Source organism: Arachis ipaensis, chromosome B8 (genome assembly GCF_059453495.1).
Source record: "Arachis ipaensis isolate K30076 ecotype BB chromosome B8, ASM5945349v1, whole genome shotgun sequence".
Taxonomy (NCBI): domain Eukaryota; kingdom Viridiplantae; phylum Streptophyta; class Magnoliopsida; order Fabales; family Fabaceae; genus Arachis; species Arachis ipaensis.
The window spans coordinates 499,334-605,709 of NC_142443.1; the positions used below are offsets into that span (position 1 = coordinate 499,334).

The 106,376-nt window shown below is 33.9% G+C and overlaps 23 protein-coding genes and 2 long non-coding RNA genes across 36 annotated transcripts; 15 read left to right on the plus strand and 10 right to left on the minus strand.

Moving 5' to 3' along the window:
- Positions 1-638: 638 nt before the first annotated feature.
- Positions 639-1,460, plus strand: SHN1 (Integrase-type DNA-binding superfamily protein). The gene is made up of 2 exons (XM_016316756.3): positions 639-775; positions 855-1,460. Exons 1-2 carry the CDS (start codon positions 696-698, stop codon positions 1,342-1,344), a joined length of 570 nt encoding a protein of 189 aa, XP_016172242.2. The 5' UTR covers positions 639-695; the 3' UTR covers positions 1,345-1,460.
- Positions 1,461-3,590: 2,130 nt separating this feature from the next.
- LOC148546958 (uncharacterized) lies at positions 3,591-5,221 on the minus strand. Its single transcript, XR_015895888.1, has 3 exons — positions 4,948-5,221; positions 4,278-4,429; positions 3,591-4,192 (listed from the first exon to the last, which is right to left on the minus strand). It is a non-coding gene; the product is annotated as an uncharacterized LOC148546958 (long non-coding RNA).
- Positions 5,222-6,248: 1,027 nt separating this feature from the next.
- LOC107619225 (SNARE-like superfamily protein) lies at positions 6,249-9,233 on the plus strand. Its single transcript, XM_016321475.3, has 5 exons — positions 6,249-6,425; positions 6,734-6,847; positions 7,388-7,467; positions 8,126-8,250; positions 8,707-9,233. Exons 1-5 carry the CDS (start codon positions 6,373-6,375, stop codon positions 8,776-8,778), a joined length of 444 nt encoding a protein of 147 aa, XP_016176961.1. The 5' UTR covers positions 6,249-6,372; the 3' UTR covers positions 8,779-9,233.
- Positions 9,234-10,063: 830 nt separating this feature from the next.
- On the plus strand, positions 10,064-11,108 carry LOC107619005 (embryo-specific protein ATS3B). The gene is made up of 3 exons (XM_016321212.3): positions 10,064-10,364; positions 10,437-10,541; positions 10,625-11,108. Exons 1-3 carry the CDS (start codon positions 10,227-10,229, stop codon positions 10,895-10,897), a joined length of 516 nt encoding a protein of 171 aa, XP_016176698.1. The 5' UTR covers positions 10,064-10,226; the 3' UTR covers positions 10,898-11,108.
- Positions 11,109-11,400: 292 nt separating this feature from the next.
- On the plus strand, positions 11,401-12,123 carry LOC107619004 (embryo-specific protein ATS3B). Its single transcript, XM_088496821.1, has 3 exons — positions 11,401-11,547; positions 11,624-11,896; positions 12,106-12,123. Exons 1-3 carry the CDS (start codon positions 11,401-11,403, stop codon positions 12,121-12,123), a joined length of 438 nt encoding a protein of 145 aa, XP_088352947.1.
- Positions 12,124-17,567: 5,444 nt separating this feature from the next.
- Positions 17,568-20,369, plus strand: LOC107618890 (putative polygalacturonase At3g15720). Its single transcript, XM_088497072.1, has 9 exons — positions 17,568-17,604; positions 17,711-17,830; positions 18,027-18,164; positions 18,248-18,418; positions 18,609-18,632; positions 18,813-19,102; positions 19,190-19,298; positions 19,376-19,492; positions 19,710-20,369. Exons 1-9 carry the CDS (start codon positions 17,581-17,583, stop codon positions 19,938-19,940), a joined length of 1,224 nt encoding a protein of 407 aa, XP_088353198.1. The 5' UTR covers positions 17,568-17,580; the 3' UTR covers positions 19,941-20,369.
- A 161-nt stretch (positions 20,370-20,530) lies between these two features.
- On the plus strand, positions 20,531-22,188 carry RBL5 (RHOMBOID-like protein 5). Of its 2 annotated transcripts, XM_088497479.1 has the most exons (5): positions 20,531-20,840; positions 20,930-21,093; positions 21,346-21,781; positions 21,873-21,986; positions 22,058-22,188. In XM_088497479.1, the coding sequence occupies exons 1-4, from the start codon at positions 20,587-20,589 to the stop codon at positions 21,946-21,948; spliced, it is 930 nt and encodes a 309-aa protein (XP_088353605.1). In that variant the 5' UTR covers positions 20,531-20,586; the 3' UTR covers positions 21,949-21,986; positions 22,058-22,188. The 2 variants fall into 2 exon arrangements, with proteins under 2 accessions (XP_088353605.1, XP_020968077.1); XM_021112418.2 differs by lacking the exon at positions 22,058-22,188 and having other exon boundaries at positions 21,873-22,011.
- Positions 21,800-24,019, minus strand: LOC107618891 (Putative thiol-disulfide oxidoreductase DCC). Its single transcript, XM_016321066.3, has 6 exons — positions 23,590-24,019; positions 23,442-23,499; positions 23,226-23,333; positions 22,954-23,046; positions 22,335-22,866; positions 21,800-22,288 (listed from the first exon to the last, which is right to left on the minus strand). Exons 1-5 carry the CDS (start codon positions 23,777-23,779, stop codon positions 22,785-22,787), a joined length of 531 nt encoding a protein of 176 aa, XP_016176552.1. The 5' UTR covers positions 23,780-24,019; the 3' UTR covers positions 21,800-22,288; positions 22,335-22,784.
- A 401-nt stretch (positions 24,020-24,420) lies between these two features.
- LOC107616841 (uncharacterized) lies at positions 24,421-26,275 on the plus strand. Its single transcript, XM_016318752.3, has 8 exons — positions 24,421-24,685; positions 24,761-24,873; positions 24,937-25,008; positions 25,085-25,120; positions 25,200-25,245; positions 25,336-25,423; positions 25,846-25,903; positions 25,981-26,275. Exons 1-8 carry the CDS (start codon positions 24,643-24,645, stop codon positions 26,020-26,022), a joined length of 498 nt encoding a protein of 165 aa, XP_016174238.1. The 5' UTR covers positions 24,421-24,642; the 3' UTR covers positions 26,023-26,275.
- An 896-nt stretch (positions 26,276-27,171) lies between these two features.
- On the plus strand, positions 27,172-30,717 carry LOC107618888 (Tetratricopeptide repeat (TPR)-like superfamily protein). 4 transcript variants are annotated; one of them, XM_088497334.1, is made up of 3 exons: positions 27,172-28,950; positions 29,781-29,959; positions 30,068-30,717. In XM_088497334.1, exon 1 carries the CDS (start codon positions 27,516-27,518, stop codon positions 28,716-28,718), a length of 1,203 nt encoding a protein of 400 aa, XP_088353460.1. In that variant the 5' UTR covers positions 27,172-27,515; the 3' UTR covers positions 28,719-28,950; positions 29,781-29,959; positions 30,068-30,717. The 4 variants fall into 4 exon arrangements, with proteins under 4 accessions (XP_088353460.1, XP_088353458.1, XP_088353457.1 ...); XM_088497332.1 differs by adding an exon at positions 29,479-29,672 and having other exon boundaries at positions 29,781-30,643; XM_088497331.1 differs by having other exon boundaries at positions 29,479-30,717.
- An 802-nt stretch (positions 30,718-31,519) lies between these two features.
- LOC107616615 (Pentatricopeptide repeat (PPR) superfamily protein) lies at positions 31,520-34,245 on the plus strand. The gene has a single exon (XM_016318569.3). The coding sequence runs from the start codon at positions 31,689-31,691 to the stop codon at positions 34,167-34,169; it is 2,481 nt and encodes an 826-aa protein (XP_016174055.3). The 5' UTR covers positions 31,520-31,688; the 3' UTR covers positions 34,170-34,245.
- Positions 34,246-36,006: 1,761 nt separating this feature from the next.
- LOC148546959 (uncharacterized) lies at positions 36,007-38,553 on the plus strand. Its single transcript, XR_015896943.1, has 4 exons — positions 36,007-36,096; positions 36,196-36,247; positions 38,225-38,287; positions 38,354-38,553. It is a non-coding gene; the product is annotated as an uncharacterized LOC148546959 (long non-coding RNA).
- Positions 38,554-39,818: 1,265 nt separating this feature from the next.
- On the minus strand, positions 39,819-41,526 carry LOC107619326 (uncharacterized protein At2g34160). The gene is made up of 5 exons (XM_016321581.3): positions 41,255-41,526; positions 41,130-41,178; positions 40,576-40,638; positions 40,394-40,458; positions 39,819-40,141 (listed from the first exon to the last, which is right to left on the minus strand). The coding sequence occupies exons 1-5, from the start codon at positions 41,369-41,371 to the stop codon at positions 40,040-40,042; spliced, it is 396 nt and encodes a 131-aa protein (XP_016177067.1). The 5' UTR covers positions 41,372-41,526; the 3' UTR covers positions 39,819-40,039.
- Positions 41,527-43,834: 2,308 nt separating this feature from the next.
- On the plus strand, positions 43,835-44,720 carry LOC107616684 (glyoxylase I 4). The gene is made up of 2 exons (XM_016318630.3): positions 43,835-44,007; positions 44,285-44,720. Exons 1-2 carry the CDS (start codon positions 43,853-43,855, stop codon positions 44,646-44,648), a joined length of 519 nt encoding a protein of 172 aa, XP_016174116.1. The 5' UTR covers positions 43,835-43,852; the 3' UTR covers positions 44,649-44,720.
- Positions 44,721-57,366: 12,646 nt separating this feature from the next.
- LOC107618575 (peptide deformylase 1A, chloroplastic) lies at positions 57,367-61,043 on the plus strand. 4 transcript variants are annotated; one of them, XR_015896391.1, is made up of 7 exons: positions 57,461-57,823; positions 57,916-58,005; positions 58,093-58,160; positions 58,237-58,538; positions 58,967-59,838; positions 60,400-60,491; positions 60,631-61,043. XR_015896391.1 is itself a non-coding variant. In XM_016320682.3 (4 exons), exons 1-4 carry the CDS (start codon positions 57,494-57,496, stop codon positions 58,475-58,477), a joined length of 729 nt encoding a protein of 242 aa, XP_016176168.1. In that variant the 5' UTR covers positions 57,367-57,493; the 3' UTR covers positions 58,478-58,798. The 4 variants fall into 4 exon arrangements, 1 of the variants encoding a protein (XP_016176168.1); XR_015896393.1 differs by having other exon boundaries at positions 59,193-59,838; XR_001615298.3 differs by lacking the exons at positions 60,400-60,491; positions 60,631-61,043 and having other exon boundaries at positions 58,967-59,052; positions 59,193-59,209.
- Positions 58,941-66,860, minus strand: LOC107618574 (Pectin lyase-like superfamily protein). Of its 2 annotated transcripts, none has more exons than XM_088496819.1 (9): positions 66,489-66,860; positions 61,019-61,150; positions 60,737-60,907; positions 60,620-60,640; positions 60,331-60,538; positions 59,992-60,073; positions 59,797-59,905; positions 59,588-59,704; positions 58,941-59,413 (listed from the first exon to the last, which is right to left on the minus strand). In XM_088496819.1, the coding sequence occupies exons 1-9, from the start codon at positions 66,723-66,725 to the stop codon at positions 59,117-59,119; spliced, it is 1,374 nt and encodes a 457-aa protein (XP_088352945.1). In that variant the 5' UTR covers positions 66,726-66,860; the 3' UTR covers positions 58,941-59,116. The 2 variants fall into 2 exon arrangements, with proteins under 2 accessions (XP_088352945.1, XP_016176166.1); XM_016320680.3 differs by lacking the exon at positions 66,489-66,860 and adding an exon at positions 61,220-61,563.
- On the plus strand, positions 61,713-67,102 carry LOC107614612 (uncharacterized). 3 transcript variants are annotated; one of them, XR_015896390.1, is made up of 3 exons: positions 61,713-62,378; positions 63,118-65,970; positions 66,320-67,102. XR_015896390.1 is itself a non-coding variant. In XM_088496817.1 (2 exons), the coding sequence occupies exon 2, from the start codon at positions 63,202-63,204 to the stop codon at positions 65,680-65,682; it is 2,481 nt and encodes an 826-aa protein (XP_088352943.1). In that variant the 5' UTR covers positions 61,713-62,378; positions 63,118-63,201; the 3' UTR covers positions 65,683-66,284. The 3 variants fall into 3 exon arrangements, 2 of the variants coding, with proteins under 2 accessions (XP_088352943.1, XP_088352944.1); XM_088496817.1 differs by lacking the exon at positions 66,320-67,102 and having other exon boundaries at positions 63,118-66,284; XM_088496818.1 differs by lacking the exon at positions 66,320-67,102 and having other exon boundaries at positions 62,154-62,378; positions 63,057-66,284.
- Positions 67,103-73,210: 6,108 nt separating this feature from the next.
- Positions 73,211-74,194, minus strand: LOC107612558 (MAPK kinase substrate protein At1g80180). Its single transcript, XM_016314240.3, has one exon. It carries the CDS (start codon positions 74,024-74,026, stop codon positions 73,607-73,609), a length of 420 nt encoding a protein of 139 aa, XP_016169726.3. The 5' UTR covers positions 74,027-74,194; the 3' UTR covers positions 73,211-73,606.
- Positions 74,195-77,556: 3,362 nt separating this feature from the next.
- Positions 77,557-79,090, plus strand: LOC107613220 (aspartate-glutamate racemase family). Its single transcript, XM_016315117.3, has 2 exons — positions 77,557-78,368; positions 78,556-79,090. The coding sequence occupies exons 1-2, from the start codon at positions 77,739-77,741 to the stop codon at positions 78,841-78,843; spliced, it is 918 nt and encodes a 305-aa protein (XP_016170603.1). The 5' UTR covers positions 77,557-77,738; the 3' UTR covers positions 78,844-79,090.
- A 94-nt stretch (positions 79,091-79,184) lies between these two features.
- On the minus strand, positions 79,185-80,049 carry LOC107613222 (uncharacterized). Its single transcript, XM_016315119.3, has 2 exons — positions 79,620-80,049; positions 79,185-79,489 (listed from the first exon to the last, which is right to left on the minus strand). The coding sequence occupies exons 1-2, from the start codon at positions 79,903-79,905 to the stop codon at positions 79,317-79,319; spliced, it is 459 nt and encodes a 152-aa protein (XP_016170605.1). The 5' UTR covers positions 79,906-80,049; the 3' UTR covers positions 79,185-79,316.
- A 232-nt stretch (positions 80,050-80,281) lies between these two features.
- LOC107613221 (Single hybrid motif superfamily protein) lies at positions 80,282-83,131 on the minus strand. The gene is made up of 9 exons (XM_016315118.3): positions 82,917-83,131; positions 81,937-82,125; positions 81,745-81,824; positions 81,504-81,563; positions 81,119-81,358; positions 80,985-81,047; positions 80,763-80,831; positions 80,611-80,656; positions 80,282-80,498 (listed from the first exon to the last, which is right to left on the minus strand). Exons 1-9 carry the CDS (start codon positions 82,924-82,926, stop codon positions 80,431-80,433), a joined length of 825 nt encoding a protein of 274 aa, XP_016170604.1. The 5' UTR covers positions 82,927-83,131; the 3' UTR covers positions 80,282-80,430.
- Positions 83,132-87,339: 4,208 nt separating this feature from the next.
- Positions 87,340-88,887, minus strand: LOC107612675 (protein kinase PINOID 2-like). The gene is made up of 2 exons (XM_016314380.3): positions 88,263-88,887; positions 87,340-88,182 (listed from the first exon to the last, which is right to left on the minus strand). Exons 1-2 carry the CDS (start codon positions 88,754-88,756, stop codon positions 87,414-87,416), a joined length of 1,263 nt encoding a protein of 420 aa, XP_016169866.1. The 5' UTR covers positions 88,757-88,887; the 3' UTR covers positions 87,340-87,413.
- Positions 88,888-89,414: 527 nt separating this feature from the next.
- On the minus strand, positions 89,415-92,679 carry LOC107612674 (uncharacterized). The gene is made up of 6 exons (XM_016314379.3): positions 91,915-92,679; positions 91,208-91,392; positions 90,542-90,700; positions 90,307-90,387; positions 90,163-90,217; positions 89,415-89,850 (listed from the first exon to the last, which is right to left on the minus strand). Exons 1-6 carry the CDS (start codon positions 92,515-92,517, stop codon positions 89,644-89,646), a joined length of 1,290 nt encoding a protein of 429 aa, XP_016169865.1. The 5' UTR covers positions 92,518-92,679; the 3' UTR covers positions 89,415-89,643.
- Positions 92,680-93,565: 886 nt separating this feature from the next.
- Positions 93,566-95,223, plus strand: GRX4 (glutaredoxin 4). The gene is made up of 6 exons (XM_016314377.3): positions 93,566-93,749; positions 93,973-94,095; positions 94,184-94,283; positions 94,595-94,661; positions 94,849-94,927; positions 95,005-95,223. The coding sequence occupies exons 1-6, from the start codon at positions 93,675-93,677 to the stop codon at positions 95,050-95,052; spliced, it is 492 nt and encodes a 163-aa protein (XP_016169863.1). The 5' UTR covers positions 93,566-93,674; the 3' UTR covers positions 95,053-95,223.
- Positions 95,224-95,637: 414 nt separating this feature from the next.
- On the minus strand, positions 95,638-99,651 carry LOC107612672 (alpha/beta-Hydrolases superfamily protein). Of its 2 annotated transcripts, none has more exons than XM_016314374.3 (10): positions 99,193-99,651; positions 98,367-98,456; positions 97,995-98,109; positions 97,118-97,154; positions 96,895-96,964; positions 96,716-96,820; positions 96,483-96,633; positions 96,318-96,400; positions 96,147-96,240; positions 95,638-96,044 (listed from the first exon to the last, which is right to left on the minus strand). In XM_016314374.3, the coding sequence occupies exons 2-10, from the start codon at positions 98,395-98,397 to the stop codon at positions 95,960-95,962; spliced, it is 771 nt and encodes a 256-aa protein (XP_016169860.2). In that variant the 5' UTR covers positions 98,398-98,456; positions 99,193-99,651; the 3' UTR covers positions 95,638-95,959. The 2 variants fall into 2 exon arrangements, with proteins under 2 accessions (XP_016169860.2, XP_016169861.2); XM_016314375.3 differs by having other exon boundaries at positions 99,130-99,248.
- Between the last annotated feature and the right edge of the window lie 6,725 nt (positions 99,652-106,376).

Below are 106,376 nucleotides of genomic sequence, written 5' to 3' on the forward strand. Positions count from 1 at the left end.
GGGAGTACTAGTTTTGTGGTTGTACTTTTTCATTGAATAGAAAGAGAGGGACCAAGTAATGGGATATTGGTATTCCACCTATGTCAAGATAACATGCATGTATGTTCTCAAATTTGTACTGTCACAGTATATAACTGGCATAGATAGATAATAACTTAACTGGTACTATATTATATATACAAAATGATGATGACATGGATAATTATTGATTGCCAAACTCATGTATGGAGCAAAGCGTCTTTCTAAGTTAGAAGGTAACGGCTTCCTTCTTGGCGTAATTGACACTTTCATTTCCATGTAACATTATTATAACCATGCATAAAGACAACCCTCATGTGATTTTATCATAACATATAATGAAGCATCACAATCCATCTTAATATATAATATCTATTCAGCAAATTAAGATTAGTTAGTTAATTAAATAGCTAAGTTGTAACCAAACATTCTAGTGTAACCCTATATATATATATATATGCATGGTTAGTTACTTACTACCCTATCAGCTATCAGCATCAAAGGCTAATATGATATTTAGTTAGCACTTATTGCGGATGCACCCTTATCAAGTATATATATATATATATATCACAAGTTGAGAAATAGCCTTAATTTGCTTCTTCCCCTAACTCATATGCCACTTCCACATTTGAACCTCATCACTACTTCTTCACTACTATCTCTCTCTCTCTGATATGGTGCAGTCAAAGAAATTCAGAGGTGTCAGGCAACGCCATTGGGGCTCTTGGGTTTCTGAGATTCGCCACCCATTATTGTATGTCTTGTATTCATCTATCATCAAACAAAACTAAACTAAACTAGTAGTATGTATATCTAACTGAGTTTGGTTTCAGGAAAAGGAGGGTGTGGCTTGGAACATTTGAAACTGCTGAAGAAGCAGCAAGAGCATACGATGAAGCAGCTATTTTGATGAGTGGAAGGAACGCCAAGACTAACTTCCCAGTTTCAGAGAACAATAACATTAACAACAGTTCCAGTGGCACTGCTTCTTCTTCATCTTCATCTTCCACAACAACATTCTCTGCAGTTCTTAGTGCAAAGCTGAGGAAGTGCTGCAAGTCCCCATCACCTTCTCTCACGTGCCTCAGGCTCGACACAGAGAATTGCCACATTGGTGTGTGGCAGAAGCGGGCCGGGCCTCGCTCCGAATCCAACTGGATCATGATGGTCGAGTTGGAAAGGAACAACACCACCACCCCCCTCACCACCCAACCTGCTTCTTCTTCCTTGAAGCCAGAGGAAGCCACCAATAATAACGGTGGCTTGGATGAGGAACAGAGGATTGCCCTGCAGATGATAGAAGAGCTTCTCAATAGGAATTAACTCAATAATTATTATTATTAATAATACAAAATTGAATAAGCAATTTTATTGATAATAATAATTAAGTCCCATGTAGTGGTTCTTTAATTATTTGTTTGTTTGTCCCAAGTAGGAGTGTGTATGTGCTATATATATATATATATATTTAATATTTTGCATGTGAAACCCTCTTTCCCTCATATGTGCAACTACCTATACTCTTCTCTATATTCCATTCTCTGTCTTCTTCTAAAACTATCCTCTTTTTAACTACCACTGCCTAACGATCCCTAATCCCTACAGTAACACTTCCAGGCACTATTATATTCATTCTAATTTCTAAGAACAAAGAATACTCAAATGGATTCTAAGTTGTAGAAATTTGGAAAACGACAACGTGCTTTGTGACATCATCCTATATGTCAGCAGAAAAAAAAGTCTAGGAGCCAGCACTTTTATTAAAAACACTCGTAATAGTTAATTAATGACTACAAATTACAAAATTTACTGTTTTTAGCACTCTTCTTTTTCTAATTCTTCTGTGCTTTATTATATTGATAATTAAGCCTTAAACTAGTTACTATAAACTGATGTATCTATATTGGCTGCTATGGGCTATATTATAGGTGAACCAAAAATACAAAATTTGCAAATCTTAATATGACATAGATGTATGTATGTATATGTTGATCTACTTTATAAGAAGAAAAGGAACATATATAAGTACATCTGCATGCAACTAATTAATAAACAGTGTAGCCAACCACATGATAGAGCAGAAAGAAACTAAAGAATATCGTACTAAAACAAAGGTGTGGGGAAAATGGTGTCCTTGTTGATTTAATTATAAGAAGCAAAACATGTGCTAATAATTTTGTTGACTACGACATGATTTCAATTTAATTTGTTGTGTGTGTGTACTGTGTATGTAGACCACACCAAATCATTTGACAGATTAAGATTGTTTATTGAATTTGATACTGACTAATCAACTCTGAAAGCTTGATTTGAAGATTCCTGCCGACAGTTATCACGAGGTTTATTAGATCAAGATTCATCATCAAATGTGGTTTTAGGAGAAGGATTAGAGTACGCACATGCAAGAGTTTTGAAATGGAAATGATCTTCAGCGATATGGAATAAAATCTCAAGCACTATGCTAAATTAACAAGTATAAGCAAAATGAACAATTTAATGCACGGAATGTGTAACGTCGTGTTGTTCTAGTTACGTTAATATATACAAGGCAATACGGTTCCCGCATTTTTCATCTTAATTGAACTGGAGTCACACAAACGAATGAATCTAATTTATGGGATGACGTTGAAGCTTTGGAGAAATAGAAAAACGGAAAAGCAATTCATGTATATTCTATAAAGGGTGCGAATGCGATAATACTGAAATATTCCTTTCGGGATTGGAAATTAATGGAACTATTGGAGTAACAGAGAAACCCCATGTGATGGAGATTTATAGGTATCTTTAGGCCAGGGCATTTCTGTCTCTAAAAATTAAGAACATGGAAGATTAAATTGCCTTCAAAGTGGGGACTACTCAAGGCAGATGATGAAGCTCCTAATTGTTTTTTGTCACATTCATTGTATATCTATGAGCTGTTCCCCATATGATGATAATGATGATGATGTTGTAGACGAGTTATATACATGTATGCATTGGTAGATAACAATTCACTTTAACCATGCTTTAATTATTCTAGTTTCTGATGATCTCTAATTATTAGTATGTAGTAGTATATATGTATCGGTGTTAAATGATGATGATGCATGCGTACGAAAATGGTATAAGCCTTTGGGTGCTTTAGCCTTATAAAAATAGGCTCTGGCTTCCTTGTGAAAGCTTATTGGGTTTAATTTTTATCATTGAATAATGATTTCTATAGTTTCACATTGAAGATAGGTTTGTAGTAGGTGAATTTGTATCAAGGGGAGTTAACTAGGCCTTGTGCATGTTGCATCACATTCCCATGTGAAGTGCAAACACGTGTGTGCTTTTACTAGGGAATATTTTCGTATACATATCATGGTTAGTTGCCTAAATTTGGGTTGACAAGTCTTGTGATTATAATAAGGGTTTATTATTTGGGAGTCATTCAAATAAATATCAAGGTTTTGAAAACCGGACCGGTCATCAAACCGCTTTAATCACTGGTTCACTGGTTTATTGGTCCAACCGGTCCAACCAGTGGTTCAACCGGAAAAACCGTTTTAGAATAAATAATAAATAAATTATAAATAAACATCCTAAAATATCTTCCAAATTTAAAACACTACACTAAAAATCATCAACCAAATTCATATGATCTTATCCAAATACAAACTCAAAGGTTAAATAGTAAAAAAAAATATCTAAATATTAAATTTTTGACTTTGAGGGCTAACAGGATCACTTAACACCTCTGATTCTAATTTAGAAATGTCAGGAGACAAAGGATTATCAATTTCAACAGAATGTTGAGCTAGTTCAGTTAGAAAATGTTGATCATTCTGTGGTATTATGCTAACTGAACATGAACCTGAACCTTGCAAGATGACCTTTTTGATTTAATCTTAGGCAGATCATCTGTTGTAAGAGAGCTCTCTTAGCAACAGATTCTTCTTGCTGAGCAAGCCATAAACGGGATCTAGTGTTATTTCCAAGTTGAGGTATCAACATAACAAGTAGTCATTGAATAAGAAAGCATAACATATCACAAACTACCTATACACTTTGACTCTCTTTCTACTACCATCATCATCATTCTTCAGTTTATTTATATATGGCATTGACAGGTAGCTACCCCCACTCATTCAGCAACAACCAGCATTTGATTTTATTTCCATATGATCTTTATCAAAATACAAGAAGAAACCTGATATAAGACACACGCCACTAAAAGTTATAGACTGCATATAAAAACGAAGTTGCAAGTTTAATATACTGCTTTTGAGGCTTACACGATAGGCTTTCGGCATCATCATCAACCTCTGCAGTAGCAGGCTTTTGATCTTTCCTCTTAAATACCACTTTTTCATAATTTTTAAACAATTCATCATACATCTCATCTATATCTTCACCTACATCCGGCAAAATTTGTCTTTCATGTTACCTGCATCATCATTCATTCATTTGCAAGGCACAAAAATTTACAAATTCTCCGATTTAGACATAGAACAAAATCTAAAAAGTGAATGAGAGAAGGATTTTCTTAAGAAATTAAAGTGGCCATTAAATTAGTGTTGATTTAACTAAAGTTACAACCCCCTCATATTTTAGAGTCATCAGCAACTAGTAATTACAAAACAGAGCCATCAGTAAATTTGAACAAAAATTTCAAAGCCATCAGCAACTAACAAGTACAAAACAGAGCCATCAAAAGAGCAGCATAACAAAATCACTAATCACAAATCACTTGTCACAAATTCCAAATTCAAAACACTCAATGCCATAACAAAACAGCAGCTTAACAAGTCACTAGTCAGTAATCACAAATTCGAAACTCAAATCAACAGCATTACAAGAGACCCAAGAAATCACAAATCACAAATTCAACCTCAAATCCTTGAAACAGAGTAACAGATTCAACTTTCCACTAACCTCAAATCAGTAAATCACAGTTTCACTAACCTTCCACTGACAGCGGAAGACGACGGCGGGACGACAGCGACAACACGGCGCACCAGCTGAAGGCCTCGAGCAGCGATTTCACCTGTGAATGGAAGACGTGCCGAGCTAGAAAGGGGAGACGCCGTGGAGAAGGAGAAGGAAGAGGCCGCGGAGACGCCGACACAGACGAACGGCGGCGGCGGTTCCGTCCAAGAAGCTGGATTTTTGGGTTGGGAAGGAGCTAGGGCTTGCTCTTGCTGTGTGTTCTGTGTTGTCTTTCAAATGAGGGTGTGTTTTGGTGGGGTGAGGGGAGTAACTCGCGTGGGGTGGGTGGGTTTTCTTTTTTTTTTTTCCCTTGACAAAATCAAAACGACGGCGTCTTATACGAACCGGTCGGTTTCCGGTCCGGTCCAACCGACCGGTTATCAACCGGTTCAACGGTTTTCTAACGGTTTTGTCATCAACGGTTTTAGTAAGAGGACCGGACCGTTTTCTATGCCGGTTCCCGGTTAAACCGGTTCAACCGGCCGGTCCGGTCCGGTTTTCAGAACATTGATAAATATATTAAAAATATTTTTTTATATTTTTTAATAATTAAAATTTAATACATATAATTGATTAAATTATATTATTTTTTATTAAAATTAGATCCAACAAATTAGTTTAGTCAAAAAACTAATAAATTAAATTTTAAATCGATCTAAATTAATATTTTTTTATAAAAATAATTAAAATATTTTTATTATATATTAATTTTTAAAACTCTAAATTCTAACTCTATGAAGATTGAGAAGGAAATGGTTAAAATTTAAAATTTTTAAAATTAATATATATAATAAGAATATTTTAATAATTTTTTATAATAGAAGTATTGTAGTTATTTTTTATAAAAGATAATATTAATTTAGGTTAGTTCAAAATTTGATTCACTATTTTTCATTCAAATAAATTTTTTTGGCTTAATTTTGATAAAAATAATACGATTTAACCAATTATATATATTAAATTTTAATTATTAAAAAATATCTTTAACAAAAGACGTTTTAGACATTTTTATTTGAGTGGCTCCCTTATTATTTTATTCGAACATTATATTCTGGACAAAATTATATGTATAGACTATAGAGAAAGAGATTTAGGTTTGATTCAGTAAATTTTTTATATTTTTTTAATAAATTATAAAAGTTTGTTTTCAAAAATTAAAATTTTTTGAATATTTGGACCTGACATGATTGTTTTCTTGAAAGACAATACAGTTTTTAAATCAAGCCCAGTCCACAAATAATTTTTTAAGTCTAAAGGAATAAAAGTAAAAATAAAGGGGCATTTAAGTAATTGTAAGCAGCGCCAAGCGTAGGAGAACAAGAGAAGATCTCTGCGATCCCGTTTCATCGATCGGAGCTCGTAGGTTCGCAGGCGAAAGAGGAAGAAAGAGAAGCTGAGAGTATGATACTGGCGGTGCTGTTTGCGAACGTTGAGGGAAATATCCTCATCGAGCGGTGTGTTTATATCTCTCTCTTTTCCTGCTGTTATCTATATCATTTATCCCAATTTTGATTCGTTTCCTTTCTATGCTTCGTAATGTAATTCTCATATTCCAGTTAGATCCCTATGTTGTTATGAAAGATAGAAGTAGCTGATTTGTTGTTGATCTCTGATGCAATTTGAAATCCCGATTTTCCTCATAGAGAGGAGCTTTCAGTTCATAGTCATAAATGCTCAGAAAATCAAAGGAACAGCAAAAAGGGTCATGATTTCAGCTTTATGATTATGTAACGATCTAAGTTCAGTGGCTTTATGGTTTCAGTTTTCATGGTGTTCCTGCAGAGGAGCGGCTACACTGGCGTTCCTTCTTGGTTAAATTAGGAGCTGACAATCTCAAGGGTGCCAAAAATGAAGAGCTCCTCGTGGCTTGCCACAAGTTAGTCTTTTCTTCTCTAATGCTTCTCATTCCTTGAAGATTCAATGTCATGTCATTTATGTATGTATGTATGTATGTGTGTATGTTTGTCTGTCTGTGTGTGCGCCAACATGAATTGGTTCGTCTAAAAGTATTTTACAGATTTATTTGATTCTGAACCCGTTAGGGAGGAGGATTCCATTGTGGTTACTTGAAATGAAGCAGTAGTAGGCAAGGCAAATGGGCTCTTCAAACTTGTTTCCTGAATTATTATTATTGAAAAACAGAGAGAGAGGTTAGAGAAAGAGAGAGAGAGAGAGATTATAGTGATGGACTATACTCAGTTTTCCATTTGTTTAGTTTCTTGTGTTTGTTTGGTGGAAGAAAATAAACAAACTGAACAATATTGCTTACTATTAATATTTTCCAATCTAGTCTCTTTTGCTTCACTGCATAGTGCATACTATTGTTCATTCAAGTTCCTGTATTTTAGAAAAATCATGACTCATTATTATGTGATGATGATATGGTATTTTGGCTTACGTATTTTATTCTTTTCAGGTCAGTTTATATTGTGTACACAGTTCTAGGGGATGTCAGCATATATGTTGTGGGCAAGGACGAGTATGATGAACTTGCTTGTATGTATCCGGTGAACTGTATTTTATGCTTGATGATGGTAAAATAAAGTACACAAAACTATGATGTCAGTTGTTGATTCTAATATCAATATGAATGTTTCCCAATGTTTCATATTTGGTAATGGTAATAATTAAACCTTAGAAAGAAGTCATCTCATTTGTTGATGCTTGGAACCAGATATGTTTTTCACATGTTTTGAAATTGAAGCACTGGCTTGGGGGTCCTAGATTCATAACCTTTTGTTCTTTTGAGATGATCAAGGAGATTTTTGGAGAAAGTGGTGGGAGAGACTAGCCCTTTTTCTGTCTTGTAATAGATACAGGCAACCAATACACAAAAAAGATTAGGAACTAGATCTTTTCTTACTAATATTTCTTTTCCTAGCATTACTTTTTGAAGAATAAAGCAACAAGAAAAATTGGCAATCAATCGAACTGATGAGATATAGAACTCACAATCTCAACTTATTGGAAACTGTTGTCTAGCTACCAAGAAAGGGAAAATATCTTATTAATATTTAAGAAAAGCAGGTTATTTTGTTTATAAACATTTCATGGCATCATCAATTTGAACAATGTCAAGCATATTGTTGTTATTTTTCTAGGGTCTGTAAAAGGTACATAATTACCATTTCATTTTTTTTTTAATAATTTTCAGTGTCCGAGGTAATCTTTGTCATAACCTCAGCTGTGAAGGATGTATGTGGGAAGCCCCCAACTGAGCGCCTTTTCCTTGATAAGTATGGAAGGATATGCCTGTGCTTGGATGAAATTGTATGGAAGGTGAGGAGACATGCTGTACTACTTTATATAAGAGCTTGATTGTTTTGAATTTCTCAGTTTACTCACTCTGCTTGGCGTGAGACATTTCAATTGATGACATCAACTCATCAAGTGGTATGCATCCTGATATATATCTAGCTAGTGCAAATGAATATTATTATTGAGGTCATCCATTTTGGATGAGGCCCATCTAATCTGACATTATTTTCATTTATTCTCGTGAAATATTGTTCCATGTTATATGCATATAAGATTTCATATGAACTGTGGAAGGAAGAAACTTCGCAATACCACTCAAAAGTGATTCAGTTCTCCCCATATATTGTGATGCCTTTTGTTATGTGGGTCACTCATTACTGATCCAAACAGTACCTTTATACGACGTCTGTGTTTCGTTGTTATAAGCAGCAATTCTTCTTGATGCTTTGCTTGACACTTGGCCTCTATGTTTTGAAGGGATATTTGGAAAATACAGAGAAAGATAGAATCAAAAGATTGATAAGGTTGAAGCCTCCGACAGAGTTCTGAATGAGAATGGCCAATTATAACGCAATCATCAATCTGAGTTGTGTTTAGCATCTTCTTAGTTGGAATGGCAAGGCGCTGAAGTTTCTGTAGGATATATGAGTTCTGCAACAGCTATGCTATCATTGAGGCAATCCTCTCGGTATGAGCTTTCTTACTTTGAGTCTCTAGTACTACTTCTAATGTCATTGAGGATTCTGCTGAGCCAATATTTGTAATTCTATATGCTTGATTTTATTGTACCTTGCGCAATTTGCTTCCCCCCCCCCCCCCTCTTTTTTTCTCTTCTTTTTCTCTCCCAAACACAAAAAAAAACACACACACACACACACCCCTTTGGTTGTCGCTCGTTTGCTCTTGTAAGTTCTCTTTGTTAGATGTGTACGATTATTTTTATTCTTTGGACGACGGTTTTTATCCCCAGATTATAGCTTACTGCAAAAAGCGTTGTTCCGCAATTTGATCTCATCTTATTCTTTTGTACGACTTGTATTTATGCTTGAGAACTATGGAGTTGAGAGGCGCGATTCGCCGGAAGAACATTGGAAAGTACTGTAGGATCCAAGTGAGAAATCTGAAATGGTTTAACTTTGAAAAGGATGCAGCTTCAAATTTTACATTTAAAAAGGTTAAACTTTTTGACATTGACTGGCTCAAATTTGTCGTTTGCGAGGATTGGATGGTATAAAACCATAAATCATAACACGAGTTTAGCGAGACAAAATTAAATAATGCTTTATACAGATAAAGTTCACTATCCCATCAAGCAATTTTATACTGTTTTTAATTTGTAAAATTTACTTAATTTAGGTTTATAATATATATTAAAGCTATTTCGTTTCGAAAAATTTATCGGCTTAATGATTAATTTGCAAAAAACATGCGTTGAAAAATGAAAACGGTGAAATTTTCTCATGATCAAATAGGTAGAAAGCATCCAAGGGTTCATATGCTAGAAGTTAAAAACGAAGAAAAAGGAAGTTAACCAGCAGGGACAGGAGAATTATTCTATCAAACATCATGATGTTCACTGAAACGAAAGAGAGAAATATAACAAGAGAAGAATATATAATTGTTTTTGCCACTCAAATTTAATTTTTTTATTTATGTTAGTATAGGATATATATATAATACTATGACGAAAAATAAATATGAAACAAAAATAACTATAACCCGTCACTCCGTCACAGTTAGTAATTGATCTCTCTTTCTCAAATGTTAATTTTAAAATTTGAATCATTTTAGAAGGATTAGCATAAGGGAATAAGGGATCCTTTGATGCCAAGGGAAAGAAATAAATGTATTTAAGGAGATCAGTACACCTACCCCCTTGTCCTTTGTTGCGAGACGTGGGCATCCGAAAACCAAGGTTGTGTGCCTATAGACTCTAGTCCACTGGTTTTAGATCGTTTCATTACCATTTACCAGTTAGCAGAATACAACACAAAACCATGAAGACGAAGACTGTGACTTCAATAATCCTCATATTCTGCGTGGTTGCTTCCTTCTCCACTGATGATCAGACTCACACTCAGCTGCCTCAAGCTAACGAATCTTTCAAGCCCAACCAAACCCTCCAGCAGCAGCTTGTAAGAAATAAGAATATTCTCTTCCTATATGAATGATGATAAATATGTAGGGTTGTAACTTGTAAGTTGCAGGGTAGTAGCTGTACTTATACAGTAACCATTAAAACAAGCTGCAGCTCTCCCTCCTATACGAGAGATCAAATCAGTCTCGCATTTGGCGACACCTATGGTTATCAGGTACACTATATTATACTATTCCTTTTGCTTCCATTCATCGCTGGATTTATATATATTTCATATTTGGAATCGATTGCCATCAGGTTTATGTTCCAAGACTTGGGGATCCTTATGATTCTAGAACATTCGAGCGCTGCTCTACGGATACGTTTCAGATTTACGGACCCTGTACCTACCAAATCTGCTATCTGTATCTGTACAGAACCGGATACGATGGGTGGATGCCCGAGTACGTCACCGTATCCGGCTACTACTCCAGCCCCGTTACCTTCTACTACAACGCTTTCATTCCTTACGGCGTTTGGTATGGCTTTGACTACTGTTATCGTTATTCCGCCTCCACTGCTTCCGCCTAGTGGGCCTTCTTCTAGCCCAACAAACATCTAATAAATTAGGAATCTAGTGGGCCTACTATTAACCCTTTTCTATGGGTTTCTTCTGTAATGGGCCTAATGTTGGATTTTCTGTATGAGACTAGTTTATTTTTATTTTATACATATTCCCGAACCCCCTGTCACACTTAACGTGTCTTTCACATTAAAATAAAAATAAATATATATTGCTTTCGTTTCTTGCCTTATAGCTAATACTGAAAGGTTAGTTCAACTTTTAGAATAGCATAGAGAATATTGTGATGAAAACATTTGCAGATGTTAATTCATATATGATTTGTTTACTTGAGCGGTCGGCCTTTGATGAAAGGAAATGGGCACAGAAAATATATAATATAATAAATTATTGAGGTTTCTTGGTCCTTTATATAGAAGTAACTAAGAAAGTAGTTGTGAGTAAATTAAATGGTTAAGTCCTTGAGTAATCAATAAAAGTTAAGTAGTTAGAAAAAGTGATGAACAAAAAGATGAAAGCATCAGTAAGCTCAATAGTCATCACATTTTGCATCATTGGTGCCTTGTCGGAAGCAAAGCCAGCAGGTAGAGTAAATGCATCACTCTTGAAGCACCACAGAAACAGAACCCGAACGGAGCCGCAGCCGCAGCCGCAGCCGGTAATTTTAATATATAGATGAATTGAACTGCTTTGTTGACTACTTTGTAATGTATATATATATATGAATGGTGCAGAATAGGCGTGGTGGTGGTGGGTGCATTTACTCACTGACCATCAGCACAAGCTGCGATTCGCCGACGTATACGAGGGATTCAATCAGCCTTAGATTACGCGACGCTGATGGGAATGGAGTATACGTTGCAACGCTGGAGGATCCATCGTCAGGGAGGTTCAGTAGGTGCAGAAAGGACAGAGTAGACTTGTACGGGGGGCCATGTATCAAGCAGGTGTGCTACGTAGAACTGTACAGAGATGGAGTTGATGGCTGGATTCCAGAAACACTCACCGTATCCGGATACAGAGCGCCTCCCATGACCTTTCACTTTCACAACTTCATTCCACGCGGTGTTTGGACTCAAGTTAACAAGTGTAGTCCTTATAATAATAATTACTAGAGAAAGTATAGAGGGCCAATGGACTAAGCGTACAATGTGTATAATGGAGGTTTAGAAAGTATCAGAGATATATGACCACTAGTGTTACATTGTTCTATCAGGTTATGCTTTTGGGATGAGTGATTTCATGACATTGTATTAGAATTCTAAGTCCAAAAAGTCAAGAATTCGATCTTTGGTGAACCCAAAATCAGCTTAAGTTTTTTGGATGAGTGATTTTATGACATAAGATGTTTATTATTCCTGGATATCCAGATGGTTATTCTAGATAATATGGGTGACGTTCATTTTATTCATGGACCAAAAATTTAACCAATTATACATATTGTATGCTTAGACAATTGACTCCCTAGCATTACTCTTATTACTAACACAATAACCTTCTCACTTTTTGACTTTTTTGTCATTTATATGGCGATAAATCCACTTTGCTCGTGCACTGCATTTTCACCTTTGCTCCATAAATAAAAGATAGGATACCAACACAATGACTAGTAGATTTAACTAACTTAGTGGGTAACTCTTGCATATCAATCCATGTGTCTACATTATTCAAGGTCTATGTCAACATACACATAGATTTCTATGAAAATAAACACATAAGAATACAAGAATTATTCATCGAAACATATAGGTTTGGTAGATAAACTAATACAAAGGCTAAAATAATAGAAATATGTTGAATTTTATTAGACTATAAACCAAAAACAAAATTGTAAGAACTAACAAAATTTATTTAAGCCACGAAATTTTATAAACTTTTGAATTAATTTGACATGCCATTATAGTACTTTATTTTTGCGTATGTATATACAAAAATAATCCACCAAATAAATTATTACGTATTTGTGTATGAAAATATAATTTATTTTTAATATATAGTTTATATTTTAAATATATTTTATATAAATAATTGATTCTTTTAAGTATATTTAATATGGTTATTTCACAAATATAACTCAATACAACTATTAGATTATATTCCAAACGTATGAAAATATAAATAATCGAAGTTATCTGATTTAATGTAGTAGTGTACTATTAATTTGAATTATATTGATTCGATTTAGTACTATGCTAACTGATTCAAATTCAATGAATTCTATTTATATAGAATTATAAACAAAAACATATACATGAGGTTATTTAGTTTGAGACTTTTATATAATATTATTATGTGTTTAATTTATGTATGTGTTTTACCCTATATTATATATATCTATGATGTTTGGACTTTCTGAAATTTGATAAGCTTGACAAGTGGCGGAGCTTGAAACAAAATTTTGGAGAAACAAAAAATTTAACATTAAAATTTAATAATAATATTTATATTAAAATAAAATTTATAATATAATTATTTTTTAAGTTTGTTACTAATAAGATAATAAATAAATAATTTTACAAATAAAAAATATAAAATAATTTATAATAGTATTTTTCGAATCTTTAGTGACTTGAAATCTTCAATAATTGAATTAGAATTAAACTTTTCAACAATTTTTTTTTTCAATTTCTTTCTTCATTATTTTCATTGATGAAAATGATGTAATAGCTGTAGACACGGGAAGAAATAATATCAGATAAATTAATCTATCAATCAAGAGAGCTGCTTGTTGAATAGAGAGTTGCGAAATGCAAATAGAGAAGCTGCTAGTGAATAGGGATGTCAATGGGGCGGGGTGGGGGCGGGAATGCCTCCCTGCTCCCCGTTCCCACCCCCAGAATTAATCCCATCCCCGCCCCGATCCCTGCCATGGGGATAATTGTCCCCATATCCATTCTCCGCGTTTCCCGTATTTTCCGCGGGCCCCATTCCCCATCCCCTTATATTTAACATTCATATGAAAATTATAGTAAAAAAATCAAAAAAATAAAAAACAAACTACAAAATACTATTACAAACACACAAACATATCTTATCCAAGATTATAAGTCCAGAAATACAACATAGTAAATTATAATCCATAAAATAAAATCTTAAAATACAACTTCCATTCTAAAAAAAGCAATAAGATATAGTCTTTAACATCAAGTATTCTTTGATGGTCAGCATACTCAGCAAGAGAAATCATAATTGCTTTAGATACATAGAAGGAGAGAAAATCAAGTAACTATTTCAAAATTATAAACCCTATATGTCTAATTGCTTTAGATACATAAAAAGAGAGAAAATCAAAATTATACAACACAGTGAGTAGGGAAGACGGAATAATAGGGTTAGGATTTTTTTAATTGGTAAAATTACTAAAAAACCCACTTATGTTAGAAATAAAGTAAAGTTATTTAAGAAATTTTAAACATTTGGGGAATTATCGGGGATGGGGCGGAGATCCCCGCGCCTATCTCGGGGGAATTTTGCTCCCCATCTCCATCCCACAGGAAAAATTCCCTACCAATGGGACCCCATTCGGGGCGGTTCCCGCGGGGATCCCCGCCTCCTGGGGATTTTTGACACCCCTACTAGTGAACTTGGGTGCTTTAAATTATAATAAAGTATTTGAGCCAACTGAATAATTTTTTATTTTTTTAAAAAAATATTACTAATTTTTTTATAAAAAATTTGGGAGTGGTCATAACTCCATTGTCTCAACTAAACTCCGTCCTTGAGCTTGACTATAAAAAAAAGAAAAGTATAGGTAACCAATAAAATTTTTGAACAATGTATAAACAATGTGAATTAATAGGGTTAAAAGAGTAAATTTAATTAGTAGCATTAAATTAGAATGTAGTGTATTTTTATTTGATTGGTGATTGTTTATATTGTTCAAAATTTTCAATGTTCCCCTAACACTCCCTATAAAAAAAATATAACATTAATTAACGGTTGGATTGATGAAATTTATCACGCATGATCATTTATTCACCAATACAAATATTTGGTGTAAACAGATTCCTTTTCTCTATATTTATAAATTATTGTATCTATACGTGCAATGTATAAAAAATATCTATTTTTTTATACTTATATTTAAAATATACTTTTAAAATAAACTATTTATGAATATATTTATCTTATATAAAACAAGTTTATATATTTTTATTATTTACATTAATATCAAATAATCTAAAAAATAAAGAAATTCATAACGTATTTATATTTAATTAAAAAAAAAGTTGTCGTATGTTAATACATTTATAAAATAAAAAAAGCATAAAGTACTTATATTTAATAAAAAAATTTCACAAAATACTTATATTAATCACTAAATATTAATAAATCTAATTATTTAATACTGACATTTTCTAAAAATAATATCAACATATAGATTGGAATTAGAACGCACCACATTATCAGCATACTTAATTTTAAAATTACGTCATTAGTATATTTAACTCTAAAATTTACGTTTATAAATGGTAAAATAAAATAATATATATAACAAAAATGTAAGAAAAAATTGTGATAATTTTTAAAAGAATATAACATAAAATATTAAAATTATTAATTTACATATATACAAGTCATTTACACATACAAGTCTATACAAGTCATTTATATTGTATTGTTTAAGAATTTTTCATGTATGTATATTGATAAATTCTATATAATTCAAAACTCTTCCTCTTCTTTCTTGTATTATAAAAGTGAATTTTATTGAATTGGGATTAACTTGTATAAACTTGTATGCAAAAAAGACTTGTATATGTAGCAGATCTCTTTACAAAAATATAAAAAATAATCATAATAATTACTAAAAAGATATGATATTTAAAATTATTAACAAATCTCAACATATATAACTAATTATTAAATGTTAATTTGTGTATGATTTGATTATTACATAATACTTTTTTAAAAATTAATTGAGAACAGATAGAGATATTCAAACAGACACCGGAATGTATTACCGTAAGTATGCTTGAAATCAAAATATAATCTCTTGTAGAATTTGAATTATTGATTATTGGTGATTGAATCACTAGAATATATAAGAAAGAATCATAATAATTATTAAAAAGATAGATATGAAATAGAATATTAAAATTATTAACAAATTTTAATATAAATAATCATTAAATATTAATTTGTGTATAATTGGCTACGTAATACTTTTTTAAAAAATAGTTGAAAAAAAAATATACGCAAATTATTACCAGAATGCGCCACATCAATATACTTATTCCCAGAATGCAAATGATGAAGATCGATAAATTTCACAATAATTAATCATTAAATGTTAACAAATCTAACTATTTAGTGCATAATATTTTCTAAAATATCATTAATATGTAGATTAGCACTAGCACACGCTACGTCAACATACTTATTCTAAAACTTACATTTATTAGTAAAATAAAATACTATATATAATATTTACAAAAATATAAAAAAAATCATAATTTTTAAAAGGATATAAGATAAAATATTAAAATTATTAATTTATGAAAATATAAAAAAATCATGATATTTTTTAAAAAAATATAAAATAAAATATTAAAATTATTAACAAATTTTAACATAAATAATCATTAAATATTAATTTATGTATGATAAATTATACAATACATTTTTTAAAAAAATGTAAAAAAAAGGTATAAAAATGTCGCTAAAATACGCTACATCAACATATTTGACGCTAAAATAAAACTTATCTTAAAATAATATATACTGAAGGGCATAGCCATATGCTAAGATGATACAAGTATTAAATTTTTATTTATTATCTTTTTTTTTCTAGAAACAAAATTTATTATATTTATTTTTTTCTAAGTTAGTTATATTTATTTTTCTCTAATAGAATCATTTAAAGATTCTGGTTATTTTATCTAATTTTAAAATTTAAAATTAATTTAGTAATTAGTATAAACGGATAGCATTATTCTCCCATAATATACAAGTAATACAACAACCACGTACAATAAAAATTCTTCCTCTTTTGTTATCTTATTCTTTCATAATTTTATTAAGAAGAATAAAAAAAAATAATACTCAAGAAAGCAATTAACCTTGCTACGCAAGAAATCAAGGACAATCGGAACCAACGTGGAGGCAATTTTTTTTTTCCGGTAATAAATTTTACAAGTAGTTAATTTTATTTCCAATGGAAGATAACTAAACGTGCTTTGAAATCAAAGTAGACGCACGATTTCTTTTGATCCTTAGATCAATATCAATCCTTTTTATGTTGTACTTACTGAAGTTTACTTACATGGGTATTGAGTGCAAATGAAGAAGCTAATTGTGTAGAAGTTCCGAAGAAGACGTAGGGATGTAATTTGCTTCATGTGCTTACTGTGGAAATAATGTCTTAATTTCCATAAGGCCATGTGTTTTTCCAACTAGCTTGTGTACAGTTTAATTTTCCACAACCCTACTTCATATATAATCTCAATTATTAATACACCCAAAGAACATTAACAGAGTTAAACAAGAATCTTGTACGTACGTATATTGGCAATAATAATCTTGGAACGTAAGTAGTGTTTATTTTATCAATAAAGAGAAAGCTAAATTAAATTAACGTCTAAAATCAGCTTCCAAATACAATGCAGCTGCATGGTTCCTTTCCTTATATATAGGAGAGGATATTAGGGGGTTTATACATATAACACAGAAGGCTGTTGAAGGTGTCATCATGTGGCCCAAGACAACTACAATGGTGAGTATGAGATCGATCTTAATTAGTTATCTAGAGCCACATTTTCATGATATATATGTATTCTTAATTAATTAGCTTGTTTCAACTAACATATTATTTGATCCAGGAGTTATTGTTGGATGTTATAGTAATTCTGAGTTTGGCTACAACAGGATTGAGCGTGACACCAAGTTTCAATGTGTTACAATATGGAGCAGTTGGAAATGGACAAACCAACGATTCACCGGTAACTAATAACTTTATTTGAAGGTGAACTCAGGTGCAGTCGACTTCACGTGAAGTTGATAGCTGAGATTAGTTAGATAAAAATTTAGTCAAATCAGTCAAATCATTTATTCGCTCTCAGCTATCAACTTCATGTGAAGTCCAATTTATTTGAATTACATTTTTTATCTCAAATATTAATAAAAATATATACATAGGCGTTTGAGAAGGCGTGGAAAGCAGTGTGTTCGAGCAAGGGAGATATATCTAAGCTTATAATACCAGCAGGGAAGACCTTCATGCTAAAGCCTCTTTCCTTCAACGGTCCATGCAAATCTAAGTATACCAATATTCAGGTCCCTACTTCCTTTTAATTTTTTGTTCCATTTTGATTTTGACATCCCCTACTGTTGATCTGATGAGAACCTGTATAAATCAGGTGTTAGGGAACATAGTTGCACCTAAAACAAAATCGGAATATGCTGGGTCCCACATAAACACGTGGCTTGGGTTTAATTCAGTGGATGGTCTAATTATCAGTGGAAAAGGGACAATTGATGGTCGAGGCTCTATCTGGTGGCAACAGCCTTGCTTAGGAAATCCAGCACCTGTAAGTAGTCTATAAATTTCTGTTTTTTTAGATGGTAAAAACTCACTATGCAATAACAAAAAAAATTACTATCCCATAATTTACTTATACATGTCAAATTATATGACAATTTTCAATTAGTCACCTACTTTTTTTTTATTTATACTTTTTCAAATTTTCATGAGTTCTTTATTTATGATATTTTTTGCAGGGCACAAAATGTCGTCCACCAACAGTAAGTATACTATCTAGCTGTAGAATTATTTGTTATTACCAAATAAATAAGGAAAACTCACGGGCGCAGTTATTTTTATGTAAAGTTGTTAGTTAAAAACTATCATGTAGATAACTGCAGGTGAATTTTCACTAAAAGATAAATAGATTAAAACTTGTTTTTGGACTCTGTTCTCAACAGGCAATAACACTGAATAGATGCAACCAGTTTCAATTGAAAGGATTGACTAGTCTTAACCCGGCAAGAAGCCATATAACTCTAACAAGCTGCAACGGAGGCACTGTCTCTAACCTGCGACTCATTGCTCCGGGAACAAGCCCCAACACCGATGGCATTGATATTTCTGGTTCTACCAACATTAAAGTCCTTAATTCTTACATTGCAACTGGAGATGACTGTGTTGCTATTAGTGCTGGCTCCTCACACATCAGAATATTTGCTATAACATGCGGTCCAGGCCATGGTATCAGGTTCCTACTCCGACCCGACCCGATCCGTTGCTTAATTTAATTAATGGTCAATTATGAAAACATTGTATTTAATTTTGGGTGGTGTAGCATTGGATCACTGGGAACAAGGGGTGAAACCGACATTGTAGAGGACGTGCATGTGTATAATTGTACTTTGACTGAAACAATGACTGGAGTAAGGATCAAGACTTGGCAGGTATGTATGTATATATGTGTAATTAATGAGGCAAATTGGGTCATGCACATGTAGTAATACGTTATTATATCTAATAGGGTGGAGCTGGATATGCCAGGAATATCACATTTGAGAAGATTAAGTTTGTTCGTGCCAATAGCCCCATTATTATTGACCAATTTTATTGCCCTAATAGGGTGGACTGCCAAAACAAGGTAACACTATTAATACTAAGGTGAAAACTCAATGCAGTCGACTTCACGTAAAGTTGATAATTGAGAGTCGTTAGATGATTTGACTGATTTGACTAAATTTTCATCTAACGACTCTCAACTATCAATTTCACGAGAAGTCAACTGCACTTAAGTTTTGACCTAATACTAATGATTCTATTTCAATAAAAAGAAATAATTAATTTTTGTTGAATTATAGACTCAAGCGATTAGAGTGAGCGATGTAACATACAAAGGAATTATTGGAACATCATTGATGGATGAAGCGATCAATTTGAGCTGCGACCAAAACGTGGGATGCTACAATATTGTGCTTGATCGTGTGTATATACAGCATGCGGTTCCTGGGAGGAAAGTGTATTCCTTTTGCCACAACGCCCACGGAACTGCCTCCCACACCAAACCCTCCGTCAAATGCTTGCTCAAGTGACAAGTAGCACCTCTCTTCACCTTCCTCCATTCAGAATAAAACAGATCTCATCAATTGTTAAATAATCTTTACTTGTTGCATAGAATATTGAGATAATTATATACAGTTTCGATAAAAACCCAAAACAAAGGACAATTAACTCGAAAGGACAACGAGGCCCTTGACAAAAAAAAATCGAATTTGGCCCTGACAATTATTTCAAAAGGACAATGAGGCTCCTGTGCCAAAAAAAAAAGTCAATATTATTTTTTTTGGCACAGGGGCTAATCAATCTCCAAAAAAAAAAATCAAGGGCTGGATTAGGTATTTTTTCTAGGGGTCTTGTTGTCCTTTCGAGATAATTGTTAGGGACGGATGGGGTATTCACTCTATAGTTTCTTAGATTTGTGTATGTTGTACCATTATTATTTGTAAAAATAATTCATGTGTTTGGAGAAAATAAAATAATATCCTAGCTTGACATTGTTGCAAGAAATAGAAACATAAGGATATATTTAGATGAATATAAAAGATAATGTAAGAAAAGGAAGAAGGGAAGTTGAGTTACCTAAATTAACAGGTAGACAAAGGGCGCCATCCATGCATGCATTCCCTTAATAATTAGTAATGAGGGATAGGTTGTTATTGTGAATTGTGAGGCATAATAATGGGGAAGAAGGCGCCGCACTCGCCGGACATAGAGGCGGCCCGACATTGGCATCCACCGCAGGGAGAGCAATGGATGTCATGGCTTGTCCCAGTAATATTCGTTAGCAACATAGGCATGTTCGTCTACACCATGTACCTCAATGATTGCCCTGATTACTTGAACAAAGACTCATGTCTCTTCTCAAAACATTTGGGCAGATTCTCCTTCCAACCTTTCCGGGAAAACCCTCTCCTCGGCCCTTCTACCCGCACGTACGCTTCTTTTCTTTTCTTTTCTTTTCTTCTTCATCCAAATCATTCGTTTATTATTCTTTGACAACACTCTGCATGCATGCATGCAGCTTGCGGATATTAGGCGCTCTTGAAGAGGATGGAGTCTTGGAGAAACACCAAGCATGGCGTTTCTTCACCTGCATGTTTCTTCACGCCGGAGTTGTCCACGTTGTCGCCAATATGTTCAGCCTTCTCTTCATAGGCATTCGCCTCGAGGAGGAATTCGGATTCTGTAAGCATTTCATTTCTTCCTTTTCTTTTTCATATAATCATGAAAGGAAAAGTCTAGAGGGTCAGCAACTTTTTTAAATTATGGCCAGCATGTAACCAGCAAAGAAAAATGAATCATTAGATAAAATCTCACACCAATCTTACACCATTAAAATTATTATTGATGACTATTTGATGACTACAAATCACAAAAGTTGCTGGCCCCTAGCACTCCTCGTCGTGAAATCATTGTCATCATCATCATTTGTGGCAGTGAGAATCGGAGCCTTGTACCTGCTTTCTGGTTTTGGGGGAGGCTTGTTGTCTCTCATACATTTGAAAGACACGGCAACGTCCAAGACCATATCGGTCGGCGCTTCCGGTGCGCTTTTCGGTCTTCTGGGAGCCATGCTTTCCGAGCTTCTAACAAACTGGACAATCTATGCAAACAAGTGTGCAGCTCTTATAAGTTTATTGATCATCATTGGCCTAAATTTGGCCGTTGGATTCCTTCCCCACGTGGACAATTCAGCTCATATAGGAGGATTTCTGGCGGGCTTTTTCCTGGGTTTTGTTCTGTTAATGCGACCTCAATATGGATATGTTAGCCGCAAGTATGTGCCTGCAGGCTGTGATATCAAACGCAAAGCTAAGTACAAATGCTATCAGTACTTTTTCATGGTGTCTTCTGTCATCATCCTACTCATCGGGTCAGTAAATGAAATCCCTTTCTTTTTTTTCTTAATTAATTCATCTAAAACTCATGTAATTCAATTAATGAATGATATCTCATATTGCCAGATATGCTTATTGCCTAGCTAGATTGTACATAGGAAAGCCAGAGGATTTTTCCTTCCTAAAAAAGTCACCAAGATGAATGCCTCAGTCCACATGCCAAAGCCACTTCTTCAACGTGTATCTCTCTCTCTTTCTCTTTCTCTATATATATATATATGTCCTAGTCTGCAACTCTTTCTTCATTGCAGGGCATGATTATATTATTCGTGCTCAATCCAGAAGAAATAGCAGCCAAACTGCAGCATGAAATTATTTGACATGCTTGCTAGCTACACGTGTATCAAATCAGTGTATGCCTTTGGCTTCCCACATACAAGGCTTGAGAAACTTATTGAATATAATGTTGACCTCATTTATGGGATGTAAAATAGTATTCAAGTGCATTAGTTATCATTTATTCACAATGTTCTTTGCTTCTACTTCTTGGATCAGTTGTATGTAGATCTTTTCACTCATCACATCTACGTTCATGGACATTGACCAGTTTGTGATCTAGTAGGAACAATAGTTGAGGTTTCGGTTTAAGTTATTTGTTAAACCAGAACACAGAAACTTATTGGAATACATTTTCATGTCGTTACTTTACATATATTTACAGCACATAATATATTTGACACTTGTTAGTTGTTACTTTTACAATCCTTCCTTATTATTCAGAACAAGACTGAACTTGAAATTGCAACAATAGTATTGTTATGAATTGATTTTCTTCTTTCCATCTATATTATATAAATCAATAGGTAAAACTTCCTGCTACGCAGTATACAGAAAAATTAAACTGAAAGATTTGAGGAAACTTTGGTGCTTCAATTGAGAATATTCTACTACTATAGTACTATAATGATATTAACAACAAAGAACTCTATTTTCTAAACATAGCATATTATTGCCAGTATATATTAGTGCAAGACAGTGCTATATTTCGCATGATTCTGAACGACCAAAAACATTGTAACGATTGTCTGCAACATTGTCATAAGCAAAATCCCTGACAAACCTGCAGAAGCCATCCATGGGATATGTCATGACCCTATTCCCATTCAGCTAAAAAAAAAGGCCAAGTGAAGGGGAAAATGGTACTCACAGAGGCACTAATTTAAGAAGTGCAGCAAGCTGAGGAAAGGGCAAGTCTATGTACTCCATTATCTTCAATACAGCTTCTGACTTGATGTATGATCTAGAATAATAATCAACCAAAAAGTCACAAGAGTTCAACTACTTATTTATCTTTTTAGCAATTTCCTCTTTCCTCACAAGGACTATAAGAACACATTCGGTTAGAAAGACAATGGAAATCCAACCAAATTACATAGACTGGTCTGAAATTGAATAATACTAAAACTTTCAAGAAAGTACCTGTCTTTTTCAACAAGAACAACACTTGAGATGTCATCAGGAGCCCTTCCTGATCTCCTAAGTAACATTTTACCAGCTTCACTTTGAAGAGCTTCATATCTGATTGTTCTGTTCAAAAGTGAACAATATGTAAGACTACAAGAGACTAAATTGTTCTGTGAAATCATAAAAGAGAAGGCTATACATTTTACACGAAAAGAAAACAAGATGGCTTACTTATTCCGATCGTTATCACGAACGAACTTGACACCACCATTACACAAGTTGCAGACACCTGTGTGACAATTACAAGGAAAGACTTTTATCAAACACCTTGATTACTGAAACATGAAGGGATGATAATTGAGGTTTGAGGGTAGATTACCGTCAAACAACATGATGGGTCGTTTGTCTTGGAGGAAGAAAGTGTTTGTAGCTTCAACCCAGTTCACTGAATCGCTTCGGGGTTGCGAAAGAGTAGCAAAGGTACTCACTTTTCGCTGTGGCAGTGAGCATACCCTTGACCTTGACTTCAAGAGCCCAGCACAAACAGGAACATGAAGCTGAAGAGCCATTGATATTTGGAAGTTGAAACACTGAATTGCCTGCAAGCTGTGAAATAAAAACTGAAACTTCAATAACCCCCACAAGAAATTCAGCAGAATTCGTGAGGATAAGAGCTAATTCATCTAAGGCATAAGGTCATACTAATTAACACCATAAAGTTAATGTGATTTAAGTTTTTATCAGTCATTATATAGATTTTGTATGAACTATTAAGCGATTATTATTATCATCATAAATTCTGCCCAAATCAATATTAAGATGCCAAATCATGGCTAGAATTATATGGAGTTTGTGGTTAAAAGAAAGTTTTGTATTGGGAGTGACGTGGCCTTATAGCATGGATCCACATGGATGAGTAAAATACCAGAACTGCTTGGGAGATAAAACAAAAGGGAACTCTTGTGGGATATTAAGGTTGGAATGTTGATTAACATCATCAATTCAGCATGTTTCTGTTTTAGCACCAAACTGCTCCTCAATTTTTTTTACCGCTCCGTTTAATTTTACACTGTACCATAAACAATGAGATCCTTCATTTGTTTCCACTACAAAAACGGAAAAGTTGCAGTCAATGTTTTCTAGATTTTGAAAGTAGTCTAATCACATGTAAATATACTATATTATCTAGAAATATTTGTTTTGAGCCGCCAATAATGTAATGGATGAGTTGGAAGAGGTGTGACTGAATTCGAATGTGTTGTCACATTGTAATTGGATAGGTGCAAATATACTGCGTCAACCTTGTGTTATGTTGTGCCAAAGAATGAATATTTCAAATAAAAAGAGGTTAAAGTTCTTTGAAGATCATAACACAGTTGAATTGAATTGAAGAGTGTGAGTCATCCTTATCAGAAAGAAGAGAAAGAAGGGAATGGCATCGATTCCCCAGCAGCTCATGAAAGCTATTACACTCGGTTTGTAGTTTGTTCCTCTACTCTAAGTCTTGTTTCGTTACAGTACATACAATACAGTTACACACACTTTTTCAGGCATGATTGTTGGGTGTGCACTGATAATATGGAAAGCATTGGTGTGCATGAGTGGCACTGAATCTCCTGTGGTGGTGGTTCTCTCTGGAAGCATGGAACCAGCGTTCAAGCGGGTACGTCATCTATCTCTTCCTTAGAAATTGATTCATTGACTCAGCTTATTATTACGTATGCAGGGGGACATCCTATTCTTGTATATGAGCAAAGATCCAATTCGGGCAGGCGACATTCTTGTCTTTAATGTTGATGTAACTTCACTCCATCCATCACTTTTCTATGCCTTTAATTTGCTTATTCGCTTATTATTTTCCTTTTGGTTATCAGGGGCGTGACATCCCCATTGTTCATCGCGTAATTCAGGTAACACAACACTCTGCTCTGCTTATAATTAGTTCATTAGTAACCCATCTCATTGGCCTGATCATTGTGAACTTTGAAGGTACATGAAAGACAAGATACTGGGGAGGTCGATATTCTCACCAAAGGTACTTGTTCAAACTTGGCATATTCTCACCAAGCAAATTAGTTTCCCTTTACATATTTCATGTGTTTGCGTGCTGTGTTGTGTTGGGCAGGAGATAGCAACAATGATGATGACAGGGTATTGTATGCTCAAGGTCAGCTTTGGCTACAAAGGCACCACATTATGGGAAGAGCTATTGGGTATGTATAGCTCATGTTATCATATTTGATTCATAGCATCATTGCTTATGATCTATGATACACGGACACGACACTACACGACACGGGACACGCGAACACACGAATTTTAAAATCTTATAAGATACAGGGACACGGCATGTATTTAAAATATAAAGTATTTTTTAGATAAATTACAATAAATTTTTTATATTTTCTTAGTATTAAAATATAAAATAATTTTTAATTATTTTTAATATCTTTTTTTAACTATATAAAAGTTTTTAAAATATTTTTTGTTTTAATAAATAATAATATATATTATTTCTAAACTCATTTTAAGAATACATGTTAAAAAGTGTCGAACAAGTATCGATGAGTGTCGTGTCCAAAATGTCAATGAAGTGTCCGTGCTTCATAGCTTATGATATATTTTGTTAATGCAGGTCTTTACCTTATGCTGGTTGGGTCACAATTATCTTGACGGAAAAGCCTATCATTAAGGTTTGTCTATGCAACTTGTTTTTGGTGAACCCCATAGTGATTTTCTGTGCTAAAGCTTATTTCTTTCTTCATTGCAGTATGTCCTCATTGGTGCATTGGGGTTGCTCATCATCATTTGAAGACAGCAAATCAAAATCAAAATCAAAACCAAACCTCCTTATAGCTGTTTCTACTTGTCCACTTGTTCATTACACGTTGCTTCATCCTATGCCCTGATGCTACACGATATTAATTGTCCTTTAATTTATACACAAATATTAGCTAATATATTGATGCTTTGTAAATTTTAATAAAAAATTGTAAGATTGATTTAATTTTTTTTTATTTTTTCATATATTAAGAGCAAAGAACTATTTCTTTTCATTCTTTTAACCCATACCTACGCTTCAACTAAATCCAATTTTGATATATAAACATTACTAAAGTTTTGTTATTATTGACGATTAATGCTTTGTTAGATGTAGATTGAGGTCCAAATTCAGTACACGTGTATAGTCTCTCTTTCAATAGATTCATTGCCCCATAGTCCATAAATATATTGCCAAAGGGGATGCTAAATAGAGTTGTGCTGATACCCTTTAAATTTGAGTTTGAGTAAAGTATCGTTTTTGTTCTTGAGGTCTGGAGTAAATCTTATTTGTGTTCTAACGTTTAAATCGTCCTATTTGTATTTTTAACGTTTGTAAAAGTGATTCAATGTTATCCTGCCATCAATTACACATCATGAGCACTTTAGTTTGAGTTTTAAAAATCTCTTCTTGAAATTAGAATACAAATATTTAGGATAAAATCGATTATTTACTCCGAAAAATAGCTCATCAAATGTTGAAACTAATTCCTACAACATTTATATAATTCACTTTTCTAAGGACATAATTGAATTTAAACACAAATAGTGAGTATAATATTAAAATCGATCACATCCAAGTGAGACCTAATTAAGAATGAACACATCCAAGTGAGAATAATTGAAAAATATAATCTGATTTGTTAGTATAATTGATAGTAGGATAACATTGAATCACTTTTATAAACGTTAAGGATACAAATAGGACGATTTAAACGTTAGGAACACAAATAGGACTTACCCCAAATGTTGAAGACAAAAACATATTTTACTTCTTTGAGTTTTTTATTTGTTAACTTCTTTGCCTTTTTTTTTTAATATATATATATATAATTTAAAGTAACACCTTAAAAAAAAAAATGTATACTCCTTTAACAAATTGTGCTAACAATAACAAGTAAGAAAGTTGAACCTAAAATGAGATATTCAATATATAATTAGTAGGTTGTGATTCTAAAGTGAAGTTATTTTTAAGAGAAGAGAGATTTGATGGATTGTTGAGAGTTGAGAGTGAAATACACACTAGTATAAACGAGAATTTATATTGAAAAAATAACGGCAGCGGAGAGTGAGAGAAAGGTGGGTGCTGGTGGCGGAAGCCCATGAGCATTTGGCGGCGCCCTTTTGTTTGCAAGTTGTGAGTTCAAACCCTATTCTTCGATTTCTTACTTGAGTGTCTCTGAGATTACAAGAAGTACTAAAATGGAAGTTGTTGGTTAGTGCGATCTTTCTGCAAAACGGCAAGGGGCATGATCCTCCCTTATCATGCTCTCCCTGCGACCCACTCGCAGACTCTGCAATTTATCCCCTGCCGCAGTCGCCACCGCAGCCGCAGCTGCCTCTGAATCAAACGCCAAAACCTCTCCATCAAAACCCTTGCTGGCCCCCGCCCTCGACCGCCTCAAATCGGAGCGCAATCCCGACAAGCTCTTCCACCTCTTCAACGCCAATGCTACCAACCCTATCCTCGTTGAGAATCGCTTCGCCTTCGACGACACCGTTTCGCGCTTAGCTGGCGCGCGCCGCTTCGACTACATCGAGCGCCTCCTCGACCACCAGCTCCACCTCCCCCAGGGCCGCCGCGAGGGTTTCGTCGTTCGCATCATCAAGCTCTACGGCAAGGCCGGTATGACCCAACACGCCGTTGACACTTTCTATCGTATGCACCTTTTTGAGTGCCGTAGAACCGTCAAGTCCTTTAACGCCACGCTTTTGGTATTGTCTAGCACCAAAAACTACGATAATTTTCTTGACTTCTTAGGAACTGCTCCTCAAAGTTTTGGTATTCAATTAGATATTTATTCTGTTAATATTGCGATTAAGGCATTTTGTGACATGGGCCAGTTGCAAAAAGCTTATTTGTTTATGCTAGAGATGGAAAATCAGGGTGTTAACCCTGATGCGGTGACCTATACTACTCTTTTGTCCGCATTTTACAGGAATAAAAGGTGGGAGATTGGGACTGGTTTGTGGAACCGTATGTTGTTGAAAGGGTTGATGCCGAGTTTGGCCGCCTTTAATGTCCGGGTTCAGTTTTTAGTTTGTATGAGAAGGGCTTGGGATGCTAATGCTACCATGGGTTTGATGCGGCGAGTGGGGATTGCGCCTGATGAAGTCACCTATAATTTGGTGATTAAAGGGTTTTGCCGAGCTGGTTTTATTGACATGGCGAAGAAGGTTTTCGATGCCTTATTGGGGGAGGGGCATAAGCCTAACAGTAAGATCTACCAGACCATGATTCATTATTTGTGTAAGAGTGGGGACTTCAATCTAGCTTACACTATGTGCAAAGATAGTATGCAGAAGAATTGGTTTCCAAATGTGGATACAATATGTATGCTGCTCAAAAGCCTCAAAGGAATTGGGCAGATCAATAGAGCAAGGACTATCCTTATGTTGGTTAAGAGGAGGAAACCTCCTTTCTCTTCTGATCACTTGACTGCCATGTGGTCCATATTGAATAGTTGAATTAAGTGGAATAGCTGAACAGGAAATCAGTTAGAAACAGAAACCTGAAAGCATCTCATATTCTTTGTATTCCATTCATTTATACATGTTGAAAAATTAACAAGCCTGGAATTTGATGGTGTTGCATCTAACAAGAAGTCAAATATAGTTATTCCCACTCAGTTTTGTGTACCTTCCTTAATAAAGTTTCATCAGGATGAAATTTCAGGAGGCAAATACAATAAAAACTCTTGTAAGTTCTATAGCGCCCTTTGCTCGCCCGTATAATACAAGCATCATTGGCTCTATCTCACACACACATACACCATATTTGTGATTACTTACGTTGCTGACAAGTCTTGGATGATCTTAGAGCTATTTTTGAGTATTAATATTAACCAATTAACTGAATTTCCACTTGCATTGCCTGAAATCTGGAGTGGATTTATGTCTCATGTTTATTCTGAAGAATAACTTATTTTGTATTTTGGGTATAACTTTTGCACAATTATGCCTGCATGAATGTATGTTATTGCATGGATGTAAATTTAGTTATTAAAATACTAATGTAATGTTTTCAGAATTGTGGTGGATATCACGATATTCATTTTTTATATCAATGATCAAATGTAATATTTGGTAATAATATTCTTGAGATCAACATGCCAGCTACTTTAACATTCTCTTGTATATTTGATTATTATGGTGACATGCAGTAGGTAGACCCTTTTTTTTTGTCTTAACCACTCCTCCCTTCTTAAAACATCACTGTCATCTGCAGAACAGCATTGAATTTTGTGAATGAGAACACCAAATGCTTCAGACCATTTATGCTTTCCAAGGAGATCATATCAAATAGAAAGTGGAATGGATATCTGAGATTAGTTAGTGAAATTGCAATTTGCCTTAGCAGTCTAGTACAATTTTGAATATTCAAAGGGGATATCCTCCAATTTTTATTCTACTTAACCTAAGGTTTGATATGCCTCTTGATCTGACATGTTTCACTATCTGCACTTGTCATGTATCCATGCTCAATTTCAAGTGATTGTTATTTCAAGTGATTGTTTTTTAAAACTGCAGCCGACCATCTATAGGATGGGTCAAACTTAACAGAGGTTGGCGATGTAACATATATTGCAAGGCCACACTATAGGAAATTCAGCAAAAAGCTATGGAACATTCATTGGAGGGCTTCTGTTCACTCTGCATTACGCGGGGTTGATGCTACTTGTGGAAGGAACAAGTAGTTTATAGAGAGGGTTTCGCTTTTGAAACTTGATCTTATCTTCGTTGGTCTGATGTGCTTTGGATTAATTCTTCACCTGTTTCAATAAGCGCTTAAAGCTTTTGTGCTTATATAATTGCAGAATGTTCACCTGGTTTGAAGCTTTGGCATTCTCATTTAGGATTCACGTTTTGGTTGAAGTGAATTATAGTACAATTTGCATCAGCCAGTGGCTGCGACGATGGAGAATGGAGAGAGCATTACAGCATTTAACAGCAAGAAATTACAAAATCAATGGTATCAGTTTTGTGATTACACATGGACATTAGACATCTAGTGTGTAACAACTTGACCATCAATAGGAATAATAAAACAGGGCGAGCGGAGATTCAAGTGCAGTTATTGATTTGCTGACGGTGCTGTTGGACGGTTGGAAGTTCCTCGGCTTAGATCATGAACAGCGGACATTCATATATTGCATGCAAGTACAACAATTACCACAAAACCTTTTACCCCATGATAGAGACATAGAGTTATTTACATGGGTCAATACCACCAAAGGATCCAATATTTCTATTGTAAATCATATAAACAAAGCATTGAAATCACAGAGCACCAAATGTATCTATAGTTGAGACGAAATTCTAAAATTCTAGCAAATTTTGTATGTAGGAGTGGCTACTATATGCAACGGAACTTGGGGACGGCTTTTTTGAAATCTTAAATGAGACCATCAAATCTGGTACCCTCCAGAATATGGTAGATGAGTTTCATTTGGTTGATTCGGGTAAATCACATATTCAAAACAATTGGGATTTAAATTTATGCAAATACAACCATTGGAGAAATTGGTTACATTTCGATCCTGTAGTTCTTCTATATATTTTTTTTTGAAGCAAGGAAGCTCAACACATTAAAGTGGAGCATGTACGAAAAATAAACAAAAATCACAAGAGAATAAACACTATACAGCAGCCAGCAAGGTTATCAACAACCGAATGGATCAACACCACACCATTCTCTGTAGCTCAAAACGACATATTCTTGATTTCATCAACACCTGTGTCACAGCTTTGGAAAATTCTGCTGTTCCGTTCTATCCAGATATTCCAGATCACCGTAAAAAACCATATCAGCCACTTCTTTTGCTGCGAGCTACGACCAGGCGCTTCAATCCAGCTCTCAAACAGCTCTTTGACAATTCCCGGAATAGTCCAAGCTCTATCAACCCTTGTCAGCTAAGCACACCATACCTGCCATGTAAACTCACAGCCAAGAAAGAGATGATGCACAAATTCTATTTCTTTTTTGTACAGAACACAAATATTATCACCATGATGTATAATTCCTAGTCTATTGAGTCTCTCTTTAGTGTTGACTCTGCCTACTAGGACAAACCAAGTAAATATTTCAACTCTTGGAGGAACCAATCCTCTCCATATGGTACTGGTGAAGCTGTAGCTCGTGATGTCTTCCAAGAGAGTCTCTTTCTGTAGCACTTCACAAAAAAGTTAGTAGAATAAACACCTGTTCTGTCAAATTATTGATCTTGTAGTATGTGAGCTAAGAAACCTGAAAATGAATCACTAAGTAACGTGGAAATGAGTCCAAAATAATTAGGCTCATGTGTTGGTTGTAAGTTGTAACAGAATCTGGTTGAACAATAAATCAACCAGCTCCTTACTTGTATAATAAAGTGGAACAGAACACAAGAAGAGAGCTTGTCTTTCACAAATGATTGACATCATAACACTCAAAATCCAATGTCAAAGGCCATCCTCGCTCGAATCACACCACGTAACCGCCCCAAAGCCACCACCTTTACGCCGACCCGCTTCAGTCCCTGCATCCACAACCTCGTTATTGACGCTGTTCGAATACTGGCAACCCACGCCCAATGGCAGGACTCCCTCGAGTCTCGCTTTGCAGAATCCGAGGTTCTAGTTTCGGACGTTGCCCATTTCGTTCTAGACCGAATACACGACCCCGAACTGGGTTTGAAGTTCTTCGACTGGGCTAACTCGAGACCCTTTTCTTGTTCCCTCGATGGCTTTGCTTATTCCTCTCTTCTTAAGCTCCTGGCAAGATTCAGAGTGTTCTCCGAGATCGAGCTGGTTCTGGACAGCATGAAAGTTGGGAACTTGAAGCCTACCCATGAAGCTTTGAACTCTCTGATTCGAGCCTACGGAGATTCTGGGATGGTTGATGCTGCCCTACGGTTATTCTATACAGTGCGGGAAATGCATGGTTGTTTTCCCAGTGTTGTCGCTTCTAATTCGTTGCTGAATTGTTTGGTCAAAAGGGGGAACGTTGAGGTTGCAAGGAAGCTGTATGATGAAATGCTTGTGACAGATGGTGGCACTGGTAAGGTTGTGGATAACTATAGCACCGGGATAGTGGTTAAGGGTCTATGCGGCTTTGGGAAGGTTGAGGAAGGTAGAAGGTTGATTGTAGATAGATGGGGGAAGGGTTGTGTGCCCCATGTTGTGTTCTACAATATGATTATTGATGGGTATTGCAAGAAGGGTGATCTCCAAGGTGCAACTAGAGTTTTCAAGGAACTGAAATTGAAAGGATTTTTGCCAACGTTAGAAACTTATGGTGCTATAATTAACAGTTTATGCAAGGAAGGGGATTTCGTGACAATTGATCAACTTATGAAAGAAATGGCTGAGAGGGGATTGAGTGTGAATATTCAAGTGTATAATAATATTATTGATGCTCAATACAAGCACGGTCTGGTGGCAAAAGTAGCTGAGACAATGACAAGGATGGCTGAGATGGGCTGTAAGCCGGATATTACTACTTACAATATTATGCTTAACTTTTCGTGTAGGGTTGGAAGGATCAAAGAAGCTGATGAACTTTTAGAGAGGGCAATAGAAAGGGGATTAATGCCTAACAAGTTTAGTTATACGCCTCTTATGCATGCTTATTGCAGAAAAGGGGATTATGTTAAGGCATCAAATATGCTTTTTAAGATTGCCGAAACAGGAGAAAAACCAGATGTGGTTTCGTATGGAGCTTTTATCCATGGAGCCGTTGCTGCTGGGGAAATTGATGTTGCACTAATGGTACGGGTTAAGATGATGGAAAGGGGAGTAATTGCTGATGCCCAAATTTACAATGTCCTGATGAGTGGCCTCTGCAAGAAAGGGAATTTTCCGGCTGCCAAATTGCTACTTTCAGAAATGCTTGACCGAAATGTTCAACCAGATGCATATGTTTATGCCACCTTGGTAGATGGATTAATTAGGAATGGTGAACTTGATGAGGCAAGAAAGCTTTTTGAAGTCATAATTGCAAAGGGTATAGACCCTGGTATTGTTGGGTACAATGCCATGATTAAAGGTTTTTGTAAATTCGGAAAGATGGCAGATGCTCTGTCATGCTTGAAAAGGATGAAAAATGCACGTCATGCTCCAGATGAATACACTTATTCCACGTTTATAGATGGGTATGTGAAGCAGCATGACTTGCAAAGTGCACTCAAGATGTTTGGGCAGATGGTGAAACAGAACCTCAAGCCAAATGTGGTCACCTACACGTCCTTGGTCAATGGATTCTGCAATATAGCAGATTTGGGCAGAGCTGAAAAAGCTTTTGCAGGGATGCAATCTTTCAATTTGCAGCCTAATGTTGTCACATACACTATACTTATAGGGGGATTCTGCAAGACCGCTAAACTTGAAAAGGCAGCAACATTTTTTGAACTTATGCTGACAAATAGTTGTCTCCCAAATGACACTACGTTCCATTATCTGATAAATGGTTTGACAAATAATACAAACTCACTGGTTCTTGTTGAGAAAAATGAGTCTGACAAAGATTGCAGAACCTTGTTATTGGATTTCTTTGCAGTGATGATATCGGATGGATGGAGCCCTGTGATTGCTGCTTATGATTCCATTATTATTTGTCTTTGTAAGCATGGAATGTTTGACACTGCTCAGTTGTTGCAAACAAAGATGCAGAGTAAGGGGTTTCTTATGGATCCTGTATGTTTCAGCGCTCTGCTACATGGGTTATGCCAGAAAGGTAAAACAAAAGAGTGGAGAAATACTATAACTTGCGACATAAGTAAGATTGACCTACAAACTGCTGTTAAGTATTCCCTGATATTAGACAAATACTTGGGTCAAGGTACGCATTCAGAGGCTTCAGTTATTTTGCAGACCTTGATTGATGACTCCAGGGCTTCTGAGCATCCTGCAGAACATGATCTAAAGGTTATAGTAAGATAGGGAACGAGGAAATGTAATATATAAATGTAATATAGGGGGAGTTGGAATTTCAAAAAAGATGACCCTTCCATATTTATTATCTGGATTCTGCCATGCTTGACGACAGCATCCATGAAAGAAACAATGCAGGTTTTTCATCTATTTAAAATATAAAAGTTAAGCAGTTCAATACACGAGGCACAGAACAGTATTTCCCCCAATTTAGCATCATCAGTGGTGGTGACGACACGTTGCAGCAAAGAACAGTATTCCCTCCGGTGCGCCGAAGCGGGGATTTTCTCGCACAATTCCATTCTCAAAATCAAATTGCTCTCTTCCCTTTTATTTTTGGTGACTGAAAATTAAAAAGCAACAAAAGAAAAGAAACTTAATTTTTTTCTTCATCTCAACACCCCCGCCACCCCCACATCCTCTGATCCTCCTCTTCCTTCTCATTTTTCTCTTTATGTCACCAACTGAAAATTGTGTTTCAAGTCACCAAGATCGGCTGGGCAATCCCGTTCATCAGAATAGAGCTGAAAGTTGTAAATGTGGCAGCAAGGAAAAGCCTTGTGTCGAAGGAGAAAGAACTGAGTGAACCCAGATAAAAAAGAAGGTTTAGCAGCAAAGTCTATAGCACAAGGTGAAGAGAGTAGCGGACTGTATCCCAGCAACCAGTAGAGTCGAAATTGTAGCTGAAGATTTGAAGTTTATCTTAAAAGTCAGACTAAATGGGAAAGGAGATTTCGGAAGTCCAGAGAAGTAGGGCGACCCAGAGATGGAGGAAGCACGATGGAGAAGAACAAGGATATTCAAGAACGTGCCAAATGCATACTTGAAAGCAGGAAAAGATCCTTGCATACTTCTTCTTCCTCCAAATGCATACTGTTTCTACTGTTAGTTATTTATTTCAAAATGGGATTAATACTATTGGGCTTCAGGTTTCAATACTTTGTGTTCTTTTCTTTTGCTGACTTTTTCAAGTATTCAATTTTTTTTTTTTTTTGCAGTTTAGGGTTTCAGACATATTCAAATGAGTTGCAACTTAAAGTGTTCTCGGTAATGGTTCTATAATTCACGGGTAAGCATAGGATTCTTGCATAACTCAAGCGCCTCGATCATGACATCAAATTCCTTCCGGTTCTTTCTTTCTTTCTTATAATTTTGATTTGCTTACTAATAAAGTGAAATCTAATTTTGTTGCAAGCAAACTTCTTTGCAAATTCTGAATTGTCTGTTATCCGTCAGAATTTTTTGCCAAGTTTATTGCTATCCATTTTTTTTTAATTCATTTCCTGTGTTTTCTTAAACTATGCAGGAAAAATTGAAAGAGCTTGAGAAAGCAGATAATGTGTAAGTCATTTTATTAATATCTCTGCCTCTCTTTTTTTTTTTTGTTCTTGACCATTTTCCTTATCTACCCTTAGGAGGAACAAGGTGTAGAACATCTCTTCAAACACTTGCAGGATTTTCCAGACAATCCGTCACAGTATATTTTGATATTGTGTGCATTCTTTTTTTATTTCCTATCATACCTATTATTCATTTATTTGTTTCCAGTCATTCATGTTTGATAAAGATATGTTTCCAATGAAAATTGTGAATCAAATAGGTATCTATTTAGAATCACCCCTATAGTGTTTTGACAAACCCAATTTAATTTTTAATTGGTTTGGCTGAGCTAATTACTGCTTCACATACTTGAATTTCATATGCTTTATATTGCTCTATAATACATTCCATTATCACATATAAAAAGTTCTCATCGTTTCATCAAGTTTATTTATTTATTTATTTATTTAAATTCTATTATTTGGTGACTTTGTTTTAACTAATATTGTGCATGCTCTGTTTTCAGGTCCTTTATTTATTTAATTAATTTTGTTCATTGCAAGAGATCTGTTAACTCTTTCAAACCTCTATATTTAGGAGGATAGATGGGAACATGGTAACTAACTTCATCCATTCTAATAAATTTCTTTCATCAAATCTATAATTATCCTTTATTTATATATTTGGTTATTTATTTGTGTTTTGGCTTCTAAAGGTTCAAGTTGGAGGATAACCATTATACAAAATTGACAGTAAATTTGGTGAAGGTGAGCATCTATTGCAGCCTCTGGGTTTTCAAAGTTATTTGAAACTTTTGGTTTGAGATTAATTTTGGTTTTAGTTGACTTCTACTTTTTATTTCTCAAATGGCACTAAAATTTGGGATAAGATCAGCAAAGGCAAAACATATCTTGATTTGGCAATAACTTTGGGCACTATAACTATAGCCCTTGTGAGTGGCAAATTCATTATATATTCCTTTAATATCTTGATTGTAAATATCCTTCATTACACATTTCTATATTGACGAGTATATTGAGGTAGAGAATACTAGCAGAGATAGAGACAATTGACAAAAAAAATGTCAATAAAATTTGTTGTCATGTTTGTGTATTACAATTTTCTTTAAGATAGGTATCTTTTTAAAATGGGATTTTATCCAAAATAATTGTATATTCAAAAATATTAGAAAATACTAATTTTTTTTATCTTACAATAAATTACATAACAGAAAATGAGAAAATGAGTGAAAATAGAGAATAAAAATGCCAGATAAAAAGAGATAATACTGATAATTTTTTTATCAATGATCTAATTCATTTAAATTAAGAAAAAGCAACAGTAAATATGAAAGAATAATTTGTAACTGATGATGTTATTGCAACAATTGATGAACTCAAAGAACTTGAAATGCTACAATATGGTTACTATTTTGTTTCATTGTTTATTTTTCATTAGTTGAAGTTCAGATGATGGCATTGATTGTTTTTAACCTTTTCTTCCTATTAGGTGCATCTTTGATTGGTTCATTTGTGAATTCAAAAATTCTTGCTGCATTTTCTGTTCCTACTGGGAAGAATTCATGCAATATTTTAAAATACAAGAGTCTGATCCTGAAGTAATTTCAAGACCTTTGCTATTTTTTAGATTTCATTTGATATATACATTTTCTATTTAAGAGGCATAATCTATTGAATTTGCATTTATGCATCATTAGGTAAGTACTTTAATTATTCTGTCTCTTTGATAGTGTGATTGCTTGAATTGGTGGCATGTTTTTTGGCTATGATACCCAAGTATTTATTTAATTTCATTTTGAATTTCATATACACGATTAAAAAAATCATTATTCCTTCTTTAAATTTGTGTTTATTATGCCACATCTGCCTCTAATGATTCTTTTTGTTTCTTATTGTGTGCATCAAAGTTACTGATTTCATCTGATTTCTTACTTATAGTAGTTCATTTGTAAAATTCTAACGTGTGTTGACTGAAGATATGAGAGATATATCAACGCATTTTTTCCCCTTCAATCATACTCAAGTGTAATTAATAACCAAAACTTCTATTTTACAATTCATTCTATTTTAAGCAAGAACTGAGTTGTCACAATATCAAAACAAGAAAATTTTGATACAGCTTTGTCTTTGGTGCATCTATTTTTTTATAATATTTGTTTTATACATAAAAGAGAATTGTAATCTTACTTTAAGTTACTTACATATATCATATGTCTAGACTGATAATAAGGTAAGTGAGGTGATATAGAGTTTAAAATAGTTAAATTATGTTATTCACCTAAGGTCCCGTACCATCCCATCTAAATTGAATATTACTAATTGCTATTGTAACTTATGCAATTTTCAATTCTCATGGCCTCATTCAAGTTTTTTTTTTTTTTTACATTTTTTAACTTAAATATCATTTTGTTTATTTATTGTTGTTTTGATTGGTGTCTAATGACTAATATGTGATTAATGACCAGACTTTGTCAGGTTGAGGCTTAATTGATCACGAACCTCATCTTGCACAACACGTTTGATAAAAATGCTCCCTACACCGTTCATTGTGTTATGGTTTTGAGTTACGGGCTCTGAAAACATTGTTTAAGTGGCTATAGCAAATTACAAATTTCATAACAAAATATTTTTTTGTTAGTTTCATGGTTTAGTTGCTAGATGCAGAGGATGATCCTTAGTTGATAAATCTAATAGCTTCTTAAGATATGCGCTTTTTTTATCTAGAGAACATTGGAGACCAAAAAACAGGCAGATTAAAGTCCACATGATGCTTCCAATGAGCCTTAGGTAAATATTGTAAGTTTGTTCTTTCTTTTTGTTTCTACTTCTTACATTTAATTTTTGTATTTTTAGGAATACACGCTGATGCTCTATTCTTGATGATGACTCGATTATAGAGAAGTTCTCCGCAGCAATTAGTGCATCCATCATTGGTGTAATTAGAATGGAGACATCCCTTGGAAGATATGGCATTAGAGACGTTTTTTGTTTAGTTTGTATATAATTTTATATTCCATGAATTATGTTATTTTGTTTCCAACTTACCAAGTGACTGCAAGAAAGTATGTTAAACAACAATGTTGAAAGAATGGAGTTAATTTTGAGGGTGTTTAGAAGTTTTTAATAAGTTAGAGTTTAATAAAATGTTTGAGAGAATTGAATTAATTATGGAGAGAATTCTTTGATTAGGAACTAAAAGAATATAATTGAAATAGAACATGTAGAGTGTGTTTGAAATAATTATTTTGTCCTTTAACTATTACCACTAACTCTTTAGTGAGGATAATTTTGGTAATATCATAGCTCATGAGAATACAATTGAAAATTAGACCACTTTTTGTGTGATTTGATTTAAACTGAATCATGAAAATTGAATTCTTATTAGAAATCAATTTTACATTACTTTTTAAAAAAGAATTCTAACAATGGAGTGAATTAAAATCACAATATTTCTAAACACATTCTTTATCTTACATTTTTTTAAGTTAAGAATTTCGGAGTGAATTGAAATCACAATGGTATTATTCATATTATCACTGCATCTATAAACAACACTAGAATAGTCTAATATTCTTCATGTCTTCCTTTTTTTTTATTGAAATGATTACAATTTACTTTAAATTTTACAAATACTTTAAAAATAATAAAGATAATCGTTTCTTTTTTACACTAGATAAAATAACCAACAATTTTTTATATTCACGTCATTTAATTGTGTTGCCCGCGTATTTATGAAGAGGGTGTTTAGTTCACTCCGTACTTTGAATTGAAGCATGGGATGTGGCTACTGTAAAAGCAGAGTCTGGAATATATACTGGCACTTTATGATTGATCACAAGGCATTGTTCTCTGAGTTAAAGCTTCAGGTACATTTGGCAGTTCACTAGTTAAATTTGAAGGTTCCTACAAATTGCACTTGGCTCTTTTCCATCTTAGATTGGCAGCTACTTGGTTAATGGTCAGTTGGTCACTCGTGGATGGTGAATATCTCAACACTAGAAAATAAATTTGTGAATATCTCAACACTATAGAAAATAAATTTAAAATTTCTGATTTTTCGTAGAAATGGTAATTTGGCAAGTACATTTGCCAATGGGACGTGTGCCGTGATGTCATGTGCACTATCACTAACAGGTTTATTACATTGAATTCAACTAGTTTAAATCAGGTTTATTACATTGAATTCAACTAGTTTAGGGCATTCGATATTTCAGTAATTTATTCAAGAATCTCTAATCTATATTGCATTAATATTAATAATAATGATAGTGGTTTAAATTAAGACACTTGTTATTAAAAGCCACCAATTGCCACGAAGTAAGACCAAAACTTGATCAAAATATATAGTTATGAAATGAATCTCTCTACATAAACGACAAACCGAACCCAGGAAGAACAGAAACTAGTAAGTGCCTTCATAGTTCAACACTGAAGGGCTTGTCTACTAATGAATCCTATCCATATTCTCTATCTTGCAACAACAAAAAAAATGCAAATCACTAGGAAATACACATCATCATCCCACATGGCCGTAGAACTTCATGCACCCTGCTCATCAATATCTCCATTTTCACCATCTTCAGCAGCTGCAGCAGCCATCAACTCATCGAAATTTGCTGTCTTTCCAAGTACTATTTCAATCTGAAAACATGATTCATCAAATTAAGAACTCAGTCAAATCATAAAGCAGGATGGAAAGCTTGAGGAGGGAACAAGCCTGTTTGGCCAATTGGCCGTACTATAAAATCAACAGGAACTGTGTATTATTGTTATTATTCTTATATGCACTTCTTTTAACTCCTCAATGAACAAACCCACAAGCCAATGGCCAAAGCCAAGCAGGCTCTAAGGCAAACATTCTAGAGTAAAACAAAACTGCATTTGTACCATTACCTTGGCCTTTTGGACAGGTCTACCTCTAGAATCATCCTTTATGTCTACGGTTGATGTCATGATTTCTGCATCAATATTTAATATGCCATCATGAATCAAATTAGATTATTAAACCAACTAGAGTTAGAAAGGGAAGTGGTTAGGGAAGTTCTCCAGGAGGGTGAAACAAGATTGTATCTCACTCTTTTCAACAGCAAGGCCGTTATTTTTCAATATCTCAGCAACAGTAACCACCGTGGCAATAGCTGTGGCAATAAGATAGAAACACATTACAATGGTAGTTAAACCAAAGTTCAAGGAAAGTAGTGACCGGTAAAAAAGAGATGGAACTAAAAACTAGAGAGTAAAGATCAACTATTCAAGGAAACAATATGACTTTTCATATAATAGCATCCAATTAGTTATTCCCTAATGATTCAGCTAAATCAACATGTCATAATTGCAAATGCACATTCCTTAGCAGGGTTGTTATGGCGAATTTTGTGCAGACACTTCCATATTTGATCAAATTAAATAAAGGATTATACTTAAATCCCAAAGTGGAACAGGGCAGTTTCAGGGTAGAGAGCAACCCAATTAGAGTTGGGAAGATCTTCGAAGCTAATATTGATAAGAATAACTAAAAGATTCGGACATTGCCAACAATCCTATGTCACTACGAGCAGCAATATATTTTGTTTAAATAAAATTAAATAAATAAGAAACGGAGGAAAATATTCGTGAAAGAATATGATACCCATCCCGAGTGCTGAGAGCTCGACCTCATTATGCTGTTGCATGTACCTCTGCAGATAATCGATAATAATGAGTCAGAACAGAGAGAGAGAGAGAGAGAGAGAGAGAGAGGAATAAAACGTGTACCTTGGCGAGATTCACGTAGAAGAAGAGAGGCTTCTTTGTGTTCGAAACCTGAATGCGATTCTTCTTGTACGAATCAGAGATGTTGATGTTGTTAACTCCCTCCGTTATCCCTTCCATTTTTACCTTCTATTTCCTTCTCTCTCTCTCTCTCTCTCTCTCTCTCACACACACACACACACAGACAAAGACGATGAATCAAAAAACCCTAACCGGTTGTTTACAGCAGCTCCTGATGTAGACTACAAAGTACAACCACCTCGATGCACCTCAACGTAGAACGAACAAAACTCTCTCTCTCTCTCTCTCAACCCACCTTGGGCCAAGATCATTGGGCCTCAAAATCTCTTATTGTTTTTATTATTGGGCTGCTCCTTTTTTAACAACAATAAACTATCTTACACTATCTTACACTTTTCTTCTAATACAAAAACTCCATGACCAAAAAAGAAGACGGGAAATGGATCTTCTCAATTGTTAAAAAAAATTGAGAATGTAAAGTGTGATTTCTAACCTTTCATTATTCTCTCTCATGTTTATTCTTAATCACACTTATAAAATTAATGGTGTAAGATCACACTTTACTCCCTCAATTATTAAAAAAGAAATTCAGAGGATCCAGATTTGGGAATTACACTCTAGAGTCAACCATATGTACATACATGATTATGATGATGTATAACATTATATTTGTTAGTTTAATTAAGTTTACCATCGTGTTATATTATACCTCTCATCTCTTACTACTTGTGTTTCTGCTTACCTCACCATGTAAAATTTAAAATGAAAAAAGTAATTTGTCGTGTTATTGTATAAATCCACCCGTTTGCCCATAGAATTCCATCTATATATATGTTTTTTCATGTGTTGTCTAACGAAACGGATTTGGCTCATTGTTCGTATAGGACCTTGCTATTATTTTCGGGAAAGTCTAATGGCCAGCAGATTTATTAAAATCTGGCTAGCACTTAGCCAGCAAAAGAAAAATGAGTGATTCTCTACTATTAGATGAAATCTCATACCATTAAATACATTATTGATGTCTAATTAATAGCTACAACTTACAAAATCTGCTGGCCCTAGCACTTCTTAATATTTAAATTAATTTTTTTCTGGACTTTATTGCTTAAATTATTTTTTGCTGATGGATCAGGCATGAAGCATGTGCATTTAACAAAGCTAGGAAATTAAATTAAAGGTGTGCAAGTTTCACTTTCAAGACAAGGCATATCAAGCAAATTAGAATCCATATTTGATTTTCTGTCACTTTTGAAATTCGAAAGCGTCATTAATTAATTAATGGTAGATAGCTTTCTTAGAATCTATATAGGATTCCTTCATGTTCGTCCAAAAGAGAAGCTAGCCAATATAGCTATATGCCTTTTGTTTGTTACAATCTTAAAATATATATTTTCAAAATAACACGATTACAACTAAGATATAATTGGCACGTACAATCATTTCTAACTTTATTATTATATAGTCTATATATATATATATGATATGATGATAAAATTAAACAAAAGCAAATGTGAATGTAAATGTAAATATGTAATGGTCCTTTCTCATCATCGATGACATTAGTATTTTTTATAGCATCCCTATAATAATGCACAATCGTAAAGCAAGTGGGGTTCTGTATGTATTTTAATTTAATTTGTGGATTTATTTGCAACATCTAGCGGTGTAAAATGCATTAAAATGAATCTGAATTCTCAACATTGATGCAGATAAGATCCAACAAATCATTCGTTGTCCCAACTCCTTTGCTATTATTAACTTGCCAGTTGATCCGATCCACTTGAAATTACATGACAATTGACAGGTACTGTTTGACAATAATATATACTTCCACAAAAACATTTCAAAAAAAGAAGAAAAAATTTAAGTGGCACTGCATGAATAATGGAATATATAGTTTTTAGAGTATAGCATATTTTTTTCATCAACCACGCACTACTGAAGATATATATCACATTTATGACTCGTATATTATTCAAGTTGGTGGTGATGTGAAAATGTGAAAATCCATGTATAATAAAACGAAGAATTCGATCTAGTGGATACTCAATAATTGGGCAGGGGGTCATCATATCCGGTGCAAGAAATTAATTATTGAATATGAATATCTTTCGAGTTTCTGGTTCCAATTGAATATCTAGATACAGCCTAAGAGTTTATTGAAATTATTGAAATCATTTTAGTTTTACAAATTTTCCAAAAAGAAGTACAAATTATTTCAAGAGGGCCACATAAAATATCATAGTATAGATTTGAATACACATAAAGGATAATTTTTAAAAGATTTTTTGATGAAGACAAGATGATATAGTGTGTAAGAAACTGTTAATGACGTTAAATTTTAATGTAAAGGTACATTAAATGGAAAACTAGAAGAAAAAGCAAAACTACTAGTGACGTTATTGTCTTTGGAGGGATACGAATCCGCAACGTGGAAATGAGGTGTCATCGAAAAAGAAAAAGAAAAATCCACAGTGGATGTAACTAATGGGATAGGGACACGTGGCACACATGTAGTGCTGCTCTATATATAGGGCCCAGTCCACTAAGACTAATGTGTGTGTTGAAAGAAGAAAAATAATGAAGGAAAGTGTAGAAAACCCTCTGCAATTAAAATCAGTGAACCACATATCCTTGATATGCAGTTCTTTGGAAAAATCTATGAATTTCTACCAGAACCTTCTTGGATTTTTCCCAATCAGGAGGCCAGGATCATTCAAATTTGATGGCGCATGGTATGTATTTACTATTTATTTATTTATTTAAATTATTGTTTACATAAAGAGAAATGAAGGAGATTATTAAAATTTATTGTTTTTTATTATTATTTAGTTATTAATTCAATTTTTTTAGTGTAATTTTTTTAATTTAATCATCAAATAACATATTTTATCTCACACTTTTAAATATTAATAGTTAATTAATTATCAAATACAATAAATTTTAATGGCTCTATAGCGTTTCTCTTTATATCATGCATGTGATAGAATTCAAATGGATCCATGATGACAGGCTATGTGGATATGGGATTGGAATTCACTTGCTGCAAGCAGAGAATCCAGAGAAGGTTGTGAAGAAGAATGAAATTAATCCGAAGGACAATCATATATCATTCCAGTGCGAGAGCATGGGGGCAGTAGAGAAGAAGCTGAAGGAGATGGAGATAGATTACGTGAGGGCAAAGGTTGAAGAAGGTGGCATCCAAGTGGATCAGCTGTTTTTCCATGACCCTGATGCCTTCATGATCGAGATCTGCAACTGTGATAGCCTCCCGGTCATCCCTTTGACCGCCGCTCCCGCCGTCACTTCTTCATCCTGCTCCCTTGTCAACCTTACTAATACCATCATCCCCAACACACACCAACTTGCTCAGTGATTACTATTCTATATGTCTCTACATTACTTTATTTCTCATCGATGCTTAATTAATTTTGGATCATTACTTTTATCGGAGTATTATTATTAGTAACAAATCATAAGCAGGGTTAGGTGAAGCTAATTTCCTTCATGGCAAACTAATCATTAATTAATGCGCCTAACTCACTCAGATGATTGATAAAAAATTCTTAATTCAAAAGAATAGGGATACATATCGTACAATGTTACATTACTATTAGGTATAATAATCAAGCTGACTCGTACATGTATGGCAGTTTTGTCTCAAATAATTTGTTAACAAATTTATGAAACTCCCCTCCTTGATTTGTTGGGGCTATATATATGGTAAATTTATTACAACTACGATCAACTGATGTCTGATAGAGCTCAACTGATGTCTGATGAAGCTCATATAATATAAAACTTTGGTTTCAAATGTATGGATATATATAAATAGTGATGAGTCTGATGACTGCTCTATATATATATAAGTTTGACTAAGAGCATGCTTGGGAAGTAGAAGCTATTTTTTTTTTTAAATTATGAAAAGTCACGGTACGCGTTTAGTACTATTTTAATAAAAATTTTTAATTTTTTGAAGAGTTAATTCACAATTTTTTGAAAAAGTAGAAATACAGTACGCGTTTAGTACTATTTTAATAAAAATTTTTAATTTTTTGAAGAGTTAATTCACAATTTTTTAAAAAAGTAGAAATATATAATTTTTTCTTTTCGATAAGTCATTCTCACGTCCGTAAAATAAAATTGACTTTAAAATAAAAAAAAATCTACTACATTGACCTTCCACCATCATTTTTATGCAATGTTTCATCTGCAGTGGAAACTCAGGTAAAGTCGACTTCACGTGAAGTTGATATCTGAGAGCCATTGGATGAAAATTTAGTCAAATGAGTCAAATAATGTAACGGCTCTCACGTGAAGTCGACTTCACCTGAGTTTTCACCTTCATCTGCTATTGACCATCTACCATCATTTTAAAACAATGTTCCATCTGAACCACCTCTTGTATATATTCCTTCTAGTTTTTTTTTTAATCATTTTATCACTCTATTTTTATTATTAAATTTGTATTTAACATTGTATGTGGTATAAAATCTCAATTTTAATTTTATTTTTTTCACGTGTGATTTTATTTTTATATAGCTTGCTATTATTTTTATAGTTAGTTATAGCAAGTTATTGACCCCAATAAAAGAGGAAGGAGTTCTAATAGGAGTAAAAAATAAATAAAAAACAGCAACAAAATATACATTGACACACATCTTATATTTGTTTTTTATTTTTACCTACCATATCATACACAATAAAACAGCAAACACTAACTACACAATAATTCTTTTGGCATTGTTATCAAAATTATTGAGAATGACTATTCACCAGATACAAGAATACAATTATGAGTGAAGATGAAGTAGAAGAATCAATTGGTAATGATATTACATAGGAAGAATCAATTGCCTACAAAATAAAACTAATAAGAGAGCAAATAAAAAATCAGTTGTCTAAACGATCTTAATGATTAGGTTATATAAAATTGTGTAAAAAAATAATATTTTTTAAGTTATTTATTCAGACGCTACAACTTTAAAATAAGTACTTTTATAACTAAAAATTCAAATACAAAATAACTTATTTATAAACTGCTCTTAATAAAAGTCCTTATTCTTTAAACTTTTTTTTAAAAGAACTTATTTAAGTTATTTATCCAAACTAGACTAGCACCTTCAATAAACAAATATTTCTTGCACACCTCAAAGTTAAAGTAATATCCCATGAATTTAGTAATTAAGAGGGATTGCACATACTTAATTTACTACAGGTTGATTGGAAAAATTTTGCATTAACATAGTATATATGTATGATTTGATTGTTTATGTATTCAATATTCGATACTATATAACGGCCAATATGATAAACAAAAATAACTTAGATTAATAAAGTTTGAAATTTGGAGGTACAAAAACCAAAAATTGCTTCCATTTGGTGGCCTCGTCATTTAGTGGGCTTTACTCGAAAATGTCGTATCGACAGTGCACAACTCCAATAAATGATCAGCCTAAATCCATCATCAGTTGTTTCAACTTTCTTTCATGACCAAAAACTCATAAAAAAAACTGATTCTCTTTGACAAAAAAAAGCCGTCCTTTTTTTAGGACTCAGCTTTCATTTTTTTAAAAAATGATATAAAGAAATCATCTGTATAATCATATATTTGTAAAATTACTTTCTTATAGAATTGATTATATAATAATTAATTTGTGTTTAAACATTCCAATTCAAAGTGATTTTAAGACATTTATTTTATTTAAATTGTATGTAAATGTTATTTTTTTATATAAAATTATGAAATAATGGATATATAATGGTGTTGTAGCATGGGTTTACTATTATGCCAATATGTTTAGTGACGGAACTTGAAACAAAATTTTAAGAGGACCAAAAATTTAATAATAATATTTATATTAAAATAAAATTTATAAATATAATTATTTTTTAAGTTTGTTACTAATAAGATAATAAATAAATAATTCTACAGATAAAAAATATAAAATAGTTTATAATGGTACTCGAGTCTTTAATGACTTGAATCTTAACTAAATTTTTCAGTAATTTATAATATTTATTGAATTATTTTATCACTTTATTTAAATACAATAATATCAATATTTATTGAATATTCTAATATTTTTTTATCATATAGAAAATTAAATTAAATAAACAGTAAAATATAAAATAATATTAAATTAAATAAATAAAAAATATCTAATTTTTTATATTTAAACTCAAAGGTAGAGAAAGTGTTACTTGTTGAATAGAAAATTGCAAAATCCGAATAGAAAAGCTGCTAGTAATAAAATATTTGAGTCAACTAAACTATTTTTTATTTTTTTTGAAGAAGTACTACTAATTTTTTTATGGTGGAAACTCAGGTGCAGTTGACTTCATGTGAAGTTGATATGTGAGAGTCGTTAGATGGTTTGACTAATTTGACTAAATTTTCATCTAATAACTCTTAACTATCAACTTCAGGTGAAGTCAACTGCACCTGAGTTTCCACCCTTTTTTATAAAAAATTTGGACGACCCTCCATTATCTAGACTAAATTCCGCTCGTGAATGCACTTATTGGTAACATATTAGGTCTTATTTTAAATCTAAAGTATCCTTCATAAATCGTAAAGTTTTTTTTTTTTTCTGAATATGGATATTTTATTCTACCAATGAACATAAAAGAGGCAAAATGTTATCTAAGAAAAGAACCTAACACAAGCAATTAACTAAGATTTATATGTTGCATTCTGGAAACAAAATGACTATCCATTCTACCAAGATTTATGTATCTCTGCCATAATGAAAAGTCTAATGCTTTAGAAAACCATTACGAAGTACTTTGTTTGATGATTGAATCCTTGTATATGATTAGATAAGAGATTAGATAGATAGCATTTGGGTGATTGAATCCTTGTATCACAGAAAAAGCAAGGTATATTTATATATATAAACTACTCTTCATTAATGATAAGCCAAATAAATGAATGATACACATCAGTCAAGGCTTCAATTCATTCATCATCATCATCATCATGCTCCATTTTGGCAGCAGGGGAATAAACCATGCTTGCTTGTGCACTAATTAAAGAGCAAATAAAGAAACAACAAATGTACAAATATATATTCATGATACATCCATACATATGCATGCATACACAACCTTATATATGTAATTAATGATGATATATAATTATATTGCATTAATCAAAGTCCCCTTGCAAGCATTTGTTCATAGTTCTCAATGGATTGGAGCCTCTGAATAAGGAGCTGCTGCCTGAAGTTCTTGATGAAGGCATCAGCGCTGGCATTTATATCTTCAGTGTTCTTCCTCTCTAGCTTCTTTTCCCCGCTCTCTTTCTTCTCCGATGATGCTGTCTTTGTCCCTTCCTTTCTTTTCTCATCTGAAAAAGCTTGCTGCTTGTCCCTTGATGAAGTTGAAGTTGAAGGTTCAACATAGTTATTCCTTCTCATTGTTGCTTCTCTAATTGAAAAATCTCAAAGCCCTCTGTGTAGTGGTTATGTGATGCTTCACCACATTTTCCTTCCTTATATAGGTCAAGCTATGTAGCATTATATATAGTTTATAAATTAAAGTTAAAAGATGGTAACAAGCAAAAAAGTGCTTAGAATATCTACCCGGTCGGTTATGCTAAGCTTAGTAAATAAAACAAGAGAAAAGGACTAGGTCACTGAGCTTTTGCTCCGCAGATTTTCGTTCCTAACCATTGAAAAATATGTTTAACTCCCTGACCTTCACAAAATTTGGACAGATTAGTCCTTGATAGAGATATTTGGACGGATCAGTCCCTGACGAAGTCATTTAGACGAAGGGATTAATCCGTCAAAGTTTTGTGAAGGTCAGTGACTTAAAAGTATTTTTTTAATGGTCAAGGACAAAAATGTCCGCAGGACAAAAGGTTAGGGACCTATTTGTCCTTTTTTCATAAAACAATTTATCTGTTGTATGAAGAAAGCATTATTAAATAGAAAAGTCTAGAGAGACAGCAACTTTTGTATTTTTTGGTCAGCACTTAAACCATCAAACAAAAGTAAGTAATTTTCTACAATTAGATGTAATCTTACATCATTAAAAACACTATTAATAACGAATTAATGGTTATAAAACACCAAAATTGCTGGCCATAGCATTCCTCTTATTAAATACATATCATTAAATTCAACCTTATTAAATAACATATATAGTCACTTATCATGACTCTTATTTTCCAATGAGAAAATTAAAAGTCAAAGCGGTAAGGGTGTGCCGCCTTTATTGAAGTTCGAAGTATGAGGGTTGTGGCATATAGTCCCACACGGTTGTGCCAAATGTGAAGCAGACCATTCAATTTGATCTTACGGCTTAAGACATGGATTAGTGCCTGTTAAGCCTTCGGAAGCGCCATGGTTGGCGAGACAAGTAACGATAATAATGGTACGTTAATTCAACTCTTAGTGCTAATTGGGAAAGCTCATTACCTGGCACACCCACCTTACCCGCCTGCCTAAACCATAAATTATTGGACTCTCTAGATAGGTTCATTGCATGCACCAAGCTTACCAATTATTAAGCATATTATAATAATGTAATGATGCCCATGCGTGGCTTTAATTCAGAGGCATGGGCACCTCATAATCCTACATCCACATGGGCTTCTTAATTTATACATTACTCATAAATGAGATACATATAAAAATAAAAATTACGGCTTCAGAATCGATGGTATATAATTGAATGGCTCTTGGGAATGGGCTCAGTTTCGTGAAAGTGACTTGGATTCTATCCAAAGAAACGCAAGATAGAGATCCGATTCCTTATCCATATCCACATATTCATTTCGTTATGTTATGGAATCCCTCCTGAGTTAACAAGGACATGCTTCTTCAGGATTTCAATCTCAAAACAAGCATATATTTTTCCTTTTCCGGAAGCAAACTTCACTCAACTCAAATGTAGACAAAGCCATCATACCATATCATCATCTACTCATAACCCTGTCCACCCCAAAAAACATAATTCTGGCACCTCATAATCAAAGGAATCAGTAAATTTAGTTGCTTTGTTCATATCATTATTGAGGGAAGATCTATTTGATATATTAGTTATTTTTTTTTTAAAAGTACACAACTGCATCAATTTACGAGAAAATAGTTAAATTCGTTTCTAAAGTCGTTCTTTTTCTAAATTGGTTATCAAATTTTTTTAATAAAATTCGTCTTTCAAAATTTTTAAGAGCTTGTTTAGGTGTATTAATATGTCAGAAAAAGATTCTTTTGTTGTGAAATAATATATATATAATAGAGATGTATAAATAGAAAATTTTAGTATTAAAATAATTAATTCAATAATAATTTATATATATATAATAATATTATATGTTATAATGTGTATATATATACAAAGATAGAAAGAAGTATTAAAAATAAAGAGAGAGATAATCACATTTGTTTATTGTTACAATCTCAATATAATAAAGATGATTAATATTGCTATTAATATTATATGTAAAGAGTAATAGAAAATAGAATTTAAAATACTTATAAAATAAAAGAAGAGAAAGAATTGTAGAAGAAATATAAAGAGAAGAGTATTTGATTGTAACATAAAGAGAGAAGTGATTTTATTATTATTTGCTTATGTTGCCGTGTAAAGCCTAAGATCATTCCTCTATTTATACAAATTCAAGGTTCACATTTTCAAAAGTTGGAAAGCATGCACCGCACATTCTTAAATGCATGTACTTTCCAAGAGTGCTTGCTGAGTAGACATAGAATGGATATGGACATCCATATCGTAACACTCCCCCTTGGATGTCCATTTAGAATTATTGCCTCGTTAAAACCTTACTAAAGGAAAACCCTGTGGGAAAAACCTTAGTGAAGGAAAAAGAGTACAATATCCTTTGTAATGGGGACTGCCTCATTAAAAACCTTGTCAAGAAAAACCCAATGGGAAAAAAACCTGACCAAGGGAAAAAGAGTACAGTCTCCCCCTCTTGTCGACATCAGTTAATGTCTCGAAATCGGCGCATCCCAATCTCATGTACCAATCTTTCAAAGGAGGATTTTGGAAGTGACTTTGTAAATAAATCTGCCAGATTGTCACTTGAACGGATCTGTTGGACATCAATTGTCCCTTGATTTTGAAGATCATGAGTGAAGAAGAATTTGGGAGAAATATGCTTTGTTCTATCACCTTTGATGTATCCACCCTTAAGTTGAGCAATGCATGCTGTATTATCTTCAAAAAGGACAGTTGGAGCTATCTTATGATCAATTAGTCCACATGATGACAGAATATATTGAATCAGACTCCTCAGCCAAAAACACTTGCGACTAGCTTCATGAATCGCCAGTATTTCAGCATGATTAGAGGAGGTTGCTGCTATCGTCTGTTTCGTGGACCTCCATGATATAGCCGTTCCACCATATGTAAACAGATATCCTGTTTGAGATCTCCCTTTATGTGGATCAGACAAGTATCCAGCATCTGCATAGCCAACTAGTTGTGACTTGGATCCATAGGGATAAAACAATCCCATATCAACCGTTTCATGAAGATATCGAAAAATTTGTTTGATTCCACTCCAATGTCTTCTGGTTGGAGAGGAACTATATCTTGCTAGTAAATTCACAGCAAATGATATATCGGGTCGCGTATTATTAGCAAGATACATTAGCGCTCCAATGGCACTAAGATATGGTACTTCAGGACCAAGGATATCTTCATTTTCTTCTTTAGGACGGAATTGATCCTTTTTCACATCCAAAGATCTTACGATCATTGGGGTACTTAATGGATGTGACTTATCCATATAAAATCTTTTCAAGATCTTTTCTGTGTATGTTGTTTGATGAATAAAGATCCCACCTTTTATATGCTCGATCTGCAGGCCGAGACAAAACTTAGTCTTTCCAAGATCTTTCATCTCAAACTCTTCTTTTAGAGTTTTTATAATTGTTGGAATCTCTTCAGGAGTCCCAATGATATTTAAATCATCAACGTACACAGCAATTATAATGAATCCAGATGCAGATTTCTTTATGAAAACACACGGGCAGATATCATCATTCTTGAATCCGTTTTTGGCCAGATACTCAGTAAGACGATTATACCACATTCGTCCAGATTGCTTTAGACCATATAAAGATCTTTGCAATTTGACTGAGTATAACCCTTGCGAATATTCATTGGATGGTTTGGATATCTTTAGTCCTTCAGGGACTTTCATATAGATATCCCGATCTAATGAGCCGTACAAATAGGCTGTTACCACATCCATTAAATGCATATGCAGTTTATGATATGCAGATAAACTGATCAAATAACGCAATGTTATCGCATCCACTACAGGGGAATACGTTTCTTCATAATCTATACCGGGCCTTTGTGAAAAACCTTGTGCCACAAGTCGGGCTTTATAGCGCACAACTTCATTTTTCTCATTTTGTTTTCTCACAAATACCCACTTATATCCAACAGGTTTTACATCTTCAGGTGTACGGACTACAGGTCCAAAGACTTCACGTTTTGCAAGTGAGTCTAATTCAGCCTTCATGGCTGCTTCTCATTTTGGCCAATCATTTCTTTGTCGACATTCTTCAACTGATCTTGGCTCAAGATCCTTACTTTCATGCATGATATCTAATGCCACATTATATGCAAATATTTCATTGACAATTGTCTTATTTCGGTCCCATTTATCTCCTGTAAAGACATAATTTATCGAGATCTCGTCATTTTCACAATGTTCAGGTACCTGAACGTCTTCTGGCGTTATATCAGAATTTTGGACAACTGCCGGTGTCTTTACTATGTCTTTTTCAACAGGAATATTATTTACCTCTTTTCTCTTTCAAGGATTTTTATCTTTGGAACCGACAGGCCTGCCACGCTTCTGGCGTGTATTTGCTTTCGTGGCTATTTGTCCTACTGGGTCATCAATTCGAATTGGGGCATTTTCCGCCCTGCCACGCTTCTGGCGTGAATTTGCTTCAGTGGCTACTTGTCCTATTGGGACGTCAATTCGAATTGAGGCATTTTCCGCTGGTATGTAAGATTTGGTTATTCTCTTTGTATCGGAAAATGCATCAGGCAATTCATTTGCTATTCTTTGCAAATGTATAATCTTTTGAACTTCCAGTTCACATTGCCCTGATCGAGGATCTAAATGCATCAACGATGATGCATTCCAATTAAGTTCCTTTTCAGGAAGCTTATTCTCTCCCCCTAATGTTGGAAATTTTGATTCGTCAAAATGACAATCCGCAAACCGGGCTTTAAACACATCGCCAGTTTGTATCTCAAGATACCTCACTATAGAGGGAGAATCATATCCAACATATATTCCCAATTTTCTTTGGGGTCCCATTTTGGTGCGATTAGGTGGTGCAATAGAAACATATATCGCACACCCAAATATTCTTAAATGGAAAACATTTGGCTGCTGGCCAAAAGCTAATTGCATAGGAGAGAATTGATGATAACTCGTTAACGAATAAGTGCTGCGGCATGTAAAATAGCATGCCCCAAACCGAGGTTGGAAGATTTGTTCTCATAAGCAAGGGTCTAGCAATTAATTGGAGGCGCTTAATAAGTGATTCTGCTAACCCATTTTGCGTGTGAACATAAGCTACTGGATGTTCAACACTTATTCCATTAGCCATACAATAAGCATCAAAAGCTTGGAAAGTAAATTCACCAGCATTATCAAGACGAATTGCTTTGATTGGATTTTCTGGAAATTGTGCTTTTAATCGAATAATTTGAGCCAATAATCTCGCAAACGCCAGGTTGCGAGAAGATAATAAGCACACATGTGACCATCTCGAAGATGCGTCTATCAGGACCATAAAATATCTAAAAGATCCACATGGTGGATGGATAGGTCCACATATATCACCTTGAATCCTTTCCAGGAATTCAGGAGACTCAAATCCAATCTTTACTGGTGACGGCCTTAAAATTAAATTTCCCTGAGAACATGCAGCACAACAAAATTCACTAGTTTTAAGAATCTTCTGGTTCTTTAGTGAATGTCCATGAGAGTTTTCAATAATTCTTCTCATCATGGTTGTTCCCGGATGACCCAATCGGTCGTGCCAAGTTATGAACTCATTTGGGCTAGTAAACTTCTGGTTTACAGTGGCATGTGATTCAATTGCACTAATCTTAGTATAATACAACCCAGATGAAAGTGAGGGTAATGTTTCTAATATAACTTTCTTATTTGAATCATGAGTTGTGATACATAAATACTCATGATTTCCCTCATTCATCGTCTCAACATGATATCCATTTCGGCGAATATCTTTGAAACTCAACAAGTTCCTCAGAGACTTGGTAGATAATAGTGCATTATTTATTATAAATTTTGTTCCTCCAGGAAACAAAATTATAGCTCTTCCGGAGCCTTCTATCACATTGCCTGAGTCAATAATAGTGTTAACATATTCCTCTTTTGGCACAAGATGGGTAAAATATATATCACTTTTGAGAATAGTGTGCGAACTTGCACTATCCGCAAGGCATACATCTTCATTACATATCCTTGCCATTCTTAAAAAACAAATAATAATAAAATGAGTAGTATGCACAGATAAATTGAATACTTGATCAGAATTATTTTTCTAAGAAATACTGTACATAAAATAATGTCATATACTAAAATTTTATTTTAAAATTTGACACATTTAATAATTTCAAAATTCATATTAATATTTCATTATTTATGTACATCACATTTGAAACTTAAATACATAGAAAATAAAACTTAACAATAAATTTTTTACATTATTTATTTACATAGATACTTCACAATTTCACATATTAAACTATTCCATCATTGATCAAATGGCCAATATTTCCTTCAGGGTCCTCAAAGAAATCAGATACATCATAATGAGTGGTGGAGTTCTCAGCATCATTTGAAACAAAATTTGTTTCCTTTCCTTTGTCGTTCTTTTTCAAAGATGCCTGGTAAAGATCGACTAGGTGCCTTGGGGTACGACAGGTACGTGACCAATGGCCCTTTCCACCACAGCGGAAACACTTCTCCTCGGTTGATTTATTCTGCCCGATATTCCTTTCTTTGTCCCACTTCTGGTGAGATCCTCTCTTTTGAACATAATTTTTTTCCTTCCATAATTTTTTTTGTTATTAAAAGCTTGCCATTTACCTCTTCTGGGGTAATGATTTGCCGCATTTACTTCAGGAAATGGGGCGGCGCCAGCTGGGCGCGCTTCATGATTTTTCAATAACAACTCATTGTTGCGTTCGGCAACAAGAAGGCAAGAAATTAACTCAGAATATTTCTTAAACCCTTTCTCTTGATACTGCTGCTGCAGGAGCACATTCGAGGCATGGAAGGTTGAGAAAGTTTTCTCTAACATATCATGATCAGTTATTTTTTCCCCACACAATTTCATTCGTGAGGTGATTCGAAACATTGCAAAATTATATTCATTTATAGATTTAAAATCTTGTAAACGCAAATGCGTCCATTCATATCGGGCCTGAGGAAGTATCACCGTTTTCTGATGATTATACATTTCTTCAAGGTCTTTCCAAAGATCTGCAGGATCTTTTAATGTAAGATATTCATTTTTCAATCCTTCGTCAAGATGACGACGGAGAAAAATCATGGCTTTGGCTTTATCCTTGTGGGATGCATTATTTTCAGCCTTAATGGTATCTCCAAGATCCATTGAATCAAGATGGATTTCAGCATCTAGTATCCATGATAAATAATTGTTTCCAGATATATCAAGAGCATTGAATTCAAGATGAGAGAGTTTCGACATAATGAAAATTTGTTACCTGAGTCTTCCTAAAGTTTGATCAGAGTCTCGTGCTGATAATGTGTTGTGAAATAAAAGATATATATATATAATAGAGATGTATAAATAGAAGACTCTAGTATTAAAATAATTAGCTCAATAATAATTTATATATATATAATAATATTATATGTTGTAATGTGTATATATATACAAAGATAGAAAGAAGTATTAAAAATAAAGAGAGAGAGAATCGCATTTGTTTATTGTTACAATCTCAATATAATAAAGATGATTAATATTGCTATAATATTATATGTAAAGAGTAATAGAAAATAGAATTTAAAATACTTATAAAATAAAAGAAGAGAAAGAATTGTAGAAGAAATATAAAGAGAAGAGTATTTGATTGTAACATAAAGAGAGAAGTGATTTTATTATTATTTGCTTATGTTGCCGTGTAAAGCCTAAGATCATTCCTCTATTTATACAAATTCAAGGTTCACATTTTCAAAGGTTGGAAAGCATGCACCGCACATTCTTAAATGCATGTACTTTCCAAGAGTGCTTGCTGAGTAGACATAGAATGGATATGGACATCCATATCGTAACATCTTTTTATTTTTTGGTGTATTTGTTATGAAACACGGACACTTTGTTGAGTTATCGTGTCGAGTGTGTCGGACATATTTCGGACACTATACTCATCAACACTCATCCGACACGCGTGTCTGTGTGTCTTAATAAAAAATAAACAAAATTTTCCGGACACGCCTAGACACACCTAAGTATCATTACGTGTCAGTGTGTCCAGTCTTATTCTTAACATATATTCTTAAAATAAATTTAGATATAGTATATATTATTATTTATTAAAACAAAATATTTTAAATACTTGATATAATTAAAATAAGACATTAAAAATAATTAAAAATTTTAATTTATATTTTGATATTAATAAAATATCAAATATCATTATAATTTATTTAAAAAATACTTTATATTTTATATGTATGCGTGTCCCTTGTCATGTAAGATTTTAAAATTATGTCTCTCATATCGTGTGTGTCCCATGTGCATGTCAGTATATCCGTATATCATAGTATATTTGAAAAAATTTAAATAATAAAAATAAAAACACTAAAAAAAATTAACTTAAAATTTGAAGAAAAATTTGATTAAAATATTTTTTTTGAGACCAATTTAAAAAATATGTGATATTTCAAGAAATAATTTGACCATTTATTCGTTTACTCATCTATTTATAGTTTTGAAAAAATAAAAAAGAAAAATCATATGCTGCCTTCCACTGTTCTCCATAGTTCCTTGGGGTTTGCATATCCTGCAGGGCCCGCCCATCTAAAAGGTGACACGTTCTGGAGCCCAAAAAGAAGTCCCTTAACCTAACACCCGTTTTTGTTAAGTAAGTGGGCTTTCAGCCCAAAATTACAGATAAAAAAAAAGAACGCCACCATAGTACGGTCCCTACAGGGTGATGGGGGCGGTGGTGCAGCGGTTGTGGTTGCTCCGTTCGCATAGAGCTCCCATATCACTACTACGGAGCTCAGATACGACGTCATTGGCGAGATGTTTCAGCTCCAAAGCAGGGCCAGGGTGGTTTCGCGGGCTCGAAGGGAACAAAAAGTCGAAACTGCCCTCCATAGTGAAAGCTGGAGAACCGGTTCTGCACGAGCGTGCCATGGAAGTGAATGTGAAGGAGATAAAGTCAGAAAGAGTGCAGAGTATTATCGATGACATGATCAAGGTCATGAGGAAAGCCCCTGGTGTTGGCCTCGCTGCTCCTCAGATTGGAATCCCCTTTAGGGTACCCCTAACTTTCTCTTTCTTCCATTTTCTATTAACAATCTCAATGCCAGTCTTAGTAATTTCATTTTAATTTTCGTTGATTCTGTGAAGATAATTGTTTTGGAAGATAAAGAAGAATATATTGGTCTTGACACTAAGGAAGAGGCTGAAGCTCAAGATAGAAGACCTTTTGATCTCTTGGTGTGAGCAAATTCACATTTTTTTCATTAAGCTCTCTTACTTCAATCATGCATTATTGTTATTATTATTATTATTTGTTCGTGACAGGTTATCTTGAATCCTAAGCTAAAGAACAAGACCAACAGGACAGCCCTTTTCTTTGAAGGCTGCTTGAGGTGTCTCCCAATAACTTGTTGTTATCCATTTTTATCTTTTACCATTGGACTATTACCATAGTTTTCATCTTTGCAGTGTTAATGGATTTCTAGGTGTTGTGGAGCGTTACCTCGATGTTGAGGTTTCCGGTTATGATCGTCATGGTGAGCCCATCAAAATAAATGCTACAGGTTGGCAGGCTCGGATTTTACAGCACGAGTGCGATCATCTGGATGGAACTCTCTATGTTGATAAGATGCTACCTAAAACTTTCAGAACTGCCGAAAACCTGGACTTGCCTCTTGCCTGTGCCTGCCCCAAACTTGGTTCCCGCTAACCTTGCGGAGGGCTCAAGTTGAATGGAGCTGCTGCCTCTGATGATCAGGCCGTCAACACAGGTTGGGTTTTATTGCAAGATTCATTGACTTACAAATATTGTATCAGTTTCAGAATAAGTTTTGTTTACATGTTGCAGTAATTTCTATTGCAATATGTTCATTGTTTTTATTTGATTCACTAGATATAAGTTTGTTATAGCTTACATTAGAAAAGTTTTGGGAAAACTCTGATGGTGTCTATCTTCTCTATAAGTTGTATTATTACAATGTATTTGGATTATGTACTATCACACTATGGAAGTTTTTTGACTTTTTTTCTTGGTGTTCTCCTTGTGATCCTACGGGATGAAGTACTGTTTAGCACTCCAATGCATGAAATTGATATAATTTTTTTAAAATTTTTTATTGTTAGTTAATGGGAAAAAAAAGGAAGGTTATTGCATATAAGGTTGAGTCCAAATCTGTGATCTAATAGTCACTATTTCTAGGGAATTCATGGACATAACAAACAGATTGTTGGAATTTACCAAAACGAAAAGAACAGACACTAAGGAGAATAATCATCGATGGAAATGTAACTTCTGTGGATTCTCTATAATATTCATCATTGTCTGCGAAATCGTGTACTCGAGTAAAGTTCAGATTGATTCAGCAGCAGGTTTTGATCCTAACGACACTCTCTGTTTAATGAAATTGTCATTGCTTAACAAACAGGAAGGAGGGTACACAAAACCCTGAGTAGAGCCATAAGCTTGCCAGCAGTAAGATGATGTGTTTCCTATGAAGGAGCATGATGCTGATACAATAGAAATATTTTCCAGATATAATCCTTCACATGGAGATGTATCACTGCAAGCAAACTTAATTGCTTCTTTGGTGGCTGAAGTTCCCTGAACATTAATGAAGGATATGCTCTCTACTTTGACGGCTGAAGTCTGCAGTCAGTACAAGAATTAAGCTATCAGTTCCAGTGATTATGATAAGATGATTATGCAGTTACTCTGCTCCCCAAATCATACCATATTTCAAAACCACATAAGGTTTTTACCAGAAAACAATCCACAATGGTGGCAAATGAATGAGAGTTAGAACCTTCAAGAATTACATACCTGATTCTTACATGGTTTTGGGGAATCACAGTAGTATTGGTCTATTATTATTGGGTTTGACACATTTTCCATAAGAATATTCTGAAACGTGATCTTCGACGCAAAACCTGCCCCACCCTAATAAAAATTGCAGGCAACAGATTTGTGTGAGTATGAAATGGGGGAAGTTATATATAACTTGGTGAAAAATGTGAGATGAAGAAAGTTACCTGCCATGTTTTGATTCTCACCCCATTGTCAGTGTTGGAAAGGTAAGCTCCATTAACGTATATATCTTGCGCCTTCTCCCATACATTTGATTTTCCCAAGCTTCCAATACTGAAAATAAAAACCAGTGTCAATTAACATTTGTTCTCTTCTTATTCTTAATGTGTTTGTGAACTGGAAATGAAAACTACTTTCACCTGATGCCATGGCCTGGACCACATGTAATGTTTCTGATCCACACCCGTGAAGAATTTCGGACTATTGAGATGCAGTCATCTCCTGAAACCAAACATTATGCAGGGAATTATTTTCTTTTGACAAATTACTAGAATGCATACTTTGTACTTTGTACCATTTTTCCTCAAAGTAACATGCATGACATTCCGCATGTCCCAAATTCCAATCATTGGTATGTGTATATTAATCTAAAACATGAACAACCACTATCTAATAATTGCACGATTACTATCAAAAGTTACATGTTAATATTACCCTAGAAAGAAATCATAATAACTTTTTCTTTTAGGCCAACACACCTGTTCTAATTAGGGTATCTCTGACCTCAACACCCTTACATACGCTAATGTGGACTCCATCGGTATTAGGGCTTGAAGGAGGTGCTAACACTCTAAGATGGGATGCAACAACCCGCATGCAACTAGTGAATGCCAAGTGCATTTGCTGGCTATTTAACAGGGTAAGGTTCTTCACTTTCAGGTTCTTGCATTTATGAAAAGTGAGGGCCTGCAGTGTAAATGTGGTTTCATTTAATACCAGGCACCGAATAATATGTTACTACCTCCATGTTAAATAACTGTCACTAACCGTTGGAGCAGGATGGCATGGCTGCAAAAAGGACACATTTTGAAGACACTTTCAGTTACCCAGATGATTAGACTTGAAGTAAACATGAATTTAAGGTTGTAAGGAGCTAGGCAATACAATTGTGGAGTTGGTCTTGCATGATCTGGCCCACCATTCATGTCCCATTCCATTGATGCTTCCACCACCTTCTACAGTAAGGTGATTCACCCCATGGAAGTAAAGCCACTTGCGCTGATTTAAGCCATTCCATACTGCAGGGTCTTTTGGAGCTACTATTGTACCTAAAATCTTTAAGAACATCAAGTAGATAAAAAGTTTTACATAAGTGTGTGTATAGTCAATGCAGATGCTAAGATTTACATGTGTATACGAGAGATTTGATTCTTTATTTGTGCATACCCTTAATGTGATCTTTGATTTACAATGCCCAGCAATGTCAACTGGATAGATAAGAAAAGTTTTCCCGTATGGAACATCAACATTCGCAAACCCAGGGAAAGAACAAGCAGTTTTCCAAGCTTCTAGGAATGACTGAAAACAAGGTAAAGTGATGGTTACCAAATATGGAATAGGGTTGAAAGGAAACAACTTTGAGATTACCTGGGTGTCATTATGAAGGCCATCCCCTTTAGCAGCAAAATCAACGACAGAAATGACCCGTCGAGATCTGGGTCGAGTTCGGGTTCTGGTTCTGGTAAAGGTGGAACGTGGCAGCTGGATAAGAGGGTCAAAGGCTTCTGCGCGTTCGGTGAGATATTGAGTGACAAGTATTGTTACCACATGAATGAAGATAACGATTGTTGTTTTTGAGGATGAACAATATCCCAGGTTCTTCATTCTCTGTCAGATTCAGGCCATTCTTGGTTTCCAATCATTCACTCAGAAATCAGAATCTAACACTACCGACATTTTGTCAATTGTTACACAAGAGTTTAGATGAGGCCCAAACCTGCTTTTAAGATCACACTACATAAAGTTAAGTATCACTTATTCACTTGGTCAATGATGGGAGTTGTTATTAAAAGGAAATCATTGATTAGTGTTGGTTAAATAAAACTAATTAATATTAATATAGTTCCTTTAGAAGACAAATGGAAATATAGGTGTTATATTTGGCTTGTGCCCAATACTCGTGAAAGACGAAAGTTCCTTACTATGTACTCTCACAATCTTCACTTATTATTTTTAGTCCATACATGATACAACTGATATAAGTCCTGCTACTCTTTTTTTGGTTCTCTTGAAATTTCCTTCTTGTTTTACTTGTGCTTCTCTCTCTCTCCTGCCTTGTATAAGATGCATGAAATATTGCCTACAAAATACAAATCCCTCACTTTTTCTTTTTTGATGAGTGGTTAGTTATGGATCTCTGAAGATGAGAGAAAAGCCAAATAAATCGGCAAAGCGGAGGTTTTGTGTAAACCGGCCGGTTCGAAGCTCCTTTTTGTTTTCCTTTTTCAAAACGACGTCGTTTTGGGTCTTAAAAAAAAAAAACACGAAACACTAGAATACCTCCCCAATCCCCATCCCCATTGACCCATTCCCCTCAACAGCACCCATTCCCCAGTAAGGCAGCAAGCTAGCAACACCTCCAGGCTCCAATCCCGCCGGCCGTCTCGTCGTCTTGATGCGGCTTCGACGACATCCGCTGCTCGCAGGTCGTCTTCTCCGTCGCGGTTCTTTGCTTTCCGGCACCTTGCTCCGCGTCGGCGGCGCTGTCGTCGCGTCCTCTCCGTCCACTGCCTCCTCTCTCGGACAGGTCGGTGGTCTCATCATTCCTCACTTCTCTAAGATCTGCATTATGCCATTATCTCTGTTTTTTAGTTATTCTGTTCTGTTTATGTTAAATGATTAATTATAACTGGTTGAATTTGTTGATTCTTGATTATGAATTTGTTGATTCTTGATTATGAATTTACTGAATTTGTTGAATTTTTTATTGAGCATCTGTTTAGTGTAGTGATAGTTTTTTTCTGTTGAACTACTATGGTGTTGCTTTTAAATGTATGTTGAATTGAATGGTTATTTTCAAGTTGAATGCAACCATTTTACTTGTAGTTAGGGCTTGTTATCCATTTTTCAATTTCTCATGGTTGTTTGTCTTAGTTAGGCACCAATCTTATTTATAATTTAAATCATTCGGCAAATTTAGGCTTGAAAACATGTTGGCAAAACTGGTTTTATGTCCAAAACAGGTTTTAGTGAATGCATATATGGTTGTTTTTGTCTTGCCTAACAGGAACCCTTTGAAGTTTGAATTGAACAGTTGAAAATAGGTTATACTCCCCAACATTGAACAATTTGTTTTATATTCTTTATCTATGTGAAATCGGTTTTATCGATTCAAACAGTAATTTATCGGTTGAACTAATAAATCAGTGAATCAGTATTTTGACCGGTTTGATCACTAATTCGGTTCTTACAACTATGCTTATAGATGAATCACACAGTAACGTGGAAATGAATCCAAAATAATTAGCTCGTGTTGGTTGTAACAGAATCTGGTTGAACAATAAATCAACCAGCTCCAAGAAGGGAGCTTGTCTTTCACAAATGATTGGCACCATAAAACTCAAAATCCAATGTCAAAGGCCATCCTTGCTCGAATCAAACCCCGTAACCTCTCCAAAGCCACCACCTTTACGCCGACCCGCTTCAGTCCCTGCATCCACAACCTCGTTATTGACGCTGTTCGAATACTGGCAACCCACGCCCAATGGCAGGACTCCCTTGAGTCTCGCTTTGCAGAATCCGAGGTTCTAGTTTCGGACGTTGCCCATTTCATTCTAGACCGAATACATGACCCCGAACTGGGTTTGAAGTTCTTCGACTGGGCTAACTCGAGACCCTTTTCTTGTTCCCTCGATGGCTTTGCTTATTCCTCTCTTCTTAAACTCCTGGCAAGATTCAGAGTGTTCTCTGAGATCGAGCTGGTTCTGGACAGCATGAAAGTTGGGAACTTGAAGCCTACCCATGAAGCTTTGAACTCTCTGATTCGAGCCTACGGAGATTCTGGGATGGTTGATGCTGCCCTACGGTTATTCTATACAGTGCGGGAAATGCATGGTTGTTTTCCCAGTGTTGTCGCTTCTAATTCGTTGCTGAATTGTTTGGTCAAAAGGGGGAACGTTGAGGTTGCAAGGAAGCTGTATGATGAAATGCTTGTGACAGATGGTGGCACTGGTAAGGTTGTGGATAACTATAGCACCGGGATAGTGGTTAAGGGTCTATGCGGCTTTGGGAAGGTTGAGGAAGGTAGAAGGTTGATTGTAGATAGATGGGGGAAGGGTTGTGTGCCCCATGTTGTGTTCTACAATATGATTATTGATGGGTATTGCAAGAAGGGTGATCTCCAAGCTGCAACTAGAGTGTTCAAGGAACTGAAATTGAAGGGATTTTTGCCAACGTTAGAAACTTATGGTGCTATGATTAACAGTTTATGCAAGGAAGGGGATTTTTTGACAATTGATCAACTTATGAAAGAAATGGCTGAGAGGGGATTGCGTGTGGATATTCAAGTGTATAATAATATTATTGATGCTCAATACAAGCACGGTCTGGTGGCAAAAGTATCTGAGACAATGAGAAGGATGGCTGAGATGGGCTGTAAGCCGGATATTACTACTTACAATATTATGCTTAACTTTTCGTGTAGGGTTGGAAGGATCAAAGAAGCTGATGAACTTTTAGAGAGGGCAATAGAAAGGGGATTAATGCCTAACAAGTTTAGTTATACGCCTCTTATGCATGCTTATTGCAGAAAAGGGGATTATGTTAAGGCATCAAATATGCTTTTTAAGATTGCCGAAACAGGAGAAAAACCAGACGTGGTTTCGTATGGGGCTTTTATCCATGGAGCCGTTGCTGCCGGGGAAATTGATGTTGCACTTATGGTACGGGTTAAAATGATGGAAAGGGGAGTAATTGCTGATGCCCAAATTTACAATGTCCTGATGAGTAGCCTCTGCAAGAAAGGGAATTTTCCTGCTGCCAAATTGCTACTTTCAGAAATGCTTGACCGAAATGTTCAACCAGATGCATATGTTTATGCCACCTTGGTAGATGGATTAATTAGGAATGGTGAACTTGATGAGGCAAGAAAGCTTTTTGAAGTCATAATTGCAAAGGGTATAGACCCCGGTATTGTTGGGTACAATGCCATGATTAAAGGTTTTTGTAAATTCGGAAAGATGGCAGATGCTCTGTCATGCTTGAATAGGATTAAAAATGCACGTCATGCTCCAGATGAATACACTTATTCCACATTTATAGATGGGTATGTGAAGCAGCATGACTTGCAAAGTGCACTCAAGATGTTTGGGCAGATGGTGAAACAGAACCTCAAGCCAAATGTGGTCACCTACACGTCCTTGATCAATGGATTCTGCAATATAGCAGATTTGGGCAGAGCTGAAAAAGTTTTCGCAGGGATGCAATCTTTCAATTTGCAGCCTAATGTTGTCACATACACTATACTTATAGGGGGATTCTGCAAGACCGCTAAACCTGAAAAGGCAGCAACATTTTTTGAACTTATGCTGACAAATAGTTGTCTCCCAAATGACACAACGTTCCATTATCTGATAAATGGTTTGACAAATAATACAAACGCACTGGTTCTTGTTGAGAAAAATGAGTCTGACAAAGATTGCAGAACCTTGCTATTGGATTTCTTTGCAGTGATGATATCGGATGGATGGAGCCCTGTGATTGCTGCTTATGATTCCATTATTATTTCTCTTTGTAAGCATGGAATGTTTGACACTGCTCAGTTGTTGCAAACAAAGATGCAGAGTAAGGGGTTTCCTATGGATCCTGTATGTTTCAGCGCTCTGCTACATGGGTTATGCCAGAAAGGTAAATCAAAAGAGTGGAGAAATACTATAACTTGCGACATAAGTAAGATTGACCTACAAACTGCTGTTAAGTATTCCCTGATATTAGACAAATACTTGGGTCAAGGTACGCATTCAGAGGCTTCAGTTATTTTGCAGACCTTGATTGATGACTCCAGGGCTTCTGAGCATCCTGTAGAACATGATCTAAAGGTTATAGTAAGATAGGGAACGAGGAAATGTAATATATAAATGTAATATACGGGGAGTTAGAATTTCAAAAAAGATGACCCTTCCATATTTTTTATCCGGATTCTGCCATGCTTGAGGACAGCATCCATGAAAGAAACGATGCAGGTTTTTCATTCTATAATTATTTTTATGAAGAGGGTGTTTAGTTCACTCCGTGATATGAATTGAAGCTTGGGATGTGGCTACCTGTAAAAGCAGAGTCTGCAATATATACTGGCACTTTATGATTGATCATAGGCATTGTTCTCTTAGTTAAAGCTTCAGGTACATTTGGCAGTTCACTAGTTAAATTTGAACGTTTCCTATAAATTGCACCTGGCTCTTTTCCATCTTAGATTGGCAGCTACTTGGTTAATAGTCAGTTGGTCACTCATGGATGGTGAATATCTCAAATACTTTAGAAAATAAATTTGAAATTTCTGATTTTTCATAGAAATGGTAATTTGGCAAGTACATTTGCCAATGGCCACTGAAACGTGCTGTGATGTTATGTGCACTATCAAGTTTATGTTTATTACATTGAATTCAACTGGATACCCTTAATGTGTATATGAGATACTTGATTCTTTATTTGTGCATACCGTTAATGTGATCTTTGATTTACAATGCCCAGCAATGTCAACTGGATAGATAAGAAAAGGTTTCCCGTATGGAACATCAACATTCGCAAACCCAGGGAAAGAACAAGCAGTTTTCCAAGCTTCTAGGAATGACTAAAAACAAGGTAAAGAGATGGTTACCAAATATGGAATAGGGTTGAAAGAAAACAACTTTGAGATTACCTGGGTGTCATTATGAAGGCCATCCCCTTTAGCAGCAAAATCAACGACAGAAATGACCCGTCGAGATCTGGGTCGAGTTCGGGTTCTGGTTCTGGTAAAGGTGGAACGTGGCAGCTGGATAAGAGGGTCAAAGGCTTCTGCGCGTTCGGTGAGATATTGAGTGACAAGTATTGTTACCACATGAATGAAGATAACGATTGTTGTTTTTGAGGATGAACAATATCCCAGGTTCTTCATTCTCTGTCAGATTCAGGCCATTCTTGGTTTCCAATCATTCACTCAGAAATCAGAATCTAAGACTACCGACATTTTGTTAATTGTTACACAAGAGTTTAGATGAGGCCCAAACCTGCTTTTTAAGATCACACTACATAATTCACTTGGGCAATGATTGGAGTTGTTATTAAAAGGAAATCATTGATTAGTGTTGGTTAAATAAAACTAATTAATACTAATATAGTTCCTTTAGAAGACAAATGGAAATATAGGTGTTATATTTGGCTTGTGCCCAATACTCGTGAAAGACGAAAGTTCCTTACTATGTACTCTCACAATCTTCACTTATTATTTTTAGTCCATACATGATACAAGTCCTGCTACTCTTTTTTTGGTTCTCTTGAAATTTCCTTCTTGTTTTACTTGTGCTTCTCTCCTGCCTTGTATAAGATGCATGAAATATTGCCTACAAATCCCTCACTTTTTTTTTTATGAGTGGTTATGGATCTCTGAAGAGGAGAAAAAGACCAAATAAATTTGGGTTGCATTTATTGGGCCTATTTGGGTTGAAGATCCGTTGTAACTCAGGTCTCCAAAAATCTAAAAGCATAAAAAGATTACATTGTTACCAAAAAAGGATTACATTTACTGTCTTTTTGGTGTAGTTGCGTTTCCACAAGGGAAATAGCCATGTGATTTAAACTAAAAAGCCAACATAAAAGCGTGGGTTATGTAACCCCACACCATTGTGTATGTTTGCTTATAGCTTATTGCTGATAAATGATAGTTATAATAGAAAAAATGGGTGGAACTATGAATGTCTTCAAACTTCCATCAACATTTTTTGTTTCTTTATACAATCTCTTTTTTGTTTCTTTCTTGATCCCATGAACATAATAATCTAATAAATAAATCTATCATTACTTTTGTTATATATATATATCTATATTATATAGAGAGAGACACTCAATATATATATATATAGTCACTCAACAATAATAATAACAATAATAATATTAATAATAAATTTATTAAAAATTATTTTATAAGAAATTTAAGGTTAAAATTATTTAATATTTTTGTATTTAATATAATCAAAAGATGTCTTATTTTAAAAAGTATATTTGTATTAAAAAAAATGTTTTAATTTGGATTTCAAAACATCATTATTCACTTTACCTGTTTTTTAACGAAAAGAGTTATTAATACTAGCGGCTCAACAGGCACTAACGTGCCTGTTCAGCCGCTTTTCTATTATTTTTAAGAAATTAATTTTATTTTTTTGTTAATATATTATTCACTCTTCAAATTTATTCGATAAGTATGTTTTTATTTTAATGTTGACGTGACTTTATTTATATCGTATTTTATTAAAATTAAAATTACTATAAACCAAAATATAATTCAAAAAATAATGATAATAACATTATTATGATTCAAAAAGAGTATATATAAACCAAAATACATGTTAGTTATTTACAAAAGATAATTTTTACTTAAATGTCATGAATATTTATATTTGTCTTCATCTTTTTTAAGTGGTAGGCCAAAATATGAATCTAAATACGAAGAGGTCTTTATTTTTTTATAAATAGTGAAAATATAGAATAAATGAGAATGCTTATTCTTTCTCTTATTATTATTCTCTGACCTGTCATTGTCTAGTAGCCATTATTATATTATTTTGTTCTTTCTCGTTTTTTTTCTTCTCCTTCCACCTTCTCTTCACTCTACCATAGTTAATTATCACCAAATATTTATATGTTACATCTTTTATATGTTAATAAAAAAACCAATGCCATATGGCAAACAAATGATATTATAGAAGTCAAAATAAATTATATTTTTGTAATATAATTCATTTATTTTTGTTTAATTTAAAAGTAAATATTCATGTACTTAAATTTTAAATATAATATTCTGTATAATTAATAATTTAAAAATTAAAAAAATAATATTATCCCATATGAAGTAAAAAGGTAAAAGAATGATGAAAATATTAGTTGGGTAAGTAAATTAAAGAGAAAAGAAATATAAGTGAAAGTTATATATGAATGTAGTAACTGGAGTCAAACTAAATAAAATTTGTAACTATAAATGTGATGGTGTTGAAGGTAAAAAAAAATAATGGCAGCAAGAGAAATATAACAAAGTGTATTAAGAGGTCAAAAAAGAAGCAGTAGAATGGATGAAATTATAAAAAAAATAAAAAAGATATATTTTTTATGATTACAAAAAAATTCTAATAGAATAATTAGAATGAGGCTAAACTGCTGGACAGACCATCAGAATACAGTACTCACAGATATACTCAAAACAACACTGTACAAACAAAGACTAACATAAAATTAAACAAAATATAATTTAAATGAATACCTCAAAATATAATAAGATCTATAAAAAAAACTATTTATCACTACTGGTTAAACACTTATTGGTTTTTAATTATTTTTTTATTTCATATATCGCCACAAAAAAATAAAAAAAAATAAAAAAGAGAGATTGTGGGAATAAAGAATTGAATAGAAGTTATGCCTGAGTTTTTCTAACTGTTAGTGAAATATGTTAGAAAAATAAGTAACTGTTAAATATTTTTGAATTATGTTAATAGGGTTAAAATAGGAAATAGAAAATTAGACACCAAATCCCATGTATTGCTATTATATATTGTCATAGATTTAACATGTCAAGAATTAAAGTTAACTTGAATCATCTAATTTGTTAAAAAAAAAATCACATCTTTTTATTTATTCTAAAAATTAAAAAATTAAAATTAAATTCAATAAATATATACCCAATACTCTTCGTTAGGAATAGTTATTTAAGTTCAAATCCATTCTCTCAAATTGTTGATACTATTCAAACTGAATATAGTTTAAAGTTTTATGACGACCTTGAATAACAGGCATAGAATTTCTCTTCCAATATTGAAAAGGTTTCGTATTCATAATTAGAAACAAAAAAAATTAAAACTTACAGAATCCAACAGATAGAAAAAGATAAAAAAAAGAATTATGTAAATATTGACACATTGAAAAACTATGTGTTAGATATAGTAAAAGATCTGAATTTGATAACTATACTTTGTAAATATGAGACTAATAAGATTACCTGAAAGATAAAAGAGTACTACCTGTACTTAGTAGAACTAAAAAGAGGACACCATGAATGGAAGTTGTGCGTAAAATAAAAAGGTAACCGCAATATAAATGAAAAAAAGTTAATGATAATTACATTTTACACCAATTTTTAAAATGCAGTTACGTCAATCACTGTAATCCATTCTCTCTAATTGTTGATACCATTCAAACTGAATATACTTTAAAGTGACGACCTTGAATAATAGGCATAGACTTTCTCTTCCAATATTGAAAAGAAGGTTTCGTATTTATAGTTAGAAAATTAAAACTTATATAATTCAAGAGATAGAAGGAGACAGAAAAAGAATTATGTAAATGTTGACACAATGAATAACTATGTCTTAGTTACCCCGTAAGAGATCTGACTTTAATAACTATAATTTATAAATATGAGACTAATAGGATTACTTGAAAGATAAAAGAGAATACTACTTGTTCCTAGTGGAACGAAGAAGTGGACACCGTGAGTGGGAGTTGTGCATAAAATAAAAAGGTAACCACAATATGAATAAAGAAGAGTGAATAATAATTACATTTTACACCAGTTTTTTAAAATACAGTTACGTCGATCACTCTTTATTAATAAGGTTAAAATGGGAATACGAAAATTGGACACCATTCTCTCGGTATTCTCTTTATATATTGTTATAGACTTTCTCTTCCAATATTGAGAAGAAGGTTTCGTATTCATAGTTAGAAAAAAAAATTAAAACTTATATAATCCAAGAGATAGAAGAAGACAAAAAAAAGAATTATGTAAATGTTGACACAATGAATAACTATGTCTTAGTTACCGTAAGAGATCTGACTTTAATAACTATAATTTATAAATATGAGACTAATAGGATTACTGAAAGATAAAAGAGAATACTACTTGTTCTTAGTGGAACGAAGAAGTGGACACCATGAGTGGGAGTTGTGCATAAAATAAAAAAGTAATCGCAATATGAACGAAGAAGAGTGAATAATAATTACATTTTACACCAGTTTTTTAAAATACAGTTACGTCAATCACTCTTTATTAATAAGGTTAAAATGGGAATACAAAAATTGGACACCATTCTCTCGGTATTCTCTTTATATATTGTTATAGATAAATATAGTTATAAAAATTTTATATTTGTATGATATTATATTAAAAAATTATTAAACTATTTAATAATAATTGAGATTATAATGATGTAAAGTACATTTAAGACAATATAATAATATCTATAATAATATTATTTAGGCCAATAATAAAAGATTTATTGAATCAAAATTTAAGGAAAAATAAATTATTATTAATTAAATAAATATAAATATAAATATATAGGATTTCTACTCATATTTGGACCGTTTGGTATATTACTTGAACCAGCTCTGGTGTTACTGTGAGTATCTGTATATGTAAAAAATTCATTATTAAGATGAAAATAATGTAATTTGATAATTTAAGGGTACACTCAAGAAATAAATTATACATAATTAGTACGTACTAAGAGTCCAATAACATAGATATATCGTAAAAAATAATTCATATTAAATGATAAACTAACAACATAAATTTATTAATGGAAAGTATAACTTAAAGTACCTGATACAGAGTATTGTTAAGGGGTATATTTGTGATATCTTGTAATGGTGTTGCCATGTTAGTTGGTCCATTTGATGTATCGATTTGTTTTTCTCGTCTAATACTTTCTTGGCACGTCTTCTGGCAAGGTGTTGCTGCCTCTGTTCTTCACTCATATTTTGTCTTCGTTGTCTGGCATAGTCTTGCCAAGTTCGTCGACCACTTCCACGTGAATCTTCCATTTATATATTGTCAACGGTAATTAATCAAAGAAACATATAAAAATAATTGTACACACTTTTATTTAATGAAGAAAAATAAATTACAGTAAGTTTTATATTATATTTAGGCGAAGTGAAAAGAATGCAGAAATAAAGGAAATTTTTTCTATTATGGAGTAACCAGTGAAGTGAGAGAGAATAAGAGGAGAATTTAGTATCCTACAAGTTGCACTTGGCTCTTTTTCATCTTAGATTGGCAGCTACTTGGTTAATGGTCAGTTGGTCACTCATGGACGGTGAATATCTCAAATACTTTAGAAAATAAATTTGAAATTTCTGATTTTTCGTATAAATGGTAATTTGGCAACACTGAAACGTGCCGTGATATCATGTGCACTATCAAGCTTCTAGGAATGACTGAAAACAATGTAAAGAGATGGTTACCAAAAATGGAATAGGGTTGAAAGAAAACAACTTTGAGATTACCTGGGTGTCATTATGAAGGCCATCCCCTTTAGCAGCAAAATCAACGACAGAAATGACCCGTCGAGATCTGGGTCGAGTTCGGGTTCTGGTTCTGGTAAAGGTGGAACGTGGCAGCTGGATAAGAGGGTCAAAGGCTTCTGCGCGTTCGGTGAGATATTGAGTGACAAGTATTGTTACCACATGAATGAAGATAACGATTGTTGTTTTTGAGGATGAACAATATCCCAGGTTCTTCATTCTCTGTCAGATTCAGGCCATTCTTGGTTTCCAATCATTCACTCAGAAATCAGAATCTAAGACTACCGACATTTTGTTAATTGTTACACAAGAGTTTAGATGAGGCCCAAACCTGCTTTTTAAGATCACACTACATAATTCACTTGGGCAATGATTGGAGTTGTTATTAAAAGGAAATCATTGATTAGTGTTGGTTAAATAAAACTAATTAATACTAATATAGTTCCTTTAGAAGACAAATGGAAATATAGGTGTTATATTTGGCTTGTGCCCAATACTCGTGAAAGACGAAAGTTCCTTACTATGTACTCTCACAATCTTCACTTATTATTTTTAGTCCATACATGATACAAGTCCTGCTACTCTTTTTTTGGTTCTCTTGAAATTTCCTCCTTGTTTTACTTGTGCTTCTCTCTCTCTCCTGCCTTGTATAAGATGCATGAAATATTGCCTACAAATCCCTCACTTTTTTTTTGGTTATGGATCTCTGAAGAGGAGAGGAAGACCAAATAAATTTGGGTTGCATTTATTGGGCCTATTTAGGTTGAAGATCCGTTGTAATTCAGGTCTCCAAAAATCTAATAGCATAAAATGATTACATTGTTACTAAAAAAGGATTACATTTACGCTCTTTTTGGTGTAGTTGCGTTTCCACAAGGGAAATAGCCATAGGTGAGAGTTTGGGATCATCATGTGATTGAAAAACTAAAAGGCCAACATAGAAGCGTGGGTTATGTACCCCCACCATTGTGTATGTTTGCTTATTGCCGATAAATGATAATTATAATAGAAAAAAATTGGTGTAAATATAATTATTTCTCATAAACATTCAAAACCCAATATATAGTAATCATCTCTATATATAGATTTTCATTATACAAACATCCAAATGATATTATTCCTGAAGAACCCAACAAGTGTATACACATAGATACATTCATACATATATAAACTTATCTATCCAATAATAAGCCGACCAAAATAATTAAAAATAAAGCATGTCTGCAAGAAGCATAATGAAATCAAAGTACTATTAATATTTTGAATAGAAAAATAAAACTTATTGAAAACTGTAAAGGCAAAAGAGCAACGCAAAACTCATCATTACTCTACCCTACAAACCTAAACACATCTAAATTAAAGAGAATTCACTAATAAACCCCTTAATTTGCGTTCACCGGAATATGCTCTCTTCGGCCACCGGAAAAGGCACCTAGCACAACAACAACAACAACAGCAGCAACATCGATAAAAACAAAGAAACTACCTCGATCGATGATGCTTGGTTTTGGCGGGTACTTGGCCTCTCCGATGAGACTTGTCTGCTTTTCCAAAAGCAGCACAGAAGCCACACGCGGAGAGCTTAGGGGACGGTGGCTCGATTGCCGGCGAGACTTTTCCGGTGCGGTATCCTCGAGCTCCTCCGCCGTTAGAACGGCTTCTCTGGACGGTGTTGATTTGTGGTAGTGGCGGTGCAGCAGCTGAAGAAGCATCCTGATGAAGAAGGTCTTTATTATCTTGCTGGTTGTTATTGGCACCGCCGGCACCGGCAGCGGCGGCAGCAGCAGCAGCAGCTTCAGCTTTGTTGATTTCTTCAGACAAGAACTTGTCGTCCCAAACAAAACCAGATGAGCCTTGTCTTCTGAAGGACACTGCAGATCTTTGTAGACCAAGACCAGCCATGGTTAATTTCTATTAATTGGGAAAAGAAAAAGAGCAGAGGGCAGTCTCTGTTGAAGAAACTAGAGAGAAGTGGTTAAAGCTTTTATGCAAGAAAAAGTCATACCATTAAAGCTACGTATATTACTACTCTATCTCTACCTAGTCAATATATTGTGGAATCTTGTAACGCTTTCATTTGCTTCTTGGCTCTTTTTTTTTTTTTTTATATGAGAAGTATGTGTGTGTTGTGCATTATTGTGAAAAATGTGGGTGTTAGACATGGATGTGGGAACAGCTTTTTTTGAAATAGGGATGAAAAAATCGGACCATCTAATTTCTTTGTAAAAAAAATTAAGCTTACTAATCGGACCCTCCGATTTATGTACTCAAAAATCGGATAGTCCAATTTTTGCTTCTGACACCACACTTGCGTAAAACACCTATACAGTCTATATTTATGTTCTACACCATTTCTCTTCTCACATCTAAATTAAAAAGTGTTGTTTCTTCCTTTAAATTAAATACTTATTTAAAGAACATCTATATTGTATTGTATTTTTTAATTATAATTATTTGAATAATATATCTTGTACTTAGAAGAGAAATGTCCATGGGACTTAAAATATATAAATATATAAAGATAAGATGTTAATGTATGGTTAGCATTCAAATTGAGCTTTTGGCTTCCAGGACCACCCAACCCGCGTTTGTTTCATTCACACACATTTCGCAGCCATCCTCAATAACTCAAAAAATGAAAATATATTTAAATATCGTAATATCTAATAGTCTCTATTTTTTTTAATTTGTTTATTGGATATAGCACATCACCTTGCCAAACAGCGAAATTGCGTGCATAATCTTAATTACTTGGGAATTTAAGTAACATATCTCATCTGATCCAACGTGATGTGAATAATTATTAAATTGGGTTAAACTTTAATTTACTGATGGCCTGGGATGATGAATCAAATAACGGTACTAGCTTAGTAGTGAACAATGATTTACCCAAAATGGACAGGAGGATCTGATCTGATCTGAAGATTCATGAGTGGAGGGTACTTAGAATAAGATTCATGGATATGAATGTCTGCAAATGATGGATACACCTCGATTTGCAAGTCAGTGCACTTAAAAATGCTACTAGGTAGCTTGGACCCCGTGTCAGTGTGTTAAAACAAGACAAAAAGTAAAGGTGGTGGTGGTGGTGAATATATGAGATCCCAATTGATTATATATGCTGACTTTTTGTGGCTACTGGCCAGCTGATGACTGTGACCTACAAAGGTTAGGTCCACCAAGTGAATATGTACTCTATCGCCCCAAATCAATTCATCAATTAAACATCCAAAATGTATTTGTTTTCTTGTCTTCTCACTTCTCACCAAGTTTTCAACAGCTTTACCATTTTTTTTTATTTTGTTGGTTCATTCCTTCAAGATGAGTTACCATTCATTCAAGAAAATCCCACCATTTTTTTTATTGAAGATATGGAGACTCGAACCCGCAACCTCTTAATTGAGTATAGAGAGATTATACTATTTGAGCTATTGATTATTGTTAAATTAATTTTAATTTTTTGAAAAATAAACCATTAGAAATATATTTGATGTAAATATAAAATTTTTGAAACAAAATAAAACTTAAAAGTATTTTTAAAATTTTTAACAAATTTTAAAGATAAAAAATATATCTTATCCTAAAAATTAAAACAAACTAAATATCAAAATTCACATAGAATAAAAACCGAGACAACATAATGCAGAAACACACGTTTAATCACATAGAGCACAAATTTAATCACATGGAAACAGAACTTATTGTCTTCGTGCATATCACTGCCAAGTGAGCACCATGACTTCTCCATCATGTTCTTGGGTCACTGTCTCTTTCTTCGTGGTGATGCTCTGGTTTAAGTCTGCTTTGCTTAGGATTTTTCGTAACTGTGAACGAGAAGAGAGGAGGGAAGTGAGAAAGTTTTGTGAGTGAAAGGGAGGTTAACATTCACAAGTTAAAATGCACCATTTTATCTTTGTCTTGAAACGCGTGCGCTTTGATGAGTGTACAAGAGACAATGTATTCTATCAAATGGTATATTATTAGGTGAAAATTCATGTGCAGTCGACTTCACGTGAAGTTGATAGTTGAGAGCTTTGAAGTTGATAGCTGAGAGCTGTTAGATGAAAATTTAGTCAAATCAGTCAAACTATTTAACGGCTCTTAACTATCAACTTCACGTGAAGTCGACTGCACCTGAGTTTTCACCATATTATTAACACCTTGGCAATAATGATACACGTAGGATTTTTCCGTTAAGAATTTATAAAAAAACTAACAGAAGAAGAAAATTGTCTAACAGATCAATTGGTTAGGGACTACAAATTTATTTTACTTTTGTGAGAGAACAAATTGTCATAGAAGTAAATGACTAGAGATTGGAGTGGAGTTTTTCTCTATATAATTTAGGTCTAAAGTCAAAACTACGGTTGCTTCATCAAGACTGGAGTGTATTAGTAAGATAATGAGCCGAAATATTAGAATTGAATCATACATCCTCTATTAAATAATTATAGAAGGGAAGAGAGAAAATAAAAATAATAAAAATAGACAGATTCCTCAGCTGTTTTAGAATTAATATCTGCCTCATAGATAATAATAGTCCAATGCTGAGTTTTTTCGATGTAAAAACTTTCTAGAATCATTATGTAACAAGTGAGTTTTTCAAGGAGGTTCTTCTCTAATTCATCCACAATGTCCATCATATATCGGGGCTTCATGTCTTTGTTTAGTTATGTCTTAACTCCAAAAAAAAAAGGGAAAGGGGGGGGGGGGTAATCTCGTTTAGATAAAATTAAAGCCTTAAAAAAAGTTCCTATAAGATAATTAAGAAATTTTATATATGTATTTTGGTTTGATACTTTACTTTAGAAGGATTATTAAAGAACATTTTATGAGACACAATGCACAAGGATTGAATGAATACTTGGTCAGGCTGTTGAAGAAAGCATAAAACAGTAGTAATAATTATAATAAATTAATAATACATGAGTTTGGTTTGGTCAACAAACATGTTGAAGAGAAGACTATAATAATTGTGTTATTGAAAGTAGGTAAGCTAGCATCTATGGGCAAACGAGTGGGAGAACATGGATACCATTGGAAATCGATATTTCCTAAGACTTTAATAAAATTATCATAGCCATTAACATTATCATCACATATTGCCGTGACCATAAAAAAGGATTGCCATAACAATGAATCAACTCTTAAATTGGTTGCACTAATTAAATCTAGTAACAGGGATGTAAATAGATGACATTAACAACTTTATATTATTATTATTATTGGTTTAAAGCATTAGAACCGTTGACCGCAACTTGAGAATAAAGTCATTTCATATGGCTGATTTCTTGTTAGTATGAGTATATATCATACATTAATTAATATACCAATTCTTCCAGATTCCTTATTCTTATCTGATCTGATGGGAAATCTGGCTTATCTTGAATAATAATAATATTAATAATAATGAATATAAGTGTGACCAATGCAAGTGGTGGAGCCCAGTGGAGAAGAGATTAGAGAATGGCAGATGCAGATGCCACCCTCATCCCTCCCTCACTTCTCTGTCTCTCAATCATTAATCATAGTTTATTGTCATTAACTTTGTCTTTTTAAGGTTTGGGTTTCTTCTTCATTGAGTCCAGGGTTTGGGTTTGGAAGCTGAATTAATATGTCTTGTTTCCACGCCTTGAGTACACCTAGGAACCTGTGTTCTTCACTTATCTTGAATGCAGATGAAGGTGCCAGATTCTCTCCTCCTCAAGCTAACAAGAACCTTAATTCTGGAAAGCTTGCATCTTCTACTCCTCTGTTCACTCATGGCACCACCCTTGGTATCATTGGAGGCCTCTCTGTTGATGCCACCCTCACTTTCCTCACAAAACTTGTCCACTTGCATGGAGGACATTCCATTCCTTTTCTTCTTTGCTCAGATCCTCTCTTGAATAAGGACCTTCTCTCCTATGAAAGGGGTCACTTTGTCTCTGCCACAAGTAAGAAATCTGAGTCTCTCAAACTGGATTCTTCCCCAATTCTGCAGAACCTTAGAAACAAAAGGGCTTTTCTGGAGAAATCTGGTGCTTGTTGCATAGTGATGCCTTGTAACATATCACATTGTTGGTATGAACAAGTGTCTATGGGATGTTCTGTTCCTATTCTTCACATGGCTGAGTGTGTTGCCAAGGAGCTCAAGGAAGCTAAGTTAAAACCACTTGAAGCTGGTAGTCCTCTGCGGATTGGAGTGCTGGCCACAAATCCAACTCTGGAAGCTGGTTTTTATCAGGAGAAGCTGCAGAGTGAAGTGAGTTCCCTCCATTTTCTTCACTTATCAATTACTCTCTTTTATAGAGTGGAATTTGATTCCTACTTGTTGAATGATTTCTTGTACTAACTACTTTAATTTCATCACATTGAACAACTCTGTACTGTAGTTTGGAGGTTGAATTGATTTGACAAGCAATAGAAATTGAAATTCATATGATATGCAGGGCTTTGAGGTTGTTCTGCCAGATAAAGCAACTATGGAACACACAGTGATACCTGCAACCGAAGCTTTGGACAGAAAGGACATTGAAGGGGCATGCAACCTATTGAGAATTGCACTTCAAGTTCTTCTGGTGAGGGCTGTTAACTCTGTTATCCTTGCTTCTGAAGACATGCGTGCGCTCTTGCCCCAAGACGATCCTCTTCTCAAGAGATGTATTGATCCCATGGATGCCTTGGCCAGATCAACTATCAAATGGGTAAGATCAAGATCCTCTGGCGATAATACATGAACAACAATAGAAATTAACTCTTGTAGTTCATTGCATTATGCAGCAACAACATTCTTCTGATGTCATTGGTATTGTGCAAACTTTTTGTATTTACCAATATTGTAATCAAGCCAAGGGTGTGTGTTGAGTACTATAAGAGAATGCATTCATTCTATATTCATGTGAAAAATCGATGTTGTTTGTTCTTATAGAACCCTTGTGTCTTTATATATTATATACTACAAAATTTGCTGAATAATTCTTGATATAATTTGTGTGGAACATTCCATTCTTCTTTTGAGCTAATACATTGAAGTATGCTCTACTAGAATCTAAAGGGGTATGTATGTATATAACAGAACATAAAGTGTACTAAAATTGTGAGGCTTTATACAAAGAAATGAGTATTCATACATGCACAAAATACTTGCTAGCTAAGCATATCCTCATAACAATTCTGGTGAGGCTAACAGCAAAGTAAACTGTTGTTAGTTTTAGATCCAATCTGCATAGATGCGACTGATCCTTTGGAGTTCATGATCCTTGAAAATGCACTTCACTCTGCATGGTGGTGGTTCATCATCATCATCATCATCATCATCATCATCAATTGCCAATATGCTGCTTGAGGCATTTGTAGCACTTGTTGTTTGCATTGGCCTGTATTCTGCAACACCCAAAACCAAGTCTCTACTGAATCAAAAAAAGGGCAACAAAAATGCGTTCTTTTTGTTGAAAAGGGAAAACCCAAAATGATGATCACAAACTCAAAAGTGAAAGAATACAATTAAGGGGACCTGGTGGTTGAGCATGATGAAGGAAGTGAGAGGTGGTGGTTGGTGATGATGAGTGAAGGAAGCGACAGGTGTGGCCATAGGAGCAGTTTCTGTACTGAGAGAACATTCTGCAAACTTTAGGGCATCCTCCTCTGAGCTCAGAAAGCCCATGGGCATACCTGCATTTTGAGCCAAGCCCACAGGTACCCGCCATGAATCTCCTGCAAAGCTCTGTCTTGTACCTGCTTCCCATCACTGACATGGTGCCCTTCTTCTTCCAATTCAAGTCCTCCATCTCCATCTCCATCTGATTTGATCGCAACAACACTCAAAATGGCGCCTTTCCTTCTCGAAAGACCAAAATACCCTCTCTCAACATGCTTTATGTTTTGGGCTCAAGCTCTTTATTTATAGTTTATACGTCATGTGTTTGTTTATCAAAACTAATATAACGTACCTTATTTTTTTTAATTTCTATTGAAGTAGGTTTCTCGCATGTTAATCAGAAAAAAAAATATGATTAGCTTTCTTTTCGTTAGGAAGCAATTGGCAAAAGGAAATGTTAGAGAACCAACACTTTTAAGTTAGTGTTGATAGAAATGTAATCTAAGAACAAGAAAAGTGTTTGCCATCTAGAATTTTTCGTTAGGGAAAGAAGAATGCAGAGTGTGAAGCATCGCAAGTACTAAACATATGATTAAATTGTGATAAAGCATTGCAAAAACCGTACATCATTCTAAATTTTAATTTGCTATTTACCGCACCACAATATTGCTTGCTAAAAAGTAAAACTCTCGGGTAATAATTACAGCATTGCAATGGATACAATGAATTATTGAATCTTTATTCCAGGAAATGATGGCAATACAGCTATAACTGCGTCTCCATATCCAACCGGTTCTGCCAAATAAAGAATAAAAAAAATCATGGAATAAGTAATACCACATTTGCAGTGAAATAAGAGCATAAGACTCATCTTTTAAAATGACAAAAAGAAATTGAGGTAACTAACCACCATCCTTTCTCAGTATCTTGATGATCTCCCCTGATACATCAGACTGGAAACAAATATTAACAACATTAGTGATTGCAAAGCTAAGTCATAAATCAAGGCATCATGGGAATTCAGAAAAGCAAGGCTACATTTCGAGTCAAGACCATTACCTCAATTGGCACCTCGCCGCCTAGCTGTTCAATGAAACAAATCACTTGTCCCTCCTCAACTTTTTGATTCTGTCAGCAAGTATGGATTTCATCACAATCAATATTCTCAATTATTAACCAAGTATTTCGAATTTCTAGCCGGTGCTGTCAGCAAGAAATTTAAAATAGAAGCAGCAAATTGCATAGTTTAGTCTGAACTCTGAAAGCCTTAAACAACTGTACCTCTTTACATGCTGGTGGAGTGCGTTTCCCCTTTATGGTTCGAGATCTCCTGAAGAAACCAACCTGCTCTATGGTTTTAGAGTGCATCGAAAGAAATGCTAAATTGCTACAAGAAATGTGCTTTAGATTCTTACCTTTGGAGACTGAATTATTACCAATCCTTCATCTGTTGCTTTGTCTAGGAATCTCTGGATAGACTCTGGAGAAGGTAGTGGCCTCGAGATGGCCAATGACAATGCAGAATTAGAAGCCAATCCATTTGATTTCGGTGCCTCTGGGATGGTATTTACACTAGTACTAGCAGGAGTTAGAGGAGGTACAGTTTTATTTTTCTCACTCAAACCCCTCACTACACGCAAGTGAAATCCATCAAGCTGGTATCATTTGAAGGGTGCAACAGAAAAAGAAAACAGCAATCAAAAGCAAGATTTAATGTAGAACTCCTACTGTCCTCAGGGAAAAGAATGTAAATTATATTATATGGGAGATTAAAATCTATAGGTCAATAACTCTGCTTACTTTTAATTCAAATTCCCCAACTGAACTTGAATCACATATTGTGTTGAGCAAGAACTCCACCTACAAACATATTGAATTACAGCTCGAATCAGAGGATGGGAAACTGAATATAGACTTAAAATCAGTGGCCACATAATCATGCAAGATGCAGAAGATAAATCCAACAAAGTAGCTAAACCACCAAATAAGGTCATAGACGACGACCGAATAAAAAGATGATGATTATACACAAAGTACTGACCTCATGAAACTTAGGGACAAGCTCACTCGTCACACCAGAAGAATGAATATCTTCAGAAGAATCTTCTGACCTTGTAATAGCTGTTTGTATTGTCATCAATAAAAGCATGTCATGGAAGCCACACTATGTTACATAAACCAAGTTAAAAGTTTTTGCAACAAGTATTTAGAAGAAACAAATGAAACAACTTACATTGGATCTCTATTGATTGAGCAGTAGATTCAGTTAAAGATTTAACTGACTGTTGCTGCATAACCAAAGTAGTGTACTGCACTGGCTTCCTACTGATCCAACTTCTTGCACCAAATCCTTGCAAGAATCCAACTCTTCTTCCACCAAATTGCAAGTTCAATAACTTATTATTTGGGGCCCCTAAGCTACCTGTATATAAATAAATGACACAAATTACATGTGTACATTAAAATTCTAACTAGTACATTTAGTAAGACACACAGGACAAGCTTCTAGATTGCAAACACAACATCGACTTCCAAAAAATTCTTACAGCTCATCATGTTGTTGACGAATTGGAGACAATTTTCTTTCTCAAACGAAGATGGAAAGATACTAATGTGATAATGTCTAGTGGCAATTCAACAATAACATGGTTCCTTTATAAATGAAGTTAGTAATCTGAATGGAAGGTGTTTTGAACCAAAGGCTGCTTACCCTAAAAACTAATTAAAAGATGACAATTTAAATTTAAATTTAAATTTAAAATTTAAAATTTAAAATTGAATCCAAACAAATTAGATTCTAATCCTAGTAAATCTATTCTAATGTTATGATTGCTTGATTAGAATAACTTTCTGATTGGTCATGCTGTTTTACTAAGAAAATAAGAATGCAAACTCAATTGTGACTCCCAAGAAAACAAATTTAATATTGAGTAACGAGCAAACCAATGAGCATATATAAAAAGTCAAATCAAAACCCAATTTTGTATGTAGGTTAAGGCAGCCAAAGAACACATTATGCATGGCATCCTAATCCTAATCCAAATGAAGCAGTTGAGGCATGCATGCATCAAATTTGAAGACTTTAATGGGCAGGCAAGCCCCACAATCTGTGAGAATTCAAACAAGAACAGCAAAAGGAGCAGGCATGAAAAGTAAAGCAGAGAAGTGAAAAATAAAGCGAGGAGAAGAAAGCAAAGCAGGAAGAGGACTCACATGAAGCCATTGGAAGGAATTAAGAAGAGAAAATTGATCGAAGTTGAAGGATTGAATGAAAGAAAGAACTAGCAACTACCGGAAGAAGACAAGAGAACATGGAATGAATGAATGAACCAACGTTGCTGCGTGCGTTCAAGCTTACAGCTGCTCTCTCTTTCTCTCACTCTCACTCTCTCTCTCTCTCTCTACTTCCATTGCTGGGTCCCACCAACAAAGATTCCACATTTTTTTCTAACAAATTACACGATTAAATCGAATTTTGAATCAAACCTCGAGCAAAATTTTAGGTAAAAACTGGTATAGTCAACTTTACATAAAATTGTTTACATAAAATTGAGAATCGAAAGTCGTTACATGAAAATTTAGTTAAATTATTTAAATTATTTAACGATTTTTAATTATTAACTTTACGTAAAATTGATTGCACCTGAGTTTTTACCAAAATTTTAAACCAATTCGATTCAATATGAACTATATAATATCTTATAATTATTGGTTATACATAATTTTTGTTAAATACATTTTAATAGAAATATCATTATTATTAGTGAAAGATTTGTAAATTTTTTAATAAATACATAACAAATATAATGAGAACTACTTGAATTTTGTATAATCTTTATAAATTTCTTTTTATCTGATAACTTTAATCAGTGATACTATATATATATAAAAAAATTATCATCGTATAAAATACATTTTAAAAATATGTGACACGAATATATATAGATATACATACATATATATTGATTATTTATATATATATATAATATTTTTTTAATTTTAATACATGTTCTCAATAATACAAATTAGTTAAACTCTTATTTTAATAATTAATTTAATCTTTTTTTATCAGTGTTTACATTTTTCTTTTTTTTTACCAAAGATAGAAGACTCAAACCCGCAACCTCTTAATTGAGTATGGAGAGACTATGTCATTTGAGCTATTACTCATTGACAAATCAGTGTTTACATTGCTCAACATTTAAATTGTTTTCTTATACTTTTTCATATAGATTTTTTTAATTTAAAAACCTACCAAGTCATTTACCGTTTTAATTAATGTTACCTTAATTCGTTTATTGGTTCTTTGCTCCCTGCATAGGTAGGCATGCATACCTAATTAATTTCCTGCACTATCTCGTTGTTCTAAATCTTCTCATTCTCAAAACTCAAAGTACTACTATCATGATCCAATCAATGTTTATTATGAATGTTGTGTTGGATTATACTTCCATTAATGCTCACGTAGTTATTGATAGTATGACAGTGCTAGAAAGACAGGAAATCCTGCAGAGCCTTGTTTGGAGTGTTGCTAGCTATCGGTCTCATCGAAATTTGAATGGTAGCATCCATTTTTAAGGTATAGTATGTATTTACACTCATTGAAAAGGGATCCAATGTTAACTACTTCTGGTCTCAAACGACAACCTCAACTATTATTATTATTATACATGTCATTACCAATAATAAAGAACAGAGTATTTGCTTCAGCAGTGAGATTAGAGAGCCTCGCTCTGTGATGAAGAGAATGCTCAATAAAATGGGAGAGAACACATATACATGTATTGAAGAAGTAAGTAACTATGTATAGTGATATACTATGATGCATAGACATTAACACGGACACCAGACACGATAAGATATGGGACACGCGAATTTTAAAATTTTACATGACAGCATACATATAAAATATAAAGTATTTTTTAGATAAATTATAATGATATTTTAATATTTTATTGATATTAAAGTATAAATTAAAATTTTTAATTATTTTTAATGTCTTATTTTAATTATATCAAGTATTTAAAATATTTTTTGTTTTAATAAATAATAATATATACTATATTTAAATTATTTTAAAAATATATGTTAAGAATAAGACAAGACACGCTGACACGGTATTTAGATGTGTCCGGAGAAAATTTTTTTATTTTTTATTAAGACACGGTCGGGTACAGTAGACACGCGTGTCGAACGAATATCAATAAGTGTCGTGTCTAAAATGTGTCCGACACGCGGACACGACAACTCAACGAAGTATCTGTGCTTCATACGTGATATATAAGTAGCCGCTGATGGATTCTTTAAGTATAGTGGAAAATGCAAGATTGTATATATTAGATTCAAAAATGATATTTGTACCTTAAAATTAATCACAAAAATTAGTTATTATGTATTATTTTTAATATATATTTTATACTTCAATATATATTTTATATTAATAATTAATGGTAAATTTTAATGTATACCTAGTATTGTTGTATTAGATTATATATATATATATATATATTACCTTAACACATGGTGAATATATTGTAAAGACAGAGAAAAAAATAAGGCGAATGGTGAGTTTCAATAAAGTTAGGTGAAGGTGATGTTGATGATGATATAAATACAATAAGCAGCCTCAATTTGACCATCTTTTTAATTATACTTGTTGCTTGATTAAGACCAATGAGCTACTCTGTTTTCTCTCCGTTTCTCATTAACTAAATGTAAAACACAACATTATTTGTACACTTATAACTTATTCTCCATTTAAATATTTAATTTAATTAGCTTTTTGGTCTCCATATAGAAAAAATATTATTTATTGTAATTATTATAATTCCTGCTTGTTTCCCCAACAATTATAAGTATCATGTAATTTAGGCCGGGAAGAAACAAGGCCTTTTCACTAAGAAGGGCTAATGGGCTATAGCTTGTGTTTAGTTGCATCTACATCCAACTTCTTCAAATTGTTCCAATTAGCCCAAAACATATTGGCCCAACATCATAGTAATACATTAATACTAGATAGAGATACGAGGTTGGGTTGAAACAATGAAATGGAAGAAATAAATCAAGTTGTTAATAGAGGAGGTGAGCACAATTATTGATGATAACCCAAGTAGCACAGCTGCACAGGTTTATTTGTATGGTGACAATTGAAGAATGACAAGCAAGTTGTCCACAACCCTAACCCTACCAAAAGCATTTACTACCTCTTCACTATTGAATTCCTCTGACCAAAAACACACCACCACTCATAAGACATGCCCCACATTCAGCCTTAAATTCGGCATTTGCATTAATATGGGAGAATGTCCGGCGTTACCAATTTTAGCCTACTACATACTATCTTTTTATCTTTTTAATATAATAGAAATTTCATTAGCATTTTCTCTTGTGTTGATTTGCCAAATTATATTGATCCCCCCCCCCCTATCAGTATCAGAAGGTCTAATATATATATCTGCTGGTCGCCTTTTCCTTTTGGAAGTTTCAGAAATGCTCAAGTCATTAGAGGGCCAATGCAATGCATTGATTGATTATTTGATAGATATTGATGTACACCCTTACTTATTTCGTTTTGTCTTCTCTTCATATCTAGACAGAAAGAAAAAGTATAGGTAGACAAAGAAAATAATAAACAATGTGAACAATGGGTATATCGGATGTTCAATTTACTAAGTGTGCGGCTTAATATTAAGATTTAGGTGGGTAATTTGGGGTGTAGTGTGTTTTTACTTTATTGGACTAATTTTAGAGCTCATTGTCTATATTATTCACAAAAACCATTGTCTATTTAGCAAAGTCCAGGCAGAAAATATTTGATAACAAAAAAAATTAACTAAAAAAATCAGAACTTATCTTATTTAGTATTCATAAATTATCGTAACAGTTTTTTTTTGTCTTCCTAACATTACGGATAGGTAGACATGCATCCACTCTTCCTTCAATTCAAGGATACACAAAAACACTAGTTCTAATTAAGTATAGCACTATATGCATATTGAATTCATACCTATATGCATTAATAATAATACATAATACGCACGTATACGTTAGTTTTAATATATTCAATGGTTCTACTGCATGCCATAACTTTCTGGGTACAAAGTCACCTACCTTATTAATTTTACGTACTGATCGGGAAAGAGATCTGAATCTCTCACTCTGTCACACAAAAACGATAAAAGAAACATCAACGTTCACCGATTTGTAAACAATAACAACAACAGGCAACATCATCATATCTGTCACGTTATACATATTTGTATGTCTATCACCACAAGTTTTATTCACTCAACTCATTATCAACTAACTGGTCTTGTCTTCTAGTATCTACGTAATTATAACCATAGATTATATATACTTTTTTACTGTGAACTCATTTTTCGTATACTTACTTGGATTCGTGATACTACATAGGTAGAAACTTACGTGCAGTTGCTTTTATGAGAAGTTGACATTTAACTATTATCAACTATCAACTTCGCATGAAACAAACAACTGCATGAGTCTTGACCTACAATATAACGCGACTCTCACTTTCAAGCGATTACGCAGAAAACAAAGGGAAATGATATTTACAACCATGTTTTATATAAGTTTTCCTTGAGCACTTTTCTTTTATGATATAAAAGATAAATTACTTATCAATTATTTGTAATACCAAAGTTAAAAAGATGTACACAAAGATAATAGATATAAGATTTCTAGAATAGATCAGAAGAAAGGTATTTGATGAGGTGGTTGACCTGCAGACTTGTTCTTGAAAACAAGAGGTGGTTTAACTGATCTGATTAAGGCCCAGTTAATCCCCTGAAAGAAGTCATGTTTCTTAATCTCACAAGATCCACTGTTGTATCCCATTCTCTTCTTTGGATTCTTGATCAGAAGCTTCCCAATAAGATCCTCTGCCTTGGCAATATCCTCCCCAGAATGTGTTATTGTTCCTGATCTTGGGAAACTCAACCGTTTCCTGAGGATATTGTTCATTGTTTTGTCATGGCTTGTTGCATCTTTGAAAGGTGTATCTCCATATAAGAGCTCATAGAGGAACACACCAAATGCCCACCAATCAACAGCACTTCCATGGCCTAACCCCAAGATCACCTCTGGTGCCAAATACTCATGAGTTCCAACAAAAGAATGCGATCTTCCGTTGTTAGGCTCAGCTGAAATCTCAATCTGTTGTGCATGGCCATCATCACCAATAATGCTTGCTTTCTTCCTAGTGCTTCTAGTACCTATATGCTCATAATCATATGAATTGCTGCAACACAGCATTGGCTTATTCTTCTTCATGATCCTATTGTTGGAAACTTGTTTAAGAAGAGTGGGGTGAACTTCCAAGTGAAGAGAGAGATCAAAATCAGTGAGCATGATGTGTCCATCTTCTTGAATAAGCACATTTTCTGGCTTCAGGTCTCTATACACTATCCCCATCATATGCAGATATTCAAGAGCAACAAGCACCTCAGCCGCAAAGAATCTGTGACATGACTTATAATAATAATATATCATTCTTGAAAAAGAAAAGAAAAGAAAAGATTTTTGGTGTGGCTAAATTACCTTGCTGTGGAGACATTAAAGTGAAGATCTGGCTGGTTCTGCTGAAGCGTGAACAAGTCGCCACCTGGGCAGTAATCCATGACAAAACATGTGTATTGATGAGCATCAAATTTTGCATGAAGTGTTGGCAGAAAAGGGTGGTCAACAACACTCAGTACTTGTTCCTCCATCTCTGCTCTTTTCAGCTTCTTCTTCAGAGCCAGAGACTTTCTGTCCACTACTTTCATGGCATACAAACAATTGGGCTGCGGCTTCAAGGACTTGCTGATCTCACACAGGAACACTTTTCCGATATCACCTCGGCCTAGGAGGCGCAAGAGCCGGAAGTGGCCGAGCCTAAGCTGACCACCACGCTCTGCACAAAGCTTCTTCATTGCTTGAGAAGCAGGTTGGCTTGCTCTGTGTGGCCTTTGATTGTGATCTAAGGCATAACAATTGTTTCTGCACCGCAAATTATCACTCAAATCTGAAATGCTTCTGGAGACCCTATTCATTTTGCACCACTTCCACACTATTTGAGGAATTCTTTTAGGATCATCAATGGAAGAGTTTTCCTTAGCTTCTTTTATTAGTATTTTCTCTGCTTTTGGATGCTACTAGTAATCTTGTACTCTGCTTCAGTATTTATAGCGGGCTGTTCTTTTCTACTTAAAGATGGGATTACATTTAAATCCTTCTTTTTACACTTTCTATGCCAGTTGAGTAACATCCCCTGTGACACTAATTGCTTAGCAACATGATGTTACGTAAAAGAGTAATGGGTCTAAAACAAAAAGGAAAAACAAGGTATAGAAATAGTATTGGTTCCAAGTTCCAACGACACTTTGGCTCTAAACGAGTTTTACTTGCGGTGCATCGATTTGAAATAAAGCTAGCTAGCTAATAAAGGTGAATGTGATAGTAATCAAAGAAAACAAAATAGAATAGTGCTAAACGATATGAATTAGTTGGCACAATCTTTTTTCTCTCCCTCTTTTTGAGTTCTCCACCGTCCTCCTTTTCTGGCAATCATGCTGCCCTGCTTTAAATTCTACATAAAGAGAAGGATTCACGTCAATACGAGGAGATATACGTTTGGCAACTTAACAATTAACCTGCCTCGAATCTTAAGCATGCATGCATGCATGCGTGCCGTTTGATAACTCTAACAGGTTCTTCAAAGTGAATACTAGTATTGAAAACGTCATTTTTACATTAGTAATAGACTACACTTGCAGAATACTTGCTCATTTAGCATCATGTCCAAAATAGCAGACTATGCTCAGGCAATATCATTTTCATGTACATTCCAAATACGTATCATCCTACACCCCATTTTAGCAAAAAAATCACGATTGCCATTAATATTGATTGAAACATTTCTTTCAATCTGGGTTTTACTCTAGTATCCTTTTCTGCTCCGGCTACTGGGACTAGCTACATTCCTAGCTCCGAGGGGTTCGGCTGAGCTGTGCAAGTTTCTATGACCAAGAGAGGAGCTTCCTCGATTTGCAGGAGATGCGGGTTGTCGAGGGGATCCTGAACTTGCTTCACTCCCTCTAGATGCTTCAGTCTCCAGACTTTTGGCTTCTTCACGCAGTGCTGCTAGCTGTTGTATCAAAATCATAAGTGCAACACATAGTTAAATGATCGACCAGACGTTGATTAGCAGATGTGAATAAACAAATATTTCATTAGCTAGGCTGCAAGAATCTAGTCGGCAAGATTAAGAAGCAACTAGACCTAAATCAACACAGAACACAATGAAATTAGTTCCCAATACAAATAAGGGTGTTCTGTCTTTTTTTTTTTTTGGAAGAAGGATTTTATGTGAAATACTCCAAATCTATAGAACTCAATAAAACACTAGGAATAAAGCCAACAAAACTATGGTATTGTGACTTGAAAATTTAATACATACCCGAATTTCAGTCTCTCTGAGTCGATCTTGAAGTGAATTTATTGCAGGACTTAAACTGTAAAGTGAGAAAGCAGTATGTGTTTATTTAAAAACTAACATGAAACAAAGAAAAGAGGAATTGAATAATGGAGGCTTTGCTCTGACCAATATTCCATCAGTTTGCACAAGGAAGCCTGATAAGTTGAGGTGTGATGTATGAAGGTGAGTGGATGCACTTTGCCATCCCTACAAAAGAAACGAATAAGGAAAATTAGAATGACCACAACATATATAACATTTAAGTGAACAGAATGCTTTCATTTTGCCAGAAAACAAAAAAGCTTCCATAGAAATTTGACATTTGTATTAAGAATTAGCATATAGCATATCAAATTATCACCTCATATTTTGTAAGATGGCTTGGTTATATGCACTTCGTTCCTCTTCAAATAGTACATGTTGCAGATCCGTGTACGACGACAGGGGCAAATCAAGGCTGATAAGAGACAAGGCTGGCAAAACATAAAGGGGAATTTCTTTTCTTACATACTCTGCACCACTGTCATTAAATAAAACCCAAGATTTGAGAAACTATCTTGTCAGCCTCAATGCCTCATAAAGATGAAACATGGTTTACCTGACCAATCATAATAAAATGGAGACAGAAAAATGAAATATCAGACTTCATATGAACGTTTATCTCCATCTCCTAAATGATTATCGTTTTTAATAGAAAGTTTTCAGTTGAAATGTGCCCAGAAAAGTTTCATGTAAGAAACGATAGAAAAATCAGCATGAGGAGTCTAGAGAGGAGTTTTGTTAATAGAGGTGAAACAGATGTTAAGTTCTTTTCAAAATATAAATTGATATGACATATTAGTGCCTTCCCAAATTATTCCTAATTTTTGTTTGCATTTGTAAGTACCCTGCAGTTATCCCAATGTCATGCCCCACGTTCCCTTGTATAGCAAAGGGACATGAGAGGATCCTAATCCCAAAAATAGGAATAAACTATTCAGTTGATAACAACAAAGGTATTCAAGGTGAATTACGTACTCATCTATACCTCATGTCCAAATTAGAACGGTGCACAGCTTCCTGCATACTTTCTGACATATCCATGGGATCAACATCAACAATGGAGACGTCTGAGTTGTTAGGATGGTAATTCACTCCCCCTTTTTCTCTCCCCATATAGTTGGCATCGGCATTATCAAAGAAATACCCCAAGTCTGAAGATTTCCCCACACCCTAGCCAAAAAGTATATAATTACATAAATTAGAGAAAGCGTGAAGTAATTTTATCCTGCAGAGAAAAAAGTATGAGCAGAATTCTGCCCATAGAACAACCTCAAGGGACTGAACGAATCTCCCATAATATCAAAAACCAACTCTTTAAGATGGCATCACATTCCATGATATGAACAAAAAATGTATACACAAAGCCACTATAATCGAAGATGAACATCTTTCATATAAATCATGGATCAATTAGTTAAGACGAATATTACAATATAGAATCATCCAATATCTACTTTTCATATGTTGAAAATAAGACAGATATTTGAGCTCTGAATTCACAGTCACCTCCTCATCAAGCATATATATGCACTTTAACTATAGTATCATTAGGAAATAAGCTATTATAAAAACACGCATTAATATTCATGAAATGCATTGTTCAACATGATAGATATACACAGCAGCTCAGTAATTATACAATTGAAATTCAACAATGGCGCATATTCTACACTCTAAAAGAAAAAGGAGTACCTTAGCAGCTGGAGATGCAATTCTGGAATCACCGGTGTCCTGCTCGGGACTGTCGGGCTTGAATTGAGCAGATCTGAGGGAGACATTCTCAGAGGAACTGGGCGAGGAGTCGATATCGATAACGGAAGTTCGAATGAGATGGTTCTTGCCATCAGTGGACTGGAAGGCAATGACCTGAATCCTACCGACCTTGTTGGCGTCATGGCTGAAACAGGAGAAGATGAGGCCAATGAAGCCGGAATCGAGGAGCTGGTACATGGCCTGGGTGCGGACGTCGACGTGGGAAGGGAGGACGGTGATGTGAGGGTGTGAGTGGTACCAGCCGATGACGCGGGTGGTTCTGCCGGTGGAGGAGGTCATGCGGTCTGCCAGGGCGGAGGCGGCGGCCAGCTGCTCGGGGTTGGTTTCGACACGGTCCTTGCGGCGATCGGAGCGAGTCTGGGGGGATGCTCCCCAAATGAGAGCGGTGACGTGGCGGCCGTCCTTGGAGTGGTGGATGTCCCCCAAGAGGAGGCCCATGATCTCTTCTGTCTCCGTCGACAATGCGTGCGTGGCGCATGTCAGCCACACCTCCTCCGACATCTTCACCCCCGTCAGTGACATCCTTTCTTCTTCTTCTTCTTCTTCTTCTTCTTCTTCTTCTTCGCTCACTCAAAACCCTTCTCTCTTTCTCTCACTCAACCCAACTATTCAGATTTCTCTCCTTCTCCCCTTCTCTGATTTTTTATGCAAATTATTATTAGTGTTTTCAGTTTGAACGCCTTTGTAAAGAACAAATAATATTACTTATATATATATGAACATCTCAATTAGGTAGGGTTTGGTGGACAGACAGAGACGGAAAGACTGAGACTGTGAGACAGAGACTAAGAGATAGGGATTAAAATAAATCTTAATATTCTGTTTGGCGCAAAATATGAGACAGGAATTGAAACAAAAATAAAACTCTAATTTAATTTGCACAAAGGGTAAAATTAGAATTAATTAATTGAAATGAAAGTATTTTAGGTATAAAATGTTATTAAAGTTTCAGTCTCCATCTCTAAAAATTTCAGTTCCCTGTGTCCCTACTTTTTAGAAGTACTGAAATACTGAAATTTTAGAGACAGAGACAGAAATTTTAGTACCAGTCTCTAAACTAACAAACACAATACTAAATCTCAGTCTCTCAGTCTCTGTCTCAATACCTCAAAACAAACGCTACCTTAGGGTAATAAATTAATAAAAAACCCCAAAAAATAATATGTCTTGTGAGGAAGTAAAAGTGTAAGTCTGTAAGATGTCAAAGTATATTATTTTCAAAATAATTGAGGAAGTAATAATGTAAATATGTAATATGTTCTTATTGCATTATTTATTTATTTCTTTTTTTTTTTTTTGGTAAATTATTTATTTGTTTCTATTAAAATAGAGGCCTTAAGGCCCAATGTTATAAGATGGATAAAGCCCAAAGGAAAAAAAACCAATACAACAAGAGCCTAAGCTCTTGTTCTACAGAAGACCAAAAAAAAAAAAAAATGGTCTTCTTGTACAGCCTACAGGCCAGTGCATAGAAACCCCAATTTCACGACGACGCAACACTTGAATAACAACCTGTGCTGGGAAGGGATCATGGGCTAGCCCAAGGTGTCAAGAACTCAAGATGCAAAAACAATCATGACCAAAAAAAAAAAAAAATAACAACCTGTGCTGGCAAGTGGTAATGGCATCTTCTCCCAAACCATAACAACATATCAGAAGGGATAGTAGCAGGGACGAGCATGGCGGCATCGTTATCAAGCATCCTCTTCAAGGGATTAGCTTCTCGTTCTCGTTCTCCTTCTCTTGCAACTCCGGTAACGCTCCAAAACTCTTGAAATTGGAATTAGGTGACGCTGGAGATGGGGATTGTTTTGTCGGGGTCCAGATATTGCTTTGCTTTCTTCTCAGCTGATTATCATTATAATTACTGTTGTTGAAATCTAGAAATTTTCTTCGCTTTTCTCATTATGCCCTATGCAACGAAACAATTTTGTCGATTTTTTCCCTAATAAAAGATTTCGGATTCAATGTTTCCAGTTATCTAATTATGGAATGAGATACTTCACGACGGTGTCAAATGATCCTGACACTCATGACGACTTCAAGCCAGCGAATAAACTTGAGAATTCTGGCATTTCATTGGCAGATGTTGTTGAGAAGGTGAATTATCTCATACTTGAAAGCTTTATCACCTGTTTCTTGTTTTCATAATGGCATGGTGAACTGCAACTTGAACTGTGTTGTGCAGGATGTCAAAGAGAATCCCGTTATGCTTTACATGAAAGGTGTGCCTGATTTTCCACAGTGCGGATTTAGTTCACTTGCTGTTAGAGTTTTAAAACAATATGGTAAGTAAATGCAATTTTGTAAGCTGCATTCTCAATTATACAAGAAATATGCTCTGTGCTTGTATCTTCATGTTAGGAATGTAGTTTCTCCTCATGTTCCCAAATAATGTACCTATCTAACTACACAATGTGTTGCTCGTTATGGGTGTAGTATTACATTTTTAACAAACCATATAGTGATTCATTTTTTAAGGCATAATTTTCTCCTCATTGATGAATTATGTTCTTTTAGTTTACAGTAATTTGTGTCCAATGTGAATTTGTATTCATAAACTGCAAGTTGAGACTATAATTATATTGTGCAATTACAGATGTTCCCATAAGTGCTAGGAACATTTTGGAGGATCCCGAACTGAAAAGTGCTGTAAAAGCTTTCAGGTACATTCATGCTTTCATTTATGTGTTGCTTTCTACTTCATAAGAGTAAATTATTTCATTTTGCCATTGCATTTAAAGTGGCGTAGTTATGCGTTCAGATCAATTGTTCATGATAGTTCTAGAAGGGAAGTGTTAACAAGTTAAATTACTTATGACATACCATTCTCCCGTGGCTTTTTCTGTGCAGTCATTGGCCAACATTTCCACAAGTTTTCATCAAGGGAGAGTTTATTGGCGGATCAGATATTATCCTTAATATGCACCAGGTTAGTTCACATTTCATTTGTTAATCTTTTGTACTTATTCTTTTGTACTGTGTTTAAAATAATTTGCATTCATGTAGAATGGCGAGCTGAAGGAAAAGCTTAAAGATATTACATCCAAGAAGTAAAAGCACAACTATGGTGATGAAACTTGAGAGTAAATTAGCTTAGAAAAACTTGTTTGATGTATTACTCTTGTTTTTGGCCGAAAGATGCCATTATGTGACTTTTTGGTATCGGATTTTAATGATAGTAATAAGTTTGTTTGCAAATAAAAATTTACTGCTAGTTTTGAGGTATTTCTTTGTATGAGAATTTTCGTGGATGTTCCTTGCCTTAATTTTCTCCAACAGTTGGGACTGAACTTCTTTTCAGTCGTCAAGTTATGTTATTGTGAACAAACTTGATATGTTGCGGAATAGTTACTCTATGGAAGCAAGACTAACAAATTGTTGCTTGAGACGAAAACATGAGATATGTTGGCAACAGTTTAGAAAATGGAGAAATAATAGTTATCTAACTCTGTTGTTGGAATATCATTTTTGTTTGAAAATACGCATAGAAGAATTTGATTTTCTAATCTAATCTTCCTTTGGAGCTAATCAATGCGCAATGCGATTCCACGAATATTTATTTATTTATACTATCTAAGTGAATAATAATAAGGAATTTTGATAATTTGTATGAGGTTAAAGATTTCAATTTTAAACTGATTTTTGTGTAAGAAAACGCAAGAAACATTGTTACAATAATTAAAACTGCAAATCTCTTACAATCATTAAAATTAAAACTACAAAGCTCTCCCATAAGATAATACAAGTGTCCAAGTGTCTAGGCTCTAGAATAATAATAGTTAGAGAAATACATAGAAAACACATTGATAACTCTTATTGCTGCTCAGGAACAAGACAAAAAGGGACCCCAGAAAATGAAATCTCTCCTACATACATATATATATATATCTATACCCCAAGAACCGTTGCCATGATCTATATCTACTTGTGCTTATGCTTTATGCATCTCCATACAAACTTGTTATGGAGATCCCTCAAGGCCTAGCTTGGAGTTAAGCCAGTTGCATACCTCATCCATCTCTCTTGGAACTGTATAGTGACCAATCCTGCACACACACACAAACCAACAACTCAGATACATAGATAGTTGCTTTAACTTAAAACTCAAACTTGTGTTGTGTCTCATTTTTGCTATAAAATCAACTTACCCATCATAGCTTTTGAATGCAACATATCGAAATCCTGCTGAACATAAGCATTGGGCTGATTTCTCTCCGTATTTGCATGGAACTACATCATCACCTGCAAAATGAAACTTAATGATGCACACATTTGCTTTTACTTGAACCTCTAGAATTATAGTCAATAATGATCCTTACATATTCCATGACACAGCAACATGGGTAATGAAGCAGCTCGCCTTCTTGATTCATGTGACACTTCTATTTTGTTCCTTAAGCTCCTACAGTGACAAGTAACAAGTTTTTCAACCACAAAAACAAAATATATATTATTGATTCAATAATTTTATAATATCAATATACCTTGAGCCTGGAAGCCAGCCACTTAGTCCAACAACAGCTCTTAAGTTGACAGGGTATGGGATGCCATTTCCATACCTTCCCATAGCAAAACATGTTGCAGAGTAAAGTGCTATTGCTGCACCCATACTGAACCCTCCTATTCCAACTTTCACTGTCACATCAATGAAAAATTCATCAGCAAAAATGAATCAATTTTCAACTTGGCAATTATTTAGGCCTGGAAAATTTGTTACCATCAGCTGGTTCTGTTGACAGCAAGTTAGCTATGTGTGCTGCTGAGGCATCTAAACCTTCCCAATCATCCGGACCCTCTTCTGAGAGTTCTCCCACATCAAACCCTATTCAATAATTTTCAATCAGCATGTTACTTATCAGTAGAAAAGATTAGCAGTAGATAAGGATTTGTGATTACATGCAGTGCAAGGAAAGCCACCAAGTATGGCCACAGGACGGGTAGGAGCAGTTGGGCAAATCCATTTTATCTGCACCATATCATATCATAAGATTAAGAAACATTTTATGATATTATATTATATTACTTATCTAAATATTATAGGCACCTAGCTAGGGAGAGTATTATACTAGAGAAGCAATTAAGAAATTCTCAAATGGAGTGAAGGAATAAATATTCTTACATTTGGAAGTGGAAGAGATTCCAGGAGCTGAGATGAGCTGCAAACAAAACAAACTCAAATTCAGGAAATCACAAGTTTCCTTACATAAGTTACTACTCAAACTCAGCCATGCATTTATGCTTCATTTTCAATAGATATTAGAGAATAATTCTAGAATTTATCAACTGCCCTTCATAGAAATATATTCTTCTATCAAAAGTGATGTATAGTTGTTCATTTTTGATCCAGAAACAAGTGAGGCTGTGGTCCCCTAGTTGAGAATTTAGTATATACTCTTGTTAATCTCGAACTTCTAAAATCAAAATCACAACAAACCACCACTTTCTTTAGCAGAATTTATTCCATATATGCAGAATCTCAACATTGAAAACCCTCATTAGGGAAAATTCAATTCTGATTTCCACTCATATATTTAGACATTCTTGCTCTCAAAAGTTTCATCCTTCATTTACGGATCATGTACTTGAAACAAAGAAAAGAATGAAGCTGTACACAAACAGAACAAAAATAGGACAAGATTCTTGGATTGGAAAGTTGTGAATTTTAGATCCAGAGTACATATAAACCCCTTGAGCTCCTTAACCAAAAATAATTTACTTTGCAGAAAGTTAACAATTAATATATTTATGAAGAGGTTTTATATCTACTTTTTTCTCCTTTTGTTAACACTCAATAGTATTTCTACACTTATCAACTGTATACTTTTTTGAAAGAAAAACAAGAAAAGAGCTTGGGACAGAAAAAAGGTCATTAGAAAACATCAAAAGGTTGAACAAAGAAAGAAAGGATTCACGTGCAAAAAGTATAATACAGAACCGAAAAATTGGGAGTTATCATGACATATAACAAGGTTGAAGAGATGTTATGGCATCCATACCTCAAACCATTATCACCAAGACCATGCAGCCATACTATGGTGGCTTGGTGTTTTCCTTTTGGCCTCACTACATGCGTCTTCCCGAACTCAAAAGTTCTTCGAGCAGTTCGGCTACCTGCAATTGTAAGCCAGAAAGATACTACTTAATGGCATATCAAGTTTGAACTTTGAAGAGTGGGAAACAAGTCATGATAATATTTCAAATGGACAAAGAAAATCATAATCAAAGTTAAACAATGCAGCAACTGCAAGGCAGAAATAAACACATGTAACTATCTTAAATATAAGAATCTGCAAAGTAAGCTGCTGAATTTCATGCAAAGTGCAAGGAAGAATAAAGGAGTATGAGGAGGAAGGAGCAAAGGAAGAAACCTGAACCCATATAAGGATGTCCATAGCTCATTTTTGGTGTCCAAAGCAGTGGCAGCTACTACTACAAGTGCAATGAGTATGAAGAGTGTTCTGCAATGAAGAAAATGCAAGGATGGTGAGGCCTATTTTATACCAAGAATGGCATGGTGGAGTTTGGAATAAAATAAACGTGTGAATATGCACTGGCATGCCATGTATGCAATGCAATGCAATGCACTGCGCCTTGCAACCGCCTAGAAAGGGTATCCATGAAAAGGAGAGAGGGGAAAAGACAAAGACAAAAGCAAATGAACTTTTATGAGCAAAGAGAATCTAAGCAGAGCAAAGCACAATCATCCATTCTCCTAAACCGCACAGCTAGGAGAGAGTCTCAAAACACAGAGAATCTATGCCTTGTGGACAGTGGCCACAAAATAAAGCAATACAAACCACTATAAGCAACTCAAGAATATTACTGAAAACATGAAGGAATAACCTAAGTTTGTAAAAAAGAAAAATATCTTTTCACAATCATTTGTTTATGAATTTCTGCATGACTGATGGATACCCATTAACCTCAAAACCAAAGCTTTTTTTTTTTTCAACTTTTTATTTTCCCTGCTCAAATTGTCAAAGAAAGAAGTAAAGCAATGGAAACCACCAAGAATTTGCAGCTGCAAAAGGAAGCTGAGCTTCTTGGTATTTTCCCTTAGCTTTTTTCTTCTCTTGCTCTCAGGTCTTAACACATGGCAGTAGTAATAGCATAACAACCAAGCTCACTAACCTGAACTAGAACTTGCAATTTGAATTGACAACAATGAAAAGCATGTAAGCCTTTTAATCTAACCTTGTTCCTCTATTTTGCTTTCTGACTTGCAATTAAACTTGGTATGGAAAGCTCACACCCCACTTGAAGAAAAGTCTTGTTTGTTTATACTCATGAGAAACAGCATGTGTCCAAATGCTAGTAGACCTTCCCTCTTATGCATAGTGACAAAATTAAAATAAAATAACTTAACTAACCTTCTCTTTTAACACACTAAGGTGAAAAATAACCTCCTAAAATTAAAGTCTTCAAGTGTTTATAGACCGGTAAAATTTGTTTAGAAGAAAAACAAAAGAAGATAGAAAATAAAAACTTTAGTTGAGCCATGATCTTTAAACCAAAAGGAATCTATATATGCAAAGGCCATTGTTTTTATCAAATTTGTGTGGCATTATTAGCAGATTTTCTGCAAAATCTTTAGCTTTGTCAGTTAGAAAGGGATTTAGTGGACTCCAACTTGAAATATATCCCACTATCCAAGTTCTTTTAATTGGTTTTTATGTTATGGTGGTGGATTTTCCTGTTTTTTCTGTCTCCAAGTTGTGCTGATATATTTGTTTGCATTGCAGGTTTGATTCTCACAGTAATAATGAATGTATCAAATATGTAATTTATATTGCAAAGTGAAAAGTGGAGCTGGCATATATCCCAGGCTCAACCCAACAAGATAAAAATTTGAGAGGTATACAGAGGTAGAGGCACTATCACTATGTATAGGTCAATGAGTACATTCATTATGCACCACTATGTGTCTGCTACCCTATAGAATGGACCTTTCATGCTGCTTACTTGGATTTCTTAAATTGTTATATGCATATATCTGTCCTTCCCTTCTTCCCACTAACTGGTTTTATATTTTTGCACCATGCTTTCTCAAGTTCTATGCTTGCATTGATGGAGATTCTGGACTAGAGTGAAAAAAAAAAAATATCAAATTCAATATGCAAAGTATTGGGATGCAATCAACCTTCAGAAGAACTCATACTCCCAATTTTATTTTCTTTCTTTTTGCCTAATGTCAAACTCTCATCATGTATGAATATGATTCCTCCCTTCCTTCTTCTTGTTAATCTTATCAGAGCTTCCACCTTCTCTTCTCTACTCAAAATCATTACTTTTTTTTTTTATATTTATTTCTAATATCTGAATATTAATACAGGGCATTCACCAAATGTAATCTAACAATGCTAGCACTAACACTTGCTACTTTTAACTGCCATGCTTTAATAATAATAATTATGAAGTCTCATTTGGAATTCAGCAAAAAAGTATTTTGCTTTTGGAACTATTGATTAGATAAATCTAAAGAAAGGAGAAAAATTTAAAAGGTAAACATAATGAGAGATTTGAAAGTGAAAATTTTTTTGGGAGTTCAGTAAAGGATATCTTATGAGATCTACATTGCCTGAAAAGAAGTTAAGTAGTAGGGCCTCTTCTTCAACACATAAGACACTGCTAATTCACAACAAAAGCGACATCAATATTAAACTGGTTGACTTAAACTCAGAATAACTTGCTGACCTGGCAGCTTCTCATTGGTTGACCTCTCAATATGGTCGAGCATCTAATATCCCTAGGTCAAAAAAATTGCTGAATTATTATTATCATTATCATTATTTTTTCCCTCATCCAAGGAGAACTTAAAAAGCCTTTTTGTATTGTCAACTGCTTCTTAGCCCCACACTAAAAAAAATACATGCCGCACTCAAAGAATATAATATAGACACTCTAACTTAAAAAATTTATCAGTAATTGATTTTATGATATGAACTCGTGACTTTAAAATTAATAAATTTATTATAGGATAAAACGTGAGAATTACATAAATAAAATTTTAATTGTCTCAATTTAGTCCTTAAACTTTTCAATTGACTCTGTGACGGAAACTACTGTAGAGACTAATGTGATTAAAATTTGAAAAGTTCAGGGACTAAATTGAGGCAATTGAAACTTCAAGGACTAAATTAAACTTCGAGTGTAACTCCAGGGACCCAAATTGAGTATTTTCTCAAGATGATTCAATTATGAGTATAAAATAAAACTATTTGATGTCTACTAAAATTAAATACAAGAGTGAAAAGTGGGAGCGTTTGTTTATGTGCAGATCAGACAAGATATGCTGCTGGCACTAGCTTGGTTATTGGAGATTTAAAGCACAGTGTGGGTGTGGTGGGTGGGTATAATTTGCAGATTAGGCGGCTTAAATAGGCAAAACTTTACAGTAAAGGGAACATATTGAGTACCTAATTGAAAAAGCTTGTGTTAACTTCAAAATCTGAAAAAAAAAATTATATATATATATATATATATAGTGCAACTAGTGTATGACCATTTTCAAATTATTTTAATTTAGAGCTCTCATATGCAATAAGCTGGCATGCATTAATTCATTCACACACACAAAAATATTCCTCCTGTTCTAGTAAAAAAATGTAGATGAAAAGATACCACATCCAACTCAAAACCTTAAGATAGCAAGTTAATAGGTCTTTCATCTTATAAACTCCTCACTTTTCCTTACTTTCTTTGATGTGAGACTAACTTCAACACTCCTCACACTTATAGCACTAACAAAAAGTAGAATAACCAAACATTGAACATAAATTGAAAAATTAAATTGCATCCCCTTAATAATTAGAGAATTTTAACTTGAACATTACGCTTGTGACTTTCATTCATCTAGGGCTATAACTCTATTGACTAGACACTTGTGACTTGTGAGCCATACCCATACCATACCATACCTATTTCTAGCTAGCTTCTCCTTTTTGTCATTTACAGAAATAGATTTATTAGAGGATCATTAATTAGGATAAGATAAACAATTTTATCCATGTTATACACCAACAACTGAAGACTTTTTATATGTCAATCATGCATGGACACGGTTTAATTGGTTTATACTTATTTTTCTTAGTGAATGTCTCAAATTCAAGTATTGTGGAGAGTTTTATCATATATACTGAATTGGGAAAATATATATAAAAAAAAAAAAAGTTGAACGTGTGTATTTTTTTTTAATCACTAAATTTTATTATAAGTGTATATTTAAAACGTCTTTTCTCATATATTTATTTATAAATGATTTAATGACTTGAACGTTTCTCAAAAAGAGTGTATAACTATTAACTAATATTTCTTTAAAAGAGCATAGAAAGCACACTTTGCTGTCTTTCAACTAATAATAATATTTTGTTAAGCAAAAAGAAAATTCCTTGTGCTTCCTAATTATAGAATCTGTTGAGTGTTGATTCTTATACATTTTGTAAAATTATCTCAATATATAAGTCTAGCATCTCTCTTTGATGTAACACATATATCAATATATAAATGCTTAGTGTGTATAACATATTAATATTCTATAATTTATGTCACCTTATACAGGGATGAAATGACAAATAAGAATTAAATATAAACAATTACTTGAAATTAATTTTAATTAAAGGATAAAGTATATATATATTTTTTAAAATTTATCAAAAATTTCAAAAATCTCTTTAAATTTTATTTTGTTTTAATTTTGTCCCAAAAGTTTTCGATTTGCATCAAATATATTATTGACAATTAATTTTTTTTAAATTAGGACTAATCCAACAATAATACATAATAAATATCTTTGATTTACTTGTGTTAAAGATTTTTCTTGTAAAATTCTTCTTGGATTGGTCATAATTTTTTTGAAAAATTAGTTGTTAGGAATAAATTTGATGCAAATCGAAAATTTCTAGGATAAAATTGAAACAAAATAAAATTTAGCGATATTTTTAAAACTTTTAATCAACTTTCAAGAACAAAAAAATATACTTTATTCTTAATTAAAATATAATTAGCAAGTACAAAACCATATGAGATATTCAAATATTTCCAATAATATCTTCTACATATATACTTGTGTTTGTCACTAGAAATAATATATGGACAATTTAAAAAGTTGGTAAGGCATGAACAACTTTTTAAATAGTACATATAATTACAAATCTCTTTATATTTGTATCTCTTTCATCTATGATTTTAAGGTATGGATAACTTTTTTTTAGCTGCTAATCCGTCTCCATTAGATTAATAAATTCAAAGGATTTACTGTACGAGCGAATACTACTTTGCCGACTTTAGAATGAATAATATATATTTTAGGCTGCGTTTGGAAGGAAGACGAAGACGAAAATTGAGATTAGAAGACAGAGACAGATAGAAATTAAATTAAATTTATATATTATGTTTGGTATAAAATATATTGGACTGAATTATGTTTTAATATTATGTTTAATTTAAGATAAATATAAAAATTAAAGAATAAATTTAGAATTTAAAGAGTCAAATAAAAATATTTTTGAAAAAAAATATTATTAAAATTTCAGTTTCCATCTCTAAAAATTTTAGTCTCCTACTATTTTCCTATTTTCTGAAGATAATGAAGAGACTAAAATTTTAAATCTTGAAACTGAAATTTTAATTCTACTATCTAAAAACAAACACTACCTTATAATTTTTTAGGAGAACGTTTCATTTTGCATAGTTGTGGTAGGTTTTATTTGCAGTATTTATCCTTGATGAAGAAAATGCCTAAAACTGTTTTAGATTTCATGAAAAACGAGACAAATAAATTTTCAGCTTCCACTTAATATAAAAAGTATAATTATCCAATTATTACATAAAGCTACAAAAGGAGGTTTTGATTGCTATGCAAATTTCAAAATTTGGTTTGATGATAGAGTGGACCAATGTGATTACAAGACAAAACTGGCTTAAAAAGTGAAAAAGAAGTATGAGATAACTCATCATTAAAAGTCAAATACAAATGATAAGCCACTTTGATATTGCACTTCATGTTAGGCCCTCGTATAATCATTAAATGTTGTGTGCCTTGGATTATCTAACGTCAATATTTTCAATATCAACATGTATTGGTGATTACACTTTGTCTCTCTATATTTTAAGATGACGTGATAACGAAGTTGATTTAATTAATTTCTACCATTCATTAGGGAAAGTTGATATGTATCATTCATATATATTTTATTTAGGGGTGAGCACGGGTTGGTTTGGTTCGAGTTTATGGTAAAATTAGAATCGAATCGATTAAAATATAATTGGTTTGGTTTGGTTTGGATTTGTATTTTTTTGTATATGTATCCAAACCAAACCAAACCGATTAAGAACGGATTGGTTCGGTTCGGATAATTGGGTACCCGATGATTTTGAAATTCATAAAAAAAAATCAAATTTTTATCTTAAAAATTCAACAAGTACAATAAACATGTAATATCAATAGAAATAATCCAAACATGTTGAACACTAAATACATTAAAAACTAAACTCATTAAAATCTAAACATATTAATAATGAATAATCATTGTCTAATGAAAAAGTCATATATATATATATATATATATATATATATATTTTTTTTTTTTATTTAATTAATATATGATCGGGTTCGCGGGTTGGTTCAGGTTCCGTACCCCCAAAACCGATACCCAAACCAATCACTAACAAAAATCATCGATTTGATTCAGGTTGGACTTGATTACCCATTGATTTTAGAACTAATTTAATTGGTTTGGTTCGGGTTCGGACGTGTAATCGGGTATCCGCTACCCGTGCTCACCCCTAATTTTATTAACCATTTTATAAAGAATGCAAAGGCAAATTGATGGTTGCACCCTACCTACGTGTGTACCAACAATATCACGACGAGGTAAATCGACATAATCATCGTATCTTTTCATAATTTGTGGTTGAATAAACTTACTTTAAAGAATATATTTCATTTCGTACAATGACTAGTCTTTTCGTTGCCATCGGCTAATTATGAGATGGTTTTTTTTTTTTATTTTCAAGTTGAAATTTAAAACTTTCAATCTCTTTTTTCTACAAAAGTTTAGATTAAATATATAAGGAGAATTAGTTACTGTGAATTGACACAAATACACATAAAAAAAATAGTGTCATGTTATTTATGAAAGTTTGATATTTATAAATCTTTGGGGTGTATTTTTATCCATTCAAAATAATATTTGAAATGTACTTTAATATTTAAGAATCTTGTGTATATTTTTATCTGTTTCAAACTCTTTCATATATATATTTTTATTCATTTACTATAACTAAAATAATGAGTTGTGTTATACTTATATATATAATGTGACACATTTGACGAAGGTGGATTTTCTCATTTTCTTATTCTTAGTTGCATCCAAGAATTTATGAAATAATAGGTTGATGAATGCCACAATATGATGTCCACAGAAGCATGCATGCATGCATGTTATGTTAACAAGGGCTAATGCATCCATGAACTAACTTGAAATTCAACATCTTCGCAACCAAATTTGAATATATAATAAACTAGTATTATTGGATATAGTAGCAGCAGTTCAATATTCAATATTTTTGTGGGAAAAAAAAAACTATGTGCTAACTTCGCTAGCATACTGCTAGATAAAGTAAAACATCTGCACGAAATAATAATGATGGAGAAGGAATAATGGCTGGTAAAGCATTTCTTCATCTATATATATATATATATATGCTTACTAAGTTGTGCCTCTGTGATTCCAATTCGGAACGATTGTGATATTTATTTCCTTTTCATTATTGGTAAGATGTGATGCGAGTGAGGCTTTGAATCTATTCCATTTTCATTCCAATTTCTTGATTTAGATTCATACATACATTTACATGCCATCTAATTTAATTGAGTAAACTATATATCAAGTCGACTTCAAAAAGTTTTTTCATTGGCAAAAAGAATCCTAAAAATTTAATTAAAACGATATAAATCCTCAAAAAATATTTGAAGTTGATGTTTGAATAATTTTGTTAAAATTACTACTTTTGAAAACAAATTATCGTTTCAATTTTTTAAAATTATTTTTATCTAAACTAAAGTCTTTCAGAATTATTTTGGTAGTTTATTGTTACTGCCATTTAATTTCATAAGGCTCACAAAAGGACAAAGGCATTTCTGGTACAGCTCCCTAGTTCATACGAATATTATTTAGTTGTCATTTCAGTGGATGCAATTTTCTTTCGTCTGTATCCTTTGGCAAAAGCTGAAGTTGGTGGCCTTAACCCGAATATCTTTCTTTTTTGATATTTTTTGCCTTCTACAAAAAGATAGGACACATAATAAAAATACTGTGTACTGTTCGACTTTATTGCATTTTATCTATGCTTAAGTTTCTGTATGAATTAAATTCCAC

Coding starts and splice junctions, on each gene's coding strand:
- SHN1 (XM_016316756.3), top strand. CDS start 696: ATGGTGCAGTCAAAGAAATTCAGAGGTGTCAGGCAACGCCATTGGGGC. Junction 776..854: donor GAGATTCGCCACCCATTATT/GTATGTCTTGTA, acceptor GTTTGGTTTCAG/GAAAAGGAGGGTGTGGCTTG.
- LOC107619225 (XM_016321475.3), top strand. CDS start 6,373: ATGATACTGGCGGTGCTGTTTGCGAACGTTGAGGGAAATATCCTCATC. Junction 6,848..7,387: donor CTCCTCGTGGCTTGCCACAA/GTTAGTCTTTTC, acceptor TATTCTTTTCAG/GTCAGTTTATATTGTGTACA. Junction 8,251..8,706: donor TGGATGAAATTGTATGGAAG/GTGAGGAGACAT, acceptor TATGTTTTGAAG/GGATATTTGGAAAATACAGA.
- LOC107619005 (XM_016321212.3), top strand. CDS start 10,227: ATGAAGACGAAGACTGTGACTTCAATAATCCTCATATTCTGCGTGGTT. Junction 10,365..10,436: donor AAACCCTCCAGCAGCAGCTT/GTAAGAAATAAG, acceptor TGTAAGTTGCAG/GGTAGTAGCTGTACTTATAC. Junction 10,542..10,624: donor GCGACACCTATGGTTATCAG/GTACACTATATT, acceptor GATTGCCATCAG/GTTTATGTTCCAAGACTTGG.
- LOC107619004 (XM_088496821.1), top strand. CDS start 11,401: ATGAAAGCATCAGTAAGCTCAATAGTCATCACATTTTGCATCATTGGT. Junction 11,548..11,623: donor CGCAGCCGCAGCCGCAGCCG/GTAATTTTAATA, acceptor TGAATGGTGCAG/AATAGGCGTGGTGGTGGTGG.
- LOC107618890 (XM_088497072.1), top strand. CDS start 17,581: ATGTGGCCCAAGACAACTACAATG. Junction 19,299..19,375: donor TAAGGATCAAGACTTGGCAG/GTATGTATGTAT, acceptor TATATCTAATAG/GGTGGAGCTGGATATGCCAG. Junction 19,493..19,709: donor GGGTGGACTGCCAAAACAAG/GTAACACTATTA, acceptor GTTGAATTATAG/ACTCAAGCGATTAGAGTGAG.
- RBL5 (XM_088497479.1), top strand. CDS start 20,587: ATGGGGAAGAAGGCGCCGCACTCGCCGGACATAGAGGCGGCCCGACAT. Junction 20,841..20,929: donor CTCGGCCCTTCTACCCGCAC/GTACGCTTCTTT, acceptor GCATGCATGCAG/CTTGCGGATATTAGGCGCTC. Junction 21,782..21,872: donor GTCATCATCCTACTCATCGG/GTCAGTAAATGA, acceptor TCATATTGCCAG/ATATGCTTATTGCCTAGCTA.
- LOC107618891 (XM_016321066.3), bottom strand. CDS start 23,779: ATGGCTCTTCAGCTTCATGTTCCTGTTTGTGCTGGGCTCTTGAAGTCA. Junction 23,500..23,589: donor ACCCATCATGTTGTTTGACG/GTAATCTACCCT, acceptor ATTGTCACACAG/GTGTCTGCAACTTGTGTAAT. Junction 23,047..23,225: donor GTTCTTGTTGAAAAAGACAG/GTACTTTCTTGA, acceptor TTATTATTCTAG/ATCATACATCAAGTCAGAAG.
- LOC107616841 (XM_016318752.3), top strand. CDS start 24,643: ATGGCATCGATTCCCCAGCAGCTCATGAAAGCTATTACACTCG. Junction 25,009..25,084: donor TTCTTGTCTTTAATGTTGAT/GTAACTTCACTC, acceptor TTTGGTTATCAG/GGGCGTGACATCCCCATTGT. Junction 25,424..25,845: donor ATTATGGGAAGAGCTATTGG/GTATGTATAGCT, acceptor TTGTTAATGCAG/GTCTTTACCTTATGCTGGTT.
- LOC107618888 (XM_088497331.1), top strand. CDS start 27,516: ATGCTCTCCCTGCGACCCACTCGCAGACTCTGCAATTTATCCCCTGCC.
- LOC107616615 (XM_016318569.3), top strand. CDS start 31,689: ATGTCAAAGGCCATCCTCGCTCGAATCACACCACGTAACCGCCCCAAA.
- LOC107619326 (XM_016321581.3), bottom strand. CDS start 41,371: ATGGAAGGGATAACGGAGGGAGTTAACAACATCAACATCTCTGATTCG. Junction 41,179..41,254: donor TCTACGTGAATCTCGCCAAG/GTACACGTTTTA, acceptor GATTATCTGCAG/AGGTACATGCAACAGCATAA. Junction 40,459..40,575: donor CGGCCTTGCTGTTGAAAAGA/GTGAGATACAAT, acceptor ATATTGATGCAG/AAATCATGACATCAACCGTA.
- LOC107616684 (XM_016318630.3), top strand. CDS start 43,853: ATGAAGGAAAGTGTAGAAAACCCTCTGCAATTAAAATCAGTGAACCAC. Junction 44,008..44,284: donor TTCAAATTTGATGGCGCATG/GTATGTATTTAC, acceptor CCATGATGACAG/GCTATGTGGATATGGGATTG.
- LOC107618575 (XM_016320682.3), top strand. CDS start 57,494: ATGGGGGCGGTGGTGCAGCGGTTGTGGTTGCTCCGTTCGCATAGAGCT. Junction 57,824..57,915: donor AGATTGGAATCCCCTTTAGG/GTACCCCTAACT, acceptor GATTCTGTGAAG/ATAATTGTTTTGGAAGATAA. Junction 58,006..58,092: donor GAAGACCTTTTGATCTCTTG/GTGTGAGCAAAT, acceptor TGTTCGTGACAG/GTTATCTTGAATCCTAAGCT.
- LOC107614612 (XM_088496817.1), top strand. CDS start 63,202: ATGTCAAAGGCCATCCTTGCTCGAATCAAACCCCGTAACCTCTCCAAA.
- LOC107618574 (XM_088496819.1), bottom strand. CDS start 66,725: ATGAAGAACCTGGGATATTGTTCATCCTCAAAAACAACAATCGTTATC. Junction 61,151..66,488: donor GCCTTCATAATGACACCCAG/GTAATCTCAAAG, acceptor CCTTGTTTTCAG/TCATTCCTAGAAGCTTGGAA. Junction 60,641..60,736: donor GCAAGACCAACTCCACAATT/GTATTGCCTAGC, acceptor TCCTTTTTGCAG/CCATGCCATCCTGCTCCAAC.
- LOC107612558 (XM_016314240.3), bottom strand. CDS start 74,026: ATGGCTGGTCTTGGTCTACAAAGATCTGCAGTGTCCTTCAGAAGACAA.
- LOC107613220 (XM_016315117.3), top strand. CDS start 77,739: ATGTCTTGTTTCCACGCCTTGAGTACACCTAGGAACCTGTGTTCTTCA. Junction 78,369..78,555: donor AGGAGAAGCTGCAGAGTGAA/GTGAGTTCCCTC, acceptor TATGATATGCAG/GGCTTTGAGGTTGTTCTGCC.
- LOC107613222 (XM_016315119.3), bottom strand. CDS start 79,905: ATGGAGATGGAGATGGAGGACTTGAATTGGAAGAAGAAGGGCACCATG. Junction 79,490..79,619: donor TCATCATGCTCAACCACCAG/GTCCCCTTAATT, acceptor TGGGTGTTGCAG/AATACAGGCCAATGCAAACA.
- LOC107613221 (XM_016315118.3), bottom strand. Junction 81,825..81,936: donor TCAATCAATAGAGATCCAAT/GTAAGTTGTTTC, acceptor CAATACAAACAG/CTATTACAAGGTCAGAAGAT. Junction 81,359..81,503: donor TTGGGGAATTTGAATTAAAA/GTAAGCAGAGTT, acceptor AAATGATACCAG/CTTGATGGATTTCACTTGCG.
- LOC107612675 (XM_016314380.3), bottom strand. CDS start 88,756: ATGAATAGGGTCTCCAGAAGCATTTCAGATTTGAGTGATAATTTGCGG. Junction 88,183..88,262: donor TTTAATGTCTCCACAGCAAG/GTAATTTAGCCA, acceptor GTCATGTCACAG/ATTCTTTGCGGCTGAGGTGC.
- LOC107612674 (XM_016314379.3), bottom strand. CDS start 92,517: ATGTCACTGACGGGGGTGAAGATGTCGGAGGAGGTGTGGCTGACATGC. Junction 91,393..91,914: donor TTGCATCTCCAGCTGCTAAG/GTACTCCTTTTT, acceptor CTTTTTGGCTAG/GGTGTGGGGAAATCTTCAGA. Junction 90,388..90,541: donor GCCATCTTACAAAATATGAG/GTGATAATTTGA, acceptor TTTCTTTTGTAG/GGATGGCAAAGTGCATCCAC.
- GRX4 (XM_016314377.3), top strand. CDS start 93,675: ATGGCGGCATCGTTATCAAGCATCCTCTTCAAGGGATTAGCTTCTCGT. Junction 94,284..94,594: donor TAGAGTTTTAAAACAATATG/GTAAGTAAATGC, acceptor GTGCAATTACAG/ATGTTCCCATAAGTGCTAGG. Junction 94,928..95,004: donor TTATCCTTAATATGCACCAG/GTTAGTTCACAT, acceptor GCATTCATGTAG/AATGGCGAGCTGAAGGAAAA.
- LOC107612672 (XM_016314374.3), bottom strand. CDS start 98,397: ATGAGCTATGGACATCCTTATATGGGTTCAG. Junction 97,155..97,994: donor CTTGGTGATAATGGTTTGAG/GTATGGATGCCA, acceptor TTTTGTTTGCAG/CTCATCTCAGCTCCTGGAAT. Junction 96,401..96,482: donor GGCTGGCTTCCAGGCTCAAG/GTATATTGATAT, acceptor TTGTCACTGTAG/GAGCTTAAGGAACAAAATAG.